We start from the raw sequence: 131440 nt of genomic DNA, 5'->3' as shown, positions 1-131440 counted from the left end.
ACTTTTCTGGGAAGAAGGCCTACTGAACAGCATGGGACTTACTTCGAAGTAAACATGCATAGGATTGTGCTGCTAGTCTATTTCGGCAGGCTGTGCTAGATGGTAGACAAGCAGACCAACCCAAGGAAATTAAAACTGCAAGGTTGAAAACCAAAAACAATGAATACTTCAGAATTGTGATGTCTCAAAAAAGAGAAAGAGCAATATTTTTCAAACCTCGATAAAACTGACACACAAATCCCTTCTAAACTTGAGCCTCAATAGCATAGCCACACAGAGTCTATGGCTCCTGCTCGACTTTTTCTGCCTGTGACCAAACCCCACACGCAAACATCATGGCCACTTTGCCTTCCTGACTTTTGCACATGCCCAGTTATACATATTTATATTGACTTCAATAAAGTCATGATCTTTGCTTTGTAACTGAACCTGCATTGGCTGTATATAGACCTAAAAAAGGTAAAGGTAAAGGACACCTGACAGTTAAGTCCAGTCGCAGATGACTTGGGTTGTGGCACTCATCTCGCTTTACTGGCCAAGGGAGCCGGTGTTTATCCAGAGTTTTTCTGGGTCATGTGGCCAGCATGACTAAGCCGCTTCTGGTGAAACCAGAGCAGTGCACGGTGATTCAGAACACAAGTGGGGCAAAAAAGAGGAGCAAGAAGTCAGCAGGCTGCTCTTCTTGCCCCTCATGGGTTTTAAGTAGCAAAATTCATGGGGGGAAAACAGCCAGTCTGGTCGTGTTCTAAGAGGGCCGTGTTCCACACTTCTTGGTGATACAGCACATGCCTTGCCTGCAGAGGGTTCCAGGTTCAGACTCTGGCACCTCCAGCTAAAAGGATCTCAGGTAGTAAGTGATGGGGAAGGCTTCCATCAGAGACCCTGGAGAGCTACTGCAAGCCAGCAGAGTCCGTGAGGAGCTAGATGGACCAAAAGGGATGGGGAGAACGTTGGTTCAGTTCACATTTTAATGCGAACCTGCCTAAATGGGCACTTTCTGAACCAACACACAAATCAAAACACAGCTATCCTTCAAAATGCACACTCCTCTGAATTGTGTGACACAGTCCTTCAAACAAAAAACTTATATTATGAGCCATTGGGAGAAATGTGCACTAAGACGCTTGTGAATTTTCATGAGGAGCATTTTTTAAAAATCACAAACTGGGAATGTGGTAAACTCAACTTAAGACTTGTAAAATGAGATAACTCCATATCAACAGATTAGTCTTTCCCTAGACTGGCCTGATAGAAGGCAATAAGAAAATAAGAGTTTAATGACTTTCCTAGAAAAGTAAAGTCTTGATCAGGGATATTATACTACCTAAGACTAGCTAGCCCTCCCATCCAAGCTGGAATGGCAACTTCTCTCAGTTCTCTAGAAAACAACTAATGCAGGCTTACCTGTTTCTCTTGTGTGCTAGTGGCCCCTTCATAATTCAATTACCAGTGATTTATCCTGTCTCTACAACTGTGAACGCATACTTTATTTCCCCTCTGGCTTTGCAGGAGAAGAGGACAGCATGCCAAAACCTCGTGCAGCAGATATACTCAATTCCAGCTTTGGGAAATGCTCGGGTTTTCATCCACCAGAGCTGCAGTTGTTGAAAAAGGAAAGCCGAGTGCATTTTTTCCATTTCACAAGAGTAACAAAGTATTAATCATAAACATTGGTCTAGGTTGCAGGCTATAAAACATGGAGTTCAGCTGACAGAATGCCTCATAAACTTCCCAATGCTGAGATCTAGAAGACTTTTGATTTACTCCGTGTATCTGAACTGAGGCAAGCTGCAGCACACGGCACATTTCGCCCTCTCTGCCTCTGGATTCTTTCAATGACACCGAGACAACCCTCTTCCCCACCCCCTTGGCAGAGCAATTTTTTAATTATTAATTCCTACGGTGGTGCTGAGCCATTTCCTTTGTCCACCAATAACCGTGCCCTGGTCTCAGATTCTCTCTGTGGTGAATGAATTTTGATGTGGAATGTGGCTTGCAGAGAAAGGTAAGTTTCCTACCATGTGACTCTCCATGTGGAAACTGACACGGAACAACTGGTTGGGAAGACTGCATCAATGCAGTGGTTGAGTATTCAAATGATTCCTCCTCTTGTCTACCTGACATTTGAGGCTGGGAAATGTGACCTGCCTTCCTGACTCTTTTCTGCCAGGTATACCTCTCAGTTATGGAAGACTCAATCCCACACCACTGTATTTCTAAGGCATTACATTGTTATCTCATCCTCCTTCCATGGAGTCCTAATTGGTGCTGTGGGTTAAACCACAGAGCCTAGGACTTGCCGATCAGAAGGTTGGCGGTTCGAATCCTCGTGACGGGGTGAGCTCCCATTGCTCGGTCCCTGCTCCTGCCAACCTAGCAGTTTGAAAGCACGTCAAAGTGCAAGTAGATAAATAGGTACTGCTGCAGTGGGAAGCTAAACGGTGTTTCCGTGCACTGCTCTGGTTCGCCAGAAGCGGCTTTGTCATGCTGGCCACATGACCCGGAAGCTGTACACTGGCTCCCTCAGCCAGTAAAGCGAGATGAGCACCGCAACCCCAGAGTCGGTCATGACTGAACCTAATGGTCGGGGTCCCTTTACCTTTAAGCACAAATTTCAAAAATGTTTGGCCTGCTCTCTATTGAGGCAGCATAAGTTCCATCCCTGCCTGGCATCTTCAACTGAAAAAGACATGATGGCATATGATAGGAAAACTGTCTCTTCCTGGGACACTGGAGAACTGCTGTCAGTCAGAGTAGAAAACGCCTGGTATAAGGCTGCCTCCTGTGTTACTATGAGGGAGCTGTTCTGTGTTCCATGATCTGCATTTATGCAATTGATACCAGGTTGCTGCAGACTTGCAATAGAAGGGAGCAACACTCTAGGAAGGAAAATGAGAAAAAAACACTAGGAACAACATTTTTTATAAAATCGGACCATTTGCATAAAACATTCAGGCTTATGAAAATGTTCCCTTTTGATTTAAATAATAATATCAATCCTCCCTTGCCACATGAACAAGCACTCTCAGTGCACAAGTAGCACAGCTAAATTCTGAGTTATACCTGCTGCTGTTTACCCAAATTGCCAGTCACGTGCATTTTGAGGCTGTACCAGCAACGGATAGTTTGAGATGAAGGGTTGGAGTAAGATAGCTCCATCCAAAACACCAACATGTTCAAGTGCAACTTGTGATCTGTTGCAGCTTGATGTGCTGTCATATTTCATCACCGGAGCAACGTTTCTAAAACTTTGTAATCTTGTTAGTGAGATGTTCAGTTTGTTTGTGATCTGTGCTGATTCATCTCCTGACCAGGCAGTCCTTCCTGCTATCTGGCACGCATCGTTCTCAGCCTGAGGAACCCATCTGCATGGCTCCTGAGAACCACTGGCAGGTCCCCTCTCACCACTAAGAAATGTGCCTCAATCCCCTTGCACTGAGCTATTGTGGTATGTATTGTTGTACTAATCCTCTCATTCTGACTTCTCAGCACATTAATCCAGTGTGGCATGTGTCCACAGACACCTTATGTAATGAGCCAAAAATAACTATCTTCTGTCAAGCTAAATTTCCCAGGCCTGGTGCATCCCACAAGCTAGGATCCTCATTCTAGGCTCTCCTCCTCCTAACCACTAGACCTCCAAACCGCATACAGTGTCATGTGCCGTATAAGGCTGCCTGTAGGCTTTTCTGTCTTGAGAGCCTTTGCAGAACTTAAAATGAAATCTCTCACGATGGTGAAGATGCATTAGAAAAAGAGAAAGTGGAACCGAGGTGCAAATAAAAAGAAGGCAAATGTGGTTTTTCAGATTTCATTATTTTTATGCCCATTATATTGTTTTGCATGAAGGCTAATTCCAGCATTGGAACGTGAACCTGTGCTCAGACCTAAAATAGGTGATGTAATGACAAAAATAAAAAGGCTATCTGAAATTGCAAATTGCCCAGCTCTGTGGGGCTTCAAGATCTTCATGAAATTTTTTAGCAGTTTTTGCATATAACATGACTGTTCAAACCAGCAATAAGCCACCTGGGAGGCAGGGGCAGCTTGCAAACCCTTGGGGTCATCTGAGTTTCAAAGGTGATTTCCAGACATGCTTGAATCCAGCCCCCTCCTTTTTTGGAACCTAAGAGCACAAGTGTGAGTAATAATTCCCAACTTCTTTCTATTTCACGCACGCCTCCATTCATCAGATTAGCACCAGACCCCAACCAGTCACCATCCTCATGTAAATTCTGTGGACTGCCTGCTTATAAACCATGTAAAGCCATGGAGCATTTCCAGTGTGTGAGGTCTGACTTCAAATTGCTTTCTCAACCCGACAGTCAATCCCAGTTTCCTCCCTGAGTCAGAAGCTGAAGAAACACTGTCTGGAGGTTCCTCGTTAGCCCATCTCTACTCACTCTGGTCCTGTTAGGCATGGTTTCAGTCTGCTCCTCCAGCCTTACTCATGAACCGAGTTCCTGGCTTGTGCGTTCAGGAAATGTACTAGGCAGGAAATAGACTGGGAGCCATTTCCTTTCCTGTGCGGGAGGGAGGTGATGATGAGCCTACAGAGAAGGTGGAGCCGCACATTAACACAGCTGGAATATAGAGAGCTGCATGGTGCAAGGATGTTATTCTTGGGTCGTGGGAGGAGAACGATTGCCAGCAAGGAGGCTCCAGTGCCTTGGGCAACAGCACAGCCAGCCACTCCCTTGGAAGAGAGTCATTGTTTCCTATTTCTGCATAGCAATGAAGCAGCCACTTTCAAAGATCAGCCCAACAAGCAGAGAGGATTTGATCTGAGAGCTCTCCAATCCAGAGACCTCAGTTTCTGAATAGCGATGAACATGAGTGGGTGGGAATGTAGCGGTGACCTTTCTAGGCCACTTGGTTATGAAGAGACACAGCGGGGAAAAGGATGGAGGTGATTTGTGTGCGTGCCTCTTTCCCTGGGCTCTCCTGGCTCTCCTTTGGCTGGCAATGACACGGGGCTCAAGCTCCTGGAATTTTATTGCAGATCTTATCAGTCTAACAACTTACTGATTGAAGGACAACAAGAGCATGCAGTACTTTCTTTAAAAAAAAACCAACAACCTCCGATTAAATTGTAAACATGTGATGGTTATTAACATCAAACCAGTTTAATTCCACTCACCAAATGACAGCCAAATCAAGAAAGCAGAGATGGCCGATGTTTTATGTCTCTTTTTTAAAAGAGCATTTTATTGATCTTTTAGTGAAATAGCATCGATCAAGTCCAACAAAACCTCTAGAGTGTTACGTGCTTATATCAGTCCAATATAAGAAGGAGAAAAATGAGCGAGGGCACTGTCAGATTACTGGCTCATTGAATATATTGCCAAGGCTTTAACTATCTGTGACACAGCCTCTCCATAAGTAGGCAAGAGTGGCTGGAGGTCTTACATCAACGTCACTTCTGCTTACATAATTGATACGTGGGGGATCAGGCCAATGGCCCATCTACTCCACAGTGGACAACTGGGTGCCTGTGGGAAACCCCCAAGCAGGATTTGAGCAGAAGAGCACACACCCACCCCTTTCCCCTGGTTGCCTGCCACTTCTATTCAAAAGCACTGCTGCCTCCGACTGTGGAGGCAGAACATAGCCATCATGGCTACTCGCCATTGATAGCCCTCCTGTCTAACCCCATTTTAAAGTATTTTGCATTCCTGCACTGCCCCATTGTGGACTTATAACATTTAAAAAATTAAAATTTTAATTGCCTCACTTGATCTGCAAGGGTTTTTGCACACTAAACAACAACCTGTCATTGCAATAATGGCTGCAATCTTAAGCACATTTACCCCAAAGCATACTGAATTCAATGCGGATTTCTTTAGAGTATATATGTTCTGTATTCTTCACTGTTGGATAGAAGAAGGTGCTCCTTGCCAAGCAGGGCTAAGAATCTTCTGAAATTTCCCCTGCTAATCTGTCCTTCCCCTTTGTTTTTGGCCTCTGGCTTCCCTAGAGGGCAAAGGTGGGAAACCTGTGGTCCTCTGGGAGTTGCATGACCTCCCACGAGGCATCCCCAACAAAGTCAGTGGTCAGAGATCATGAGAGTCGCAGTCACAAGTTCCCTTCCCTGCCTTAGTGATAGTGAGTTGCCCAAGGGTAGATTTCTGAATGCACATTTATTACCCTATGACTACAGTACGCAAGTGAGGACTTGCATGCATAGAAAAGATGTCACAGGTTTGACAGAGCTAGCATACCCTTAAATATAGGACTTCATTTTTTCTAATCATTTGCATGCTCACCTGGCAGTCCTCAAGTGATAACAAGAGGTATACCATCATGTATGGATCAGCCATAAGACCATGTAAAAAATATACATAGCTGAGATGAGCGTGCAAAAACCAGTTCTAACAACAACTACAACAAGGCGCATTTTGTTTCAGGACCTACTAGCATCAATGGCTGGGGCAACCCATTCAGATGGGCAAGGTACAAATAAAATTAACAACAATTAGACATGACATCATAGATCAGATCTCTCAGTGTCTTTTTCTTTAATTAAATTATTATTTTTCACCGCCCTTCATCATAAGATCTCAGGATGATTAACAGAATAAAATACAGGATAAACAAGTATATAATTTATTATTAAAAGCAAGTGGGGAAAATCTGATTTTGAACATGGCGCTTTTGCCCCTGTGCTAGGCACAGCAGAGGAGGGGGAGGAGGAAACTTGCACATGCTGGTGTATTTGTATAGATACAAATAACTACTATAATATAAATAGGAATACAATACATCTAACCACTGCAGGAAAGGCGGTGACCCAGGTGCATGCTTAGCCTGCTATTTAGGCGGCAAGTGTTGATGGGCACCTTCAGGGCCCCTGCTCTCCCCTCATATGATTATTTGCCTTTAAGTTAGACTTGGATCAGATGGGCCTTCCAGTAGAAGACCCCTTCTAACAGAACTTTTCCTCCAACATCCCTTCAAATATAAGACTAGCCTCTATAAAGTCAGACATATGGCCTCCCTACCCTGTACCTGTTTTCCAGCCCCAACCAATGGCAGGGCAATGATATTAGCCACCAAGGGGACAAAGGCAAGTACCCATATTTCAGCTGGGGATGGGAAAATCTGTCGATCTCAGTTTTTCTCGGTTTCTCATTGTTCCAATCTTAGTTCAGTTATTCATATTTATCCATCAGTTTGTGAATTTTTACAGAAAGTCCAAATGCAAATCAGCAAATTTCTCTCCATGTGGATATTTATACAAATACATATTGCCTACATATTACACATTTTTGCAAAGCCATTTGCCCTAATATAAAGCACCCTTGCATGTTATTTTCACTAAGATATACACTTCTATATTATCCCAGTGTATATGTGTATTCTTTTACACATTATCTAGCTGGAGAACTGCATTGCAAAATTCAGAGAAGTGTGAATTTTGAAGGATTGCTGTGTTTCAGTGTTACCTTGGGCTAAGTACTTAATTCATTCCGGAGGTCCGTACTTAAACTGAAACTGTTCTTAACCTGAAGCACCACTTTAGCTAATGGGGCCTCCTGCTGCTGCTGTGCCGCCGGAGCACGATTTCTGTTCTCATCCTGAAGCAATAGTTCTGGGTTAGCGGAGTCTGTAACTTGAAGCGTATGTAACCCGAGGTACCACTGTATTGTTTCAAAAAGTACAAATTAGGTAGGTTTGTCATTCAATTAGAACTGAATTGAATTGCCCCCTCCCTAACTGCAGCTTATTTTTGCCCCTTTGTAGCCAATACAGCATTGGGGGGGGGGGCAATTTTCCAAGGAAAAATGGGATGAGAAGAAAGAGTTAAACCTCCCTACCACCACCAGTGCTGTAGCCCCAATCCAAACTGCCTTATCAGCAAAACAAAGGACATTGGACCTCCCACATCACATTAACGTCAGCCCTGAAGATGTGTGCAACTTGTAAATTGCATGACCTGATTCATACAAACCCCCCGAACATGTTCAACACACCTTTGGGAGGATGATTGGCAAACGAGAGTATGTGGAGTTCAAAAGACACAGATCAAGTTTCTGTCAACTACCTTTTCTTTTCACCAACACTTTTCACCCACTTTATGATGTTCAGCTTAAGATACAGATCAGAAATACTGAAGTACAAGGTGCCCCCATCCAGTGTCTTAAGCAAATGCTCTTGGGAATTGTATTTTTGCAAGATACTGCGGAAAAATAGTTGTATAAAAAAGTTGTATAAGAACCACATTAGGAAACCACATTAGGAAACCATTAATCTTTTAATTTTGAAACTGGCACAACTTGTGATAAAATCCTGACTGTTTCTTGCTAAATAATAGCGGCTGTCACCATTTTTTTAAGAAATGCATTTTTCAAAGCACATTATCCCAAAAGCAGATATTACATGATTCACCACAACATATTTATTAGTGTTGGAAGGCAACTTTGCCTTCCAATAATTGATAAATTTCACAGGAATCTGCAATAACAATGAAAAAACGTTACGGCTTTGTTCAAGAAAACCACATCATTTATTCAAATCAGAGTACCACAGAAGTCTCTTTGGTACAGTGATTTAATAGACATTGTGCACATGAACAGCAATTCCTGTTCATATGTCAACCTATCATTTCCCTACAGTTACTAATGTATTCTAAACAGAGGTGGCTCCATGTCTTGGGGGCGCACTTGGAGAAGATTCCTGCAGGGAGCCACCCTCCTTGAATAGCCTAAACTTCTACTCCCCCTGTGGCTGCTGCCCATTTGCTTAATTTGTCCTTCTGAACCCAATCTGTTATGCTGACCAGAGGGGCCAAGACATGTAGAGGGAGCCAAGGCAGCTTCTCCTGTTGCTGCTCTGAAGTACCACTAGCAAGCAGGGTCACAGGACTCGGAGGGAGGGTGTGGCAGGAGGGATGTCAGAGAATTCCAACGAGAACAGAAATCACTGATGTTTGCTTATTTGTTCCATGTTCAGAATGAAAGTCAATCCAGTGAATATGATCTGTGTTCACTATTGTTGCTTTCAGTCTACAAAAATACATAATTATAATCAAAATCTTTCTTGGTCGTGCACATTGTGTTCTCTCTGCATTAAAATGAATGGGGTGGAATACTGTAATGACAACACAACTTAACACACAATTTACATATTTATGTACTTCGCACCTCAAAGTAAATTGTATAAATTCCGTAATTTATTCATCCTGCTGCCCACTGGGTCTAATGTATTATTTTTTGCAGAAGACAAACTGCAGCAGAAAAGAAGCAGTGCTGCATGTAATAAATATAGGGTGAAACAACAGCAACAACAAAAAGCCTTATTACAATCCCAGTGGGCAGTTCTTCTCTGTTGGTGCCCTGATTATATGCCCTACCTATACAAGGGCAGATAACTGATCAGTAGCAGCTAGGGTTTTCAAACTGGTTTTCAAACAGTGAAAATCCAGACAGAAAAGTTTTTGAGCCTTTTTAAAAGGAAAAACACCCAAAATGACACTGCCAGCATGGGTTGCTATACAGCTGGATTTTCCCAGATATTTTAGCGATTCCTGCCTCTGACTGCAATATTCCAGATATGTCTGGGATATATATATATATATATATATATATATATATATATATACACACACATACATATATATATATATATATATATATATATATATATATACACAAACACACACACATTTTACTACTGCAGGAGAGTAAGCTACTTTGGTTCAAAAAGGGAACATCCAATCCTATGCATGCTTGCTTAGGAGTATGTCATACCAAATTCAGTGTGACTTGCTCTCGCGTGTGTGAATAATATTGAAGCCTTTGTTGTTTTAAAATTATAGATAATTTACACTTTGCTCAACTATTAGGGCTTATCCACACTTACCTTTTCTCCATGCTTTCCAGGCACAGTCTGCACTTTAAAGCTCTTTGTCCAAGTGCTCTTTTCCCCCTCTAGACCTTTCCCTGCAAAACCCCACTTTTTAAATCCGTTAATAATCTGAATTGTCATTTGTTCAGCTTTAAAGAGTGAGATTTCACAGGGAAAGCTTGAGGACAAAAAAAGGGGGGGCAGTGCTTGGACATAGAGCTTTAAAGCATGGACCTGTGCCTGGAAAGAGAGGGGTGAAAAGGAGGTGTGGATAAGCCCTTAGATATTGTCTTGGGGGATTGGTTCACTTTAAGAATTTATATTTATTCCACTTGACAAATGTCTAACAGGAGACATTTTGCATTCAAGGCATGCTCATGGCCAGCTCTGCAAAACAAAGGGCTTAAGCGGTCCCTCTTGTGGTAATCTGTGGTTCATTTTCTCTTTGTAAAGCGTGTGAGCAGTAAATTAAACAGGGAATATCTGCCATCACAACAAAGAAAATAATTTACTATGGCTAAACAAATATTTGAAGAAAGGCAATGGAAAATTAAGCATAAGGACAAGATGATGGAGGACAATTCTGAAAGGTGAAAAGGGAGCCAAAAAGCCCACAGTCAGATTATAGGAGCAGAACATTTCCTCTAGGAATGGGATATGGTCCTCAACATTAAATTTCTTGTTTGCATTTCTTTCTGTTCTTAACAAGCCAACATAAGCACACAATTCCAGGAAAGAATGAAAAAACGCCACTTTTCTGCTGCTATATTAGACCCCTCTTCTTGGTTCCAAATGCTTATCACATCTTTTACATAAGAACATAGGAGTCTGGATCCGGCCAATGACCCATCTAGTCCAGTATCCTGTTCTCACAAAGGCCAGCCATATGCCTGTGGGAAACTCCCAAGAAGGACCCAAGCACAAGAGCATTCTCCCCTCCTGTGGTTTTCAGAACTGGTATTCAGCATCATTATTGCTTCCAACTATGGAGGGGGGCAGCGCCTTCGTGGGTAGTAGCCATTGATAGCCTTCATGAATTTGTCCAGCCCTCTTTTAAAGCCATCACTGCCTCCTGTGGGAACAAGTGTTGACATTATAGGGCTGGGCTTACCCTGGAGAAGGGAAAACTTGGTTTCCTTTCTCCACTCGAGGGTAATTAAAAAATGCAAATATTAAAAGTGTACAGAAAAAAGCAAACAAATTCATCTAATAGGTGCTTTTGCTTATCCAGCTCCCCCCCCCCCCAAAAAAAAATCTCTGTGCATTTATTTTATAGTGAGAAATAGCAAGGTATCGTGTTGCTTTGGGCTCCATTGAAATGAACAGGAGCTGTGCAAGAGCTTTGATGTGAGCTTGAGAGAGAGAATATCCTGGAGGGTTGTGCCTAAAATGGCTGCTTACAATTACCAGATGGTACTGTTGAAGACCAGTTTCCACTGCCTACAAATTACCCATTTGATATAGTGATGCTGCTATTCTCGGAGCCATTTAAAACAAAGTTTGCTTTAGGTCACCTAGAAACCTGAAGTGCTGGGAATTATTCCCTTACGGTGCTGCCTCTCATATCTAACTTGCTTCCGTAATGATTGCCATATATCGTATGTGGTCATCCTGATGCCAGTCTGGCAGAGGAACTGGATTTCCTCCATGAATTGGACTTCCACGAGATAAGAAAGCCAAATATTTGCCAGCGTTTAGCAAACAGCCGCAGAGAGAAAGGCACAGAGATGCATTGCAGCAAATGACATTTAAGACATTTTCTTCCACATAGGTTGCATTTTAAGCAGAGTACAAAACACAAAAATTACCAGGCCGGTAAGCTGCTACTCTGGAGTGAATGTGGCAATGTAACACAGAAAAGAACCATATTCACACGATCAGGCTGCATCAAAGATCCGTCTGATGTAAGAGATGGCCTACATTCAGTCTGTTTATCCTGCTTTCCCACTTTTCATTCATTCTGTTCTTTCTTTGCCCGAGTGGGCTGCAATGTTCTTGCATGAAACTTCTTGCTATGTTTGCTATTTTTTCTGAAGATCTCTCCCTGGGGGCCCCTCCAGATGTCCTTTTTATTGTGCTTTAATGATGATTTGTGCTCACGATGCCATTGCGGCAGTCACACGCAATTCTGCTTTCAATACTGTTTATACCTCCAAAAACTCCGGCTGTCACACTGCTTCCTTTCCAACCAGTTCATATCCTACAACTTCCTGCTGTAATCCCATAGGGTTTTCTAGATCACAAATGGTCTAGTTTATTTATCTTCCACTTTCAATGCACAATAGCCTCTCCAGGCAGCAGAAATGTGGTAGCACTGGTGAAGCATCACAAAACAAAGTGAAGCAAAATAACTCCACCAATAATACACCACTACAGTGTCCATAACATGTTTCAGAATGCATATGCAGTAAAACACCAGCTGGGAGATGGCCAACACCTTACAATCCAGCACTAAAATAATCTGAACTACAGCTGCACTTAAGTGACAGTTGAACTCTCTCTCTCTCTCTCTCTCTCTCTCTCACACACACACACACACACACACACACACTTATTTATAAGACTCAGATAAGTTAAGGGACCACCCAAACAAGGTTCTGCTTTATTGATACCTTTGAACGAACCATAGAATCATAATTGGAAGCATAGCTGTCAACTTTTCCCTTTTCTTGCGAGGAATCCTATTCGGAATAAGGGAAATTCCCTTAAAAAAGGGGAAACGTCGACAGCTATGGTTGGAAGAGATCCCAAGGGTCATCTAGGCTAACCCCCTAAAATGCAGGTATTCTGCCCACAGCTATCCCTGGGTGGGCTCAACCCACCAATCCCCTGGTTAACAGCCAGATGTATTAACCTATTGCATCTTCAGTTCCTCTGGTAAACACTCAAAGTTGTATTCCTACCCCCCCTCCATTTTTTCCTACCTAGGGTCTTTAAGAACCATCCTACAGACAAAAGTAAAGGAGTGGGTGCCTTGTCTTACTGTGCTCTGATCCCCATTCTCAATATTTCATCTTGAGCAAAATCTTCCCAGCCATTCCATCATCATCTCCTGCAAGATCTTCCATCATGATGCATTCTTTTCTTTTTTTTAACTAGCCTCCAAAGAGCCATCAGGCTGCATGAAATAGCCACTCAATGGTTTGCCTACATTACTCAAAATCATGACATTATAACTTGGCAAACAATAAACTCTATTAATTTCTCCCCTGCTTTAGAATGAATGTTCTGTCCGGAGCCAGCCTCTCACTGAGCAAAGCAGATTGCAACGAAGCTCAGAGCACTCACCCAGCTGGGGCTCAAAGAAACTCCTGTTGCAGACTCCCCTGATGTTTCTGAGATCACAGCAGCAACACAAAGAATGACAGCACATTCGTCTTGGAAACAGTGATGCTATAAATCTAGCTGTAAGCCAAATCACCAGGAAATGTTGGCAATCCCAGCGGGGGCAGCCAGGGCAAACTGGGCAGGCTTGGGGACTGGATAACTTTTTAAGACCAGGACTTACAAGAGATGGGAAAACTGAGATGAGGAAGGTGAAACAGCTTGATCTCGCTGGGATTACAGATCACACCCACACTCAGGCTTTCTGAGAAGCTATAAAACCGTATGCAATCACACTAAACACTTTGAGTAGGATGAGGCAGGTTTACTGTCCGCCACATGACTGTTCTATAGGATCTGCATAAGCACAGAACTAGAGCACACCATTCATCATCTTCAAGGTGTCCCCGTTCTTTTTTCCTTTTTATTAAAAAATAATAATTCTAGTCCTCAGGTCTGTGCAGATAGACTAGAAAGACATGGTCAATCCCTAGTGAATCCTTAGAACCTGGGATGGGAGAAGAGAAGCTGAGCATGATCCCAGTGGGCAATGGTAGGATTACAGTGTCCTGGCTCTTTTGTTCCTTGCCATGACTACCAAAAGAGGAATGAATTGTACACATATTTCCCGATGTGCCGTAATTCTTGCAGGTTGCAGAGTTTTTGTCATCTTGGTCCATTAGCTGAACTACCTAGGGGCAGAATCTTTGTTTCCCTGCTATAATAGCTTCCTAAGTTAACAAGTTCCTATTACACACCATCCTGAGAAGACTGAAGTGCCTATCCTAGCTCGGGCCCCTCCATTGCTGATTTTGAACCTGGGTGCTAATGGAGAAGTGTAGAAAACAAATCAATACCATGTTTTTGCAGGCCCACAACAGAACTCCTCTTGTGTGGATCAAGCAGTCCATGTCAGTCCCATTATAATTTGCACTTGCCTGTGAAATGGCTTAAAAGAGACTGATGGAGGAACCATCACTGGAACTGATCAAGTATAGCGTAGTGCCAAGAATATGCACTGAAAAATCCTTGGTTCAAACCTCACAGCAGCCAATTCCATACTTTGTAAACAGCTGTGTTCAGAAGAATTTTATTCCCAAGTAGGAATGGAAGCGAAATTTGCTTCACAATTTCATTTGATTCAGAATATCACATTCCCACTTTCCTACACAATACGCAGTCTGAAACACAGCTATCCTTCAAAATTTGCCTGAATCTTGTGACATAGTCCTCGAACGGTTTACAAAAATGGACGTGCGTGCATAAAAATGAAGATTTTTATGAAAATTGCATACAAAATGCATTGTATTAGGAAAAATGAATACATTAATCAAAGCTGCATATAAAAATGTGTTTATTAGGAGAAATTTGTCCTAACGTGCAAATTTCAGGAAGATTAACAAAAAAATCACAAATTGCTGCAAAATGTGGAAAACTGAATTCAAAACTGGAAAAAGGAGAACTTGAGAACTGAAATTGACTGATCCTTCCATCCATACTCTCAAGTAAGTGTGCATTGGATTAAGCCTATGTGGCCGAAAGCAAGCTGTTGTTCTTTCAGTCCCAGCCCCATATCTGCAAAATGGGGGTGATGATGACAATGCCAGGGCTATTTTAAGCATCAAAAAGTTAATGTCTGTGATGCCTATGAAAAATCTATGCCATTGGGGCCACTAGAAGGAAGAATTAGGTTCCAAAAAGGAGGAGGAAGCAAGCACCGCTGAACATGGTGGGACTTACTTTCAAGTAAACATGCATCGAATGTGCTTAGCTTTCATGTATTAAACAAGGTCAAAACAGTAACATTCTCCCATGGGTGTATGCTGTTGTTACACTTTTTTAAAAACAAGAAGGGGGGTTTGGCTATTTTGTATTTCTGATTATTCAGAAGAAAAACAGTTGCCACTGAACCATTTACAGATCAAAGGCACTCTCAAAACCTTGAACTTCTGTTGTGGAAAAAGATAGACTCCAAAACACACAAGTTTCATCTAAAATAAGATATGCTTCCTTTCCAAAGCTCTCTTCAAACTTATTATGCTGAAATATTCTAGTGCGAGAGGAACCATCATCCTGAAACCTTTCCTGAAAGGAAATGGACAGCTTGTCTCTGGGGATTCCTAAGGGCTGACCCCCACAATATTTTTCTCTTTTGTTGGGGAGCGAAGTCTCATCTAGAGACTTTGCAGATGCCTATGCTGCAAATGTAAGAGATGGATCATGTAAAGAAGGGCTGGTTAATCTTATTTTTGGCCCAAAGGCTCCATTCACCCTTGGCCAGCTTTCTGGGAGACTGCATTCCAGTGGTGGATGGCTGCACTCTGCACACACACCCCACATACCCACACAGATCCACTGAGGAGATCATTGTCCTCTTTTGGCTCATCAAATGATGCATCTCATGTCAGTGGTGGGGCCAACTGCAACCCCTGCTGGACACTGGACTCACCTACCAAAGTGTATTGTTGACTTAATTTCCCTTCCCTTTCACTGCCAAATAGAGGAGGTCTTGGGGGGCCAGTCTTGGGTCAGACCAGGTCAGGCCCTGGAACTGGAGATTGCTCCACAGGCAACTTTTATAGGTCTTGGGACAGACCAGGTCGGGCCCTGGAACTGGAGATTGCTCCACAGGCAACTTTTATAGGTGTAGCTAGACTACAACTGGAATGGAGCTCTAGGTTGGTTCTGGACATGGAGCTTCACCAGGAAGACCCAGTCCTATGAGGAAAAGTAGAAAGAACTGGAAGTGGCTAGCTTGGAGGAGGAAGACTGAGACGACATGATAAGCTTCTTCAAATAGCCAAAGGGCTGTCACCTGGAAGAGGGCAAAATTTTGTTCTCTGCTGCTGTACAGGACTTAATGGGCTTAAGTTTCGATTGAACATTAGGAAGAACATCTTAATGGTTGGCAATGGAAGCAGCTACCAGGTGGGAGGTGTCTCTTCCTCCCTGGAAGTTGTCAGGTAGGAGCTGAACAAATCCAGAGCATGTTGGAGATGCTCTAGCTCTGGATTGCCTGCATTAGGCCAGTTGGCCTGCAAGGGCCTCTCCACTCTATGCTTCTGTGATGCTCCAACTCTATGATTCTAGTGCCTGCCTATGCTGGTGGCAGCGGATCGATTCCCCATTACTGGTTAATCCACATATTTTTACACTGTTACACTCATTTAAAGCACATAGCTTCCTCCTGAAGAATCATGGGAACTATAGTTTACTCACCACAGAGCTAGAATTCCCAGCTCCCTTAAACAATTCCCAGCACCCTTTTCAAACCCTATTTATCATTAAAAGGCCCCTGAGTGATAATGTCTTGTTTTGCTCTACCATGTGTGGAGCAAACTGGCAGAATGTTGCAGGAAGGAGGCTATTTTCAAATCTTTCACCCTTGTCTGAACTTCCTATGCAGGAAAAGAAAATGGGGTGAGGGATTACTTTGGCTCCTATAGTACAGGAAGCGCATGATCACTTCATGATCATGGTGACTGGTTGTTTCCGCTGCTTCTTCCCACAGCATCCCGATTTGAATCAGCTACAATGCTGCAATTCACTACCCACAATCCTTCACTGCTACAGCTTTGACTCATGCTAAGAAAATCTTGGAAGCCCCACTATTGTCTCAGCACAGCAGAAGATGGTGTAACTCGGTATCTAATCATAGCACACTCCGGCCAGGACATAAAGCCTACACAGAGAGCTTAACTCAGATGACAAGGGTAGTGTAGCATAGGGTTTTATCTCTCTGGTCACATGATGTATGGGCTTAGAGCTCACAAGGGGGGGGCTGTGCCAAGGGAAGCAGTAGAGAAAGGAAGTTTAGAGAAGTTTTTGATGTTTGATGTTTTATCGTGTTTTTAATATTCTGTTGGGAGATGCCCAGATTGGCTGAGGCAACCCAATCAAATGGGTGGCATACAATTAATTATTAATTAATTATTATTATTATTATTATTTATTATTATTACACTTAGTTTGCCTGACTTCATGACACTCTTCGAAACTTGAGCACATTTCTAGGTTGAAAGACATCCCTTATAGTTGCATTCACAATTATTAGTGCTAAATACGGTATTCAGGTGGGGGTCAATATATGCTATTCTACTTTCAGTACTGCTTGTGCCTGCAAATATTTTGTTGCTGTCATACTTCTTCATTACCAAGCTGTGTGTCCTGCAGCTTCCCTGTATGTCCTGGACCTTTCCATACCACAAACGTCCCAGGGGTTTTGTCAGTTTTTGTCCTGCTTTTGTTGCATTCCAGTGCAAGAGTGCCCCTCCAGGCAGCAATAAAGCAGGGAGGGAAAAACATTGCAGAACAGGTAATAAAGCAGAATGGTGTGTGGATGGTGCAGTATGGATCAACCACTACTGCATTGTTATTGTGTCAGTACCATGTTGCAGAATACACTCACAAAAGACACCAGCCCGGAAGGGGCCCTTAACACATCCCTCAGGATTCAAACACCAAACTCTACTCTGAGAAACAGTGGTGCCAGGATAGAGCACCCCACAGAAGTAAAGAAGGGAAGTGGGCAAGCATGCTACAAAATGCAACCTCTGAAAAATAAATCTTCCCCTGCAAATACTGTGTTTTGTCTGAACTGTATTGCTCCAATACTCTTCCCAACTCCAGCAATGTTGCTCCCAGAGCCCACTGGTTTTTTTACCTTCCACCAGCAGTGAAGCTGAATCATGGAGCACCTATGGCACTCCTGGTCATCTTGCCCTGGAACCCTTTCCTCTCTCTGGAATTACCCATCACAGCCGATAGCTATGAACTAGGCCCCATAGCAGGTTATGGCTTCCTGCTCCTGTCATTTCCAGGCACATTCTGGGCTGCTTGGGACACTCGTTATCAGGAAGCACTCACGATGGAATGCTTGATCACATCTGTTCAGGCTGCCCTGGAAGGAGGGCATGGTTGTTCCCCAGGGGCCACTGGACCTTTGGCACTCTGGCACAACATCTGACCGCCGGGAGCCTCCTCCACCCCCTCAACATTGAGGGAGCCTAGCCCTTTGGCCAGAGATTTTGAGGGGGGCTCTTAAATGAGCTAATTCAAAACAGCAACACATCTTCAGCTTCCTAGACATTTTTCTCCTCCTCCTTCTTCATCTCTGGAGCAGTGTGCTTAATGAGTCTTCCCTTCTCATTGACACCTGTCAGGGCCCCCAAGGAGCATTTGTTTGCCGCCACCTGTCAGGTGCATAATAGCAGGTAAATGGAAAGAAATTGAGAAGTAATTTCCTGTAACATTATGTAGGAGACAAGCTCGCAGAGCGATTATCACACCGATGCGTTTCGTGGCTCTGTCTAAGGAGGAAGCAGGAGAATCAGCCCCCTGGAAGAAAGCGCTTTCTTAAAGGAGCTTGGGGAGAAAGTAAAACTATTTCTTAACTTCTGTTTGCTTCTTCAAAACAATGTTTATTTTATCATCAGGCCAGATGGATTTGGGTGGATATGCAATTCAGAGGGGGGAGCAAAGCTCATTGGATTTTATATACCAAAGTGAAAGCAGTAGGCAAAAGGCAAAAAAAGAACTGGACTCTCCTTCTGGGTCTCTTGATTGCTCTTGGAGAAGGAAACCTGTAGCTTCCACAGACATTGTTGGATTCCAGCTCCCATCAGCCCCAGCCAACACTGTCTGTCATCCCTGCAGCATAGCAGAATTTAGCTTTGAGACTTCAGAGTCCAAAAAGGAGGCTGAATGCAAGAAGAGCCCTACTGGATCAGACCCAAGGCCCATCTAGGTCAGCTCAATGTCATGCTTCAAGGGCTAAGGTCCACGGCACAGGAGATATAAGCCATCACCAAAGTACTCACCAGTGAAGACAAGGTTGCAGATACAGCACAGCATGGTACAAACAAACCAAAGTCAAGCATGGAGAATCAGTCTAGGTCCAAACATGACCCAGGGACAAAGCCAGGCAACAGACCATGGTCAACATTGCAAGAGGCACCACGTGGAAACCTGGAGCCAGATAACCTACACTGGAAGGGCTAAAGAAGGAGGGTTTATATGCTCTGGCCTCCTCACTTTCTTCCTAACCACAGCTGCTGGTGGTGAATGGGTATCAAGGATTGCTTACTCACAAGTATACCCCTCTACTCATGAGTAGATGCATGCTCAAGGATATGGGGGGGCAGCTCCTCCTCTGACAGTTCTAGGGGTATCAGTATTGGGTTCAGGAGGCCTTGCTTGTTCCTCTTCAACCTGTGGGATGTCGGGTTTGTACTTTGAGGACTTCTTGCCTGGTACCAGGTCAAGACTACAGGGTGACACTCACAGTGGCCAGTCAGATGGGAAGTTCACAAGCAGGACATGAGGACAATGTACCTCTCCCTCAGTTATTCCTTATCAGTTGGTATTCGGATGAAGGCAGCCTCTAATCCTGGAAGTAGCATGCAGGTGTCATGGCTACTCGGCTACTCGACATTGATAGCCTTCTCCTCCTTGAATTTGTCTAATCCCCTTTTAAAGCTGCTCAAGTTGGTGCCTATCACCGCATGCTGAGGTAGCAAATTCCATAGTTTAACTTAGGGGGACTTAGGGATCCAAAGCTCCAAGTCACTTGTGCTGCTCCCCACATCTCCTGCCTCTTCCTGCTCCTTGTCAAAAACATAAGGTGGTATCTAACAAATTCTTTACAGAGTAGACCTATTGAAATCAATGGACCTCAGTCATGCCTATTGAATTCAACAAGTCTACTCTCAATATGATGGACACTGAATACATCCCTGAATACATCCCAATATCTCAGAGAGAGATTGGTTTTACTTCTCTGTGGTAAAACGGCCATTACAAAACATTCTCTTCCTCGTTGTGTGATTTCAGGTGGGGAAAGTACTGGAAAATCTGGATAAAACAATGGCATCCATGTTATTGGATAATGGAGCTGCATGTTAATATTGTGTCAGCTAAGTTTTGGCGGTTCCCTCATTGTGAGAAGCAAAGCTACAGGGAACCAGGCAGAGGGCCTTCTCGGTAGTGGCGCCCGCCCTGTGGAACGCCCTCCCATCAGATGTCAAAGCGATAAACTACCTGACATTCAGAAGACATCTTAAGGCAGCCCTGTTCAGGGAAGTTTTTAATGTGTGATTTTACTGTATTTTTGGTTTCTGTGGAAGCCGCCCAGAGTGGCTGGGGAAGCCCAGCCAGATGGGCGGGGTACAAATAATAAATTATTATTATTATTATTATTATTATTATTATTATTATTATTAGTTGGCTTTTGGCAGCAAAAAGGGCCTCTGGGTCATATTTTTCAACAAATGACACAGCTAAAACACAGCTAAAATTCTGCGTTACTAAAACCCCAAGATTTTCATTTAAACAGCAAAATCAAACATTATTTGTTATGAGGAAAGATCATATTTAATATTTCCTTTAATTCCCTATTGTAGCACACAAGATAGCTTCGGAGGTGCAAAACAAGTGTGCCCTTAACTCCCAGCTCCGCTAACAAAAGCTTCAAATAATTAATCTATTGATTAAAGCTTGCAACCCTAGTTAAAACAGAATCACAGCTGATTAAAGATGACAGTCAAATGACAACATTCTCACTGTCTAGGTACAGTATCACATCCTCCAGATAACAGAATATAGCTCATTAGCGGCAGATAGTTCAGTTCACATATCTGCAAGAGAGAGAGAGAAATCTCTGACAAATGGAAGTGTGCTTTTCCTTTAGACAGGATGTCCCCAGCTTTCAAGCAGATTTGGCCTTTTGAACATCAGGTGTGTAGGACCCACTTTGACAAGCCCAATGTTCACATTAAAGGATAAATTCTGAAGGCTGAAAATACCACGAGCATCCAAACAACAAAGAAACAACAAATTAGAAGGATGGTTTTAGAAAGGCTGAAGCCATGGAAGGGTTGGAAATGGTCAGGGTTCCTACTCTGCAGACAACAGCTCACTCCACCGGTGGTCAGGAGGAGAACACTGAATGGATAATCCTGAGGAGTTGAGCCAGAATCAGCCGCATCACAGGGCTGCATTGGGAGCCTGCTGGCTTCTTGCGACATTCAGCCTCAGTTGTCCTGGAAGCTGTAGGCTTTTTAATGGGTTTTTGTAGATTCAATTCCTAGTATCTCCAGGGATGGCTGGAGGAGAAGTGCATCTGAAATCCTGGAGAGCTACAGGCATTACTGAGCTCAAGGAACTCATATGTTTCTAAACTGTTTGTAGCACATCTTAGCTTTTCACATTTTACCATATTTTTCACTCTATAGGACGCACTTTTTCCCCTCCAAAAATGAAGGGGAAATCTGTGTGCGACCTATGGGGCGAATACAGGCTTTCGCTGAAGCTTGGAGAGCGAGAGGGGTCGGTGCGCACCGACCACTCTCACTCTCCAGGCTTCAGGAAGCTATCAGCAAGCCTGGGGAGCCCGCGGGAGTTCCCGCAGGGATCCCTAGGCTGTGGATAGCAGCCTGCCGCCCGGCTCGCAAAACACCCTGAAGCAGAGCGCCGCTCATGCCGGGCAGACATCTGCAGCGTGGGGAGCTCTGCAGGAACTCTCGCAGAGCTCCCCACCCTGCGGATAGCAGCCTGCCGCCCCGTGTGCGGGGCACCCTGAAGCAGAGCGCACAGCGCACCGGGCAGACATCCGCAGCGTGGGGAGCCCTGCGGGAGTTCCCGCGGGGCTCCCCACGCTGCGGATAGCAGCCTGCTGCACGGAGCGCGGGGCGCCCTGAAGCAGAGTGCCCCACGCTTCGGGCAGACATCGGCCAGCCCCACAAGCTCGAGGGACAGCGGGGAGGCGCAGCGCCGCCATCCTGCTGTTCCCCGACCTGGTTTGGGGGGGGGGAAATAAAGGGGGAAAAAATTTCCCTTTATTTCCCCCCCAAAAAACTAGGTACGTCCTATGGGCATTTTAAATTGGGTCATGCTACAAAACATGATGGAAAGAAGCAGAAGTTCCAGCAAAGGAAAAATGGATACAAAAACTTACGGAATACTGTATGCAGAAATGGCGAAACTTACTGGAATAATAAGAAATCAAGATAACAAACTTTTTATAAAAGAATGGAAATGGTTTATTGAATATTTTCAGATAAATCGCAAACAGATAAAAACATGAGCAGGATTATTGTAATAACCTGCAGTTTCATAAGAGTATATATTTAAAGCAGATAATTAAATGAATGTGGATATGCAGAAGATATTAAAAAATAAATTTAAGGAACTGCAGAAAGAGGGGGAAGGAAGTCAAACTTTGAAATCTTAAACTGATTGTAAAACTAATGAAATGTATGAACTTGAAAAGTATAAATAAGATGAGATTAATGCAACAGAGGAAAGACCCTTTGGGGAGGGGGTGTAAGCATAAAACAACAGTACATTCTTCTAATAAGGATAGAAAGGTTATGTGTTTGTGTTTGCCTATATGTGTGTTTTTGCAATGGAATTTCAGTCATTCCAGGCGCCAGCGACACCTGCTCTCCATCTGGTACGGAGCAAAGGCATTCAAGAGAAACTTAAGGAAGCATTGTGCTTTCCACTTGATTTCGTTGGTGTGACCTAATGCAATGAGACAAGGGCCAATTCATCTTTGTGCGATGTGTCGCAATGCGAAACATCAGCCTGCACTAATGGAAAAGGAAAAAAATGTAGCCTGAGGAGTCAGAAAGGGTGTTAGCTACCTGCAGAGATGTAGGTCAATGGCATACAAAGCCATTTGGAAGTTCTTGGAAGCAAGTACAAGTGGCTGGGTGAGAAAACACGGCTTGGCATCACCTTTCCTTGTCTGGATGAGAGCCTTCCTAGTGCAGATGAAAGTGGACAAACAAGGAAGTGGGTAACTCAAGGAGTCGTAATGATTTCCAGGAATGGATAGGCTTTTCTCTGCCCTTGTCTCAAATTGGCTCAAAAATAAACTGAGGAATTCCCCTCCCCCCAATTATGGAAATAGCTTGTCATATTTCCAAGTTACTGTAAAGTGGATTCAGATTAAGGCTGAATACACACCGTACTTTTGAAGCTCATTTAAAGCACCTCCCGCAAATAATCTTGAGAACTGTAGTTTACCATCCAAGAGCTTAAACTGGAAAGAAGTCAAGCTATTTTGCAATGGGACAGAGGGAATAACCTGGCTTGCTTCCGAGTCAATCTGAGACCAGGGCAGAGTGCAGGGGAGAGATCACCCATCCCTAGAAATAATATTAATGATATAATAGAAGACTGTGGAATGTATATATGTCTTGCATGGAATGGAAGTTAAGACAAACACTTATAACCTGTGATTTCTATGTTGTTGTTTGCATACAAGTGACTTTGCAATCACCTTAACTCTTCCCGTAAAATGAAGGCTTTCTGACCCTAGAATGGTGTTTCGAATGCCTTCCTTCTTTTGCATCACTTTAGTTTATAGCACAACTAAATAGTACTGACTCCCAGCTGCCACTGACAGCGCACAAGGACTGAGTTTTTCATCTGTCTAAGAGAGAAGGAGGCTATCTGCACATAGCCTCTTTGAAAGAATTCTAACAGCCAGCCATTAGGAGTGTGATTGCTCTTCTCCCCTCGAAAGAATACCATCGCCCTACATGGAAGCAACAAATATCATGCAAGTCCTCTGTACTTACAAGGAGCTTAGCAAACTTTGCAGTGGAGACCTGGCAGCCCATCTCCCGGAGGCTCTCTGCCCAAAAGCACTTGTAAAACTTCTGCTCACCCCCATTCCCTTTCTGCCCACCCCACAGGCCTGCTGTACATCCACACGCAAGAGGTTGGATCTGTGTTTTTGAAACCTGTCAAGTTGCCGTGCTATTAATCTCTCTCCCAAGCCAGGCCGCCGGCAAAATCCCCTGAGAGAGAGCGATGTAGGAGGCTCTGCCATTGTTTACAATGTCAAATCTTTCCAGGGAGGGACAATATTTGCCAAGTCTGCAAACTCTTGTATTTGCTAAAAGGGGAAGGGTATGCTCTAAAGTTTCACAGTGTCAAAGAACCTTATCTTGACATGTGGCTCCAACTGGAGGCTTGCCAGGAAGAATCCTTTATTATACACACACACACACACACACACACAGCCCACACCAAAAGTTTTCTTGCAACTCTTTAACCCAGGAACTAGTTTTAACTCGGAGACGTGCCCTTTTCCTGATGCTCAGACTTTGGGGCCAGTTTATTGTCCAGTTTTTCAGGTATTATTCAGAATCAGATGAAGAATGATGCCAACATTTTGCATCATGATCAAACCAACTTTCATCATTGCTCACTAGAACTCATTCACAGAGCTGCCTGGGGTTGTGGGATGGACGGCTCAGGCCATTTTTGTTTTGCATGTGTTCATTCATATGTCTGTTCTGTGCCATTTCCACATTAATCTGTGGTTTGGTTTTTAAACACACACACACACACACACACGATATTTATTATACACGGGGTGGGATTTACCTAACAAATCCCATCAGAGGAAGCCCACCCAGGAATTTCCACTTGCACATTTGGGCTTTCCCCACTCTCATCCCTCTGTGTGCCCTTGCACTCCCTGAGAACCTCCAGAGGAGCGTGTGGGGTGAGGAGAGAAGGGATCATTCCACCTGACAAGCCAAAATGCTTGCGGTGATGGAGCACAATGTTGAATTCCCCCCACAGCGTTGCATCCAACTTAAGACTCATTGAAATTAACGACACTGAGGAGGTCATACGTGTTACTTTCAATGGGCCTCATCTGAATAGGACTAGCATTGGATATAACCCATACCTTAACACAAATTATGGTGTTTAAATCTATTTTCCCCCTTAATTTACACATTTCTAAGCATATTTTAACCTAAAATATTCCATTTTAAAATACATGATGGTACCTTTTCTCAGCCAGAAACTACACTGTAAGATCTGAAGAAATGTGAAATCAAAGAGATAACCACATTTCAATCTATTAGATCAGGAGGTGAGAATAGGGTCTGTTTACTCAAAAATGTGAGCTGAACGAAGGTCTCCTCCATCCCTACCATGTCAGCTGCATTGAGCCAATTTCACCATTTGACCAGTAACTGAATGAAAACTCTCCTATATCGTCAAAGGCACAGTGGGATATATTTTAAAAAGAAATACTGAAAGTGGTAACATAACAAGCATCCTTTGCAGAGACTGTAGCTGCCTAACAGATCCAATGCACCCTCATATCATAATGACAGCTTGAATTTTGAAAAATGGGTTTGTCTTTCATGCCCAATATTAGCACAGAACATGTCAAATGGCTCATGAATATAAATGTTGGGCTGCAGGAATCCAGTCATAGACCTGGCTGAAAACAGGCTCATTGAGATAAATGAGACAACTGAAGTCCTATTGATTTCACAGGGTGGGGGTCAACTCTAAGCAGGACTATATCTGGATGCAACCCACTGCTAGGCATATATGAAGATGCCTCAAACTGAATCAGACCCCTGATCCATCAAGCTCAATCTTGTCTACATTGATGGACTGTGGCTTTCCAGGATTTCAGAGACAGTTTTGCCCCAGCCCTGCCTAGAGATGAATCAAAGCTGGGGCATGCAGAACAGATGCTCTGAGGCTCTAAGCCAAGGGTAGGCAACCTAAGGCTCGTGGGCTGGATGCGGCCCAATCGCCTTCTCAATCTGGCCTGTGGACAGTCCGGGAATCAGTGTGTTTTTCCATGAGTAGAATGTGTCCTTTTATTTAAAACACATCTCTGGATTATTTATGGGGCCTGCCTGGTGTCTTTACATGAGTAGAATGTGTGCTTTTATTTAAAATGCATCTCTGGGTTATTTGTGGGGTATAGGAATTTGTTCGTATTTTTTTCCAAAATACCGTATTTTTCGCTCTATAAGACGCACCAGACCACAAGACACACCTAGTTTTTGGAGGAGGAAAACAAGAAAAAAAATATCCTGAATCTCAGAAGCCAGAACAGCAAGAGGGATCGCTGCGCAGTGAAAGCAGCAATCCCTCTTGCTGTTCTGGCTTCTGGGATAGCTGCGCAGCCTGCATTCGCTCCATAAGACGCACACACATTTCCCCTTACTTTTTAGGAGGGAAAAAGTGAGTATTATAGAGCAAAAAAAAGTCTGGCGGTCTGTGGACCAGCCCACGGCTGGAAAAGGTTGCTGACACCTGGTCTATGCTATGACCCTTTCATTCTTTCCAGTATTCCATATTCTTAGATCTGCCTTCATGTCATCTCATGCTCCATTCATATGCATTGTGTGCCTCTTTAAGACACCGTCACATGCCAAGCACTTTAGAGAAAAAGGGGGCAGATGCTTGGCTGGTGTAAATCTGCTGCCAGCCAGTGGAAGTCAAAAGAGAGCAGCTCAGTAATTGAAATCAATGAGGCTATGATCGCTCTGACACCAGCTGCAGCACTGGGTCTCTGCTAAAAACAAAGCTGTGTGTCGCTGAGCAGAGCTTTGGGTACAAATTGCATTCTCTCAGCCAGCACATCTTATCTCCTTTCCTGTAGGTGCCGACTGACACAGTAGTGGGAAAAGCAAAGAGTCTATCAAGTTTTCCTCTCTTATCCAGAGGCATCAGCAAAAATTTCCCAGCTTCTCTCATTACTGTGCTCTACAGAGATTACTGTTGGCTTAATTAATTTGCTGCTGTTACTGTTTCATTTATAGAAGGCAGAGCTAAATTACAAAGAATTACACATCAGTTTAGCTGCAGACCTCCAGCCGCACATGCCAACATTAAAGCCACTAATTTAATTCGGATGAATAAATGGCTGGCGGGTGACTTATGGTCTCTGTCTGATTCAGCTTTTCTTTTTTCTTTTCTCTTTTTTTCATTTGTCCGTTTATTAAAATATTTCTACCCTGCCCCATATTGGTTAATCTCAACAGTAAAACAGTTAAGTGCCACCTGAAACCTTCAAATAGATTGAGTGTTCACTCATTACATTCAGTGAGTGTGCAATCTGTCTCTACACAAACAGCTGATCTGCACACTCATTCAGCTATTCCTATGGAACGTTCAATAAGTGTACAGTCTGTGTACCTGTGCATACAATTGTTGAGCTGCACCAGTCAAGAAGTGTAAATTCTTTCACACAAACACTTCCCCATGTATACAGATAAGTTGTATCTGTGTTCAGTGTATTGTGTGAACAAGCCTATAATAATCCATAATAAAGTGGAACCTCGGCTGTCGAACGCTTCGGAAGTTGAATGTTTCGGCTTTCGAACGCCGACAACCCAGAAATGAATGCTTCTGTTTCTGAACGTGCCTCAGAGATCGAACAGCTTCCAAGAAACGTTTCTCCATTGCCGACCAACAATTGTGCCTTGGTTGTCGAACGTAATTACGGATTACCATATTTTCCTGTGTATAACACCCCCCCCCCCGTGTATAACCTGACCCCTAATTTTTGGAACTCCAAATTTAGGAAATGGGGGGAAATTGCCCAGAGTTGTTGAGCTTTTATGGGGGGGGGGTTGCCGACAGTTGCTCACCCGCCAGACCGCCGCTGCCAATCACATACCTCAACGAAGCCACCAATCGTCTGCCTACTCACTGCCAGCAGCCACCAATCGCCCACCCACTTGCTGCAGCAGCGGCCAATCGCCAGCAGGCTTTGCCGCAGCCACCAATCACCTGCCCAATCGCCGATTACAATCTCCTGCTCGCGGCTGCCACCAATCACACAACCACCCTCTGCACTATCCGTGTATAAGACGACCCCCAATTTTTAACAATGATATATAATTTAAAAACCTTGTCTTAGACATGAAAAAATACAGTACGTTTAACAACTGAGGTTCCACTGTAGTAATATTCAGCATAAGCAGTCAAATACTGAGCGTATACCCTCCACATGGCCCAAATGTCTGAGTAAAAAGCAAGGTTTTATCTAGGCTGAAGCATAACTGGAGCACCGTGGAGGAAAAGGCACTCTGCTGTGCTTCCACATAACGTATAGCTCTCAGAGGTGGAGCACAATCGACAGCGCCCCAGAAGATCTTAATTCTCAGGAATATATTTTAACTGTCTTAAAATGCCTGCTTAAACAGGAAAGCACTTGAAATTCATCAAGGAGGAGGCTTGTTTATTCTCGGTCAGGAGGGAGTTCCACAGGATTTGGCCCACAATACTGACTGTACGACTCCTGATAGGTACAAGCCGTTTGTTTCTGCAATAATTTAGGGATAGATGAACCTGGTCCATGTCACCTTTGCATGTTTTGCCAGTATTAATTAAGGATTTCAAAGGAAACAATCTCTAAGTATTATTTAAGTGGGTGCTTCCTTTCAAAATACTGTAGAAATGTATTATTTTTAATAAATTTAAAGTGAAGCACATCATAAATGGAGAAGAGTAAATCCACCAGGTAACTAAGTGTCTATCTGCATATTAGTCTGAGAAGTGTAGATCAGGCCATTTTGTAGATCAAAGACGGAATTCCTGAACCATCCCGGAAGTTATAGCTACAGAATTCCAGGGCTCCCCTGTACAGAGACCATGAAATTACTGCACATGTGTCCAACCAACTTTTGAAGCTTATAAATGCTTACAGTTTTCTCCTCCTAATTCTAAATGTGATGAGGAGACTCAACTTCTATAAGGATATTCCACTGAGAAGTAAACTAAGGCTTAGAAATCCCAGATTAGAGAGTAGGAAGAACTGGAAGATGGAGGCGTATACTAGGCATCCCCAGATGTCCAGGAGATAGATGGCTCCCTTCACCTTATCTTCTGGTACTTTGCATGATGTAGTTATGTAAAATGCTTCAGATCCTGCACTGGAGTTTGTATCACATTGATAAGCAAGAAGTAAGTTGCATTCTGTCAAAACAAGCCTACAGTGTACTTTGCATAAATCCAGCATGAACATGCATGATGTTGAGCAAGAGTGGAGAGGCAAAGGCCCGAGGGCCTAATTCAGCCCTCCAAGCCTCTCTGTCCGCCACCCCCCTGGAACTCTTCTCAGGTGACACAACCTTTTCAGCCACACCTCTTCTCTGCAGACCGCATCCTGCACAGGCCCAGCTCTTGCAACCTTCATTAGTACAGTTGTCTGGCTGGATTTGGTCCTTGAACGGTCATAAAGGCTCTTGCTTGCCTAGATGGGCAACAGAGAGGCGTGTGTGAAGAAACAAGCCTAAATTTTACATTCACTGTTGTGCCTATTTTTGCTCCTGGCCTAACAAGGCAATCTCAGAAACAAGCTTTAGATATATATTCAGAGCAAGAAACCCCGTGCTGACATAGTTTACAATGTTCTGGGTCCGTCATCTTGCAGAGAAATACCCAAATCAACACAGGGACCTCTGGATTGTTAGAAACTTAATCTGCAACATTTACAAAATTGTAAAGTGACAGTTGTTTTGATTTTGTCTTAAAATTTCTTTAAATTATTTAAGAACAAAGAACACACTGCTGGTGACCTTTTTTGTATTTTTGAAGTCACACAAACACCCTTCATTGTATGGGCTGTAATCTTTGTACCTGGAACTGGAGAGCCTTAGGGAGTTGATAAACATTAGCTGAACTAAGTAATCAGCCCAGAACTGATGGTGAGTTAAAGCCATTGGCTAGTTATCTCCCTGTGGTGATGTAAGCTCATCTAAGCTAAAAAAAAAAAGTCTCTGTTTTTTTCCCCATCCAGAGATGGAAAGAAGATAAAGTCCCTACCAGAGAAGAATGGCAGATCAAGTTGATGGACTATGCCAAAATGGCTAAAATGACCGGAAGAATCAGAAATCAGGAAGACCAAAATTTTAATAAGGAATTGGGAAAATTTATAATTTATCTTAAAAACCATTGTAAACAGTTAAAATCCTTAGTAGGATTGGAATAACACTTGTAGTTTAATGGTGAATTTTGGATACAATGGAGAGGTAAAAGATTGGATCATCATAAAAGATGCAGGTGGAAATGATTAACAATAGGACCCACAAAGGGGAGGAGGGAAGTCCAGGAGATTCTCTGGAATCTTATTTTTATGTTGTATGTTGGATATGTGACTGTAAAAAGTCTCTATTTATTTCTCCACTCCCATAGTCATGCATCGTGCCGCTTTGCACCAAATAATTTGAACAGCCTCTCCTTCTCCATCCAATTAGCTACCTCCCTTTCTTGCCTTAAGTACTTCCTTGAAACCTATTACTTTGGCAAAGCCGTTCCTGGACTACTGTTACTTCAGCTCTCATTAAGTTTGCTGTTACATATAGAACACATGGAGCTCCCTTCTACTCACTCAGACCTTTGTCCCATGTTGCTCAGTACTGTCTATGCTGAGTGGCCGCAGCTCAGTATGATTTCAGAAAGGGAGCCTCTCCTAGCCATACCTAGAGATGCATCGGTACTTAAAGGGTTGTTAACTGAAAGCTAGTAATGGAGACAGAGTCCATTCCTAGCTTGTCTGGCTGATTTTTAAGGGCTCAATTGATTAAATAAACAAGGAGAGAAAAGCTTATGATGCAGAAGGGAACCTGCAAAAGCAATTAAATCTGTGCTCGCTTCACCTCAAGGAGGGTTTTTAAAAATAAATAAATAAAAATCCCTTTTTGTGAAAAAAACATTTTTCTAAAAGCGGTTTAGAAACAGAAGGGATGGGTGCCAATTGAAATGGGAAGTGTGCAGCTTGCCGAACGGGAAGGTCTGCCTCAGCAGCCTTGGGTAGCGGGTTTGCTGTCAGTCTGGGGGAGTTCCCAGAAGCCAAAAAACAAAACAAAACAAAACCCCAAACCAGATGAAGAGTATGTCTGCAGGGGGTTTGGGGAAAAGATCATCTTTACTGCACCATTTTAGAATAACACAAACCTAATGTCTGGGTTGCTCGACTTCAGGCAGGAAACTTATGCTGGGAGACATCTGTACAAAAGACAGGCAGTTTGTGATGTGCTTGCCGGACAGTGGGCCTGTTTCACTTGGACTGAGATGCCTAACATGGCCTTGTCCTGGTCAGATGCTTTTGATACTAGCCGGAAGGTGTTGGACTTGTGAGCCCACTATCCAAATATACATTCCAAAATGAAGAAGTGGGCCCCCAAACTGATGTTTGGGTCTAAATAGGTTAACGACCTTTGGACTGGAGCACAGAAATGGGTCCTCTGAGCTTTGCTGTTGCACATGTATGCTTTGCAGAGTAGTGAAATCAGCTGTTAAGGCCATAAAATAGGTCTAGGTCTACTGAATTTATGTCTTGCTTCCCACAACCATAACCAGAATGCCCTTCAAAATCTAGGGCCATTAATTCAGTGGAATGGAGTGAGAAACCGCTATTGGTTGAGCTCTGGTATGGATTTGAAAACAACTCACTTGTGGATGGTACACTGTGTTGCAGTGGAACCTGACTAACCAGAACTTTGAATCCACTCCAAAGGACTTGCCAGGTTACGGTAATTTTATGGTGTCAAAGCAACACAAGAGATTTGTGGTACCTTCAATGTGAACACATTTATTGTGGCATAAGCTTTTTGAGGACTAGAGCTGACTTCAGCAGATGCTTAAAATGCTATTGTTGAGCAGTATGGCAAAGAAAGATGCTAGATTGGTGTGGTGTGTGTGTGTGTTCGTATGTACAAAGATTGGGGCCAAAACTCCATGAAATCCAAGGGGTAGCAGGGGTCTAAAAGACTTGTACACATAGGTCAAATGTACATAGAGGTAAGAACATCTGGGATCCACTATGGTACTTTTCCTGGTTCCATATATTGTGGGATGATGACCTATGGACTAATGACACGCAAGAAAGGAAGCAAGCCAATGTGTGCATTCCAGAATACAGTGGTACCTCGGGTTACAGATGCTTCAGATTACAGACGCTTCAGGTTACAGACTCCACTCACCCAGAAATAGTACCTTGGGTTAAGAACTTTGCTTCAGGATGAAAACAGAAATTGCACGGCGGTGGCACAGTGGCAGCGGGAGGCCCCATTAGCTAAAGTGGTACCTCAGGTTAAGAACAGTTTCAGGTTAAGAACGGACCTCCAGAACGAATTAAGTTCTTAACCCGAGGTACCACTGTATGCACAAACAGCAGATTAAATGAGGATGTGGGTTTTCTTACCACCAGGAAGTGGGTGTGGGAAGATGTTAGTCTGACAGCACACTCACCATTTCTCATCCAACAACCACCACTGGTGGAATTCAGCACAGACACTTTTAACAGAGGAGTCAGGTAGGATCAGGGTTTCTCACAGGAAACTGCTGCCATCTTGTGGTCATTTATTTCCAAGCACCTTTTGACTGTTGTTGGTATCCGGTTGTCTCTGGAGTTTGCCATCGGGGGTGAAGGCAAACTGTTGGAGAGTTACAACACCATCTGTGGCTGTACAGACCAATATAGGGGAGAGATGTTTGTTGCAGCCAGGGCAGATGAAGGCGTCCGCTTTCGCTGGTGCAGATGCACCAGGGAGGTTCTTCTGTGACCGTAATGTGCTGACATTTTCAGATGGATAACCGTCATGGAACGCCGTATACACACCATACCTTTGTAAAGCAAATTGCTTCCCCCAGAGAATCCTAGGAACTGTCATTTGTTAAGGGTGTTGGGGATTGTAGCTCTGTGAGAGGAATTTTATTCCATTGTTATTTTAAATGCCCCACGTGGCTTACAAAGAAGAAATGAAAGTGCAACAAAGCACTTGGAAACATAACAAAAAGAAGTGAAAAAACGAATCACGCTAGGTGCCATACAAGGAGACATGGAGAGAACACGTGCATTTGGAGACCATGTGTGGCCCTTATAAAGGTAAAGGACCCCTGACCATTATGTCCAGTCGTGACCGACTCTGGGGTTGCGGCGCTCATCTCGCTTTATTGGCCGAGGGAGCCAGCGTACAGCTTCCAGGTCATGTGGCCAGCATGACTAAGCCACTTCTGGCGAACCAGAGCAGTGCATGGAAATGCCGTTTACCTCCCCACCGGAGCGGTACCTATTTATCTACCTGCACTTTGACGTGCTTTCGAACTGCTAGGTTGGCAGGAGCAGGGACCGAGCAACGGGAGCTCACCCCGTCACGGGGATTCGAACCGCTGACCTTCTGATTGGCAAGTCCTAGGCTCTGTGGTTTAACCCACAGCGCCACCCAGGTTTCCCTGCCAAAAACATGCTCCCCCAAAGAAGATTCTTAGCTTGGGTCAAACTGAACACTGTCCTCTGTGTGCGCATACATGTGCATCTGAACCCTCCCAGCCTAGAAATGTGCACCCTCACAAAGAGTAGAGGAAAAGAGGATATGTATTATGAAGCTAGTTTTAACAATAGAATGCTATCTATCATCTATCTATCTATCATCTATCTATCAATCAAGAGAGCTGGGGAGGAGGGAGAGGAAAGTTAGAGAGCTAAACTTCAAAGGGAAAATGACATTGCTCTCTTAGCTGTGGTGAAAAGCCTAATGTTGATAGATATGCCCACTAAACTTCTTTGTACTTGACACCACCATCTTCAAGATCCCTGATGCAGATCTTAACATGTCAGCTGAGTCATGTGCAAAGGGGCAATTGCCTTTAGTTAAAATGTTGCAAATAGTCACTTTCGTTTTCCTTAGGAAAAGAATATAGAGTAGCCATGAACTCATGCAACCTCTGAGTATCTGTGGTCTTCACTTTTCCTTCCACTTCAGTCTGACCCTTTGTAAATGTTTTTGGTGTTCATCAGTCGATTTTCAGAGGTTGCAAAGTGACACTCTCACTTTCTGTTATTCCTCCCATCTGATGTCCTTTTATATAGATAAAAAAGCCACTTTTCTTGCAAGATTCAACATTTTCATATTATTGTTGTTGCACCTCATGAAAACTCCTTACAAAGTATATTCTTGTGGTTTGTGCCACTTAAGGCATCAAGCCTGATTTGGATCCAATGGCTATACCATCCTGATCAAGTCTGATCAGGCCTGACTGTCCTCCTCTCACCCCATCAACTGCTTTGATCACTGTGAGCAGCCAGGATGCAGATACATTGGTGGCTCTGAGGCTCTGCAAAGCTCCAGATTAGTACTGCAGCCTTAGTGAGTTAATTACACTGTCATCCTGTCTATGCACGGCAGCTCAGAAATAAGTCCCACTGAGGCCATTGAGGATTTCTCCAAGGTATTGTAGCCTTACAGGTGAATCCTGTAGAGTCATCATTCTGCACCTCATAAAACTGTACAATTGGCTTGGAGGAAGGTTTGCTGTAAATGCTTCTTTCTTTCCTATATTAACAGACCTTTGCTTTCAAATGAATCTGTAATTCCTGTTATTATCACTACTTTGCTATGGTCGGGAGTCAGGAATCTCAGGTCTGTCCATCTGGTCTTCAGCACTCACCCTGGGCTGTCTCTCTATCTGAGCCACACAGTCCTTCTCCCCAGGCCACCTCCCTCACTGACTGTGCTCCATAAACTCCTAGACTGCTTTTGCCTGGCTGGAATGAGTCCTTGAACTGTCATAAAGCAGGTGGGTGTGGGTGTGTAAAAACCCTCTAGGTTTTTGCATGACTGAAATGTAACCTACTGTATATAGGGAAGAGTTATATCCATTGCTCCGCCCACTTTTCCCTCTGGCCCCACCCACCACTAGAATGTGGACCCTGGAAACTTGTTCACAAGGGAATGAGGCCCCTGTCGTAAGTGAAGCTTTAGGGTTGTGGTGATCCCACAGGGTCCCTGGACGTTTGACGGTCTATTGATCCCTGTGCCACCACTGTGATTGCTTCCCCGCTGCCACCAACCCGTTTCACTCGGGTACACACGGAGTCCAGACAGTTGTTAACATTAAATCAAATAAGCAAGTTTATTTTATAAGCATTAACAAGGTTGTGGTTTCAGATAATTTTTCTTGTCAGTTTCTTAATCTTAGTTTCTTTACTGACCTATACCTTCCTAATAACTTCTAAATGATTATCCCAACTGTCTATCTGACTCCTCCTAACAGTTTCTCTCACTCTCTCACATCAAAACTAGACCAACCCACAAACTTATCCTCCCTCTTCCTTCTCCAACTCCCAACTGACTTCCCAACAACTCCAACTCTAACTCCTCCCCTTGGGTTCCCACTGGCCAATCACTTCACACTCATTTAACCCTTTCCTTATGACCCACCTAGGAGGGCAAACGCCACAAGGGTTATTAGGGTTATTAGAGATGCCTATTCTGATGAAGCAAATGAGTCACCACAGGGCAATGTGCACATCAGGAAGTGACATGCATTTGAAACTACGTCCCCAAAGAGACTAAACATCATCAGTACAAGCAAAATTCAACCAGTAATGAAAAGGATGGTGAATTAAGCCAGGGTCTGTTCTGGGAAACTGGCTAGTTCACGATAAGCTTTGTTACATGCCAATGGAACTGAAGGAGAACGGCAGAGCACGAGAGAAACTGAGAAGTCAGGTTCCTAAAATTGCTAACAGAGAACATGAAAGCCCATTTGGATAGACAACAAGATGTGGCTTCTCCTTGCCAATCTTTCTTTGCATTTCTAAACCACTTAATATTTTAAAGTATCTAAGTAGGATACAAAAATCCATTTAAAAAAAGGCATTGCTCCATCACAGTGGCATGAAGAACAGGGAAAAGCCACCAGTCAGCTTCTCAAAGCAGTCTGCTGGACCAGCAAATTAAGCAAAACAAAAACAAAGAAGCTTAATGATGAGAGCCCTGTGGGCTGCCCTGAGAAGGACATTCCATGAGGTTGGTGCCACAGCTGGAAAGGCTCTGCTGCTTCTGGTCACCTGTCATGCTTCAGTTGGAGAATGAGATGGAAAAGGACCTCAGATGTTGAATGGAGAACATAGGAAAGAGAATGCAGTCCCTATGACAACCAGGTCCCAACCTGTGTTGGTAATTTTCAATACCAACTTTGAAGTTAACGTTTCAAAAATTAATTAATAGACCACACTAGCCACCAGACCTATGAAAGTGGCCTGTTTTCATTGGTTTCTTTATTCTGCAACAAACAGACCTACATTTTTCATAGTATTAAAGTAATGAAATCAAATGTTATCTAACAAATGTGGGAGGGCATGGAATTTACAGTGTTCCAACAATCTTGGAGTCTCTCATTCAGTCATATTAAATACTCACACTGCGGAAGGAAGGAAACAAGGAATTTTGGTGAGGAAATACTCTTTCAGTGTTTTTCAGATACTTTCTTCTATCACCTGATCCGAGGACGTGTTCTCCATTTTAGATGTGTCTGGTTCTTGTTTCAGGCAGAAGACATGAGTTTTCAAAATCAGGATATACATTTTTCGGAACCTTTTGATCCTCAAGGCATACACAATGGGATTTAGGGAAGAATTGGCATGGGAGAGCAGGATGGCCACATCTAACACCGGCAGGGGGACACGACATGTTTGGCAGAAATGTGAGATGGAGTTGATAATGAGCAGAGGCAGCCAGCACACAATGAACAAGAAGAGGACCAGAGCCAAAGATTTGATCATCTTGAACTCCCTCCCATAAAGGATCCGTGTTCCTTTCATGCATGTTGCATTTTGTTTCAGCTTTGTTTGGAGGACGTTGAAGATCTCGGAGTAGAGAGCACACATGACCAGCAGTGGGACAAGGATCCAGGAGAAGAAGCTGAAGTACACCACGTAATCCATGCTCATCACCTTTGGGTAAGAACACTTCAAGTAGATGGGGTTTTCAGGCTTCCTTAGGTTCCATCCAAACATGGGCACAAGCCCCACCAACAGAGATGTGATCCAGCAGAAACTCAGAGCCGCCCAGATTCTTCTCCGTGTGACCATTGCTTTGTATCTATTTGAAAAAGCAGGTTAGTTTAAAATATTTTACAGATGGGATTGTGCTTGCAGCACCGCCCCTATACTATGATTTGTCACAGTCTTTTTCATTTTCTGCAGGCTGGGAGAAAGCACAAGGAGCATTACAGGTGCTACGACATTATTTTGGTGCATGGGATACATTGCAACTTTTCCAATGAAAATCCACAGCCATGACTTCGTGGTACTCACCGTATGGCCAGTTTCACTCTCAGATATCGGTCTGTTGCAATAGCCAGCAGGGACATGATGGAAGCGTGACAAAAGATCATCAAGATGCAGCAGATGAAAAGGCAAGCGTAGAAGTGGAGAACAACCTCCAGCCTCAGCACAACGGCCAGAGGGGCAACAAGGACCCCAACGGCAATATCAGCCAGTGCCAAGGACACAATGAAGTAAAAAGTGGTGTTCTGGTAGGCTGGGATCCGTCTCACCACACAGATCACTAGAGCATTTCCTAAGGTGGCAGTCACTGCTATCAGCACCTCAACGATGATGTAGACAATGTGCAAAGTATTCATGGACAAGCTTCTTTCGGTCCTCTTCAACTTTGAGTTATGGTGCCCTCACAGAGCAAGAGCCCAGTGTAGAAGAGCTGGAATCTAAGGCTTCACCTCATGTGCTAACCGGCCTTTAAAAAAAAAACTCTTCCCGATACCATGTAGAATTGCAGAAGTTAAGTAAGCTGTTCTCTTGTACTCTGTCTCTCAAAGAGTAGCTCTCATGCGGGAACCCACAGAGTAAAATAGTTCCTGTTAATGCTTCACACATTCCAACCTGCTTTGGCAAGTTGCTATGAAACAAACAAACAAAAAAAACCATATTTGAAGTATTGATAAGAAACTGAATACTGGCACAAGCCGTGTGTGTGTGTGTGTGTGTGTGTGTGTGTGTGTCTGAAGGTCTGTACTTTAAATAAAGATAATACAGGAAATGAAAATCTGTAAGATAAAGAAATCATTTAACTTTATCAATAGGTTTCCTGAAGCTTCTGATAGCATCTCATGCTTGATAAGGATGGCATTTTGATCGCTTTTCATGACAGGTTCCTAGGCACCCTCTGTTACGTTGGTTACTAAGAAGTTTTCAAAAACATCTTATTTTAACAACTTCCCTGAAATGTAGCAATAAAGGGGTGAGGTAACTTTAGGAAACAATATAGTAACATCCAACCTGACAGGAAGTTACAAACTTGGTTTTTATGTGAAAGAAATATTTAAGAGGAAGTTAAAACATTTAAGTGCCAGGACATAAATGTGCCCTTTACATTGACGCACCTGGTGAAAACATTCCTCTTCACCTGCCAATCAGTAGCCTTTTAAAGTGAGGAGGGATGGGTTATTGCCTTTTTATTATGTGTTCTATGTTATAAACTTTCTTGTGGTCTCTTGATGAAGGGTGGTATATAAATTTAACAAATGAAAATAAATAAAAGCGGCAACAACGGGCAGTAGATTCCAAAGAAGGCCCCATACTTCTGTCTCCAACTCGACATTCCTGCCACCCAGTTACAGTGGCACCTCTAGTTACAAACTTAATTCATTCTGGTGGTCCGTTCTTAACCTGAAACTGTTCTTAACTAGAGGCGTGCTTTCGCTAATGGGGCTTCTTGCTGCCGCTGCGCCGCTGGCGCACGATTTCTGTTCTCATCCTGGGGCAAAGTACTCAACTCGAGGTAACTCTTCCAGGTTAGCGGAGTTTGTAACCTGAAGCGTTTGTAACCTGAGGCAGTTGTAAGTAGAGGTTCTACTAGTGGTACCTTGGTTTACAAATTTAATCCATTCCGGAAGTCTGTTCTTAAACCAAAGCATTCTTAAACCAAGGCATGCTTTCCCATAGCAGCGGGGGACTCAATTTACAAATGGAACACACTCAACAGGAAGAGGAACACGTTCTGCTTCCAAGGCAAAGTTCACAAACCAAATCACCTACAGTGGTACCTCGGAGGTCCGTTCCGGAGGTCCGTTCTTAACCTGAAACTGTTCTTAACCTGAAGCACAACTTTAGCTAATGGGGCCTCCTGCTGCTGCTGCACCGCCGAACACCGATTTCTGTTCTTATCCTGAAGCAAAGTTCTTAACCTGAAGCACTATTCCTGGGTTTGCAGAGTGTGTAACCTGAAGCGTATGTAACCCGAGGTATCACTGTACTTCCGGGTTTGCAGCGTTCTTAATCCAGTTGTCCATAAACTAAGCTGTTCTTAAACCAAGGTACCAATGCACAAAGGCTGATACTGCTAGTCCCAATGCAACATCAGTATAGCAACAGGAAATGCTAAACCGTATCTCTGCCAGCAAGCACTAAACTTCTGCTATTCTGTTCTCCATTTCCACATGTGGAATCTAGGTCATATATGCACGGAGAGCTGGCTAGCAAGTAAGGTCCATATCTCCACTCAACCACATAGGCCAAGTTTGAACCACCTGTCAACCACCTGACATCATGATGGCACCAGTCGCCATTTTTGCAGTACTTCGCTAGTGTTGACTATCAGCTGATTGCTGGCATTAGGGAAGTCCTGTGTACATGCTTCTCAAACACCAGCTCTAAGCCAATAGGCAGCACTTGGGAAGCACTGGGTAAGGGGCTTTGCAGGCAGCGTCAATCAGCTGCTTAGTGGTGTTTGCACAACCCCTTTCATCCAAACCATGTCTTTACCTGCCCAACACCTGCTGGCATATATGAAGTCAAGTGCAGGGCAGGTGCTTGTGACTTGGCCAAAACAGCCTTGTGAGGCAAATAGGGAGCCCTAATGGCTGTAATTAGACTCACAGGCCAGAGATTCCCCTCACTTATATTCAAGATCAATAATAAAAATGGGTTTAAGTCTCCATCCTAGCAAGTGGGGGGTGGCTCACATCTCAGCTTGTCCAGTGTTTCCATTTAAAGAGGTCTGCAGCACTAACATATTCTCCTTTCTGAGAGAAAGGAGGACCTAACATATCAGGTGAGGGTCAACTAAGTTTTACTCAGAGGAGACCTTCTGAAATTAATCAACATGACTTAAATTAGAACCATTAATTTCAATTGGTCTTCCCTGAGTAAAATTTAATTGAATATTACCCATTGCTTTCACACATACTCCACAAGCCTCTAGTCACTCCAAATCCTTTTAGATACAAATCTGATGAATTTTTAATGTGATTAAAATGCTTCCCTAAAATGCAAATGCATGTTGATCGCAATAAGAATCCAAAGGAACTCATGACAAGTACAATTTTGATCAATGTACAGTGGTACCTCGGTTTTCAAGCATCTCGGAAGCTGAACAATTCGGAACCCGAACGCTGAAGACCCAGAAGTAATTGCTTCCATTTTCAAATGCACCTCAGAGGTTGAACGGCTTCTGCTGCATGTTGTTGTATTTTTTCCATTTACTTTGCCGACTGCCCTTTGTGCCTCGGTTGTCGAACGTTTTGGAAGTTGAACAGTCTTCCGGAAAGGATTGCGTTCGACAACCGAGGTACCACTGTACATGAATCCAGAGAAAATAAATGAACGCTTAGAAATGACCACTGTGATTATCTTCAGAGGCCCTTCCAGTTGTATCGCAACTTGCAGGTGTGCAACTGGCAACATCCAGGAAAAGAGCCTTTTCTGTGGTGGCTCCCATACTCTGGAATATCCCCCACCCAGAAAAAAAGGCATGTATCAACTACATTGTTAAGTTTAATGCATGCTAAAAACTTTTTTGTTTAACTTGGCTTTTGCTGATTCATGATGCCTGCTATGGTTTTAAGCCTGACTACTGGTAATTTTTTTGATTCCAATAATATTGGGCTGTATCCAACTAACTCGTTTCATCAGTGCAAGGATTTCTGCTTGCACACTTGAACTTCCCAACATTCTTTCCCCCTGTGAGCCCCTAAAATCTATTCTGGGTATTTCTCCAACTCTCTGGAGTGAATTTGGGGAGGGCACAGGATGCATGCTGGGATAGGAAGTGGGGAAGTTCTGTTGCACAAGCAGAAATCCTTGTGCTGATGAAATGAGTTGCATACAATCCCTTGTATTTTGTTTTATTATAAATATGCAGTGTCTGAAGATGATATATTAATATTTTAAACAATCACCTGCAATGCAAACAGCTAATTTGAACAAATAATATAGTCTGTCTCCCTCTCTTAGCATGGTAGCTATCAGCAAGGAATGCAATGGTTACAAATATTAGTGAACTAAATAAAAATTTAAGAAAAATAAAATAATACTATTAAAATTCAGGTTTTGCCAAGTTAACTGTACTTATTAATTTTAAGTTTTCCCAAGCACACACAATCCTGATTTTGTGCACAGCTATCATCTGCAAAGATCATTAGGTACTGGTTTCCCTATTCTTGTTGATGGGGGTTGCTAGTATTTATATTGTGTTTTCTAATCTTAAAATCATGTTTCCTTACATAGTGGTTAAAATACTTCTAGTAAATTGGTTGTATTTATAGAGGCTGAGGTTAGATGTTCTTTCAGTCTTCCTCTGTGTCTACAGTTGCTTGGTTATCTGCTTGCACTCGCTTGCAAGATCACAAAACGAATATTAGACAGCTCCGAGAAAACCTCCTCAAAGCTACCATGTCAAGGTTATAGGGCTTCAGTTTCCAACCAATACCCTGCATTACCCAAGGTAATGCTAAATGTCACTCCTGTTAACAGCCAAGGAGAAACCTGAGTGTATACAGGACACCATGATTCCAGGGAACAAGAACCAGAGTTCCCACTCTCCTCTTCCTGAAGCCTCAAACAAGATAAACAACTATGACCAAAGAGAATTGAGGCGTTCTTTAGACCAAGGCTTTGACCAAATAGCCACACAGAAGTAACAAATATATGTTTTATTAAGAATACTAAAAGAGCAGCATAGTAAGAATCCTGTTACCAAATAAAACAAAAAGGTCTAAGAAGACCAATTCAGAATTGATGAAGATTTAGGAAACTACATACACACAAAAATAACAAAGTCTAACTTAGCCTAAACTAGAATATATTATCAACACCATTTGACACCCTGAAGCAGAGGTTCCCAAACTTATTTGGCCTACTACCCCCTTTTCAGAAAATAATAATCAGCACCCTCCTGGAAATCTACCTTCTTTAAGCAAACAGAAAGATGCAGTGACAAATTTGTGTTCTTTGATGTATCTATATTTCCACCTACATTCCACAACATAGTAAAGAAATATGTTGTTGTAAATAAGACTATTTATTAAACTCAACCATAGTAACATTCGCATTACACACAGAAAATTGCAGAGAACTGATTGATCAAAAAGCAGAATATTGACCAAAATGTCTCCACAAGCCTCTGTAATTTATAGAAACAGAAAATGCAAGAGGAAAAAGAAAGTGTGTGGTTAGGACAGCTAGAAAATTGGGAAGAGGGTGTGTGTGTGAGAGAGAGACAGAGAGACAGAGAGAGAGAGAGAGAGAGAGAGAGAGAGAGAGAACACAGTGGTTCGCAGTTTGGACGATGCTGAGGCAGAGAGGGAGCTAACTGAAGGCACCTTGAGGGTGCAGGGTCTCTCTTTAAGGACCTGGTAGGGTAGTAAATTTGTGGCCTTGTAGGAATGCCCCTTTCCTGCAATTTATGATCCACTTCAGGGATAGGGAACCTTTTTTCAGTCCAAAAGCCATTCTTTTGGGCAACCTTCTGAGGTCAAGGCCAGATGCAAAAGTAGTCAGAAGCATGAATGGAATTTTATCTTTGTAAGAGTAGGCTAATTTCTGCACACACTGAAGCATCCCTCTCAGTCTCCCATCCAGACAAAGGCCTCATCCACACTTACTTTTGCTCCACACTTATTAGGCACTGGTCTTGGCTTTCCAGGCCTGTGTCCATGCAGGTTTTTTTGTTTTTGTCCTGGCACTTTCCCCAAGAAAACCCGTATTTTACTGCTGAATCGGAGAAAACAGCAGTCCTTGGAAAACCTCTGTCTGACGTCAGGAAGAGAAGCCTACAGGGCTGGATTAGGCCCCAAGACCTGAGGTTACCCACCACTGTCCACTCTACTTGTATACAGTCGTACCTTGGAAATGGAATGCCTTGCGACTCGAATGTTTTGGCTCCCAAACACCGCAAACCCGGAAGTGATTGTTCTAGTTTGCGAACGTGCTTTGGAACTTGAACATCCGATGCAGCTTCCACAGCTTCCGATTGACTGCAGGACCTTCCTGCAGCTAATTGGAAGCTGCGCCTTGGTTTCCGAACATTTTGAAAGTCAAACAGACTTCCTGAATGGATTCCATTCGACCTCTGAGATATGACTGTATTACAAAGTCACCATCCATCTGCAGTGGTCTCTCTCATTCATAAGTGACTAGAAGGGCTACCTTTGGAATGTCTCACCGCTCAAGGAAATTGTGAGTGTCCAATAATATTTTTAACAGAAGAAGAAGAAGAAGAAGAAGAAGAAGAAGAAGAAGAAGAAGAAGAGCAATATGTGAAGCCACAAAACACAAGAGGTACAGTCTGTAGTATTTCTATGCAAAGCTCAAATGCATATAAAATTAACATCTCTGGTGCCACCTAACTCTCATCAGACGTTATGGGGTGGAAGCTAAAACTACATCCAGGTGCGTCAAATTAGAGCTTAAGAGCATTTTTTCCCCTGGGAAAGGAGTGGAGCAAGGGAAACCTGCCTGGGCTGTGCTTTCTAGGCACAAGACAAGTGGAAGGGCAGACAGGCCTGTACTGACAACACAGCCTCAGGGATCAAATAACTGTCATTGATTTCACAGGGATGTGGGTAAATGATTGCAGCTAAATACATTAACCTAAACCAGTCGTGAGGAACCTCTGGCCCTCCAGATGTTGCTGAATTTCAAATCCCCTCAGCCTCGGCAAGCATAGCCAGTGGCCAGGAATAATAGGAGTTGTAGTTCAGCAACTTCTGGTAGACCAAAGATTCCCCACACCTGCACTACATTAAGCTATCTAGTTAGTGTCAGGTGTATCTGCCCCAACAGGTAATGAAGGAAACGCAGTAGGAAACAGACATTGCATCCTCCATAGCTATCATAGGCAAGCCAGGGCGGAAATGAGATTGGCAAGTTTGACTAGAGCTTCAGCGGAGTCCTTTGCTATGCAGTGTGCTTGAAAGTTTCTATATGTTGATATCTAATATTTGTATCTATATATTATTATTATTATTTTAAAAATGAGGAAACCAGAATACAATAAGGCCATCCCTGCCATCCTTTAGCCATGCCAAGCCTTCAAGACCACAGAGGAGATCAGAGTCCGAAAGCAAAGTGTAACTTCCTTTTCAAAGATTCAGTTCCTAAGAATTAGAAAGTGCTTATCTGCGGACAAATGTGGCAAGTGGTTCTGAGTCATTTCTGACAGTAAACAATGCTATGGGGTGCTCTGCTGCTGCTCCCTCATGAAACTGCAACTGCAGCCAGCTGTCAGAATTATTTTGGCTGTGCTTCAGAAGAAGGCTCCCACCTATTCATCCTGGACTCTCTTCACCTCGAGGGGAAAGCGTCTTGATTCCCGAGATGCTTGAGCCTGTGCAAGGAGTTTACATTGCCTTCGAGGCTGTGATTGCAGTGCTGGCTATCCTGGGCAATGTTCTGGTCATTTGGGTCGTGAAGCTAAACCCAGCCTTTCAGAAGACTACCTTCTACTTTGTTATCTCGCTGGCCCTGGCTGATATTGGTGTTGGCCTCGTCATGCCACTGGCTATCGTAGTCAGCTTAGAAATCCAGATCCACTATTACGCCTGTCTTTTCATGTGTTGTCAACTCATGATTTTTACTCAGGCCTCCATCCTGTCCTTGCTTGCCATAGCGATCGACAGATATCTGAGATTACGGCTGCTTACTCGGTGAGTTCTACTTCGTCAGTGACATATTTCTCGGGGGTGGTTTGCACATTACTGTTTAAATGTTTGGGTGATATAGAAGCAAGAGATTTTAAGGACTAATGGAAGTTGCCTTACACTGAATCAGATTGTTGATCTCAGTATTGCTTGCACTGACTGGCTGTGGCTCACCAGAGTTTCAGACTTGGGTTCTCTGCCAGCCCAACTTGAAGAAGAAGAGGAGTTTGGATTTGGTATCCCGCTTATCACTACCCGAAGGAGTCTCAAAGCGGCTAACATTCTCCTTTCCCTTCCTCCCCCACAACAAACACTCTGTGAGGTGAGTGGGGCTGAGAGACTCCAGAGAAGTGTGACGAGCCCAAGGTCACCCAGCAGCTGCATGTGGAGGAGCGGAGACGCGAACCCGGTTCCCCAGATTACGAGACTACTGCTCTTAACCACTACACCACACTGGCATTCTTGAAGATGCTGCGTATTGAATCTGGCACCTGGCGTGTGGAAAGCAGACGCTCTTCCACTGAGCTGCTGGCCTTCCCCCTTGTTTGCCTTTTCTGTTCCACCTGCTTTTTGCGGATGACCGCTGATTTTTCAGCTGGGTTAAATATATCTACAGTGGTACCTAGGGTTACATATGCTTCAGGTTACAGATGCTTCAGTATACAGACTCCGCTAACCCAGAAATAGTACCTCGGGTTAAGAACTTTACTTCAGGATGAGAACAGAAATCGCATGACGGTGGCACGGAGGCAGCGGGAGGCCCCATTAGCTAAAGTGGTGCTTCAGGTTAAGAACAGTTTCAGGTTAAGAACGGACCTCCAGAACGAATTAAGTTCTTAACCCTATGCTCCTTCAAAACAGTTCCAAAATCAACATACAGAGGTGATTTTAGAACTCTTTTGAAGGAGCATAGTTTTTAACTCTTCAGCTTGGCTTTAAATTAAATAATATGAATACTGTTGCCAATATAAGAATCTTGTTCAAAAGGGCGCCATAACTTTCATTTCTGTTTTGCTATTCCCCATATGATAAAAAGCTTAAGCATTTTATTTAATTTGCCATGCAAAGCATAGAGTAGCCTGAGGTTTTAAGCAAACAGTGATGCAAATTTAGCAAAAAGCAAACATTTGCAATTGTACCATTCAGAAAATTTCTAAAAATAAAAAAGGCATGAGAAATATGATGTATAGCATGCATGGCTGCATTGGAATAACCCAGCCATGCTCAGAAAGAATATGCAATTCCTTTGGGTTGTTTTAAAATATATATATATATAATCCATCACTTCCAATAGAGATTAATGGTTACATTCAGATATACAGCCCTCCACAATTATTTATATGAAGACAAATATATCTAGCATTCCAATAGTTCTATAAAGGATAGGGTTCCAGTTAGTTTCCAGTTTAAGTAATAATTCCAAAGAATCTTTATCCAATTCCCTGGTAAAGCATTTGAAACAGAGGAAGTTGCTTTATACTGAGTCAGACCATAGGTTATCTAGTTCAGCACTGTCTTCACTGACCGGCAGCAGCTGTCCAGGTTTTCAGGTGGGCGTCTTTCTCTCTGGAGATGCCAGAGATTGAACCTGAGACCCCCTGCATGCAGATTCCTGCCACTGAGCTACAACCCTTTGGTCCAGAACTTCTCTGTGTCAGCTTTTCCATTAGTGCCAATATTTTTCAGTCCTCTTCAAGCCAGTCAGTTGTTTTAAGCTGTCTATTCGCTCTTAGTTCCTTTCAATAATTTCTGAAACCAAAAGTAAGATTCTCTGATCAGCTCCCCCTGGCTCTTTAATAATAATAATAATAATAATAATAATAATAATAATAATAATAATAATAATAATAATATATTTATACCCCACCCATCTGGCCAGAAAAATATTCAGATGCCTTCAGATGTCTTCTAAAAGTCAGAGAGTTGTTTATTTCTTTGACATCTGATGGGAGGGCATTCCACAGGGCGGGTGCCACTACCGAGAAGGCCCTCTCTTACAGTTCTCAAAAATATTCAGAAAAAAATAAATCAGCAGTTGACTTGACTATTGACATGTTACCACTATGGTTTTGATGCCCTATGCCTAGAAATGTATTCAATGTTTAGTCTGCTTCGACCCCTAAGATATCCAGGAGCAGGAAGGAAGCAAGCTGCTTTCTTTATCACAAGGCTGGAAGGAATCCTGGTAGATTCCTATACAGTGGTACCTCTGGTTGCGAACACCTCTGGTTGAGCACGCCGTGGGTTATGACCTCCAGTAACCTGGAAGTAGCTGCTCCCGGTTGCAAACTTTGCCCTGGGATGCAAGTGGAAATTGCACGCCGGAGGCACACCTCATGTTATGAGCGGTTTCTGGTTATGTATGGACCTCCCGAACGGATTCCATTTGTAACCAAAGGTACCACTGTAATGGAATTGGGAATGCTACTTCAACCATCAGTGACTTTACACATCTTGTAAATACTGAGCTAGATGGACCAATGGTCTAACTTGAGGTAGGGCAGCTTGCTACCTGTGCCTAGGTTTTATCACACAGCTACCTATTTGCCTCTTCCTCCTCATCCACTTTTTGCCACCCCTGAAGTAGACCACTTCATTGTTTATAATGAGGCATTGTCATTGTGTAAAAGCAGTGAGTGAGCCAGAATAGAAAGGGCACTCCTGAGTAATAGGAGGCTCCTTGGCAGAAGGGCAGGATATAAATTTAATAAACAAGTAAAATATAATAATAATAAAGTGGTCTGAAATCTTCCTGTGTGGAAGGAATCTTTCCATGGCTAAGATCTTCTCTCAATACAGTGGTACCTTGGTTCTCAAACACCTTAGTACTCAAACAACTTGGAACCCAAACATTGCAAACCCAGAGGTAAGTGTTCTGGTTTGTGGACTTTTTTCAGAAGCCGAACATGCTCCGTTTTGAGTTACGCTTCTGATTTGAGTGCCACACCTCCATTTTGAGTGTTACGCTGAGGTCTGTTTTTGCTATTTATTTTTGCAGCTTTGCGTGTGTGTGTGTGACTATGTGGAACCCAGTTCAGCTACTGATTGTGTGACTGCAGTACATTGTTTATTGCTTTCATTTTATAGATCAATGGTCTTGTTAGACAGTAAAATTCATGTTAAATTTCTGTTTTAGGGGTTGTTTTTAAAAGTCTGGAATGGATTAATCCATTTTGCATTACTTTCTATGGGAAAGTGAGCCTTGGTTTTGGAACGGACTTCCGGAACAGACTAATTTTGAGAACCAAGGTACCACTGTAGTCCTGCTTTGGGAGGCCACAATGCAAGATCATTATCCTCCTCTTCACTAAAACGGCTTTCTGTTGGTCTCTCTGAGAAAGCCACAGTCTGTATCACAGTTTAAACATAGCCACTTTAAAGTATCTGTTGCATTTTTGTTGTTGTTGTTAGTACAGTGGAACCTGGTGTTATGTACCGTCCTCCTTATGAATGCTTTGGGTAATGAGCTCCTCTAACTTGGAAGTAGATGCCCCTTGTTGCGAACTTTGCCCTGGGATGCGAGTGAAAGTCACGTGCTGGCGGCATGGCAGCAGCGGGAGGCCCCATTAGCGAAAGCGCGCCTCATGTTAAGAACCATTTCAGCTTAAGGACGGACCTAGGGAAAGAATTAAGTTCATAACCGGAGGTACCACTGTATTGGTATTTATTGAAAACCAAGTTAGTATATGCAAAATGCTCCAGACCAGCAAAATGCTGTCAATAAATTCAGCCGGATAGTCTCACATTTTATACAGCTTGCCCTTAAAAAACCCCAGTAACAATAAAAAGGAAACAAAAGAAAAACGGCACAGCAAAAAAGGAGGCGCTATCAGGAAATAAGACTACCAACATTAGAATCTCTTGCACATTTGATGCGAGTTTGTTTTTCTCTCCTCAAAACAGGTATAGGATGCAAAGCAGTCGGAAAAAAATCTGTGGGGCTCTGGCAGCAATCTGGCTCTTGTCGCTGCTGGTGGGATTTGTTCCGTTTGGATGGGCAGAACCAAAACCAGAAAACTCTGTCATTAACTGTACCTTCACAAATGTGATAAAAATGGAATACATGGTATACTTGAGCTTCTTTGCCGGAACCCTCATTCCACTGATTGTCATGTGCATCCTTTATGCAAAGATCTTCTGCCTCATCCGCACAAAGCTGCAGCCCTGTTCAATGAATGTCAACGGGCAAAGGTCATTTTATAGGCAGGAGTTCAGAACAGCCAAGTCATTGGCCCTGGTCCTCTTCTTATTTGCTGTTTGTTGGCTGCCACTGTGCATTCTGAACTGCATTGAGCATTTGGGCCAAAGATCGATCCCACAGCATGTCACATACATGGGCATCCTTCTCACGCATTCCAACTCGGTCATGAATCCCATCGTCTACACTTTCAGGATAAAGAAGTTCCGGGAAACTTGCATCCAGATTTTAAGAACCTATATCGTGCACAAGGATCCAGAAGATGCTACATCGCCCAGTGCAACTACATCTGAACACTCATAGCTGCCTCATACAGATGAAGACCATTGGCCTTGTCTAGCTTTATGTCTTCTGCCCTAAGATACAATAAAGTTACTGACAGGAGAGCTATTGCTTCCCAAGACTTTATGTAACAGTTGTTTTGGTCTGCAGCAGTCAAGAGAACTTTTCAGAAACAAACTCTACCCCTTGTTAATGCCTGCTGTTCAATGCTGTAGCATCCAGTAAAACAGCTGGCAGTCTGAGGTTGTCAACCCACATCTGCTGTGTTCTGGTTCTAAATATACATTTTGGCCGAACAAGAAGCCATCAAAGATGTGCCAGTATTGGCACAGTGTGTCAAATGTACATATTCAATAAACCATTTCCAATCTTTTATAAAGTTTGTCTTAATTTCTTATTCCAGTAGGTTTCACCATCTCTGCATAGTCCATGAGTTTTTGTATCTAATCTTCTTTCGTCGGGACTTCTTATTTTGGGCAAATAACATTCTTGCCACTGTAGTCGCATACATGAATAAATTCCTATACTCTTTAGGTAGTTCTACCCCTAGAATTCCCAGGAGGAAAGCTTTTGGGTTTTTTTACACAAATGTTATTTTAAACTTATTTTTCAATTCATTACATATCATTTCCCAGTAAACTTTAACCTTACTGCAAAGACCACCACATATGCTAGAAAGTACCTTCTTTCTCTTTACATTTTCAACACTTACTTGATTTTGATTTATACATTTTTGCCAGTTTACTCGGTATTGAGCGCCACAGCCCCAGAGTCGGCCTTGACTGGACCTAATGGTCAGGGGTCCCTTTACCTTTTTTATATAACATTTTCATAGTTTTCTCTTAAACCATAGCATGCTGTAAATTTTATATCCGTATTCCACAATCATTCCCATGTTTCCATATCTATATTGTATCCATTATCTATTGCCCAATGTATCATTGAAGATTTTACTTGCTCATCCTGTTGTCCAATCCAATAGTATCTTATACATTTTGGACAGCACTTTAATATTACATTCCAACAGATCTGTTTGTGTTATTTGTTCCCCAAACCCTCATTTCTTATGTCTTAAATACTTTATTCAAATAATATTGTATCCATGTGAACTTTCCTGATTAAATCCTTAAATTCTTTTATTAAAATGATACCATCACTGCTAAAACTCTTGTTTTGAAAGATGTACTCTGCTGCTTTGATCTCTATTGACAGGCGTCATGGCCAATGCTATGATGAAGCATCAAATGTTGCTGAATGTCTCAGTGAAAAGCAGGCTCTTGTAAAGGTAGGCACAGCCATGAGTACTGTATGTTGGCTGTCTAAAACGTGCTGTGAACTTAGTGGTATGGGATGTGTCAGAAGATGTTGCTATGTGCAGAAATTTTCTGAGTGAAATACCTGACACGATCACTTTTCTGAGTGAAATACCTGACACGATCACTACCAGGACAGACTTTGCCCTTGTGCTCAAGACATTGATTCCATAAAACATATTTTGTTGCATTGTGCAAAATATGAGCTAGCCAGGGCTGAACTGATACTACACTTGCTGGTACCTTTCCCGGGAAAATCAGAGGCTCACTATGGCAGGTTCCTATTGGAAGACCGGAAAAATGCTATAACATTAGCAGTGGCAAAATTTTTATGTTGTTAGCCGCCCTGAGCCCGGCTTCGGCTGGGGAGGGCGGGATATAAATAAAATTTATTATTATATTATTATTATTATTGGTGTTTGCAAGAACCAATGATCCCTATATTCTGAACAAAATGCTTGTTTAACCTGGAGGTAGGCTGTATGAATTGTGTATTGCTTTGTAACGATTTGTTGGGTCTCTGGACCCTAATAAAGATTGATGATTTGTATAAACTTCACCCAAATGCGTATAAACTTCACCCAAACACTTTCAACAGGGAGAACATAAATCTGAGACAATTCCACCCCACAAAGAAGACCGTCCAAGCAGATTTCTCATAGCCAGTGGCTTTAATTATAGGTAACTGAGTTGATTGAGAATGTACTGAGACCCTGGGGCAAAAGTAGTTCTGATCACAGACCACCAAGATAGCAGAACTGAGAGGGGCCTACTCTTCCTAGATGCAGAATGTGTGCACATGTTGATGTTGGGTGTGATCCTCACCAATCTGAACCTTCTAAGGATTTCTACAGGAAAATATTTTATGCAATCATGAAGAATACCAACAGCAGTTTACATAATCACTTTCCTTCATATGTGTACTAACATACGAGCAAAAGTTTGTCATAGGCGATGATGACAGCATACATGTTCTAAGCTTATAGAAAACTGATTTGGATGCTATCAGATTACAGCTTCATGATAATATGCTGATGGGTTTCACAAGAGAGCAGATCAGAATGTGGTTAATCTTCAGAATGTGGTTGATCTTCTCAGTGGGGTAACAAGGAAACATCTGCATGAGCTACTGTAAGCTACAGAAGATTATCGGAGTAAGCCTTACCCCACAGGTGTCCTCCTGTACATAAGAAAGGCCATTGTTGTGCCTTCATAGAATAAAGACCTCTTTACCAATAATCACATGGCACTTCTTCGTGGACATAAAGAGATCTTTAGGAAATTAATGTTAAAACTAGCAAGTTCATTCAAAGAGCACAAATCAGAAGAACTACATTCAGCGTGGAATAAGTCTACAACAATGTTTAAGTGCAAGATTGTTTGCATTGCTCCATCATAACCAGAGGGTTGTGCATAGATGAGATGCGTTTAAGGCAATAGGTAGTGAAAATACAGGTTTTTCACTAATCATAGAAATGAATGCTGCACTAAGGGAAGGGAAATTGGGTATAGGTTAGGGTTGCCATATGTCCAGGAAAGCCCAGACATGTCCTCTTTTGGGGGGCCAACATACCCGTCTGGGTGGATTTTTACATTTTAAAGGAGATGTGTGGGTATGGAGTTTTTTTTCGGGGGAGGGGGGCAGCTTGGGCAGCTCTGCACACCACAGCTGCTGCCAGCCCAAGCTGCGGAAAGAGGCATGCGCGAGTGGGGGCAGCCCCACATGCCTGTTTCCCTGGCTCGGGCTGGCAGCAGCTCAGGCTGTCCTCTTTTTTTGCTCTTCAAGATATGAAACCCTAGTATAGGTGGAATATAGGGAGGGATACAGAAGTTGGGAAGATATGAGGGATGGAGAAGATGCTTGTAAGAGCAAGGGAGGAGGAAATAGAGGATTGTTTTTTAAAAAATCAAAAAGTGTTTGCATTGTTAATTCAAAATGAAAAGTTCAGCTTGTCTTTTTCTACCTGCTACTTAAACCAAGTTGTACAGGGTTGCAGAGTGACACGAGGCAAAACATAGTTTCATTCATTCTACCTCTTGCCATTAGTTGCTCAAATTATATACACTTTCCTGATTATTTCTATGTGAGAGTAAACTGGAATTAATGGAATACCCTAAATAAATTTAACTCCGAAGCTATCAGAGAGAAAGCCCAACAAAAAGGTATATATGCTTTAATTAAGATTTGCCATTGTATGGTTTAAGAGGTCATAATTGTGTTTAAACAGTTGCCTGTGCAGACTTTGACAATGCCTTCAGGTCCAAGATGCACTTAGCAATGCTCTCCTTCTCCTGCAATACAGAAACAAATGAATGCTTTAAGAAACTTGGAAGGGAAAAAGCATCATGGAGAATGACATGAGCAATTTTATTTGAAATCATACCACACTGAAACGATATGCTATGCCTAACTGATTATTTCATAACTCAGTATTTAGTCCATCGTTAGAATCAAGATTAAAATTGTGCAGGAATAAAAAGCTTGAGAACCAGGCACCTACTTAGGCTAGAAATAATATCACACAAAAAAGGGTGAGAGCACAGCTACATGTTTTTAAAATAATGCTTTAGGGCCCATAAAGGCAAAAAATAAATTAAGGACCAACCCCGATGTTTGACAAGATCTGAATGCACACCCAATCCTCCCTAGTCCAAAAAAGCTACCAGTCCTATGATTGGTACAAGTCTCACATAGACTGTTATCGAGGAACAAGATTCGCCTCTGTCCCTTTCCTTTAGGGAACAGGCAGACACTGAGATTAGTCTTTACATCTCCCATTCAAGTGCTTGGCTATTATTTGGCTAAGTTCCAACAAATTCCCGGCTCCTCCACACCAGTGCCCCAAGACACTGCTCTTGCAATCTCTTCCAATGGAAACCTTGAAAAAACTGATGTGCAGCATCTTAAACATTAATCATATCATAGGGACACACAAACCCTCCAGTAGGTTAGGCACAAACTTATTTTGTACTGTGGAGGTAACTGCAAGGGGAAACCTATAGAGAAGCCTGCTCCAAGTACCTGTTGAGCTGTAATACTCTGCCTAACGTTTTGCTCAACCCAGTTGATCATGTGATTTTGTTCCATATTCCGCTTGAGATGCTGTATTGCCACATGATAATCCAGCCGCTTCTTCACTTCTGTGTATACAGTAAACAGCCTCTCTCTGTAGTTTGTCTCAAGCATTATAGCAACATTGTTCTAGAAAAGGAAGAAATGAAATCACTTTCCCATTGTGGGCACACTACAGTATTTCTGCAAAATGAACATGCGGTATGTGCACAAAATCTTGTATTTCTTCCGTTTAAATAATTTAGAGATATAAATCAACAAAAAACATACGTGAAGAACGGTTTAGAAAATACCTCTTATCTGCATCCTACAAATACACATATAGTTAGTAAATTTAGACCTTAACCACTAGCTTTTTCCATCTTGTTTATAACATGCAATACTTATTTTTTTAACACTTAACACAAGGAAAGTTCCACAGAAAGTTTTTCCCACAACACCATATAGCCAGCCTGTTACTATAATAGGACCAAGTGGAATATACTATACCAGCATGCCTTTAACTCTATGTGATATATTTTCCCCAATAGCCTCTAGTTATATATAGAGTCTGGTACCACTTATATTTGAATTTTTGTATGATTCTTCAGTTTAGAGCACAACTGTCTGACATTATTTAAGATCCAGTTCCGCAAACAGCAAGGAAATACATGTCTTAAATGTTTTCCAGCTTTTTTGTACTAATAATGTTTCTTATCAACGAATCCCCAAATAGATATTTTTGAATTATTCCTTAACCACAGTACATGGACAATACTTCATCTTCGAAACCCTAAGCTACCTAAAAATGCAAAATAAAAAGCATGTTGTATCTGGAAATACTGATTTAGGGTAGGGGATTAAAAGGTGCATCACCATCTATTTTCTCTAATACATTTTCAAACAATAATTTAATTCTGACTGGAGTGTTATCCTATAAACATGAATGTGTAATTTACATTTGATTTCATACATTCCTTTTTGTTTGAAGATTTAAGTCACTTAGTTTTCTACTGAAATATGTAGTGTTTAACTAACTAAATGAGACAGGTTTCTCTACACAGAAGTAAGTCCCATTAAATTCAATGGAACTTGCTCCCTTATGATTGTGCATATGATTGCCAGCACAAGTCACTGATCCTGATTCACAAAGGTTGAAATTCCATTTTTGTGTTGACAGCACTAAATGTTTTAATCATAAATCTCATCATCATGATATCCTGATGTTAATAGCGTATGTTATAGCTAATTTAGTCGAACAAATTATTACAAATTTCTAGTGATATCGCAATTGCCATCTCTTTTTCATATTAGGCAGAGATATATTTTAAAGGCACTTAGAATATTTCTGTTCAAAACTCCAGAACTGCTATCATAGGATGGAGCAAGCTAGTTTTCTCCTCCTGCAGAGAGTAGGACCCAAACCAACGGCTTCAAGAAAGGAGATTCCAACTAAACATCAGGAAGAACTTGATGACAGCAACAGCTGTTTGACAGTGGAACAGACTCCCACAAAATGTGGTGGACTCCCCTTCCTTGGGGGCTTTTAAGGTTGGGTGGCGACCTGTCATGGATGCTTTAGCTGAGATTCCTGCATTGCAGGGGGTTGGACTTGATGACCTTTGGGTCCCCCTGCAACTCTACAATTCTATGACTGACAGTAGTGAAGCAAAGCAAAGCATCAGAGGCATGTTAAAGCTACTATTACATTTTTAAAAGTTTGCCATTTAAACATTGTACAGGAACTACTTCAATAACAATGGGTGACAACCAACACACAACACCCATGCCACTAGTAGGAGCCTAATTATTGCTATACTGCAGCAGCCATATTCAAAGAATGGCTTGCATTAGTGACTGATGTAATCCATGACACATTTTCTATTATTATTATTATTATTATTATTATTATTACTACTACTACTACTACTACTATTCTCCTCCTCACAGACAACTAAACTTGTGCAACAATGTCAACTCTCAGACTTGTGCCAATGGTGCCCTGGATCTCGCACACTGTATATTTATTTTAATACTGTACCCGCTTGGTATCAAAGAGATAGTGACGACCCTCCACCCTCCACTGCTCTTTCTTCTCCTCTTCAATAGCCGTAGTGTGTTCAGCTATCATGTCATTTTTCACGGCTGTTGCTTGTGCTATAGCATCCTGAAATAAAAAACAAGCTAGTTTGACCTTCAGAGAAATCCAGTTTTGCACTCACATCATGCACTTTTCCCTTGATACGATGTTGAAAAAAATCCATTGTGTAATTGTTATGACGGTAACAATTATACTGAATATTAGCAGGATACAAGACGGGGTGTAGTGGTTAGAGTGCTGGACTATGTGACCTGTGAGACCAGGGTTCAAATCCCCACTTGGCCTTGAAGCTCACTTTGGGCCAATCATTCACTGCCTCTCAGCCTAACATGCCTTACAGGATTGTTGTGGGCATGAAATGAGGATGAAATGTATCCCACCTTGAGCTCTTTGGAGAAAAAGGTGTGGCATAAATGAAATAAATAAATAAATAAATAAATAAATAAATAAATAAGCAAGCACATGCAATTCTACTCCAGAGAGGTATTTTTAAGTGTAGTATACCCTCTTCTCCATTTGCATAGAAAAAAAAAACAATACATTGAGACCTGCCCAATCTCTTCTAAAATGACCTTATTCTAATTCAGTTAATTTGTAATCACAGAATGCTAAGTTTGGACAGCATGCCTAGTAACAGCATGAAAACCGACTATCTAACTCATTTTGGAGGTACTTATACAGTGTTACCTTGGTTCTTAAACAGCTTAGTTGTTGAACAAATCAGCTCCCGAATGCTGCAAACCCAGGGGTGTTCCAGTTTGCGAACGTTTTTTGGAAGCTGAACGTCCGATGTGGCTTCCACTTAAATGCAGGAAGCTTGGTTTTCAAATAGTTTCGGGAGTTGAACGGACTCCCAGAACGGATTAATTTCGAGAACCAAGTTATCATTGTACTGAACGTTAGAAAACCCAATCTCTCTGGATGTCTTGAGACTGCATATGATTATTATTGTGGTTATTACCATAGCACATCAGGGGTGAGGCTACAAAATAATGAAGGAGTGTTGAACTGCACTAAAAACTGCAATTATATTACAATAAAACTGCACTCCTATGCATAGTGAGAGCAAGCCACATGGAAATCAGTGGGGCTTACCTTTCAGTAAAGAGGCATAGGACTGCATGGAGGGATGGTATGGTGCTGAACTGGGAGCTACTCCTTAGTTGAACACATTATTTACAAGGAAAAGACATGACTCACATTTTGACTGACAGCATCCTATATATAGTACGCTGAGCTGTATCCTTTTTTAAAAATTAATTTTAACATGTGAACTCTTTTACTGAGTAGCAATAAACTTGCTGTCTTACCTCATTGAGTTTGTCAGCAATAGCTGCTACATCTGGACCGTACTTCTTAATTATGTAGATGAGAATTCCCACCATAACACCTCCAGCTATTGTTTCATGGTTAACTACGTAAAGTTCCTTAGAGAGCATATAGAGCAGAAGCCCAGTCCCAAGCATATAGGGGCCTAAAAGCAAGCAAATCAATACCATTACACAAGACGATAGAGACATTCAGTATAAAGGAAATTTGCCTTAATATTGAATATGCTACCCTCCCTGAACATGAGATCTGTCAGGGGAAATAACTCAGTTGCCCTTGAACTGTGACACACAAACAAGAAAACAAAAGCCCTAAGTTATCAGAGGTGCTACTTCTTTCAAAATCACATTACAATCTAATAACTAATTTAAATTTATGATACTTGCATTATCACCTTTTAACACACTCTCTTCTTTTTTAGAGAAAGATAAGGGAAGGAAGGAGAGATAAACTTGTACGTATGTACTACAGCTCCCTTTTGGAATGTCAGCCATATCTGTGACAGCCACTGTTCTAAATAGAGATTACATTTATTGCTCAAAATAAAGACAAAATGAGTGATAAACACAATTTTAGTTGAAATAGGAAATGCAACGCAAATTTCTAAAGGCACACATCTATTCTGAGGTACTTTTCCTTATGCTGGCTGTAAGTTGTTATCAACACAACATACTTCAGAAGATAATGTGTAACCTCATCATTAGCAGAGGCACCTTCTCTGTTAAGTGATTTGTGGACTTCAGTTCAAAAATTGGATATAAAAATATTAAATAATACTTTTTAAATATGAGTTTCTTACTAAGAGCTGGCTTTCACAAAGAGTTTACTCATGCAGGCATGCTAACCTGTGACTCCTGTTTTAGGGTACAAGAATTGGAAAATTTCTTCGGGGAATATTCCATGGCGGACTTTTCCTCCTGTCTCTGGAAGAGGTGGCACAGGAGCCAAGTGTTGCTGACTTGTGTGAAGTGGTCTGAATATTTGCACTGCCCTGCAATGAAGAAAATGATTCCATATTTCCAAATCCTTCCCCAAAAAAGGTTATACTTGTGGCTAAATAGAAAACAATAGCTTCAGGATATTCAGTAATCATTTGTTTTATTTTTTTAAAAAAACTCTATCCTATCTTACCTTCATTAAGGAGCTCTAAGCTGTTAGCAGCTTTGAGTTACAAATCAATCCAATGTGAAAGAACATTATCAAATATTATAATAATAGAATCAGTAAACAAAACAGATTTCTCAACTGAGCTTTCTCCAAAGGCATATTTAAGGATTCAGGTCTTCACCGGGCATTATAAGGTATATACAGTAGTGACAATGTATGTCTCCCTAGGAATTCCAAAGCATCACTGTCACATCCATAAACCGTGCAAGCTGTAGCACTTGGAAAAGGCTCCAAATTCTCCAAAATCATGCATAAAATTAATCTCCCTATTATATTTATGCTTTCATCTTATGCAAGCATAACTTAATAGCAGACTAAAAATTGTGCGGGAGAAAAAGCAATCACAGAGAGACAGGAAGGGCTAAACTTCAAGTACAAAGATAGCAACACCAAACCAAACCACTTTTAACACAGAAAAGCATGTTTCCAATGTGCCTAAACAAGACAGTCCCTTGAAGTTTGGTATCCCAGTGAACGGAGAGCACTATGTGTGCCTCACACTGAATCATAACATGTTGTAAAAATTCTCCTCATTTTAGAATTTGCTTGCTACACAGTAGAAGCAAGCTGCAACTTGGTGATAAAAAAATTAAAGGGCCCTTTAGCACCTTAAAGCACAGCTTACAGTCCATTTTAACTGTATTCTCAGTTGCGCGCGCACACACACACACAAATTTATTTGGGGGTGGGGGGAATGTAAAAAGTGAGATCAGAGGGAAATGAAATGCAGAAAAATACAGTCAATGAGAATTGCATGTATAAATTCATAGTAGTCTTGTAACTGAAATTATAGAAATCAAATTAAAAGTTGAAATGTGTGTGAGCAAGTGAAGGCTGGAATGTGAAGGCTTATTTGCAAAAGAACCATGAGAACACAACAGAACGACATATAAACTATTGCTATAATCATTAAGGACAATGAAAGGATGTACAGAGCTGCTTTCAGATGTCTTCAGATAGATGTCAGAAAGTCAGATAGATGTTTATTCCTTGACATCTGATGGGAGGGCACTCCATAGGGCGGGCGCCACTACCAAGAAGACCCACTGCTTGGTTCCCTGTAGCTTCACTTCTCAAAATGAGGGAACCGCCATAAGCCCCTCAGAGCTGGATCTCAAGTCTCTGGGCTGAACGCTGAGGGTGGGGACGCTCCTTCAGCTATAGAGGCAACGTAACCCAATTACTTTCCATTTTAATTAGTCAAGGCTTTTAGAAGAACTGAACAGACTTCAGGATGATCTACCAGTTCAGGAGATGGAGGCTTCCCCTAAACTGACCAAAAGAAATCAGATCTTACTTCTATCTTGGCACTGGAGAACCGACAAGCCCCCTCTACAGAAGGTTATCAGTTTTGTCAGATGGCAACCCGGTTGTGCTCAGGACCTTGCAGACCTTGAAGGTACTGTGCTGTATGACAGCCTTCTGAGTCAATACAGTCATACCTTGGGTTACAGACGCTTCAGGTTGTGCATTTTCGGGTTGTGCACCGCGCCGAACCCAGAAGTACTGGAACGGATTACTTCCGGGTTTCGGCGCTAGTGCAAAAGTGCTAAATTGTGCTTTGTGCATGTGCAGAAGCACCAAATCACGACCTGTGAGTTCGCAGACGCGGCGCTGCGGGTTGCGAACACGCCTCCCGCAGGGATCACATTCGCAACCCGAGCATCCATTGTACATTATACCAGTGCTAGCGAACCTTTGGCACACGTGCAAAAGGCGGCACTCAGCACCAAAGTAGGGCTGTTGCTGGGGGTTGGTGAAGTGGGTGGCCATTCCCCCCTCCCATGCCACTGCAGACGCCAATCAGGTGGCATGGAAGGTGTGGAGGGGAGCAGGGAAGCGACAGGTGTCTGGGCAAGAGCGCGCACACACTAAGGGACATGCCCACGACTTGCCTGCCACACCTCCTGCTCCAGGCTGGGAGGGAGAAGCACCACTCTTTGGGGCTCCTGAAAGACCCGAGCAGGAGATTCTCTGCAGCGATGGTGCAGATGATTGGCTGCTGTGTCAAGGGCTGTTTTCTATTGGCTGCTGTTGTGGCAATTTGGCGGTGGATTTGTGGCTGCCAGCAGTGAGCGTGGAAACGATGTGTGTGTTCGGCGACTTGTGCGATTGTAAGCAATCCCCCCCCCCCAAGCTCAAAAACTCTTGGCAATCTCCGCCCATTTTCTTAATATGGAATCCCCCAATATGGTAATATATTATTTATACCCCACCCATCTGGCTGGGTTTATTTATCTGTTTATATTTATTTGTATGTGCGCACACAAACAATCAATATTATCCCATATTAAAAATTGGGAGAGGGTGGCTCTTAGTACAGCCTTCCAGTGTACGCCAATGGCTGGATGGCTCATAACACTACTTTTTTTTGGAGTAATACTAGTGCTTTTTTTCTGTGGGGACGCATACCCCTAAACATTTTGTAAATTTAACAGAAGAAGAAATTCACTGTATTTATTTTCCCCAATTAGAACTGTATTTATTTTTCCTGATGGTGATTTTCTTGAGTCAAAATGAGAGTATTCCTAAACATTTTTTTTGGGGGGGGGAGCACTGAGTTATACCATAAAATTATATATCAGTGGAAAAGGTTACATTAACCCTAATGTATGAGTTGTGGTTTTTTTTTTCTAAACTAAAATCTCAGTATCCAGGTCAAATTGCCGAGTTGGCATTTTGCGATAAATAAGTAGGTTTTGGGTTGCAGTATGGGCACTCGCCACCACTGCGTTATACCAGTATCATTGAATTGCACCTTTCCGCTTCTTGTGGCCTGGATTCCCGTTCCCACCCTGCATAATCCCTGCGAGTTTTTACGACGACATGCGTCGCTGCGGCCTCCTGTAGAAGCCTAACCTCCTCTTTATTCCCTGTGCTTTTCCCGGAGAAAAGCAGCGGCTTCCTCCCCCTCTTCTTCCTAGTCCAAGGCCACCCTCCTCACCATCTGCATGAACTCACCCCACGGGCAGAGCGGGCGCCAAGCTCTTCAGGCCACCAGCCGGGGCTGCGGGAGGCAAGAACAAGAGAGTCAAAGCACAGCCCCCCGAAACCCAACAGCCCGCCCGCCCGCCCGCCCTGCAGCCCCGCTTTACCCAGGGCGCGCACGGCCAAACGAGACAACATCGCGGCTGCCGCTGTTGCCGCCGCCCTCTCCGTCCCTGTGACCCTCCCGGCGAAGAGAACTCAAGATGGCAGCCTCCGTGGAGGAGGTCTCGCGAGAGGTCTCGCCTTTTTCGCCGTGGTTTTCTGGACCTATCGAAACAGCTGGGCCGAGAGGAAAAATGCGGCGAACGTCACCGCGGAGACGGGGCGGAGAATCGCGCGAGAACAAAAGGGAGGAGAGAGAGAGAGAGAGAGAGAGAGAGAGAGCGCTAGAGCTAAGACGTATAGAGTTGCCGCAGGGGCTGAACTTCCGGGTATTTCCTCCCACGGGCAACGATAGGAAGCGGTAGACAATCCGCATTTGCAGCATTACCTGTGGCGGGGCTAATGCAGCAGCTCATCTTACGAATGCAAAGCTTGTTTTTGTTTTTCTGAAAGGTATATATTTTAAATATAAATATTATACACACACACAAACTTCTGCTCAGTTGTGGCGTGTGGTCAGTGTCGGATTCGAGACCCCGCTCAGCCAGGAAGCTCACTGGGTTGACCTTGAGGCAGCCTCGCTGGGTCGCTGTGAGGATAACCAGGAAAAAAGGGGACGGCCATGTGCGCCACCTTTATCTCCTCACAGGATAAGTGGGGTAGCCATGCAATAAATCAATAAATGCCACCCAAGTTGGCACTGTGCAGCAGATGAAGGTGGGGAGGCGCTGGCTGAGCGTCGGCTATTGCCACCCCGACACCCACCCACACCCACCGCCTACATTTCAGGATTGCAGTTGAGAGCGTGGCCGAAGACGGCTCTTCCCTGTTGCTATCCCGACATTGCAGAAAGCGAGAAGGGCTTGGTGCGGCGCCGTGCTAGTGCAGCTACCGTTAACAGCGCAAAATGGAAAGCGGCCAGGTGTTGAAGCAGAGTAGTTTACGTCAACCCTGCAGTGTGGCCCCCTTTAAATGTAGAAATAGAGATCCAACGTTCTTAGGAACATGTGGCGCTCCCTTTGGTACCGCGGAGTTGCTGAAGGTGAATTAAAGGTCAATTCTGGGGTGTAAACTCTTCCCTTTCTATCTCTGCGGGTTTCACTGGGCGAACCGCTTAGAAAATATCGCGAGAGAATGTCCGAGTCCCATTCATAACCCGGAACTTGGGGAGGAGGAGAAGAAACTGAGAGAGCGGGCGTTCTCGCGAGAGCAGCATCGCCGAGAGCTGTCGGGGCGGGGGGCGGAACGGGGTGTCCTGAGAGCACGTGGGTTGCGCTCCAAGTTTGTCCGCGCGCGTCTCTGCGGCCATGGAGGGAGCGAAGGCGGCTCCGGCTAAGGCGGCTCCGGCTCAGCCGGCTGACGGAGAAGCCGGGTCCGAGTGGAGCATCCCGCCCAACGCGCCCGCCTGCATGGAGCGGCACCTCGACGGGGCCCACTACCGGGCAGGTAGGCGCCGGTCGCGAGCTGCCTCCGCCGCGCGGGGAACCCGCGCCCTCCAGGCATCCTGAGCTTGGCGCCCGCCCCGTTGCTGCCGCGTCAGCCGGGGCCCCCACCGGGCGGGAACCGGGCATCCCTTGTGGGCTCCTTTCCCCGTTCGTGGCCCCGCGTGGAGTTCGGGACGCCTCCCCGGTTAAAGCATTTTTGTGCCTAGTCTGCAGTCGATTTTAATACGCGCGACCCAGGGTGGAAAGTGATGCGACTTTGTAAGGCTGCAACCTCAAATTTATTTTATTGCAAAGTCTTCCTGCAACTGTGTCCCAAAAAGCTCACCTACAGTGGGTCGCTTCGAAAGTGGAACATTGCTTATGCTCGAGTTGTGAAGCATGGCTCTTCCCTTTATATGTTGATGTCAGTGTTAGCAGTAACTACACTTTCTAGGTTGAGAGGAGCATTTCTTTAAAGGGATTGAGCTCTGTTATTGTAAAATCAGGTTCAGGAGCTTAGTACAATGAGCTTTACCTGGATTTCTATCTGTTGCTTTCCCTGTTTACTGATGTTCAATGACTATTCAGTGCACTCTAGACAAAACTTCACACTACTCCACCATGCCAGATTTGTTCCAGCTGCTGTCCTCAAAAACCCTAGTAGATTCAGTTACAGGTTTTTTAAAAAAGAAATGGGACTTCATAATTTGCCTTCATGTAAGGCTTTGTTTCAGCTGTTTATTAAGTGACATTTTTGGATGTTGTCAATAGGATTTTTTTTTGTCAAGATGTTTTTCCATAACAGTCTGGATTCTAGGATGGGCTCCGAGCAGAGCTTGACCTTCGGTTGTGTTAGGCCTTGCCTGTTTTTCTGGTGAATTGTGATTCCTTTGCAAAGGGATTGTGTTATGTAGGAGTTTTGAATAGCAACAAGATCAACTTTGGCATTCAATAATTAATCAGTGGTAGCATTTCTCTTTATGCTAAATTTAGGTGATCCACATACTGCAAATATATAATTGTAGCTTAACTCTGTTTATTTTCCAGATGGTTCTTTGCTCCTGGGAGCTTCCAGTTTGAGTGGACGTTGCTGGGTGGGTTCTATTTGGGTGTTCAAGGACCCATCGAAAGCTCCTAATGAAGGCTTTTGCTCTGCGGGAGTTCAGACTGAAGCAGGAATAGCAGATCTGAAATGGGTTGCTGATAAAGGCATCTTGGTAGCTTCGGATTCAGGTGAGCATCAGGGAAGTGTGTCTCCTGGAACCTCTTAGTGCCTTATAAATTACGGCCAAGATTGCATAAGGATGAAGCTATGCTTCCTTTCTGAAGTGGTTCTCAATGCTAAAGAGAATTTTTAAACCAAAAAGTGACATGTCTCTTTATGACTGCCTTCTAGTTCTTTTGGACTGTAATTCTTATCATTGGTAACTTGGTTGGCTGCTTCCAAGAACATTCATCTGGAAATCCAGGATTTTCTACAATCACTCTTTTGTAGCAATCAAATAATTTGACACGAGATCTTTGAAGAGATTGAGGCCTGGAACAAGCACTGTCATTGCAGGATAAAAAGTGCATTGCAAATTGCTATAAGATATGTGGGTTGGATCCTAAGGTCTTGTGAGTAGCATTAACTCATGGAACAGCCATTCCTGATGCCCGGTAGTGGAAGAAGAAGAGTCTTTTTTGCTGATTTCCCCCCTGCAAATCATCTACTAATGGAATAGCATGGGAGGAGCTGGTGGGGGGAAATGGAAAGCAGTCAATTTTGCTTCTCTTTCATGAATGGAAGTTTCTGCTTCTTGTGCCTGAAAGGACACTCCTGGATCCAAACCTGTCATTTTAGCTTTACTTTAACTAGGTGTGACATTTTAAAGCAGAGTTCCCTGCTTTGGGGCTACTGAAGTACTTGGGTGGTGGGTGTGATTTTGTTTCTGGTGTAGAAAAAGTCGACTTTGGTTTACCAATAACGTTAGTAATGGAGCCCACCACTTACCTACTAAGTATGTAGGGCTTTCATTAGGTATTCTGCTGCTGACTTTGATTCCCATTTTGTTTAGGTGCCGTGGAACTTTGGGAACTAGATGAGAATGAAACTCTGATTGTGAACAAATTCTGTAAGTACGAGCACGATGACATTGTGACAACAGTGAGTGTCCTTGCCAACAACACACAGGCCGTCAGTGGCAGCAAAGACTTCAGGTGATCCCTTTGTGGTGCTGCTTTTCTGCTTTACTGTAAAAGTATCCATTCTAGTTTTTAACCTGCTCTGGATTTTATGTCTAGTGTGAAGATCTGGGACATCCCTCAACAAACAGTACTCAACACCTACAGAGGTGAGTGCTAAGCTTGATTTATTTCTTTATTTTTATTACTTTATCCTGCCCTTCCTCCCGAGCAGATCTTGTATGTGAGCCAACCATTCCCCCAGTTTTATAGCCATGAGGTGTCAGGCTGTATGAGAACGTGGGTAGCGCTGTGGCTGACATAATGAGCTTTATGACTGAGCAGCAGAGAACAATCTGAATCTCTTCAACACCCCCGCAACGGTCTTCCACAGTGTTGAAGGAAACACTGTGGCTTCTGAGTGTCTTATCCATGTTGCACGTTCTCTCCAACATGCTTGAAGAGACCAAATGCCGTGTAGAGCTTCCATGGGTATGTTTTCAAGCTGTTAGTGTCCCAAATTATCATAATACTGCTGAATGCTAGATGAAAGTAAAACAGCTGGAGGGGGGAGGATGTAAGAGACAGACTTATAATCTTATCTGATTAACAACACAGTCATTGCAAACAATTTCTCAGCAGGTAGTATTTGATAAAATAAAATGGCACGCCTTTGCTCCCTCTTGTGTGGGATGATTTGATGCTGTTTAGTCATTGATCTTTGCGGGATCACTTTCCATTCTACAGATAACCGAAGAAGAGTCATTTAATACTACGTAGTTTCTTTGGGTTTTTAGGGTGCATCAAATTGGCTAAAGAAGTTCATATTCCCAGAGCTTAATTCTTGGGCAGTGTAATTTGGGGAGAAGCAGCAAGGTGATCTCTCTAGAGATTTGTATTATATAGTTATTGCTTTTGCAGGAACACAAACCCACACCTAAATTAACCCAGTGATTCCAGCAGAATATATCTGATCTAAGAGTTTCACAGTAAAATTTGCAACAGCAACTAAGCAACCAGAACCCCATTTTTTGAAACTAGCTTTGCACTTGAGTGCTACACAGCAGCACTTTGCATGCGGTCTCTTATTCCAAGATAGCCTTCTGACCTCCTGAAGGCCTCTTGAGATGTTACTTTGGGAGCCATGTGATGCTAATTGTGACTCTTTGATTCACAACTAGCCATTAGTTCTGTATTATTTCTGCCCCCCCTTCAAGCAAAGTTGTCAGTTTTAACATGCTGCCTGTGGGTGAATGGCTCCTTTTCTTCCATTCATGTGCAGTAATGCTTTCTTCTACCCACAATGCATCCAGCCTTGAATCACCACCTAGACAATCCCATATTAATGTAGTATATTGTGTGCTTTTTGTTTAATTTTGGCCAGCTCATTCCAGTCCAGTGACATGTGTGGCCTCCTGCCCTGGGAAAGACACCGTGTTCCTGTCCTGTGCAGAGGTAAAACCAACTTTTGTTTCTAGAACTTTGTAGATTCAAATTTAGCCTATAGGTGAAATGATTTGGATATCTTTGATATTGTCAATATGAGCACAAAGCTAATAGAATTACACAGTATTGAGAGAGAGAGATAGGCCTGACAAAACTGAGAAAGTTCCTATTTAGGTTGGAAACGGTGGTCCATACTTTCCCGCTACAATGATAATTCTGCTTTTAAGGCTTATTTTATCTCATTATTTTTTAGGATGGCAGGATTTTACTCTGGGATACCAGATCACCAAAACCAGCAACTCGGATTGGTATGTTTTTGGGCGTTAGATTATGTCTGCATTTCCTGTGGTTTAAGAATAATATTTTATTCAGAGTCTTGTTGCCCAGAAGAAAGTTAAGTGTGAATTAAGGAATATTCTAATAATAATAATTTTATTGAGTGGCATTCAACTAAGCTTTCCTCAGAATAGACCTACTTAAATTTTTTAAAAACCATTAATTTCTGAGGTATGTTCTGAGAGTTTGCACACTCCTTTCACAGTTCCCTTTATCCCCAGTTTACACTAACTATAGTTAGGACTAAGAGTTCTATTCGGTGAAGCACTAAGCAAATGGTTTAGTCACTGCAAAGATTTCTTCCAATTCTTTGGAATGGTCCCCCTCTCCCTTTGCATGCCCCCTAAGTCTGTTCTGGGATTTCCCCCCAACTCTCTGAGTAGATTTGGGGATGATGCAGTTGTGGAAGTCTCATTGTGCTTGTGGTACTTTTTATGCAAGCAGAATTATATGGTTGAATACTGCCGGAGCTCAAAATCATGCTTTGCAGACATACTTCTATTACAGAATTCCATAAATATTGAGCTGTCTGGAATTGGTAGGAAGAACAGTTTCTGTTTTTCCTTTCTATCCCCACCCTTTTAAGTCCAACCCTTACAGTCTGTCAGCTATTTTAGAGAACTTTGAGACTGACCAGAATTTTCCTTTTTTCCCTCTTCCCCATGTAGCCTGCAGTGCCTTTAGTAACCTCCCTACCTCCCTGGTGTGGCATCCACACCGAACGGACACTTTTGTATTGGGTAAGGAGTATTTATAGATGCTTGTTTTACAGATGGGGCAAGAAAATGCTTGTATCTCTAATAATGTTGCTCTCCGTTACTGTTTTGAAGGTGACGAAAGTGGGACTGTTGTCCTTGTGGACACAAAGAACACAGACTCTGCCCTAAGCTCACCTGTGCACTCCCGAAGCATCACCGGATTTGCTTTTTCTGCACATAGGTATGATCTGCAATACCAGTTTCTAGATACATGCATTGGTTTCCTGGCTAGAGGCAGGGAACTGAATAGACATCATTGTTTCCTGATTGGCAGCTCTGTAAATTCTTGAAATACTTGTTCACATCTACAGGACCTAGGGCAAGGTCAAATTTTCCTAGTGAATGCATTTTTATTTTGCTTGGCAAATTGGAGCTAAAAAAAATAAATGTGTAAACATAAACTTTTCATTTTTCCTTTAGCTCACCCCTGTTGGCTTCCATCAGTGAAGACTGCTCAGTAGTTGTTCTTGACTCGAGCTTCTCAGAAGTGTGAGTACAAGACCGTTGCATCGATCCCTGCCCTGCTCTCCTCTCAGTATCCCCCTCCTGGGCTCAGTTACATTTTCCACAAACTGGCCACAATCCTGCGAAATACCTGGTGTGGCAGCTGCGTGCACTTGGACAAATCCAAAACGGCACCATAATTGAATTCCTGCATCCGTTTGGTCCATTACAAATGTATAGCTAGCAATATGTCATTGGTCAGTGCCAAAGGCCACCAAAGCTATCAAGGAGGAGGGATGGTATGGGCATGGTAAACCAGGCCCACCCCCATCCCTACTTACCCTGTGGAGGTAGGTGCTTGGAAGGTGGATGAGGAGTTGGAAGTGAAATGAGGGCTTCCTCACCCTTTTGGTCTTGTCCCCCAGTTCAGCAGTGTCAGGCAAAGAAGGGGAGTAGGGACTGGGTTTACTGAGCTTGGTACATCTTTGTTTAGCAGAGACAGACTAAATTGAGGCAAAAGGGTGAGGCAGTAACACTGCCCATCTTGCTACCTTGCAAATTATCTTCCACCATGGGTGTTGGGGACTCTGCTGTCCGTGTACATTGGCTTTCCTCTCTTATCAGCCACACTGTAGCCAGGAAGAGATGGAAACCAGGAATTGGCACTTGGAGATAATGATGTTCCAGCTTGACTAGGGAACTACTAGATGATGCTGGACTCCAACTCCCATCATTCCTGATCGTGGGCTGTGCTAGCTTGGGACTGATAGAAGGTGAAGTCCAACAACATCTGGAGGGGCACAGATTCTTCACCCCAATCCTGCTGCTAAAGCAGTCATTTTGTTTATTATTTTTTTAAAAAAAGCCATTAGAATCTGCAATCTCATTTTGCATTAGCATTTGAGTCCAATTATTTTCTATTTCTAATAAATTGCAAGAAACAATGCCAGCTCGGGGAGGTTTGTTCAATATTTGGAGCTGTAGTGATATGTGTCTGGGGTAGCACCACTAATGTTTTATACCTTTCCCAGTTTTAGAAACCGGTCCCATCGAGACTTTGTGAAAGGCTTATCGTGGTCACCATTAAACAAAGTCTCACTGACAACGGTTGGATGGGACCATCAGGTTCTACATCATACAGTCCCGACGCAGAATAACCATCCTTCTGGAAAAAACAACATAACTTCATAGATCTGTGTGTTCCATTTGGGGTCATTCTCCCTGGAATAGCATCTTTTTTGCTTTCGGTTTTTTGTTTTTGTTTTGGTCAAGTCCTGGGGATGAATATGGCCTTTGCAGCGATGAAGAAAAGTCCTGTAGCAATTTCATGTTAGGTGAGCACTAGCTCATTTCAACCACTGTTGCAGCCAATGAGATTCTTTGAGCATCAGAAGCCTGATTGATGGTGACAGCACAGTACAAAATCATAAAGAATTGGGTTCATTTTGTTTTAGTTCTATTTTTTTAGAACCTCCAAAGTTGTAGAGAAGTGTGTGTGTAGCCCTTTTTTGAATGGGGAATTAATACAACCTTGCAGGAATTTCTAGGCTTTTGGGGGAAGCAGCCTTGCATTGGGGTTTTAATTATGACTTTGAGAGACTGTGAGGTAATCCTGCCAAAAGTGGTCTAAATTGTCCCATCTTGAGGATGCAGTGTATTGTGATACGGAATCTCATCTGGGATAAAGTTATGTAGATATAGACATGAAAGCATGCTATATGTGTAGCCAGGCAGTGGGTGAGATTGAACTCATGAGCCCCATCAGCGGAGAGTTTGAACTAAGGCTTAGTTTTTAGGTTGTGTCCTTGGAAGCGGGGACAACAAAGCATTCTTGTAGAACATTGGTTTTGAACTGAGCTGCAGAGAATTGTGTGCAAGATTGGGATGGGGTGGGTATCACACCGCTCTTCAGCTCATGAAGCCTGTGGAACTACTTGCTCCCAGCTCTCAGGTTACATTATGTAGAGCAAAGCAGATAAGCTGATAGGAAGCCATCCCCCCCTTCAGAATTAGAAACTGACAACGTTGGTGTTTGCAAATCTATGTAGTTGTTATGTGAAATCCCAACTGTTGTTCTGCGTCTACAGCCAGTTTCCAAGCAGGAAGGCTCATCTGTTGTACATTTTGTTTTGTTTAATGTATTCACACCCATGTCCCATTGTGGAGTAGAAGATGTAAGGTGCGCATGCTGATGTGACACATCATGGTTTTGTGATGGGAGAACTGCTGGGAGGCATCCCCTTGCCTTCCGTGATTTTCTGGAGCAAAGGAAGACAAACTGCTTATTTGATGTCGGCAGCAAGCACTACTCCAGGACGATTGTGACATGAAATGGATAGAGATGATCGCACGCAAAAGGGAAGGCAGTTTTTGAAATAAATCCCTTTTCATTTTTAAATGAGCCAGTTTTCTGTTTTATTTGGCAGTGTCCTCATTATGCCTCTTATTTTGAATCCTCTTCTAAATGGAACTTTGCACTCTTTGCAGTGATATTTCTAGATGTCAGGTACTCACTTACGTGGCCATAAAACTTCAGATCCTGTTTTTGCTCAGTTGTAAAGCTTTCCTCCCTAAAAACATCACTGAACTCAAATAATTAAATATTAAGTGGCTTCAGATGCACACATAATTGCAATTCATCCAGAGTGACTTGGAAGGGAAATGATTCCTGTTCATTTCAGTGGCCTCTTGACCTGGACCATTGCTCAGCCATTGCTTTCTTAGGTAACCCTGAAGTTGCCTGTTGGCTAGAAGGCATGCATAGTACTCTTGTGTCCTGTTCCTCAGCTCCCCATAACCCTACAGTAGCACCTTGTCACTCAGGATGACTGGACCTGAGTCTCAAAGCACAGCTTTAAAAACCCCACCCACAAGGTCAAGCAAGTATATCCTTAAGCTGTTGTATGCATTCACAAGATGTACTGTTTCCTGTGGATTATGAACAACATAAAGGCCACATGTCAACATAAAGACCATGAATTACCCCACAGTGTCTTCAATTACAAACCTTATTAAGTCTGAGAGGAGCACTAAACCAAACATTTTGTAATTTCAGGTTAACACTTGTCCTAAATTTCTCTCCCCACGCTCTTTCCATTTTAATTCTGGGGCAGTTTCAGACATTCACTGGCCATGCCTGCAGTCTGTTGAGCTGTGTTTCTCCTATGTATCTAAGGACTAAACTACATGTTTCACTAGTCACCATTTTGAGAGGAGCATAAATTAGCCACTTTTAAAGGAAATAAACAGCAGGTCCTCAAGCCATATTGTCCTCTCACCAGGGCCAATTCGGGGGGTGGGGCAGGATACCCACTCGGTCCAGGGGCTCAATCTCAAAGGGGGTCTCAAATTTAGACACTTGTTAATTTGGGGGACACGATTCGCAACCTTTTTTTATGCCCATCAGGCCAAAATGTGACGCACCTCGGCTAGAAAAGCATTAGCTGAATGTACCCTGCTCTGCTTTTGGTGCCTTATGTTGTGTTCAGGTGTTGTAATGTTTTATTCTTATTATGGTTAGAGGCTTCAAAAGCTGGAAGTGGCCTGGGCTTCTATCAACCTCAGGGCCTATGTCCATGTGGAGTGGGTAGTTTTCAGCAAGAAATTAGGGCAGGCCTCCAATGTACACAAACTGCAGTGTGAGTAACGAGTCACTGGTAGGTGGTGCACATGTTCCACTTGTGTTTCATCACAATTTTCCCTTTTAAAAAAATGGACGGAAAAAAGGTCTTGCAAATGTGAGCCCCCACATATATCACCAATGTCACTTCAGTGTGGCGGAGGGGTTGTATGGAATCCTGCACCTCAAAACAGCACCGCCACACCCTGCTGTGTCTGCCTAGTATCTGAACTCTGCCTTAATAGCTTTGTACATTTTTCTATACTGGGTTTTCCCTCTGTACCACAAGGTGGCAGCTGTTGCTTATTTCTTAGTCTAAAATGGTCCAAGGTTTCCCTTGCTGAATGTGAGATTCCCATGCAAGTATAACCTGAAAAGTTTGGTGAGGAAACTTATATTGATGTGTGACTTTATCTCACAGTGTCTCTTCCATTCTGATGAATCCTGCTAAAGAAACTGCAACAGGTGCCTGAAAGACTGCTAGATCTGAGGAAGTCGACTCATCTACAAACACTTAGACCACAATAAACCTGTTAGTCTTTAGGGCAGGGGATGCCAACCTAATGCCTTCCAGAAATTGTTGGACTACAACTCCCATTCGTCTCAGCCAGCTTGACCCCCTGGTCAGGGATGGTGAGAGCTGTAGCCCCAAATACCTGGAGGGTACCAGGTGGGCTGCCCATCCCTTATAGTGTCACAAAAAATTTTGTTGGGTTTGCTGTATGAGCTAGTTGATAGAATTAGCTTGAACGGTAACGTTGCAGCTTTCTGAAAGTGTGGAAAATTACACAGCCCTTTGTAGAAAAGGCTTAACCTTTCAGCTGCATCCTTATCTTTTGAATTGCAGGTAAGTAGCCTAACTGGGTAGTTTATGACCGGCCCAGCTGCTCATTTGTGAGTAGAAACCCTTTTGGCAAGATTGTCAGATGGACCTGCAATGTGTGGGGCTTCCCTTAAGTTTGATCTGGAAGCTGCGCTTAGTGCAGAATGGACTGAGACCTTGTCACCATATAACATCTGCGAGCAGAGAACTGCTCTGATTTGCTACCAGGCCAAGCTCAAAAGGTGTTACTATTAATATATATAGCCTTTAACAGCTTGGGACCAGTCTGCCTGCAATATAACTTTGCCCCATATTTGCCCAGTCAGTCACTTCAGTCTGTGAAACTTGCACCCCATAATATTCATTCTGCACTTGTAAGTAATCAGTATTTTAGTGTGGCAGTGCCTACACGTTGAATCTCCCTGCCTATTGATTCTGGGCAGGGGCTTTTTGTGCTTTTCGGCACCTGCTAAGCACGTTCTTGTTTAGACAAGCTTACCTACATATGCAAAATGCTGTCATGTGTTTTAATTTATTTTTAGTCTATAGCTGATTTTTTTTATTTAAAAAAACCTTTTAAATAGTTGCTTTTAATTGTTTTTACTAATAATTTTTTCAGTAATTCTTTCAGCAGTTAGGAATACGCTCCTTGGCTGTGCGCAGAAGAGGGGAAATATTGATTCCAAATATTTTTAAATAGACAGTTTTCAGCAGAGCGTGGAATCCAGTAGTGTTCTGGGCACAAGGCTTCAGATGAGAGTCAGGTTTGGGTCTCGGCTTAGTATCCCAAAAGTTGATTCCCAAACATGTTTGGTCAAATTCTGCCTCTTTTCTTTGCTAACTTCCTGGGATCTTACAGTGCCTTTGCCGCCATTTTAAAATGACATGAACACACTTGTACACTTAAGATGCCCATTATACAAAATCAAGGATGGTTGTGTTTTTTAAGTTTCAGAGAGTTTTGCTTTGTGCCTCTGAGAGGATTAGTGCAAGTATTCGCCATTTCAAAAGACTCTCCTGTTAGGGCTTGCTGAAAGTAGTTGTATGGACAGCTTTGAAGACATGTGTTTTCTATTTATAGCTTGAGTCTTTGTAAGCAGCAGAACAAGCTTTTCTGCTCATGTTGCCCCATCAGATGTGCATCTCTACTTAAGATGACTCATCTGGTCTTGATATTAAAGACAACAGCAAGGGAGGTGGAGGCTGGATTAATATGGATCATCTACCTGGAAGCCAAAAACCTATCCCCAGTTGCCTACAAAAGCAGATTTTGTGTACACTACCAGAATGAGATGGTATCTAAAGCAGTGGTAGGAAGCATTAATTTGTGGGCCCAATTAGGCCTGTTCAGGGTAAAGTGCACACCCCTTTCCCATGTCTGGCTTCATAGGATGTTTGGGGCAGGAAAGTTTTGAGTCGTTTGAAAAGGAAGGCAGCTGAAATTCAGCATCTTTTAAACCTGATGTTTTTTTGTGTCAACCTGCATGGCAACAAACTTGGCATGGCAGTGGTATGCCTCTGAACACCAGCTGCTGGGGAGCACTAGTAGGGAGAGTGTTGTGCTCATCTGTTCACAAGGTTCCCACAGGCATCTTGTTGGCCAGTGTGAGAACAGGATGCTGGGCTAGACTGGACTGATCCAGCCCAGCTCGTAGACCAGGCTGCTTAAAATATGAGAGAGTTTTATGTGCCCCTCCCCTTCCCAGTTTATGATACATCTTCCACAAGCATGTCTGCACAGCTGCTTTACTTTTTTAAAAACTGAAAGCAATACTTCAAGGCTATACGTACATTTCATGTACTATACTTGCACTGCATGATGTGGAGATTTTTGTCTGCTCTCTGGAATGAAAACGAGGAGGGCTGCAGGCTAGAGCTGTAAGCCAAATTCTTTGAAGCAAAGCTTATGCACACAAAGTCTGAGTCCAATAAGCTCTGGCAAAAAAACCATTGTCACTCCAAGACCAGATGTGCCAGCTTGCGAGGGTGATTGGGGGAGCTGAAGTCGTACGCGCAATACCAGGACATCAAGAAGAGCCGGGGGTGGAGCTGAATGCAGCGGCAAACCATCCCCAGTGCATCTTTTTTTGGGCTGTACCGAAAAGGGCCATGACCACAAAAAATTCCACAGCAATGGAGCCAGGGGCATCTGACATCAGATTCTGGAAGAAATCCAATTTCTCCTTTGGCTCCAGGGATGTTCTCCCCAGAGCTTGACTTTTAAAATTAAGCTTTGGAGTTCAACTTTTTATTTCAATTTGTTGCCTCACAGGATGAAAGAAAACCAATAATTTCAAAATCACCTCTTGTCAATAGGACTTTTGTCAGAGCAGACATTTTACACAATTGCAGTCAAAATTACATTTGTTCTTCCACAAATGAAGCTTCCAATATTTCTCATATGCCAGGTACTGCAAACCAGAAGCCCTTCTCAGGCTTTGTCAATAATTTACCAGTGGTAAGTTACTGATTCCTTTGGTGTTCATTAATGTTTAAAAATATTATATATTCTTTGCTACAGCAGTTACATTGGGTACCAATCTTTGGCAGTACCACTTAAATGTTTAATATATGGATATGTGGATTAGAATCCTATGCTGTCTTATCTAAGAGGAAGACCTTCTGAAAACGGGGTTTACTGATGATATGTGCTGTTAACAATAGGATGCCATGGAACGGTCAGGCTTTGATCCTGAGTTCTGTGGTTCATAGAACACCGACACAATTTGAAGGAGGGGAGGCAAAATATTCAGTGTTGGGAGTATTAATTTTGCATTGGTATTGCTCACCATTTCTGTGCAAAGCTCTTCAATGAACTATATGTATCATGCTGTGCTCTTTTCACACTATCACACAAGAAGCATGCATAATGATGCGCAGAATCATGCACCTTCATGGATTAATGCATCCAACATAGAAGTGACAGCTGCCAGTATTACAGCTTGTTTAGTACTCTGCGTAGTTGTTTCTATGAACTTTGTTCATGCACTACACACTGTGGATTATAGCCACTAACAGTAATATTTGCATTCTCATTTTACTCAGAGCAGAAAAGTAGTTTGGAATTTATTGTATTTTTTTCGAATATTATCACTATCGAAAAAAGAAAGCCAGTTATTTTTGATTGTTCATAGAATATATGGCAAATAAACACACCATGTCTTTTACAAGTACACACACTTATTGTAAAATTGTTTTTTAAGTGACTATAGTCGAGAATCATTCTTAATTTTAAGGCACTAGAATATTGGGTGAAATTTACATATAGATATTTCCACACATGTACACACATTATCTGGAAAAGTGTATGGATGCAATTCCATACACATTTCCCTGGGAAGAAGCCCCACTGAACTTGCACAAGACTTACTTCTGAATAAACATGTATAGGATTGCACTGTTAGTGAACTAAAGAGGAGATCCTGCATATGGAGAAAAATTAAAAAGTGCATTCAATACGCTTGTCTAGGGTTGCCATATTCCAAACAGTGAAATTCTGGAAAGAAAAGTTGTTGAGATCTTTTTGGCAAAGTTGTTGAGTTTGGTTATTTTTGAGGGGGGGGGATTTCCCGGACATTTAGCTGATTTCTGCCTGGACTGCTGCCAACTGCAGTATTCCGGATATGTCTGGGAAATTCCAGAGATATGGCAACCCTATGCTTGTCTCAAAGTGCTTTATTTTTCCATAATACAATTTATTCTCTACATGTTTTACATCTATTTTACAGTTCTTTACATTGCCTTATGATGGCAAACTACTACACAAGCTTGTTTCAGCTTTATAACTTTTAAAAATATGGTGATCTTTTACAAGTATTGGCAATCTGAAATGAATTGAAAAATCCTCGATAAGGGCTGAGAATACAAGTCGCTTGTTCCCCTATCTCATATGGATATTCCCTTAGCAGCAACTAATTTAGAACATTGCATGTCTGAAAAAGGCAGTCTCCAAATCAATAATACAGGCAAACCATGCATGCAAGTATAAGGCACTGAGACTGTTTCATGTTACATTTCCCCAACACTGCTGTACATTGTGCGGGGGCGGGGGGGCTATAATGTTTGGAAGACACTCGAGGGACTTGTGTGTATAATGGAGAGAGCTTTGCAGCTTCTAAATATAATGGTTCAGGTCTTGATATAAGTTAAGCTCATGGAAATAAAGTTTCCCATCCCCTCCTTCCCACCCACAACTCATCCCACATTGTTCAGGAGCGCCCCAACAACCCTCCAGAGAGAATTTGGGTATGTGTGAGTGCATAGGACACCATGCAGAAGGACAGGATGGGAAACTTTCCTTTTATTAACATATTTTAAGAAAACTTAGGTTTGGATCCAAGCCTATGGGTTCATGTGCAGAGAACAAGGGCCAGAGGTGGGGCAGGGCAGGGCAGTAAGGCATGAATAAGGCAGCTGTAGCACCATGACACCATGTCTTGCTAAAGTCCCTTAAAATACAAGACTAAAAGGTACAGGAACCTTTTCCTGTGTGGTATTTGGCCACTGTATGCATGAAGCAGTCCTAGGGAACAGAGTAATACCAGCAACCTAAATAAATTGAAGTGACCAGAGGAGGAATGGCCGCTAGGAGGAGCACAGAGAGAAGAAATACCATGGTGCATCTGCAGCAGCACAACTGGATGTCTTCATCTGCCCCAGCTGCAACAAAACATGTCTCTCCTGCATTGGTTTCTACAGCTACAGCGGGTGCTGTAACTCTCTGAGAGTTTGTCCCCAAAGGAGCACTCTTCTATTGTCTCCTGAGACAGACGGATGTCATCAACAACAACAAAATAAATGGACCAGAGCCGAGACTAAATGAGACAGGAAAGAGTATTTGTTTTCAGGCCAAATCAGCAAGATTTATATGAGTGGTATCCAGCTAAGTCAGACTTTGAATAGAGCCACAGAATTCAATAGTCTTAAGTTAGCCATCCTGCACATTTTATTGTTTACAGTATTATCTACAAGTGTGAAAAGCTATTCAAGAGGAAGGGTGAGATGTAACTTCAATAAATAATAATATTTGGGTATGTAATAGTTTTCTTGCAAAATCCACAGAAATTTTTTTGCGAGGTGGGGTGTTTTTGGTTTTTTGCAGTCTTGAAAATCGCTGCTGCTGCATGTGTCAACATGGGACTAATTTAGGAATAAGCTATCCAGGTTTATCATGTAATCACTGACAAAAACATGACACTTGTCAGCCATTAAACAGAGACCAGACCAACAAATTCAACACATAGAATGAACAGCTCTCATAAATGGGCAAACAAGCCAAGGTTGATTAATACAATCCCATACTTAGCTTTTTGGAAGTAAATCTCATTGACTCAATAAAACTTACTCAAAGGATCAGGCTGCAAGGCTCACATTTACAGAGCCGAACTTTAAACCTGCATTGCTTCTTTGATATGCATCAATATATAACTTGGCTTTAATTTTTATAGGTGCCAGCACCTAAAGTTTTTAATGCCCCATAATGTTAAAACACACACACCTTAAAACCAAATTGTTTGGTGCCCACTTTGACATCTTTTGTCACTTTGTATGCAAGATGTTCAGACTGCAAAGGAGATGGGTCCAATCTCCTTTAAAAATTTCCAGGACAGCAGAAGAAAGATACAGCCTTTTACGCCTCCCATTCTGTTCTTCTGCCCATATCCTGTTGCTTGCTGTGATTAGTTTTCCACCACAGTAGGCAAGGCAAAGGTGAAAGGACCAATGGAGGCACAGGTCAGGGGTCACAGTGACTGTGTTCTTTTAAGGAGACAAACAGGATCTCCAGACTGCATCCTGGCAAATATGGCATTTCAACTCATTTTATCCTGGTGCAATTTCTTAATTAAAGCCTCTCCCCAAAAATTCAATTAACAAGCTGGATTTTAAAGTGACAGTAATACTCTTAATATTCTGTATTTGTATTGTATGGGTATTAGTGAATGCTGTGAAGTCTCATTCTTGTCTCTAGAGGTGAGTCATACAAAACGCTAAACTTCCTAGTCTAAAAATTGACCTGTAGAATTGTCTGAAGAAGGTGCAATCTCAGTTATTTCCAATGGATTCAATAACACCTGGGCCTGACAACGCCTCCTAGGCTAGCACACTTCTCTCAAGGTTCCTGTGTCTTTTGTACTTGCATGACAAATGGAAATCCAGTAAGTTTGGCTTTTCCTGACATGGAGATTCAGTGATGAAAAATAAATAAATCCTAGCAGCTTAGTTTTCTCTTTTTGTGGAGTTATTAAAGCAGGGACCAAGAACTAATGGCCTTCCAGAGGTTGTTGACTTCCAACTCCCATCAGCTTCAGCCACAATGGTAAGAGATGATGAAAACTGAAGTCCAACATGACCAGGAGGACCACAGGTTCTCCATCCCTGTGTTAAAGCCACAGCTACCAGAAAAAGTAAGTAATCCTAGTCCCTCTCATCTACTTCCTTTCTTCTGCTTTATCCCTCTAAACCTTCTTCCCCTTCCCTACTACTATACCATCTTCTTCCAACCACTAGGCTCTTCAAATTTCAATTCTTGGCCCCACATAGCTATTGGGGCCACTGCCATTCAACTCCCCCTCTTAACCTCTCCTCCTGCTCTCCTTTTCTGCAGCTAGATTCCTCTTCTGTTCCTTGCCTTTCTTTGCTGCTTCGAAGTGTCAGATGCACTTCAAGAAGGAAGATGGTGCTGAAAATTTATTCCATAAACTGCTAGTCTAGATATAACCTTCTACAGGCCAAGCTGGCACTAGTCACTAGGAAGTCTATGTAATTACTTAAATGCTTTGCCCCCTTATCCATTTTGCACAGAAGCCCTTAGAACTCATTCTTACCTTGTCCCTAATAACTTACAGTCTATTTACAAGTGGACGCTTGGACTACTTTCAGTCTAGGACAGGCTCTTGTGCCTCATTTTACAGCTATCAAAGGAAGAGCCAGAACAAAGCAGAGAGGACGAGGCCTATAACTTGGCCAAAGCTGGTGCAAGGCGATACAGCTTCCTCGTACATGCCTTATCGAAGACCTCCTTGGTATGAATAAGAAATGGGTTGTCGTGCTCCAGGCCTGACGGTAAATGTATTTGCAGTTCCACTATATTGTTGATTTCCATGAGAGGCTCTGAAGAGGGAATGGAGAAAAACAAAAATGTCACCACATGAATAGAAATAATTAATCATACAATATAATGCAAAGTCCAGAGAAGCAATATGGGGTGGGAAAGTAAGAAAATGATTTTTGCTCAGCCCCAGCTCAATGCATTTTGAATGTTTTCTATGCAATCAATAACCTTGCCAAACAGACATGCTGATTTTAAGAGGAAAAGTGCTTCACATGTGCAGTTTTCCTTGCTCTTCACCTAAATCTGGTATTGTGATTACATACCCTTCAAGAGTTCTGATTTTCCTGGGACATCCCAGAATTACTTTGATCCCAGAATGTCCCGTTTCCCCCCTCCAGTGCTGCCACCACCAAGCTCAGAAAAGAGGTTGAGCTGGCGCTTGCAGTGGTACTGCACTTCTGCATGAGTCAGCTGGCGAAAGGCTAATATTCCAGAAGTCCTTGTCTTAGACTCTGTGAAAGAATTCTGTGGAACTGTAACAACCCTTCATGTGGATTATTGGACTCTAGGAACTGACAGGTGGAATAGACACTTATACATGTATGGACCTGATGCATGAACGGAATATAGAATGAACTGATCCACTGGGTCCTGCTTTTTTCATTGAACTTTATGAGACTTCTGTTGAAATCTACAATTTGAAACAATGGATAGTATACCTTATTTATTCAAAAGTACAGTCAGTTACGTCTTGTGTGGGGTACTGAGAAGAATGTGATAAAAAATGGCCCGTCAGGGATTTTCTACTCTTCTCTAGAGAGGGGGAAAGGACTGGATCTACTAGGTTGGGGGTGGAGAGCCTTGGGTCCAGAGAGCCATACATAAGCACTTCTAAGTTTTGCATGGCTGGAGTGGAGCCAACTGTACAAACATAGGAGTCATATCCCTTGCCCCCACCCACTACTGGCAGGCGGTCCCTGGAAGGTTGCCCACCCACCGCAAGTGAATGAAGCCCCTGGCTTGAAAAAGGTTTCCCCACCCCCACACTAGACAGTGCATACTGCAGGATTTTATAGTTGTCGCCTGCATGCCTACACCTTGCCATCAACACTTTCCTTGAAGCTCCCAGATCACATCACAATTCCTGCATTTATGGCAAGTGGAACATACCTGCCAGCGGCTGCTGTGTTGCTAGTGTACTCTCCGTTCTGGCCTTTATACATGGCTTCACTGACAGCATTACTGTAAGTCACCATCTTCCCAGGTAATTCCAGGGACACCCTTCGCCCTTGTGCACTGTTTGGACCATTCCTGTGAGTGGAGTTGGCCCGGCGCATCCCTTCCGCAGCCTGAGAGTTGTATGACATTGTACTGTGGCCGTAGGAGGAGGTGGGTGTGCTCATGCTGCGAGAAGACATGGTGGGCCGGCTATACGACCTATCTGTCTCTGTCACATAAAGGCGCTTCTTGATCAGAGGACGGCTGTTGTCATAGGAACTGAGGTAGCTAGAGGAGTAGCTCCCACCTGGGTAATGGTGACTGTATCCACTGGGCCTCATGGTGTTTTCCAGAATTGATTTGGATGTCAGGGAATAACTGTTACTGTAGTTATAGCTTGAAGGGTTGGAATTAAGTTGCTTATTTGAGGCCTGGTTGCCACCTGGGATATTAAGGGCTTTGTGGTTCTCCTCCCCTTTTGAAGAATCGTATGGGACCACTTGGGCATCGTTGCTGAACTCGGGTGGAGGGGGAATGATCTCATAATCAAAACCCTCTTCCACCTCATCGTTGTTGTCTTTGGCATGGTTTTGGGGTGCTGTGAGAGAGTGCAAGGGAGCTTCCTGCCTGCTGTGACTTAGGAGGCCTTGAACTAACATGGAAGTCCCATGCCTGTTTGATGAGGGAAGATTGTGGGAGACATTCATCTCCTTGACCTTCTGCGCATTCCCACATTGTTCTGAGGCACTGGAAAATGTCTGAGGCTTCTGATCCCTTTGCCCCTCTGACAAGCCCAAGGTGCTGCTGTCAGGTATACCTGCTCCATTACGCTGCTTGTTTTCGGAGGCTGCAAGTGATTCCTTTTGAGGAGACTTTGGTACAATCGTGACAGAGTTGGGCTTGGAGTCACTGTAGTAAATAGTGGGTGACCCAGTCTCTGACTGGCTGTTGCTGTGCAACTTCTCTGATAACTTGAACTGGGGCCTCTCTGACAAATAGCTGTTCTGTCGGGAGGCAGAGGCAGAAGATCTACCTCTTTGGGCCCTCTGCTGTGCAGCTAAGAGGAGAGCCATTGGGGATCCCCTCTCTACTTTTTCTCCTGTAACAGGGTGAACCAACACTTCACTATTCATTTTCTCTGTCTTCCAAGAGGATGTGGATGTCTCTGAGGGCCTGCGCTCAGCTGAGTCTCTTTGGTTTTCATTATTATTTGTGCTGGTGGTTCCGTCTTCTGTCGTTTGGGAAGAACTCGCAGAAGCCAGGCTGTCAATGGAACCAAACCTCGTCCTATGCATCTTATATTGGAAAAGAGAGAAATCCGTGTTAGGAGATGCATTTAGTAGAGGTGAGGCCGTGCCAGAAGAGGCTGGTGAAGGTGCAGATGGAACCAAGAGTTCATTCTTTGGTTTCAGAGGAGAGGCTGGGGGTTTACAAGTGTTGTCAGGTGCCGAGTGGCCAGCAGAGGTGCTAGGAATCTTAGGCTCTTTCTCTGTCACTTCCGTCTTTGGTGTATTCTGACTTGCTGTGGGTTTTGGAAGCCCAGGCTCGCCACTATTGGTCTGGCTGCCACCAAACTGAAGAGTAACTTGCTTCTTTGGTTCTGGAGTATGTCTTAGGTTTGCAAAAGCCAAAGGTGGCCCCCCGTCCTTGGTTGGTGACAACAAGGCTTCCAGTTCATCTTTGAATTTCAAAACACTGTTTGCTTGCACAGAGGTGGATTTGTTGTCTAGGGTTGAGGAAGCATCACTGGGGGATGCTTTGCCCATGGAAGGTGTATTAGCAGGCCTGATTCCTTTCCTTTCGCTTTCTGTAACCGCTGGTGATTTGGGGCTTGTCACGGCAGGCCTAGCTTGTTTTGGTTCATCTGGAATAACTTGGTTGCTGTTGGTAACGTCGGCTTTAGTCTTGGGAGATACAGTTCTGTCTAGTGGCCTGTCTTCCTTTCTGCACGAAGAGGACAGCAGGGCAGACAATTCATGCTTTAGCTTGTCCAGGTTGCTGCGTTCCTTCCAGTCTTCATCATCAGAGGACGCCCAGTCCGAAGAATCTGTTTCTTTGCCTGGTGGTGCCTCTTGCTTCAGCAGGGAGGCAGAGGAGCCATTAGAATCTGATGTCCGTTTTGAACTTCCAGCCTCTGTGGTTAACATGGAAGGCTTTTCCACTGTGGCTTTCCCTGCGACTTCTCCCTCTGGGTGAACCGTGGCTGCACTTCGTACAGTAAAGTTAGATGGCAGGGCAGGTCGGCTATGAGGAGTCAACTTGGGGAGCTGCTCATCTCTTGGACTGGATTCTTTTTCTGCTGAGGATATAGAGGACGTTCTCACGGGAGTCGGGGGAGGTACTTTTAACGACCTCGGAAAGGTAAGGTGAGGCTCTGGGCTGGATTGTGGCAACAGTGACACCTTATGGGTGGGAGTGCTTGGAGAAGCAAGGTTCGGATTGGGGGAAATGGTTTCGGGCTGCCTCAGGTTCAGAACAGTCTCAGATTTCCATTTGGACACACCATTGGAGAATGGTGGGGTGTGAAGTGCTGGTGAAATGGGAGGCATACGAGGGGCTTTGCCATCCCTAAAAGCCAGAGGCGGAGGAGTAGGAGGAATGAAGTCTGGTGGGGATGGAGTACTGGGGGAAGACAAATTGGAATATGAGAATGAAGGTGGAGCCAGGGATGAAGGAGATGGCGATGGCATTCCTGGAAGAGGTGGCGGGGGTGGAGGCACCATTGGTGGAGGTGGGGGTGGGGGTTCCACAGAAGGTGGAGGTGGAGCTTCCATGGGAGGAGGAGGGGGAGCTTCCATCGGAGGTGGTGGTATGTCAACCGCTGGTGGTGGTGGTGGAGGAGGGGGAACAGGTGGTGGTGGTGGAATGTATTCATCATCCAAGTAGTTCTCTTCAAATGCCTTGGGCCTCAGATCAAGAACCGAATTGTACTTTCTGTAATTGCCATTGATCTGAGAAGCTAGTCCTGGGGAGACAACAACACATACAGTGGTGTTAAGGTGGCCTCTCATTTTAGTCAACATTAAGGCATTTTTTTCTGTTAGGCAATGCTGAGAAACTCTTTAATAAGATGGGTAGGCGGGGATAATAATAAATAATAATAATCAAATAATCAAATAATAATAATAATACCCTGCCCATCTGGCTGGGTTTCCCCAGGCACTCTGGGCAGCTTCCAATAAAACACTAAAATACAATAACCTATTAAACATTAAAAGCTTCCCTAAACATGGCCCCCTTTCCCTGAAAAGTGAAGAAACAGACATAAAATCATATTAAGTCCATTCACAATAGTTTCTACTTTTGGTTTCCTTCCATCCTTCCATTCTAAGTAACACATTCTGTCCGCCCCCCTTTTATTCACCTTGAGCAGACCAGAGTGAAGCCTGCTCACTCGCGGTCCGCTTGGCTGGCCCCGCCTCCACCAAAGCCGCTGATTGGGTTATTTGAACCAGAGTTTGGTGGGAACCCCCAACAACTGCAACATCAGGGGGGAGGGCCAGCACAACCAGCTGGCAAGTCTCACGTGGCTTGGGGGTGCTGCGCACGGTCCTGCAAAGGGCACTCACAATCGGAGGAGTGAGCGTTCATTCTGTCAGCACAAGGATTGGCAATTGCGTACTGGATCTCCCTTCCCCCACCCCTGGGGGGCGGGGTTCCTCCCAACCCTTCAGAGCAAATTTGGGGAAGGTGCAGGGTATAGGAGTCAACTCCTAGGGGCCCTGGAGGCTTTGGCCTCCACAATAAAATATTTGAGGGGGCCAAGCACCCACAAAATTGATGGGCATTCCCATTCAAATGGTGTGTGTACACTGTGTTATGTGGGGTGGGGTTTACCTGGGTCCCCACAATATTTTATTCAAGTTGGCACCCCTGGTGCAGTGTGTGGGCAGGGAGAGGAGAGGGGGCTGGGTTCTGTTACATAAGTGGAAATTCTTGTGCTGATGGAGGGCATTGGATAAGTTTTAGAATTCCATGAAACTGAGAAGACTGCTTTGGTCCCTGACAGATTTTTCTAACTAAATAGCTTTTATCAGTTTTCAGAAACTCTTTCAGATTCGGAAACTGATACAAACTGGAGATGCAAAAGGGAAACTTTATCAGTAACATGGCAACCACACAGCAGTTCTTGTCTCATTCCAGAGAATCATGTGTGCTCACATGTGGTTCAGAATCTCCTGTGCATGCGAAGGAGGTCTATGCAGGTAATTGGAGGGAGCTCAATCATCTGGATCAAAAAATCATAGAATCATAGAGTTGGAAGGGACCCTGAGGATCATTCTAGTCCAACCCCTTGCAATGCAGAAATATGCAGCTGCCCCATATGAGGATTAAACCTGCAGCCATGGTGTTATCAGCACCGCACTGTAACCAACTGAGCTATGCAACCTCTCAGATGATTAGATAACTGCCTTGTTTCTTTTGCTGAGGCAGAGTAAGGGCCAAACAAGATGTAGTTCATTAAATGGACATTTACATCTAATTGAGCAGGTTTTTACAAATGAAAACAAGATCAGCTGTAGGAGGCGGGAGCTGATAATTATTGGGACAGCAAAAGGTGAGGAGAGGGAGTTGAAGTCTGTCGTCCCCTGCTGCAGTTTTGGGGAAGATCCTTCCACTTGAATATGCTGTTTGCTTTGGAGTATCCTTCCCCAGCTAGTGCTATCTGCAGTTTTAAAAAACCTGCACAGTAAATGCAAATATGCACTGAGCAAGTCACATCTAGTTTAGAGCTACAGAGCAAAACCACACATTATGGAAACACAGGAGTCATTTGAATGGCCAGTTTTCTCCTGAAACTGCTTCTTCCCAGCTCTTTTGCTGCCGGTGCTGGATCACCTTCCGATTTGAAACATCGCTGCTTTAATTTTAGGGTGACTGGCACAGGTGAGGGGTTAGCTGCTTTTCTGGCACCTATCTGTCAATGCTCTAGTTTAAACAGCCCCCAACATACCACTCGTGTAAACTGGGCGGTGACCCAACAGAAACATTTATCTACCACTGTAACACCTACATTGGATTTTCTAGAACAACCAGCAAAGCAATCTTGATGGGAATCTAATGGTTTTTTTCTAATAGCTGCTCTGTGAAACTACATTCAGCACTCCACACAGCTGGTGTCCAGGAAATGTTCCTCCCAATGCAGGAACAGATACTGGAGTCTGCAAGACTGGCAGCCTTTTCCTGGGCTGATATCAAAACAAGCAGGACGAATACTTTCCTGTTTCCTAGTGAATATGAGACTGTAGCAAACAAGACTGACTTATTAACAGGGAAGTAACTTTATATTTTTAAATATGTCTGATAATTGCCATGGCTGCCTGACTGCAGAAACTAGCTGAACGTGCTCTTGAAGAGGTTGATTCAGCTTTATGATAGCTGCCCTTAACTCAGTGCCAAGCTGTCTTCCTGTTAGCAACACTAAATATTTTGGGTGATAGCTAACCAAGTGATACTCCAGGTAGGCCTATGGAAACAAATGGACGAAAGTTAGTCATCATGAGTAACTTAAGTCCATTGCTTTCAGCGAGTCTACTCTGAGTCGGACTTAGGTTCAGCATAGATTTCTAGAAGTTCTCAAGCTGGAACGTGTTCTAACAGAAACTACTGAACTAATGGTGAATATTTTAAAATAAATGTAAAGTGCTTTCTGGTTTGTTTTTAATTGATCATTAAAAATGTCCTGCTATAAAAAAATAACAGGATGCCACATTAAAATGCTCATTATTGCTTTGGTATCTCATTTGCTTTGCAGGTTCAATCCCCAGCATCTCCAGGTAGGGCTGAGAGAGAACCCTGCTTGAAATCCTACAAAGTCGCTGCAAGTCTTTGTTGACAATAACACTGAGGTTGTTTGTTGTTTAGTCATTTAGTCGTGTCCGACTCTTCGTAACCCCATGGACCAGAGCACGCCAGGCACTCCTGTCTTCCACTGCCTCCCGCAGCTTGGTCAAGCTCATGTTTGTAGCTTCGAGAACACTGTCCAACCATCTCGTCCTCTGTCGTCCCCTTCTCCTTGTGCCCTCAATCTTTCCCAACATCAGGGTCTTTTCCAGGGAGTCTTCTCTTCTCATGAGGTGGCCAAAGTACTGGAGCCTCAGCTTCGGGATCTGTCCTTCCAGTGAGCACTCAGGGCTGATTTCCTTCAGAATGGATAGGTTTGTTCTTCTTGCAGTCCATGGGACTCTCAAGAGCCTCCTCCAGCACCATAATTCAAAAGCATCAGTTCTTTGGCGATCAGCCTTCTTTATGGTCCAGCTCTCACTTCCATACTTCACTACTGAGAAAACTGAGGTAGGTGGACCAATCACCTGACTCCAGCTTCTGTGTCCCTATGACTGTGCGGTACCACAGTGTGTGTCATTGTGCTGCCGTTGCAAGGAAGTCAATAGTGATGTCAAAAGATCATCAGTACAAAGGTCTGGGACAAGCTGAATTGAATGGTGTACATGTGCAAAGCAGGAGTTGTTGATTTAACAACTGTCATCTTAACAACTGTCATCTTACCTAGAGCTGGTTTTTCCTCAAAGCCTTCTGGTACTGATGGCGTTGGCACAGCCACTCCATGAGGCTCTTGAGCATTCTGAAAAATGTTGGGAAAACAGACTTCAAAGATTATAAACAACAAGTGGTGGAAGGCAGAAACATTCAGAGATTTAAGCACATGGCAAACAACAGGCTTCAGTTTCAAAGCAAACCAGAATCTATCTATCTATATCTATCATCTCCTGGCATTACAAGAGTCAATTCCATTGATGTATGGTTCTCTGGCTTTTGGCAATTCATTATTTATTTGGCATTTGTTATTTATTGATTTTGCACTGCAAATATTTGTAAATTGCTTAATGGTGTATTGCTAAGCATTAAGCAACATGGCAAAATTCTGAATAATAGGACCTGAAGGAGGAGTAGCTAAAGTTTCTCAGCTCAAGGACCACATTGTAGGATAGACATCCCTCAGAGGGCCGAATCCCTCTCAAGGAACACAGTACATATATGCTCATGCAGACATACATATGGCTCACATGCTCAGCCCAGCTACATACATACAGCACCTGGGTACAGGAAGCAATCTGTCTCCCAATTTCCCAGCTGGGAGCAAAGCCTTTTGAATTCCCCTGCTCTAATCTCAGGCAGTCTTTTCAAGTTTCCCGTCAGAGAAAAAAGAAATTCAGGTCTGGGCCTGGTGTGCTACAAGGCATGGCTAGGCAAACTAAGGCCTGGGGGCCGGATCCGGCCCAAACGCCTTCTAAATCTGGCCCGTGGATGGTCCAGGAATCAGCGTGTTTTTACATGAGTAGAATGTGTGCTTTTATTTAAAATGCATCTCTGGGTTATTTGTGGGGCATAGGAATTTGTTCATTCCCCCCCCCAAATATAGTCCAGCCCCCCACAAGGTCTGAGGGACAGTGGACCAGCCCCCTGATGGAAAAGTTTGCTGACCCCTGGTTGGCAGCCTGATCTGGCCCACAGGTTCTCCAGCACTGGTCCAAAATGAACAGATTCATATACTGATCTGAAATATGCTAAGTTGGTTCCCAGATGTGCTCTGTTCACAAGTCAAAAGGGGACCTTTTACAAAATGGTTTTCATGATAATGCAAACCCCCCTGGCCATGTTCCCTCTTTGCAGGCTGCTCCCTTGCAAAGCTCAAAGCAGAGTTCACAGTTGGCCTGGGCTTTCCCCTCTGCTCTTTATGACTATGAATAATAATAATAAATTTACTGCCCTATATCCGCAGGTCTCAGGGCAGTTCACAGGTTAAAAACACAAAATATATAATTAAAATAAAAACAAAAACAACCCAATAACCCCTATCCCAACACATTTTAAAAGGGCATGGAATGTCAACCAGCCAAAGTGGAACATTATTGCCTGGTGCCTAAAGGCATATAATAAAGATGTCAGGCGAACCTTCCTGCACAGCAGATGTGGCTTGGCTTGGGATGCTAAGCCTGATCACCTAGACTGTCTGCAATGCTTGTGAAAATGTCAAGATAATATTGGGCTATACTGGACACCCACCTTCCTCTGCTCTTTCCCTGAAAGCCGTCTTAGCAGCCCAGAATACTGAACAAGGGATTCTGCTGGAATCCAGCCCTATGGAATTAGACTCAACTTGCCTCTTCACTGGTGATTCACTATTGCCATCATTCCACAAAAAAAGGCATTTAATGCTTTTGCTACTCTCTGAGCCTACACTAATGCATCTAAATTACAGGGAGGTCAGTGTTGGCAGTTGAAGTCATGCTTCCTTCTTTTGGGGACAGTGACTTATTTAGTAGCACTGAGTTTCTGCCCCACCCAAGTACAATGAACCTGCATCAACACCATTCCTTCAGTGGTTTAATTCACATATGGAATTGGGAACCTGCAGATGTTGTTGGATTCCCAATCCCATCACCCACAGCCAGAATGGCCAACAATCACTGATGATGGGGGCTGCAGTATGACAACATCTTGATGGGGGCTGCAGTATGACAACATCTAGAGGACCATGGGTTCCCTAAAGGTAAAGGTAAAGGTAAAGGACCCCTGACAGTTAAGTCCAGTCGCAGACGACTCTGGGGTTGTGGCGCTCATCTCGCTTTATTGGCCAAGGGAGCTGGCCTTTGTCCGCAAACAGTTTTTCCGGGTCATGTGGCCAGCATGACTAAGCTGCTTCTGGCGCAACGGAACACTGAAACCAGAGCAGTGCACAGAAACGCCGTTTACCTTCCCGCCGGACTGGTACCTATTTATCTGCTTGCAATTTTTGACGTGCTTTTGAACTGCTTGGTTGGCAGGAGCTGGGACCAAGCAATGCGAGTTCACCCCGTCGCGGGGATTCGAACCACCAACCTTCTGACTGGCAAGCCCAAGAGGCTCTGTGGTTTAAATGACAGTGCCACCCACTTCCCTGACATGGGTTCCCTACCCCTGTATTATAGTTGCCCCACTACTAGTCATGGGGCAACATACTCCACAGTGTTTGCAAACAGGAGTTGATCAAGGCAAGAGTCTTCATTTTACTACATAGGCACAGCTAAGAACATCATATCAGAAATGAAGCAGTTCCAGGTGCAAACATAATTTGGAAAATCTTTAAGCACCCACACTATTTTTAAGACACATACGTAATGTAGCTTCCAGTGCACCAAGTTCAGCACAGTTACACTGCTGAAAATGCTGGAAGTGTGCCTGGAGAATGCAAGCGCCTTTCCCTCTTAGAGACACTTGTGCCCATCATAGAAAATCCACCTTTGCATGTTGCACAAGCTGCCGCTTCATCCTACCATGTTCCCTGGTCATTTGTGTGAACCAGAGAGGGACCAGTACAGAGAAGCATTATATGGGGTGGCCACGTGTCCTTCTAGAAAAAGAGGTGCTGGAATGTACCATGAACACCTTCCTTGTTCTCTTATAATGGCAATGGCGCCCACCTGAGAGGTGCTGGAACTGAGTCCTGGTAAGTTCCAGCTGAAAAAAAGCCGTGTCCTTCATTACAGAAGATTAATCTCTATGTGAAAGGCTAGCAGAAGGCCTCTATTTGAGGGTGTTCTCTATTTGAGGGACTGTCTGATCAAAGTCCTGTTGAAAGACAGAGAACTCTAAGAAGAGAGAGCAGCAGAGGTCTTGATGATGACATTTAGCACCCAGACAGAAGCCCCAGCAAGAACATGGGTCACCATGTCTCTATGATGAGATGTATTTTATTTGAATTTAAATTATAGTAATTATTTCTAAATGTGCACCTATGAATTAACATGTAAACACTATGCAAATCTTTGTACTGTTCTGTCCTGTCCTCTTTTTTGGCCATCTTAAGTGCAATGCACCTGTTTCAAGGAAAACAAAAAGTTCTCTTATGATGCTTTTCACTAAAATGCTTGTACTCTACATCATCTCATGCATTCTTTTAACACTGGATGTTCTTACAAATAATGAGGAAATGGGAATTCTTACTGGCGGCATTAAAATGCTCTGCTTCATTTCAAGGGTTTTTAACTGCTCTGCTATGCATACACCCTTTGATAATTATTAAGCCAAAAATCTGTGCTTTTCACTGAGCAGTTTTCATCATTCAAGGAGACTGCAACCAAAGACACACCACCCTATACAACTCAAACCAGAATGTCAAAGAGCAGATAAATTGTTACAACCTCCCTTCTCTCTCTTTCTTTTTTGGTAAAGCAATGAGCTATGCAATTGATGAAGACCAGAACAAACATCATAGTATCCTGCCTTGCAGTTGCCACAACTGTTAAGTTGTGGGTGAACATATCAGACGACACAGCGGCTCTTCAAACAGCTCTTGTTTATTCACAGGCCAGAACAGAACTGAACTGAAGGGTTCAGCCAGCCTGCTTATATAGAGCTCCAGTACAATGTAACTGTAACAACTTTCCGTAACTATCCAATCACTGAATGCCACTTTCGATCCCTTATTTGCATATGTGGACCTGAACTATCTACAGTATCCCCCTGCTGGCCCAGGGTGAGAACTTCCGTACATAACAACAACCTACTAACCAATGAAATAGCTGTGGGGCCAAAGACCTTGAACTGAGGAAAGCTTTCCTTCTAACCTATGCAGGCCTGCAAATAACGTGGAAGCAGAATGAAAACATTTACCAGTAATAAATTGTTGCAAGTTTTGTTTTTAAATCTAATCTGGTAGTCTCAATTTCACAGTGTTAATTGCATGCTATGAAAATGTGCATATTTTTAAACTTTACTAGTTTTGTAAATAAAACTCGAAAATGTTTGTTTGTTTTATCATTTTGAAAAGTTAGTAATTTCAATGTCTTAGGTGTTACGAAAATGTGCACATAATTCCTCATTCTCATTGCCCTGCTCTCCGCTGTGGAACCACCCTATCCTGAAATCATCTCTTCTTACAAATCTTTCAAACCAATTTCAGCTTTTGCCCTCATTCCCCATATGTCTGTCACAGACCAAAGCCAACCCTCTGTGTTTCATTATATTTTAAGGTTACCTACCATTTCTGTATTCATGTACCTGAAACTATTATTAAGCCTAAAGTTGATTCACTTGGCACACATCTCCAAACCTGTCTCACCCGCATGTCTAACCTGCTTAGGCCCATGCTATACATTTTTTAGGGACAGAGGAACATGAATAGCAGGATTGGGTTCAGCTTGCAGTGACTAGTGGGCTTGAGAAGCATTACTTCCCTACTTTAAGGAAATTCTGCAGCTCTGAAATGCCTCTGGCTTCAAAGTTGGGAAGAGTCTGGAGCTGTTAGCAGAGTCGATTGTATAAGGTGCGCCTCTCAAGCAAGTGCCCAATGATGCTTTGATCCTCTTCCATTCTTGCCCCCAAACCAATACCACACTTCCTGCTTCTGGTTTCAATTGCCTTTTCCTTTCCAGTGGTCTCAGTCAGTCAATTCTCATGCAAAGTTGTTGCAAGTGTCAGACACACCAAATCGGAACATCTCACACCGACATGGGGATGCTAGTTACAGGTAGGTAGCCGTATTGGTCTGCCATAGTCGAAACAAAATAAAAAAAATCCTTCCAGTAGCACCTTAGAGGCCAACTAAGTTTGTTATTGGTATGAGCTTTCGTGTGCATGCATACTTCTTCAGATATGTGGATGCTAATGATCTCTATTATGCTGGCTGCTGCAGTGCTAATACACAAACACACACACACACACGATCAGTGTGGTGAGTGTGGCACCACTGAAATTAAGAAGTAAAGCATCAGCCAGCCCTTTGCTCTAGCTGGCACCTTATGGGTTGAAGTGCTTCCTCATTGAAGAGAATCAATGTGGTGTAGTGGTTAGCATAAGCCACTTGGAACTGGGCGACCAGGATTCAAGTCCTACCTTACAGGGCTATTGTGAGGATAAAATGGGGAGAAGGAGAACCATGTTGCCACCTTGAGCTCCTTAGAGGAAAAGGGTGAGGTATAGATTTTAATAATAATAATGCACTGAAAATGATAAAAGAAGCTGTGACTGGAAGGTTGTGGTTCCGTTCCAAAGCAGAAGGTAGCAGGAAAGGCACAATATTTCTAATCTAAGTCTTATTTCATGCCAAATGAAATGTAAAAAAGAGAGAGAGGTTTCCCATCAGTGAGTTTGTAAACATTTTTTTAAAAAACTATTTTACTAATACAGATACATACAATGCTTAGCCAAACCATGACCAAGCACAAACACACGAATCTATCTTATGGTTGCAGATTGCTGTTGTTAAAGAACAGAGACCTTGATGATGATCCTGGGTTCAGATGGCCCACTAAGCCAGTTCTTGACATAGCTGCTGCTTTCCTGTGCTTTTTAGCCTGGTGAGGAGCTAGGTGAGTGTGAGCTCCTTTGCAGGAGCCAGCATAACATGCCAGCATAACTGTGGCTTACAACGATGGGCAAACCATCTCAAAATCCATGATTATTTTACCCATATTACAGAAGGTGGAGCTGTGTCAGAGAGAATGTGGATTATTGTACCAGCCTTGGAAAGTAACCCAGTGTTGTTATACTCATTCTGCTCAAAGAAAAGAGACGTGCAGTGTGTAAAAGCCCTGAAGTGTAATTCAGTATTATTATTTTAAATTCTGGTGTGCTTTTTTTTTTTAAGGGTAATGCAGTGCAGTTGATTGTATTAACTGGACAATTAATTAAGGGCTGGAAGGGCTGAAGGGGAGGAGGAAAAGAACTGAGAGTTTCAGCTGTGAATGGAAAGGCATCATCTGGATGTCAGATAGACAGCATGTCTAACTGTTGAGAAACAAGAAAGATGATAGACCTGAAATACATGTTTCTCAGAGGCCAGGTCTACCCAGGTCTCAACGCTGTTCAGTCACCAGATCTACCAGAAATAGTAGACATGCTGTGGTGCTAGTTATGATTGATTGTTTATAGTGTTGAACTGAAAAAAATTATGCTGACATCCATGCTTTAGTCTCTTCTCCTTTGTTATCTACTATTACACTAGGACCTTCTATCTGGATTCCTTTTTATGCTGTAAAATTATGCCTGAATTTTAGAATTGTTGCTTTGCACGTGTATAATTCTACCACATTTCTAATTTCAGCAACCATGAGGACTATAAACATGACAAAGCTGTTTGGATTAAGCACAGATGTCGCATGTGCATTATTTCAAAGGGATAACTTTTATTCTAGAACATCACATTGTCTCTATCCAACATTATAGAGACCAACATGCACCTGACGAAGTAGCCTCCGGCCCATGAATGTTTATGCTTCAATATATTTGTTAGTCTTTAAGATGCTGCAAGAACTAATACTGTTATTGTAAACCATGCGTGTCACTTTAATCCAAACCACCATAGCTCTGAAAAATTCCTTGGATTTCTCTTTAAAAAGAAAGAAACTCTGGCTACTCAGGAATTAAGCTTCTTTTCACTCCAAAGTACAGGAAAGTTATGATACAAACCACATGTCTGCAACAGTACAATAAATAAAAGTTTGCTGAAAAATAACCTGCAGTCCCATACAAAAGGTTATTGATTGTACAGTGAAATATGACCCTTGATTTCACAATTCCAAGTGTTGCACACGCACACACATTTGAACACACAAATACTTTGAATTCTCAAGCTAACCTTAAGAGATTCTGCTAATATTTAACAAGCATTATTCCAGGCCAAGGTTGAGATTTGTTTGATTCCCCCCCCCCCCGCAATGGGAACAGTTAAACTTGGCTCCATTAAAACATTGCGGGCTGTGCCAAGGAAGGCTGTTCACTGCATATAGAGTGCTTTTTTATTTGTTTTATTAATTTAGTCCACCTTTCTTCCATGATGAAACTCAATCCCAACAGTCTGGAAGTGCCAAAGAAAGAAAGAAAGAAAGAAAGAAAGAAAGAAAGAAAGACCCAGCAACAGCAGAGCAAGTGATCACCACCAAATGCTTAAAAAATAATAATTAGGTTTTAGGTAATTCAACTGAAAAGTATGATCCCTGGCACTGAGTTGCTCTCTAGGGACCACTGAGAAATACACCTCCTTCATCATTTGGTCATTTCCTCATGGATATGTCTTGTAAGCCCTTTGTCACCTTCATATTTTAGAGAGTGCTGTGGAATAAAAGTCAGCAGTAGTAGCAGGAGCAGCCTTACCCTTACATTTATCTGACTCATCAAGGGTCACTTTCACAACACAGGGCGACTTAAAACCAGCTTTTCAAGCTTGGAGAATGTAAATCATGAGCAATTCAATGCAACAACCATCCGCTGTGGGACAAGTCTAATAGCAATACTGAAAAGCTACGTGATGGATGTTTGGGAGTAGAATACACCTTGGACCGGGATAAGACAAGACCCTCATTGTCACATATGAACCATCAGAGGCATTCTCTGCATCCCCTCTTTCTGTGGAAGTATGGTGGCTGTGTAAAAGAGGCAGGGCCCGTTCTGTCATAGTACCAAGACAGCAGAATCTTCCCCTTGTCCAAATGTTGCCTGCCTGGCTCCATCTCCACCTGCCATTTTGGTGGGCAGTGATACATATTTATTCCACTGTGTCTTTGGGATGTCTTTTGAACTGAATGTCTTGTTTTACTATTATTGAGAGAGTGTAACTTTCACTGCTGAATGAAGTTTCAGAGGCAATATTCACAGCTGCTTTGGGCCATTTTGTAAAGGAAAATGAGACAGAAATCAGCATGTGGTCCACAAACGTAAGTGTCAAGATGGGCCTAAAGACATCTTGCTGTTCCATGTGACTGTGGCATACAACCCAAGGCATGCACTCAATGATGCTAGGCCACAATTCTTGGATCACACATAGTTTCACTGGTGCCATTGAAACCCATCTTTTTGGCTGGTTCTACTGTTTGGCCATCACTACCCTAAAGGGGAAGAGCCAAATTATCAGGGGTAGTAGAACACATGCCCTGCGTGCAGAAAACCTCACTCAGCTGGAGCTGGGAATGTCCCCTCCCTGAAACACAGAAGAACTGTTGCTAGTCATGGAAGGCAATACTGAACTAGGCAGACCCATGAGGTCCCCTGTTTCCAGATTCTTAATGCAAGTAACTGGGAGGAGAAACAAGATGGCAGCATTAATCAAACCCTCCAGCTTTTAGTTAAGTTTGTATGGTTTTAGCTCCATTGTTTTTAATGTTTTTAAACATTTTACGGCTTAGGCTTATTGCTGCATCATTCTTCCCATCTTATTTTACTTAATTGTAATGCAAGTAACTACCTTCTCTTATTTCTTTTTGGAAAAAGAATCTGGCAAGTTCCAATTTAGTTTTTATATCATTGCTTCCTCCTACATATACTCTTCCTCCTTCAACTAGAGCAAAGTGGTGGAAGGAGAAACTCTGGATATGCAGAAAGTGGGGCAAGGGGTTGTTCTTAATTTTGTTACTTATTTATACCTAGGGTACTCTTTAACAGAAAGGCTCAAAGGCAAATAAGTTTAAAATGAAATTATAAAAACAGTCCCATTTTCAAGCTTTATTAAAAACAATATTAAAAGGGCACAAAAGGGACAGTGAAAAGCCCCAAGTAAATTTTCAAACGACTAGCAGGATGTTGCTGTTGCTTCTAAAGAGAGAGAGAGAGAGAGAGAGAGAGAGAGAGAGAGCAGATTTAAATAATAATAATCAATGTGTCAGCAGGTTTCACCTCATCTGATTTACAGAGCAGAGGTTGGCGCTGTGGGGGATGGGACAGGCATAAGAGATGGCAGAGCACAGAGGAGTCAAACTGATATGCACAAGGGGACCCAAGAGAAGCAGACTGGCCCTGTGCAAATCTGCAGCTACGGATGCTGGCTAAGACATGCTCCGGCAAACATTGCTTAGAACACAATTCATTTCTCACAAAAAATATGAAAAAAAAGCTTCCTGGATGCTTCACTCTGCATGTGTGAGACAGGTGAGAGACTTGGCATGCGCGAGACACATGCCAAGTTCAATACAGGGCGTGGCAAGGAAGTTTTAGTTTTACAGGGGGTTATTTTCAAAGCAAAGGAATATGGATGGGCTTCCATCCAATGCTGGGTGTACACAGTTCTTAAGCCAGTTCAAATATTGACTCATACCTACATCCATGGCAGCTGGACAAACCCTCATTCCTTTCTGAGACAGAATTGCACAGCTCTCAATGTCTGTCTAAAGGAAGGGCTTGAGGTTTTGAAAGTTTCAGATTTATACATGGCTGAAGACATGGGCTCGGGCTCACGTACTTCATTTTTTAGGCTCATTTATCCCTTTAACCCAATGCTGAAGAGCCTAACTGCACATTACATAAAAATGCATGAAATGAAGCTACGTGGCCATTCTTTGTAAAGAAAAGCATCTTCTGGAAGGGTGAGTCTGAGGAGAGATGCATCAAATATGTCTCTGTGGATTTTCCCTTCCTTTCGCCACTATTTTAATCTTTGTGGTGTTCCAGATACATGCTCACAAGAACAGCATCTGCCTGAAACCAGTGCGTACATTAGAGTGAATGGGGCACTGCTCCACCAACCTCAGTTTGCCCTCAGCCAGTGTTCACTTGCTGGCCTTCTTACTTACAGCCAATCCAGGTGGTGGCACTGCCTGACAGCACCATCTGCTTATAGCTTATCCATTCTTCCATTGTCACTTTCCCTCACGGAAACCTGCTCTTTAGCACCAAATTGGAACAAATGGCAATCATGTTTTCCATTGATTTGGCCCGATTTATTGCTAAAGAGCGGGTTTTCCAAGGGAAAGCAGTGGGGCACAGGGCTTATTTATTTGTGTAGCTTATTTACTACAGCTGCAATCCTAAACACACTTACCAGTGACTGAACACAGTGACTTTTGAGTAAACATGCATAGAATTACACTACAGCTCCCCTAGGACATTCACCCTCTTTCACCCTAACCTATCCCACAGGATTGTTGCGATGATAAAATGCAGGGTTTGGCATATGGAGAAAGGGAGGGATTGTCATTTTCCCTGAGCAAAGCTAGTCTTAGTCTTTTCTGCTGCCCAGGATGAATAGCCTCATGCCCGCCACACTTGCCCTCCTCACCGAAACACTTGGTTGGCCACCTTGTCTTCTGGCAACGGTGGTGGAAAAGTGTTTTCAAATTATGCTGGGCGTGCACATTACAAATAAGCTTCCTAGTTAATTGAGGATGATGTCCTCTTTGCCTTCAAGCAACCACACTAGGATAATTTTATGTTACCTCAGCAGCACGGGAGCTGCTGGAGTGTTTCTCATCACTCCCATATCTCTGGGCCCAATGGGAGGAGGCTGCTATTTTGTTCCACACCAGGGTGAATAGGTCAGAAACATTTGCAGCTCACATCTTTCCCAGAGTGAGATAAATTGAGCTTCAAGGGCAAACAACAACACTATATTAAAATATACATAATGAAGCCCCAGCATTTTTATTTTGAAAGTGGAAAGTAGCCTGGGGAAACCATTTGAGTAAAGTAACAGCAAGCTTAGCTGCTTCTTACCACTCATCTTCCTGTTCAAAATCCCCCATTTGCTTTCCTACCTTTATCATAACAGATTTAGATCCCTCCCAGCTAGTGGGGAGCAGTATAGTTGGGCAGGGAAGCTTTTGGGTAGAAAAATGGACAGCATGGTAGGAGCTAAGCACTCCTTCCCTCTGCCACTCCTGTAGGCAAAACTGGATCATCCTCAGGCTGTTTTTATTTGCTTTTTTAAAATGAAGATTTGTTATATGCACTTGCCTGCAGATTTCACCGTTGGGGGAAAATGCATACCACCTTTTCAGGGTTCCACAGGAAGCCCAGAAAGAACAAATGGTTCATGTCGTCCTCCCATTTGCATTGATGTGTGACTCTGAAGCTTCTCACCCAACTAGCTAAAGACTGCAGGAAGCGGGAAAGGAATTGTGTTGATGCAGTTTAGAGCTCAGGGACTGCCCCCCAAAATCAAAACAATTAGTCAAATCTATGTGATTCAAAATCCAGTGGTCTTCTACCAAAAAAATAAGTCTCGTAGTTTCTTTATCACTTTAGTCTCATGTGTCTGTAGTCAAAGTGGAAGTTCTAATGTAGCAAACATGGAGCTATTTCATGACAATGCTTGTAAGGGAAACAGTTGTAGTTTCTCTCCACAACAGTGTAAACAAGTGGGCAGTCTCCAACTGAAATGCATGCATGAATTCACCCCAAAATGTATGCTGAAATATTTCCATTTCATTCAGCAGCATTATGTGAGGCATCCTCAGAGTTCATTCATTTATTTCCTAAATGACACCTGAGCCATGATATTCCCTCCCACTTAATGATGCCTTTGGAGCCATCTGTTCAACGTCACTGACTTCTAATAATTCCTCCCCATGCCCTTTCTCTACTCAGCACCACTTCTTGGTATTGCAGTTATTCAAAGGACAATTCAGTTAAAGAAACACATGAAGGAACAGACGCCAGCTAAACACATGTCTGTCAGGTAGGCATTAGGAACTGGAAGTGAACATTCAAGGCATCCAGTCTTCATATCACGAAACGCACCACTTGTTGACTTGCAGCTGGATGTGCAAACTGACTCCATGGAAAAGCATTATGGAGGTCTAATTGGAGGCATTTGACCTTTCACACATGCTGCAGTCATCAAGTGATGGACATGCATTTGGGATCCACCAGCCCTTAGTAGAGATTGCCTTTGCACTGGATTAAGAGCAATTCTGGATAACAGTTCCAGAGAAATGCTGCTCCCACTACTTCAAGAGGCCCATATGTGATGCAGGATATCAGGTTTGTTTTTAGCAAGGCACAGCTGAAGATGACACTGGCAAATCACATGATGAAAAACCGGTGTGGAATTCTGCTTAGTATGTGTGCCTCTCTGCATGGAGACAAGCACTGCAAATAGCAGAAGAAAGTCAAAACTGCATGTGAAGCCACCCCAGTTTAGCTTAGGATACATTTTCCCCCAGACATGAACTTTTCCAAAATCACGGGAATCTCCTCTATAAGAAATTATACAGGCAGCTAGCATCTTGGTGTTTCGCTAAGGAGTTTATGCTGGTTTTCCTTTACCTAGTCATTTATGGAATATTAATTGAGCAAATCTTAGAAATAGTTCTAAAACAAAACTATTTCCAAGATTTGCTCAATCTTGGAGCCTGTATTTTTGTGTTTAATCTTGTTTTTCGAGTCTGAATCATTGGTACTTTATCCCATTTTATTTCATCGACAGCTTCTGGCTGGCAAACAGTTGATAAAACTGATACACACACGTACACGCAAAATTATCTGATCAATTTTTGCCTTCTGTCTATTACTGCAAAGCCACACAGGCACAGACTTTCTTATCATGAACATGCTATTTGCCTACCAGGTTTAAAACCTGGTGTTATCAGGATAATATGCAGAAGTGGTGCTTTCCCAGCCTCTTCTCTTGTATTTGCTGTAGTCAGCAGAACTGAAGAGAAGGGTGGGAGAAGAGACTGCTTGAGCAAAAGGGCAGGAGGCTTTGCAGCAGCTGGAAACTCTCTTGCTGTCTCTGAGCTTTTAGAATGTCAACAGTTAACGGGTCTCATCTTAGAGGGGCAAGGGGAATTAATGGGTCTCATCTTAGGCCACATTCTCACCATGCATTTAAAGCACTATGATACCACATTAATTAGTCAGGGTTTCCCCCGAAGAATTCTGGAAGCTGTGGTTTCTTAAGGGTGCCGAGAGTTGTTAGACCCTACACCTCTCACAGAGCTACAGTTCACAGAGTAGGGAACTCTGGGAATTGTAGCTCTGGGAGGAGAATAGGGGCCTCCTAACAACTCCCAGCACCCTTAAACTACAGCTCCTATAATTCTTTGGGTGAAGCCATGAATGTTTAAAACAGTATCATAGTACTTTAAAGTGTGGTATTAATGTGGTCTTTGAAGACAAGTGGAATTAATGGGTCTCAGAGGGATAAGTCACTCAACAATTAAATGGTCTCCAGCACTAACTAACCCTATCTGATACCCACGTCTGTCTGGTTGGTTAGCTAAAGAGGGAAATGAGACTAAAATTTCACTAGGAAAATGCATTTGTTGGTCTGCTCCCTCCAACAGCCAACTTAACTATAGCAAACTTAGTACCACACAGCATTTCTGCTTGATTTATCTTAAATATTTGTCTCTTATTTCAAAGATACTGTATGCTATTTCCAGCTGCTTCTTGTTGTCATGGTTCCAGAAGCAGCAAATCTAATGCTGGTGCCCAACACAAATTAAATGAGTACAATACAAACCAAGGAACCCCTGGGATTGTGTTCCCAAAAGTATTGTTAAAAAGAGCAAATGAAGTGGAACAGCCAATTAATCACATAGGCTGTGCAGTTTGCATGTTAAAAAAATATAGAATTCAGCATAAAGGAACTATAATGTCAAAACATGTATAAATTATGAAAATTAAGAAAAAATGGGGGGGGGGGTTCAAAAGGGAAAGCACACCAAATTCTGCACCCAGTGCCAAGTTCTGAATTTACTTTTTGCACTGGAGAAGAATCATAGAATCCATATAGTCCATAAAGTTTCTCCATTCCACACTTGGATAAAAGTAAACTTCAGAGAGTAGCACTCTTACTCCTTAGGAAACATCCAGCATATGCACTGCATGATCATTACTCAAATTGAGGGATGACTACAGTTCTTAAATTGTATTCATGGAGTCGTGGAGGATTGTAATGGTGTTCAGCAGAGCATACATATAATCCTTCTTCAGACCTTCCCACTCAATGCAGGAAGGTCAAAGTTGAAGGAGGTGGTGGGACTGTCTCCACAAGTCCAGCTTAAGAAAACCTGAACAGGGCTACAGTTTTCATGTTCATTTTGCCATTTCAGCTACAAAATTAGTATCCCTGCTCACACTTCCTCCTTCTTCTATGCTTTTTCCTTCTCCCCCCACCCCACGTCTATTAGTCATTCATTTGATTAATTTGAGGCGTCACTGAAGTCAAGATTACCAGGCTGTGACACAACCAACAGGGAAAACTTCAACATGCATACAAAGCACAAGGCCCAAAATGATTTCCATTGCATTTGCATGAAAGGTGCAGATCCAGTCAACCAAGTTGAGAACCAGTTGAATGTATGCTGAGAATGTTCCTTGTACCTCATCTAAGCCTTTTCTGCCTTGGGCACCATCACCAGGAAGTTCTCCATCAGTTCTACTTTTCATTTGTGTTTTTTCTCTCTCTCTCTTTTGCGAGATAAGTTGGGAAAGTATGGATACTACGTCGTTTGCAGTGGCTTAAATTTCTCCACTCATGATAGCCTTTTAAGCCCATGTCCTACCATCTGAAGAAGAACATTAAGTAACAGCTTTTACTGGATCAGTGTGCTGGTGAGCATAAGTAGACACAGCAATCATTTAATAAGTGGTAACTTTTCCACAGTGTACATGTAAGCACCTAGTAAGCTGGCTGACTGCATCCTACTCAAAAATGTTTACCACACAGCCAAGGAGCTCAAGGTGTTGTACATGGCTGTCCCCTCTCCATTTTAGTGTGGGCCTGCTGACCAAACCTCAGGGGCACAGGGCACCACTCAAAGTGCCCCATCAGAAGATCTACTGAAAGTGACCCACAAACTAGCAATGGACCCCAAACTGCCTTCTGCCCGCCTCTGTCTTACATTGCGTCTCATTTTATAGAAGCAAAATGGCATCTGCGTTCCATATATACCATACAAACTAAAGCCAAACCAACCAGCTACACATAGCAAATACTCACAAGAGGTAAGAAAGTCAACAAAGGACGGACTCTTGGACGTGGCTTAAGTGTTGCTGTTCCAGAATCTGTCACTGAAGCAAAGCGATTATCCCCATAATAGATGCCATCCACTTCACCTGAAACAAGAAAGAGAAGCAAGTTAGCAACAAAAGGCAAACAAACCACACATTGTTTTGAAGGCGTGGCCGCGAACCCCATCACCTTGAGGGTAATAGGCAGAACTCCATGAGTTTATGTAAAAATCCATGAGTCACTGCTTAAATGGGTATCTTGGATCAGATAGCTATCAAGACGACAATTTAAGTTGGTCAAGTCTGTAATTTCTTCTGTATTGCTCCATATTGGAGCCACTTTTGTTTGTCCCCTGCAAACGGATCTTGCTTGTTAGGTTTGTCAAAGTGCCCAAGGATGTTCAGGGTTTGCTTGCATGGAAAGCAAGTATCTCAGATGAACTGACTGTTAGAATAACAGGCACATCAGGGCACCAACAATTCAGAAGCACCTGAGATTTACAGAATCCCTTGGAGCCGAGGGTCTCTTCACAGGTTTTTGTAGAAGACCTAAGGGCCATTTGACACACTATACAGAAGCAAATAGGAGTTTGCTACTAAATGTAAACCTAGAGCTGCCATCAACTGAGCTCTCCATAGAATAGATAGATAGATTACATGTGCTTGCAAATGTGTTGCTGGCATATCCATGCCAGCAAGAATACATACAGTAAGATAATAAAAGTGCTATGCAAATAAAAAATGACATCTTAAAAATGTCATCTTTTAAAAAAACACTTTAAAAAGCATATTCTCAGCTACATTCCTAAAATATATAATGGTTCAAATTCAACAGTCACCTATGAATGGCTTGCACTGGTATAAATTGTGACTAATGGTTGCATGCTATTGGCAGTCAACCCATGTATATTACTGAAGGTAGCCACAATCTCTAAATATGCATGTATGACTTCTATCATTCATAAATGGCGCTGTTTTCATATGTTGTTGCTGTTCTCAGGTATCCTGTTAGCATTTAGCTTTTCCTTCAAGCAGCTTAAGTTAACTCATTGAGCAACTCTTGTGAGGGAGGTTAGGATGAGAGGTAGTGGCTTCCTCAAGGTCACTTAGTGCAGGGACCTGTGGACCTCTGGATGTTGTAGGACTGCAACTCCCATCAGCCTCAGCCAGCATGGGGAATAGTCATGGATGATGGGAGTTGCAGTCCAACAATATTTAGAGTCACAGGTTCATTCACATTCATACACACACAACTTTGTGACTAAGGATTCTCACCAAGGTACCTTCTGTTGAAATAAAATACTCTTTATTTTACTATATTCTGTGCTGGGTCTCATGTATGCACAAAAAGCAACAGAAAAGGAGTCCTGAGAGCCAAGCTCCAGAACACCCCACTTTTTCTTCTTCTTTTTTTAAGTATGAGAACAAGGAATCTACTGAAAATCTGGTAAAAAATACTTTCTCATTGATTTCCCCCATTCAAGTTCTAGCATATAAAGCAGAGGGCTGATTTAGCGGATGGGCCAGGTTCTGCTCTCAGTGGCCCTCAAATGGTGGCCTTTGGCTGACAGGCTTTGGCAGGAGAAGGGATGGGACTGTGGTCCCAGAGCTCAAGCAATGTGTCGCTAACCACACCACCTCCGCTGCTGCACACCCCCGTGGGCAGGGAGTCTGTTTTCAATACACAAGCGCCTTGGGTTACTTTATCATTCAGGCATAGGCCACAGAGGGACAATAAGTCCCCAGTGTTGCTTGAGAATATCACTGCTTTCAGCTTTGCAGCCAGCACCCGCAGTGCCTTTTGTCTGGTGCCTTTGCAACAAACACCAAACACAGCAAGTGAATTCTTCTCAGACAAGTGAATTCTCCATTCAGTGAATTTAATAGAGTACACAGTAGGAGGTACAGGGTGAGGCTTTGCATGAAACTGCCGGGTTTTTCTTTGCCTGGCTGCTTCATTCTTTCCTAAGAACGGCAATGAGGAATGGAAAGAATTAGGAAACTATGCACGTGGTGACATCTGCGCCCTTCATAATTACCAGTAGAAATGTTCCTGCACAGCCCACTAGTTGGGCAAACAGAGTATCATCCACTGCGCACCAGCCCCAGGTTAGACAAGACAAATAGCTGCAGTGGCTCTTCCTCATGCCACTGCTGCAGCAGGCAAGGTAAGAGAGGGATACAGAGGAGGTACACATAAAGCCAGGAACAGCAAACAATTCAGAGGGTGCAGAATGCAGATGGTTGACACGTTTTGGTGCCTGGGGCAGAAAACTGAGAGGGTGGCAAGAAGATAATAAACAAGGTAGCAATCATTGACAAATGGCTGTCTTTTAATGTTACCCCAAATCTGGTCCTCAAGGCAGGTCACCCTTCTGTGCCTAATTGTAGGGACAGCCCTAGGGCACAACTTGGCTCCTCCATTCAGGTGCATCAAACTATCACATTATCGCTCTGTTGGTGCTAGAAAGGTGTTTGCTTTTGCATTTTATTATCTGACTTATGGGTCCCAGCTGGGACATCGGCTAATATCACAAGAGATATGGAAACAGATAAAAGAGCTGTGAGATTTTAACCAATTGGATTGGTATGAGTTTTAGCCACTTAGTTGATTAAATCAGTTGATTTCCCTCCAAATATTTGTATGTAAGAAAACTTCTAAAACAAGAAGCATACTTTATGTTTGTGGACGATTGCCACATATGAGCAGAATGGGTCCCCTCATCTGTGAAAGTGAACACAAAATTCCACTTTCAATATTAAGTTTTCTCAATAATATTTACTAAGAATACTCCTTTTTTAAAAATGCTGCCAGATTAATTGGAGTATAGTTTTAATCCATTATAATTTTTTAAGGCTATGCACACATATTCAGGAATAAATCCCATCAAAACCTGCAGAACTTCCAAATAAACATGTTGATAGATTAACTCATTCAAAATTGCACTTCTATTAAAAGACATTGGCACAATACACTTTAAAGCCAGCAACATCAAATTCCTTGATAACAGTGGTGGCGGCAGGCTAAAGTCAAGTCAAACTTCAAGTAAACTCAGTCAATGCACCGCACAGCCTCCAAATAGCCTGCACCCCCTTTAAAAAAGGCTTGTAAGATTGGCCTCTTAAGAAACAGCATTCCAAAGACAGGGAACCACCACAAAATATAGTTGCAACTGGAAGCTCCCAGTTGCCATTCCCAACCCAAAATAGTGCTGAAGGGACAGCAAATTACCACTGGGATGTGGAGGAGCCTTTACTTGGTTATCTAATATATTAAATTCTTATATAATATATCCTCCCAACACACTGCTAGCAGTGTAGTTCAGTGGTTGAATACACTGAGGAGTGCCTCAATCATTACACATTAATTTCACGGAAGCACTTTCACATAGGAAAAGGCATGAAAATCATGTGTAGATGGGTGCTGAGGGCAATACAGGTCTCTGTCAGTGTATGGGACCATGTTACTGCATAGCCACAACTTTTGAGACCTTCCAAGTACACCTGTGTATTATGTACAGTGCAGCAGATGTTCATGTAGCCATCACTGATTGACATAGGATGAAACCAAAATTTTTTTTCCTTCCAGTAGCATCTTAAAGACCAACTAAGTTAGTTCTTGGTATGAGCTTTCGTGTGCATGCACACTTCTTCAGATACTTCAGTGTGTATCTGAAGAAGTGTGCATGCACACGAAAGCTCATACCAAGAACTAACTTAGTTGGTCTTTAAGGTGCTACTGGAAGGAAAAAAAAATTTTGTTTTGACATAGGATGGTATGCTTTCTATTTCCTAAATCCATGTCCTTTCCACATGAGACACATATATCATTTTAAATAGCTCATGAATCAGAGTTCAGGTCAACTACATTCTCCCCCTCAGTTTCCATTTTCCAGCTATAGTAATAGTGACTAACCATCCAGGGTAGGTGTGAAGGCAAACTTAATAAAATCTGTATAACATATCAAGAGCACAGTCCTATACATGTCTACTCAAAAATAAGCAAAGTTGCAATTCTGTATACACTTCACTGAGCTTAACAGGACTTAATTCTGAATAGAGATGTATAGAGTTGCACTGCAAGTCCTATTTTAAGTCAATGGGGCTCTGGATTATATTTCAGTTAGAACTACCTTCTCTGTTCCCCAGTTTTACATTTTTAGTTTGCCTTTATTTTCTTTTTGGAAATTGTATTCACCTGTTGCATGTGTGCGTTGCTCTAGAAGACCAGTTAAGAAATACAATCTGAACGCAAAACACTTCCTTTTATTCCTTTGTAGGAATGCCCTTTGCTACCTCTAGTCTGCCCTCCGTCTAGCTTCCTGATCTGATGTTTACTCAATTTTGTGCATGCAGCTGTATTATGGGAACTGCAGTCCACCAAAACACCACTTCCTAACAGAGATAAACAATTTATAGTCTGCCCTTCACCAAAGGAGCCCAAGGTGGGTTACAAAAACACCACATGAACAAATGATCACTAAATAGAAAAGAAATAAAACCACAGAATTAACAAATAATGAAGTCAACAAAACAAAAAATGTGCAGGGTTGATACTGTCAACGCTATTGCTGCTGTCATATTGCATTTACAAAATCACTGAAATATCCAGCCTTTAAAAAAAGAGAGGAAATAATAAAGAATCATGTTTCATTAAAAGGTTTTTGTGATCCTTTGGGATGAAAGGCAGGATACATACTGAAAAAAATAACAATTATAATAATTATAATTTTCTCCTTAATATTTTGTAAACTGAGGCTTCTGACAATTAAGTGGTTATGAATTTTATGATGATGATTTGAATGCCCATGACTCCAAGGTTTTGGTATACCCCCAATCTGGAGGAAACAGAGTATATATGCAATGTTTATTGTGAGGTCCCTGTCATGTTTAAACAAAAGCATTTCTGGAGTCCTTAAGTCTCAGCAAATACCTGATGGTAATAGCCGCTGGAGCCAGCCCTGTTGGAAAGAGAAACTATTTGAAGTATCTGATCTCTTCTGTGGGCACAGACATCCTTCCTAAACATTATGTTAATTGTAACTATTCCCCTTGTAAAGCTGACAGGGGAGGAAACCTGATGATGGAATTGGTGTCAGAGCTGAGAATAGAACTTGGGGACTTCCTAGCTTCCATCCTTAAGCACTTGCCTTGGGACCACACCTCTCTGAGCTGTTCTTTCTAGTAATGAGCACCACAACCTGTAATTTACTTTAATAAGGTTCTCAGCTGAACATTATGAATTAACAGGTATGATCAGCAGCGACACTCCGCTTCTATAAACCCCACCTCTGCTTAAAGGGCTGCTCTGCAGCACTTTGCTACCGAGAAAGTGAATGTGTTAAAGTCAAGCAGAGAGGAAGGTGCAACGTGCAGAATATGCACCATCAGCCACAAAGCAGGATGGATTGCCACATGGAGAGAAAGGCCCACACCCAACCCTATCAATTACATTTCATTGCTGATTCAGCCTTAGAAAGACAGAGAGGGAGAGTGGAAAGATAATTTCATTATCAGCCAGAGTGCCACATTCCCTGGGGCCACATGGCAGCGGTAGACAGGGTGAGAGCAAGAAGCAGGGCCGGATTTAGGCTTGATGAGGCCCTAAGCTACTGAAGGTAATGGGACCATTTATATGTCCAGTTGTCCTTTGTCAACAACAAATTGTCGCTGTTTTTTGTGTTGAATATATGGTAATTTATGGACCTAATAGGTATCTAAAGCCATTTGCACATGCAGAATGTAGGCACTCTACATACAGAAGTGAGGAAACCAGTGATATTTTAGGGAGCAGGCTAGCAAGCGGGGCCCATTACTTACATCTTAGGAGCCTACAGAACACAAAATACTGTTGCTGTGTAGGTTTTATTTTATTTGTTTTTTATCTTATATTTTGGAAATGTACATCCAGGTTTTTTTCTCTTTAAATTTTTTTGGGGCCCCCAAGAGAGTGGGGCCCTAAGCTATAGCTTGTTTAGCTTATATGTAAATTTGGCACTGGGTGAGAGGCAAAGTGGACAGAACAATAGATGTGATTATACAACAAGAAACATTTCAACCATGCAGAAGTCAGAGCTTTCCACACACACACACACACAGACACACACACACACTTCTCCAGGCAGACAAACAAGAGGCCTTATCACTGTTCAAGGACAGCCAGGCAAAAGCACTCAGGAAGAGCGGGGATAACATAAGTGTGGATGAATACAATAGTTCCCTACCCCTGCATGAAAGGATTAAGTCAGCAAAGGTATACATACACACAGTGTCGAACCATAGGCTGAGACAGCTTCTAGCCACTTTTCCTAGCAATGGACATTTGTGTAGAAATTGCAGCACACATTTCTCGCTATTGCAAGAAGAAAAACTGGGCATATGCTTCTCAAGGTGATACCTGTTTCTATTTATTTTTGCCTTACTCATTTGCTTGAAGCTGAAATTCTTCAGATACTTGGTTGTCTGGGCTGTCATGATATTAGAGGTTACTGACACCCAAAGTCTATGACTCTTTTGCCTGGCTTCCTTTCTAGATGGCCAAATTAAGCTTTAAAAAGGGAGCAGATAATCAGGTTAACCTTGAAGTTAACAGTCTGGGTGAGGTTCCTACCTGCTACAAATAACCTCCTCATAACATTGATTCAACACATCTTCATAAGGAAGGTTTCCTCTAAATCGACTGCATGAGAGAAGGAAGTCAACCCAAGCTGACGGCAATAAACCAGTTGGCATGATGTTTTCAACGCATCTCCAAACTGCAGCTCATCACTTCTTCCATCCATTTTTAGAACCTTTTCTGAGAAGGTGGCAAATTATAATTTGGATGTCTGTTTGTCGCAGTTGGATCACATCCAAGGTACACCAAATGGTACATATGAGGTAATATTGTACCAGTCACATGACTAGTTTAATTCCTGTTGTGTTGGTCATGCCAAAAATGACGGTTTAAATGGGAATAATAATAATAAAAATAATAAAAATAAATTATATGACACCCATCTGACTGGGTTACCCCAGCTACTCTGGGCAGTTTCCAACAAATCAAAACACAGTAAGACATCAAACATTAAAAACTTCCTTAAAGATTACCTAGTTAGTAAAAGGGAGGGGAACTACAATTTGAGAGCAAACATTTCTTGGAGAGCAGACCACACTACATGGAAACCTGTCCCATATATTCCCCAAGTGTTATGTTCATGTTATTAATCAAATTCTTAAAATGCTTATTAGGGAGTAAGGACCATTGAATGGAATGGCATTTATGACTGAGCAACCATGAATAGGATTGTGCCACATGGTTAGAATCCTGTGCACACTTACCTAGGAATAGTCCGCTGTACAGTCTACATATTCTAAATCAGTTTCATTCTTTGCTTACTAAATTGCACTGGCCTTGTATCATAATGCATGAGAATTATATGTACCATGTACAGCCCGTATTTCTTATCTCATGCCTGTGCAATCTAGAGGCTCCAAGGTTTTCACAAACTCACAAAAAGGTTCTCTGTGAGCTGCTCTCTTTACCTATACAGCAGTGTAGTCTCTGCCCACACAGACTCTATTCAGGTGGCTCGTCTGCCTTTCCTATGTTGCAACAGCTTGCCAAAGGCAGGTTTAGGGTGCCGTGGGAAAACCAGGCAGCTGCAGTATCCACCAACCTGTCCCCGTCTTTCATTCAATGCCCTCACCTGGAGACCAGGTGCCTTAAGAAACATTGATGCAGCATTGTATCCAGTTTTTAAGGATGTGTGAGATGAATTGCATCTATATCCTTCTAGTGGGAAGTTGTTTGCTGAAAAACTGCATCTATACAAACCTTGGAAAAACAAAAAAACAAAGGTGCCAAGAAATGATCTGATGCAGAAATGTCCCCGTGCAGAAAATGTCCCTATGCAAACAGCAAGGGTGCTTCCAGACTGCCACTATTCAATCACATACAGGCAAATTCAAGTTGTGCATTAATAGTGGATTGGGAGGTCTTGCACAACAAACTCACTTCCCCAGAAGATTGGACTTTTTGTAATAAGGAAAGCAATGGGAAAATGCACTCAAAGGTGTGGGATACCACTTGCTTTGATGCAATATCATGCAACCTCCCTGCAATCAAGGAAAGGAATGTTCATTAAATAGCCAAAATCATTTAATCTCTCTGCAAACAAATGGGGTTGAATGCTCAGCAAACATGTCATCTGCTTCAGCTCATCTGGTACTTAAGGAATGGCAAGTAAAATAACAACAAAGAAATAAGTACAGAATTAAGGTGGTTTTAAGGACTAAATATATGCAACTCACTTTGTGAAACAGTTAGTATAGGGTTGCCATTCGTCTTGAATTTCCCAGACATAGCCAGAATAACTTTGGCCAAAAAAGGCTCAACAACTTTTGTGCTCAGATCTTCACTTTTTGAAATATGGCAGCCCTAAGCTGGTAGTGAATGCTTAACTAGGCTTGCCATACGTCCGGATTTGCAGGTGTCAGGAATTCTACTTTGTGAAATATGGCAACCCTATGATTAACCCTTTCACCTCCCATCATTTTTTGACTCGAAATCCCCTCCAGCGTCTTCCACCAAGGGGTTAAAAAGGAGACAAAAATGCATTTGAAACTGGAGGTGGGGAGGAAAATAGGTGGAAGAAAATGACTCCCATATTGGAGAGGAACTGAACTCCAAAGAAGTCTTTGGGAGTCTGTCTACCCCTATTCCCTTTGCTAGGCTAAATGCACCCTTTCCTTTAAATCATTTACAGCGTTAAGCTCTCTGGACAAATCCTCATGAGCAAGACTTGTGCCAAGCAGCTGGCCTGGAATGAGAAGGAGGCTGAACATTGGAGAGACAGAGCACTCCTGTGAACCAAAAGCTATGATACCCGTACTGACACCCGTATGGGCATGTCTGTTCAGCATGTGAGTCAGCTGCAAAAAGCAACTTGAATAACATGACAGAACTCAGCTGGCTTTCTCCAGGTTTTGGTATATTTGGCCAAGGTCTACACCTCCAAGATCGTTGACAGTCCACAGATCCTCACGCCATCCCTGCCCAAGGCAGTAAGAACTGCCAAAGTCCTGCAGGGACTGAAAAGAAGCAAGAGTCCCTGTCAATCTTTGCTCTGCTAGTGCAACCTTAAATTTCAGATTCCAACAGGTTTGTCCACTTGATATGAGGGCACCGCAGAACTGGCTTCAGTCTTATACAGGAAGCTGGGGTCCTGGCTGACTCCAGCTACAAAGACCATCTCCCTAGAAGTCCTGAAAGAACTGATCCCTGCTCTTAAGCTGGACCTTTTCCATCTGATCCAGGAAGGGAGAGCCCTGACCAAGTTCAGCGCTGAAGGCTGCCTCTGTTGCTCCTGGTGCTTAGAGATTTGGGTTCCATACACACCATAAATTTAAAGCAGCCCTTACAAAAAAGAATCCTGGGAACTGTAGTTTGTTAAGGATGCTGGGAATTGTTAGGAGTTACCTGGGAGGAGTGAACTAGTTTCCAGGGTTCTTGGGGTGAGGAATGTGCTCCAAATGTATGGCGTGTGCAGACCCCGACAGGGGTATTATTTAGGGGTTATTGTTGGGGTCAAGATTTAGCTTCAGAGATGTATTATTTTTGCTGTTATCTGCATTACGCTCTTGTATTTTTATTGGTAGACCTTATGATGAATGGTCAGTGGATTGTTTAATTTTATTGTAGATCGATTGGAGAAGTTTTCCTTAGTCTGTTGTTCATATAACTGTACTTGTTAGTGCATTCTCTTATTATAATGTTGTTGGTGTTATTAGCTGCTTTGAGCACGATTTATCATGGAAAAGTGGCATACAAATAAACTATGATGATGACAATTTCTTTAGAAATAAAAAGGCCCAAACTCTACTGAAAGCAGAATCAACAAGGAGCTGCAACTGCCAAAATGGGCTGTTAGTCTTTAAAAGATACCACAAGAATCTTTTGCTGGTTTTTAAAGTAAAAAGTCTCTTGTGCAGGATGCAGAGAAGTAAAAATAAGCTGTGCAAGAGACAGTATAGAAGAACATCACTGTGGCTTGCATTTGTCCAGTTCCACTTAATGCAGAGCCATACAACCTCGGGGCACTTCCACATTGTCCCTATTTTCAGGTGGGATTCAATCAAATACTGGCAAATTCTGGTTGTGTGGTTAAAATTGATTTGGAACTCTTGCACAAAAAACTTGCCTCGGAAACCTGCCTTTTTGCAGTAAGAGAAAGGATGGGAAAATAAATGCTCTGGAAAGTGTGTGATAACATTTCCTTGATGCAATGTTGTCTAGTCTCCCTGTAAACAAATCATAATTAATGCTCAATAAACGACCAATATTGTCTAATCTCCCCGTAAGCAGATCAGAATGAGCACTAAGTAAACAGGTTGTCTGGAAACAACCTCAGTTAACATGCGGCTTTGCAAACTAAGCCACCTTGAGTCAGGAAAACACAACAGAGCCTTCCGGAGACTGACAAAGAAAACTGTCAGGCACAATGGGCAACTGCTGTCACTTTAGTTTCATATCTCATCATGGGAGAAGTCAAACAAAGAGGGGGTTCGGGGCATGAGATCAGTGAATGCTCTCAGAGAAGAGTGTAAACAGCCCCCAAAAAGGAAAAATGGTCTTCAGTTGAATCAATCCACATACTGGTAAATACATACAGTACAGCCTACATGTCTACTATTTCCTGGTTCAATAAAATAAATCGAAAATAGAGTCTGTTGAAGGGTCAGGGAGGACCTGCACCTTTGCTAGCTGTTTGAGTATCCTTAGCCCCACCCCCTGCCACAATGACTTTGATAGTTTCACTAGGAATGGTGATTGTCATTAAAAGTGTGGGCATATCTCTTTCAGATATGAATAAGTGAATGTGCATTGTGCTCTCGGTTCATTAGTATGACCATTCGGTAGGACCCTATTTCACTTACTATTCCTCACATTCCAGTTTTATGCATAAACCCTGAACACAGAGGACAGGACACATTTATTTAGAATCATGGAATTATTTTTTTTAGAGTAGGGACCTTGGAAGTCATCCTGCCCAACCGCTTGCCTGTGTAGGAATCTTGCCACGATAGCATCCCTGACTGATAGCCAATCAGCCTCTGCTTAAATATGTGCAACAAAGGACAGTCCAACATCAGATATTTAAACATCCCCAGAAATTATAGACATTGCGGATGTTCTTTGAATGCGCCGGCCACAGTAGAAGATATTCTTTTCTATGTTCCATTGTACAACCAGCTACGCAAACATGTGCTAGCCCCTTTTTTGGGTAGTCTAACATCACGGCACAAAGAAAATATCACATTCTATCTGTCTGACATTAACCTGGAAGTAACTGCAAGGGTGGCTGAGTTTTTATCAATAGTATCTATAGGAGTGGTAAATGGCACTATTTAGCGGGAAGAAACTCCAATGAAAATACTGGTTATTACATATTTTTACATGGCTGTTTCTTTGTGTGTGTGTGTGTGTGTGTGTGTGTGTGCTGTTTCTTCTGAAGTGCACCCAAAATCTAGTCCCTTTTCTTTTCCAGTCCACTCATTTTAGTCCTACCCTCTGAAGCAAGCAAAAGCAAGTTATTTTTACCACACACTGTCATTGCCAAAATTATTTCAAAATTATTGAAACTAAGAAGGTAGGGCTGTGCATGGCCCTCTGTTCCCATTTGGGACCTGATCTGTTACTGATCTGATTTGGCCCAACCCAGATCTGGGTCCTGAGCTAGATAGGGGGCCTGGCACAGTTTTCAACTGATTAAGCATGCAGTTGAGTGGGGGAGAAAGAAGTGGCTCAAGCTCAGATGCATCAGTCCCTTCTTTTCACAGCTGCAAAAGCTGATACAATGCTTTAGCTTTTTCATGACAGACAGGATCCAACCCGGAGCTTCTTCAATCCACTCTGGCCAAATCTTGGGTCAATCCAAATCAGCCCGAATTGGTTTGTGATCCAGCCAGAGAAGTTGCACAGCACCAGTAGAAAATGCTAATCGACCTTGTTAGGAAAGTGGGATTCACATTTACTCTTCCTATTTCCTAGTTAGTTTGCAGACAGCTGTTTATTGTGTATTGGGTTCTCCTCAATCCTGCATTCCCCACCCCCCACCCAGGGTCCACACAAAGCCATTGAACTGTCACTATTACCTAATGCCTGATTTTTTTCCAAGTGTGCTTCTAGTCATTCTGAAAACTCTAAAATTGCCCTTCCCCATACAGTCCTGGTTAAAAATGAAAGAGTAAATGTTTTTGGCCCTAAAAGGAACATTTGAGCAGCATCCTCAGCAATAAACATCCACAATGTCCAATTTGTTACTTGGAGAGAAGAGGTAACAAACAGTTATACTTGTTGAGGATATAAAGAAAAAATGGTGAAATAATGGGTAAATTTCTAGTTTTCTGGTTACATTTGCCCAAGGGGCATAATCCAGTTCAATAGAATCCTCTGCCTGAACTTGACCCTCTCAGATAATTATATATATATATATATATATATATATAGTTGTTTGGAACTATTTCTAAGACACATCTATGTTGTGTCAGTACAGCTTAGTTGGTAGAACATGACACTCTTAATCTCAGGGTTGTGGAGTTGAGCCCCATGTTGGGCAAAAGATTCCTGTGTTGCAGAACACTGGACTACATGACCCTTCCAACTCTATGATTTGCTGCATTGCTCATGCGAGGTGTAGCTTTCTCTTTATGCCAATTGCATCCATAGCTTTAAGGGAGGTGTAGCAGAGAGGGCGGGGCCAGGGACTAGATTCAGGAATCTCTGAGTCAGTGACACACACAAGCCCACACCCATCTCCGGTTGGGTAACCTGTGTTTACTTTGCAACTCATCAGACACAAACTAAGGTGGGGATTAAAGCATTCAATCTCTTTTAGCCCATGCAGCATGAAAAGCATGCAGCAAACATTTAAGGTGGTTGTATAACACAGGCCTAGGGTAACCTCAGTGCTATCTTGTTTCACTGGTGCTCCTCAAATTGGGAGCTTCTTCAAGGTATCTCAGTAGAAGTCAGTACAGACTTGGGACAGTTCTGCATAACTTTCCCACAGTGGTCCACAGCAAATCACAGGTGGCCGCTGGCCAGAGCCATCCTCACTGACACCCCCTCCCTTCCTTTTATGTGCATGTTTTGCTCTGTTTTGACTGGATAAGGGGTGGGGGTTTCTTGCTCTGGGTAGGTGTTGGCAACCATTCAAACCACTTGGAGTGAGAGCACAGATTTGTTTGAGAATGGGGACGAAAGGTGTTAAGTTACTCAAAAGCCACAGAGTGAGTCTGTTGGCACAGAGTAGGACCATTTGTTAATATCCCAGCAGGTGACTGTTTGGCTTTGAATATGTTGGTGATTGGATTTGGGGATGTACCTGTAGGCTGGTTGATACAAACGGGTTCTGACAGTTTATTCCCCCTACTCAATCTTGCATATCAAACTGCATTGATACAGTCAATTGTGACTAGCAGCTATTTCCATAATGGCAGGGTGGTAGAAACTTTTGGCCACTGCAGAATGTGTCCACGCACAGTCCATCTGGAACAAAGATTTTTTGTACAATGTTCTTCATGAGAAGGACTCCAGGGAAGGTGGGATAAAGCCACATTTCTTATTTGAACTGACCATATGGCAAGCTTACCAGCATGTTCTCCAAGGGCATGGAGGACAACACAAAGATATCGCTCAGGGCAGACTCCCCTCACCTGGTGGCCTTCAGAAGATTTTTGACTACATTTCCCATTATCCCACATCCTTGGCCATGCTGCTTTGCACTGCCTGGAGTCCAAAACACGTGAATGGCAGCAAGCTGAGGAAGGTGAACTCAGACCATCCAAAATCAAGTGAGCTAAAATAATGCCTTCTAAGCCATTTACTAAGGGGGCCCAGTGTTTTGTTTGTTTGTTTGTTTCCTGCCCTTCACTTTAAGGTCCCAGAGCAGGTTACAACTTTAAAACACAATATTAAAAACAATTTAAAACAACTGTCATAGGAGCATAGGAAAGTGTCGTGTCTTCTCCTGAGTGAGATTCATCTGGCTCAATATTGTCTACACAGACTCAATATTGTCTACACAGCTCTCCAGGATTTAAGAGAGGGGACATTCCCAGCCCTGTCTGGAGATTGAACTTTGGGTCTTCTCCTTACAAAGCCAATGTTCTATCGCTGAACTGCAGCCCTTCCCAAAATTGCTCCTACTTCATTGCTTTTGCTATTAAACTAATGCTGAATGTACACAGTTTTTAACCTACTCACATGGTTTCATTTCTTTCAGGATTGACATTGCATACTCTAACTGAGGCTTCTTGATTCAATATAGACAGAATCACCCCACACTTCTTGTTTTTGCAGTTATTGTTGGGCCAATTGGTCCATCCCCCTCTCTATCCTCAAACTTATTTTAGAATGACATTTGTCACAGAGATGGAACTCGGGAAAATGCTGTACCCCGCTGGAATCTGCTGTCTGAAATGACAGCTTCTCATTGCCTTGTGTAAGACGGCCTATCTTGATTAAACAATATTTAGGTTTCTGCATGTTTATTACATAACCCAAAGGACACCTACAGCCCAGAAAAAGGAAGCGTGCATGGACGGGAAACAAGAACAGCAGTAGAACAGGAAGAAGAGCAACAGATAAATCCTGAGGGTGCAATATTATCATTATCGTTCAATCTTTGCCCACCACATGGGAATTCCTGAACACAGAGCTCTGCGATTCTGCAAAGCATCCTATAAGACCAGAAGCTTATTCCTAACTTTAGCACCTATAAGCAGTGGCGTAGCGTGGGGGGTGCAGGGGGGGCCGGCCGCACCGGCCACAACATCTGGGGTTAGGGCAAATCCACGGGTTAGGGGGCGCAAATTACTTGCCTTGCCCCGGGTGCTGACAACCCACGCTACGCCACTGCCTATAAGAGCTCCAGTGTTGGCAGATACTGCCTCAGACTTGGAGCACAACTTGTTAATTAAACACTGTGTAACTTTTCCCCCCCACAGCAAATAAATGACTCATTCTTTGAACTAGAAGCAAGCCAAAGGGCAATGCTTCACATTTCATTTCATCCCAGAGAATTTGATTCTCCCTTATTATTACTTAGGTCTCCCTTTCATCTGAAATGTCACAGTCCCGGACACTGCGACAAAGTCAGTGCCACTGCCTAGCGTGAACCACACACAGCTACAAGTTTCGCAACACTGGTGGCCTCCAAAGGCGCCATCTATGAAGAACTCGGCTGCACACCCTCCATTTGTTCCAACAGCTCTTGTGTGGGATTTCTGACACTCAGCCTGTTCAGACACTATTCAGAGTTGGCACCCACCCATCTGAGACTCCAGTTTGCTGTTCCACAATTACAAACTTCAAGAGAATAAATACAATATGCACAATAAACACATCTGCTGCTGTCAACACCAGAGAGACCTACCAGACATCCCTGTAAAAGCTCCCTTTGGGTTTCAGTCAGTGCTAACTCTAATCTCCCGCATAAAAATATGTCAGAGATTTATTTACAACTGCCTGGTGGATCTGCTACTTGTCTTACGCTCCATTACACCCATATTCCTGCTCTACAGGAGACTTGCTGAAATCTGCACATTCTTCTTGGTTTTTTTGTTTTTTTTTTAAAGAGAGTGGATCACAGGCTGCTAATTTAGTTTTGCAGGTTCCAACAAGTTTCTCCTTAATCCAGTCATTCCTACCAAAGGCTGTTGTTTTCCGACAGCACGGTTTATTAATAAAGCTTTCTCAAGGCCCCGATGGAAGTATCCAGAGCAACATCAAAACTGCGCACCCCACCTCTGAGTGTGCCGGTAGCCCCCCACAGTTGAACATCCTACAAGCTGAAGCCTGATTGGGGGGGGGTGGATAGTGGAAGGGCAAACAGGCTCCTCCGAGTCCTCTCCCTGAAAGCTCAAAACAAAAGAGAAGCCATACTGACCAGTTCTCGCCAGGTTGTCAGTGGTGACCTCCTGAGTGAAGATCCAGGGGGGGTTGGTGGCATAGAGGGAAGTGGTGGAATTGTTGCTGGCATGTTTTTTCCCGAAGAGCCTGCTAATAGTCCCCTGCACAGAGTGATTCTTCTTCATCCTGACTGCTGCCTTCTCCGGCGTGTCTACAAACGCTCCCTCTAGCAAAACATATTTCCACTTTGCTCAGCTACCACCCAGCACACACAGCTCCAGCAGGTGCTCGTCTGCTGAGCTAACTTTTCAGCTTCTTTAAAAGCTAAGCCACCTGAGCAGGTAGAGAGGGCTGGCTGCTCTCACCTGGCCACACCCCGTAGCAGCTCCTTTGCTCACATTCTTTCCGTGCTGCTACAATAAGCCATTGTTACACCCAAGGCAGCTCTTAAGCCTGGGAGCTCGTAGAGGTCTTCCCTAAGGCATTGCCATGTCCAACGGGGACTGAAAGGTTTACGATGTTTCCTGGTTTAAAAAACAAAATGCCTCCCAGGTTTTTAGAAACAAAGCCAAATAAATAAAAAGCATTGGTCTCAAACACATGAATTCTCTGACTGACCACACCAATATTGATTTAGGATTATCACTTTTCCTGTTTGGTAAGTCTCAGAAAAAGTTACGTTTCTAAAGCTCTGTGTGTGTGTGTGTGTGTGTGTGTGTGTGTGTGTGTCATCTACAGCTACAGTCAGATGAATATTATTTTTAAACAAAGATATAAAATATACAACTGTAAGAACTTCCTACTTATCCACAGTCACTGCATTTCTCCTTTTGTAAACTCTATAGAAGCTTGAGCTAAGGCTTTGGTCAACCTCCCCAAGGCTAGGAAACAACTTCTGGAAAATTCTCTCCTTGCAAAATATCTTTTTCTTTTTTTAAATTGACTTTCAGAGGGAACAATGAAAAGGTTGCTTTCACAATGAGAGAGGTGAAAGAGGTCTACGGAAATGCTCTTTTCACAAAGACTCATCTCCATCCCCTCCATCATGTTTAACACATGTCAACACCTGCTATTTCCTCATCACATGGCCATTTCCCTGTCTACATGAGCCTCCCCCAGGAAGTGTGCTGTGATGTGCCCCCATGAAATTATGAAGGGCATGTTTACTGTACATTAAATTATGGCATCAGAGACAAGTAACCAACAGGAGGTGTTTGGGGGAAGTAAATCAGAAGATCTCCTGTGGCTTCTGAAATGTGTATTAGTGTGGTCACTCCATTTAGGAGCTTCTGTGTCTCTACAAAGCATGGTGGGTGGCGCTGTGGTCTAAACCACTGAGTCTAGGGCTTGCGGATCGTAAGGTCAGCAGTTCGAATCCCTGTGATGGGATGAGCTCCCATTGCTCAGTCCCAGCTCCTGCCAACCTAGCAGTTCAAAAGCATGTCACAGTGCAAGTAGATAAATAGGTACCAATCCGGTGGGAAGGTAAACAGCATTTCTGTGCACTGCTCTGGTTTTGCCAGAAGCGGTTTTGTCATGCTGGCCACATGACCCGGAAAAACTGTCTGCAGACAAACGTTGGCTCCCTTGGCCAGTAAAGCGAGATGAGCGCCACAACCCCAGAGTTGTTCGTGACTGGGCTTAACTGTCAGGGGTCCTTTACCTTTACCTTTTTATGTCTCTACAAAGTCTCCAGATTGTTAGTACTGAGCACTGTGAATCTGCAAATTCATATTTAAAAAGCAGAAGTAGAGCACAATCTGCATTGCAATGTTTGGAATCCAGTTTCTTCATTTGAATTTCAAACTCAAATTTTTAATCCTGAAACTCACATTTTGGTGCATTTTCACTTACTTCAGCAGAAAAATTATAAAGTAGAGTGGGAAGACTGTCCTGAAATTCTCCACCTTATTTGCCAGTGTCAAAATTGTGTGCGATGGCGGGAATCACTTCACCAAATATTCTGTCAGAGGAGGAGGAATTTTCCACTTTCTTTGTGGGTGAAGTTTGATCTTTGTGGTAGCAGTAGCACAGTTTCTTTCCTTCTTTTTTCTAAGGTTTGTTTTGCTGCTGTGGTAACTGCACTGGCAGCCTGGCCACCGTTATGTTCTCTTCACAGTGAGCTGGACCTGGGATCATTCCAGGACATTGTGATGGTGGTGAGGAATTGTGACCACCACAAAAAAATGGTAATGAATATTCAGAAAATGTTTGGCAAAACAACCTTTTTTTTCTAAGAGTTGAGAGTGAGAAAAATAAAGTTTTCCTCAGAAAAATATATTTGGATAAATTTTGGTCATGTTCTAAAAAATTCTACTGACGAGTTCAGTTAAACATGTTAACATCTTTTCCACAGTTCCACCTCAGGTACCAGCTGTTATGGTTGCTTCATTGTGTCAATTGGGCCAAATTAAAAAGATGAGAATACATGTGGGAATCTTTCCACATTTGAACTCATCACACTTAGAACAAGCAAAAGGCTTTTTCTTCTTTATTATTTCAAAATTCCGATTCACTTTTTGTAAATTTGAGAAACCCAACAATCCACAAGCTCGTGAAGGAATACAGACTGAAGAAAATATTGTGGCAATGAGGCAGCTTTTACCGTAAGAATCCCCCCCTAACTTTAACACTATATTTCGGTCTCTTAATCCAGGGGTGGACAGATAGCGCTCCATTGGTAGGCTATTGGCCAGCAAGTGCAATTTCAGCAAGGTACATAAAGGATTCCACAATCACATAATATGAAGGTCCCTATTAAAGGTCTGGGAAAAATATAAAGAGTTACTGGAACCTAAAACTCCATGGTGGATATCACCTGTTGCAGCATTGTCACTCAAAATGTCCTCAAAGAAAGGAATATGGCCAACATATACAGAACTATTAATTGAACAGGAAGGAAAATTAAAATTGAAAGAGCATGACAAAATAAAGGAATATCTACAGAGTTGGTTGCACCATAGACAACTGAATGAAATTTTTAAAGAGGATAATAAAAAAGGATTTGCCTATTCAGTTTCCAAATTCCAAAGGGATGTTATAGATGATAACTCTAAACTGTTAAAAAAGGCATATGGCATACTTCTGGAATGAGAAACTAAAAATAAGGAAGTTAAATCAGTAATGATTAAATGGGCACAGGATATTGGGCATAATATACAATTTGATGACTGGACAAAACTTTGGAAAGTGGGCTTGACGTTTATGGATTGTATATTGTTACAAGAGAATTATATGAAGATGATGTACAGGTGGTATGTTACACCAACAAAATTGGCAAGAATGTATAAAACAGAACAAATAATTGTTGGAGATGTAAAGAAGGGGAAGGTACCTTTTACCATATGTGGTGGGAGTGTAAGAATATTCAAATCTTTTGGGAAATGATATATAATGAATTGAAAAAAATATTTAAAATGACATTTATTAAAAAACCAGAAGCTTTTTTGATAGGAATTTTAGGTCAACTGCCAAAAGAAAAACAGACATTATTTATGTATGCGATGACAGCGGCAAGAATTCTGATAGCACAGAACTGGAAGACTGGAGATATACCATCAAAGGAACAATGGCAAGAGAAGTTGATGAACTATGCAGAGTTGGCAAAGTTAACAGATAAACTGTGTGAAAAAGACAATAGTGATTTTGAAAAAGAATGGGAACCTTTTACATCAAATTTGCAGAAATAACAAAAAAAATAGTCATTGGTAGGACTTAAATAAACATTTACAATTTTACTTATAAAAAATAAGAAAGCTAATAGTAGGACAAGATAGAAGTATATATAAACAACAGAATGTAATATGAGATGTAATAAACCAGGGATGGAAGTTGAGGGAAGTCAGTGGGGAAGGGGGAAATTGAAATTTGAATGTAATGTAATGATTACAGATATTTTTTAAAAACAACAACAATAAAAATGATTTTAAAAAACCAACCTCAATGCAACACTAATACCATTAACATTTATACTGCATGCTTCAGGCTTTCCCATGCATTATCACAGTAATCCTTACAACAGCCCTGTAAGGTAGTCTAGAATCATTATCCCCAAGTTACAGATGAGTGTCGGTGACAGGGAGAATGGTGTCTTATCCAGAGCTGGATTTAGGTTTGATGAGGCCCTAAGCTCCTGAAGGTAATGGGGCCCTTTATGTGTCCAGTTGTCCTTTGTCAACAACAAGTTGTCACTGTTTTTTGTGTTGAATATATGCTATATGGTAATTTATGGACCTAATAGGTATCTAAAGCCATTTGCACATAACAGAATATGTATTTTATCAAAGTAATTGTTGAACTGAAATACAATTAAGAAGTAGTATATGAATAGTGAAATACAATTAAGAAGAAGTATATTTTTGGGGGGTCCTCAAGGGAGTGGGGCCCTAAGCTATAGCTTGTTTAGCTTATACATAAATCAGGCACTGGTCTTATCTAATGCTTCTTAAATGTGTTTGTGGCTGTGTCAAAAATAAATTTGAACTCAGGACTTCCTGGGAATCAGAAACTCCTGGAGGTCCAACATCAGACCTCAATCCACCTTCTCCCCACCCATTGTTTTACAGCACATTCACACTATCTCAAATCAGTCCTGGTCTGATCCAACACAGAAAGTTCATGACACATTTTATCACCTGCTACAAGCTGATCACAACCTTCCAGCAAGACTGAGGAAGTAACAAGAGGGCACCACAGGGTACATCTGGGTACCTCAGGCAGTGATCCGTATCAGTTATTTGGAAGCAAATTCCACTGATATTTATGAGAGTTCTAAGCAAATATTTGCACATTTGAGCAAATAAGACAAAGATGAAAGAGAGAGAGAGGCCTGGTTCACATGACATACTAAGCCATACTATGTCTTACTGGAAGCAAGTGGACAGTGTCAGCAACCACTGTTGCTGCTTTCCTTCTCCTTGGTTATTTTTACTCCATGCTGAGCTAAACCAAGTTTTGGCTTAGTGTGACATCTGGACCTGGGCTTGTGGTTAAGCTCTCTCCATCATTTCAGAAATTCAGTTCAGTTCAGCTGATCAGAATCTGCAAGGCTTTCATCAGGAAGGTTTCGGGGAGAGTCGGTTGTGGGCCTTTTGCAAGCACCCACACTGTCCCTGGTTGATCCTCCCGCATGCCAAGGAAAACTGATAAGCAAATCAGGGTGCTTTCAGATGGCAGCTTCCACTGTAGCTATGCTACCAAAACAGGAAAGTAAAGGGGGAAAGGTGAAAATTAACCTTATGGGGGTGGCACTGTTTTGGTTGACAGTTCACCATAGCTGCTGTGTCAGCCATGCTGATCCTGCCTACCTATTTGGATTAACAGTGATCAGCTCACAGAATCTCGATGCACTTGCAAACCCTTCCATCTGAAAGAGTATTTAAAATGAGAATTGTTACAGAGTAGCTCAGTTCATCTGGAATTCTGTACATGCCCAGAGACAGTGTGCGTGTTTTGGTTTCACTGAGCAATGAGTGTGTCATTATAGAAAGCCCCTGGGTTACAGCCAGCCCAAACTAGCAATAAACATAAAGTTGTAATTTTCCAATTGATCCCCTGAACCAATTTTCATATCAAATACAAGTGAATATCATTTGCTCATTAATCATCCAAAGAATGGATGCCAGCCCAGCCAGTCTTAGCTCTGTTTGCATTTTCCAAAACATCTAACTATGGTTCCTTTCAGTTATGATAAGATTATCCCATTAAAAATAAGATGTGGCTGGCGGAGGTGCCTTTGTGACTTTTATTTGACTTTTGGGCCACTTTTTAGGCAAAAATGTCTCTCAACTCATCTATAATACAGATCCGTAAAACCCAGCAATAAAATAACTAAACATTTTCAACTATCCACTTCCATCCAAAGTGTAGATCAATACATCATACAATAAAGTGGGGAGGGAAAAGATACTGAAAGTAATATGCAACCATCATACTTAATGGCCACCAATGGGCTTTCCTATATACTGTAGGCTGCACTTCCAAAGCAAGATTCTGTCATTCCAACATGCACAGAATCCAAACGTTTGGTGTGTGCTTTCTACGACTTGCCTGTCTTGGGTGCACCAAATAAGAACCCCCAAGTTTGGAGGGGGACTGTTCTGCATGCAAGCACCCAAACAAACAAAAAGGCATTTCTCTTTCCATCCCATTTTTGGCTGTGCTAGGAACTTGTAGAATATGAATGTCTTTTATCTTTGTTTTCCTTGGAAAACCCTTTATAGGTATACTGGTTTTCTAAACTTCTTAGTACACTGTTTATGTACAATATCATCTTGGTACTCCTCAGCATGTGATTTGTGGCCATTTTTCTCTGCAGTCAACCATGCATGAATATTGTGACGACATTCAAATCAATAGAAGTTAATTTTTACCACTTCCACATTAATGACTTATACTTCCAGGTGAGCATAATTGTGGGCCCTTTCTTGTTAATCTAAATCAGGTGATACAATGAACTATAGTTATATATTTACACACAATCACATAGGGCCCAGCAGTCCATTTACATGACACATTTTGACCATTGTTCAAAAGTCACAATGGGGAAATTATTGTACAAATGTGTTGTGGGAATAGTGGAGGAACACATCTGCAGTCGAAGAGTCTGAAATACTGGTGTTTGGACCCAGGATAATTAGTCTTTGCTAACACGAAACCTACAAACATCCTTAAATAGGACATACCTTAAGTGGGTATCTTTGCAAGTGCTTTCAGAAACTGGAGGTTTCTGAATATTTGCACTTAAATTAGCCAGTGTGCTGACATTGTATTTGTGGCTTGATTTCCTCTCTTTCTGGGTGGGGGTGCTCTGCTAATGGGTCTTCTATTCACTTATTGTGGGAATGTCAGGCTGTAAGCAAGCTTGGGGGATGTTTTGTTCCACATGATTTCTACAATTCTGAAGAGTACAGTGGTTAAAGACCCAGGTCTGGCCTTGCTATTGTTATTTTGAGGAGCAAATGGATATATTTTGTTTAAGGCATTAATAAACTATTTGCGTGTTCAGACCCAGAAACCTCCCCCCTAAATAAATTCACACTTGACTCAAATTTTGGTTTTGGTTTGTGGCAGAATTTAGGCCACAACTTTATTGATTACAGAGGCTCTGGTTCGACTAACTCCCTGAACCGTTGCAGGTAGTGCTGACCCAGGGTTCCAGCATAGGTCAGCCAAGGGTGAGCACCTGGATAAGCGGAAAGCCAGGAACAGGCTATCTCTGCCACCCAAATGTCTCCCTGGACTCAGGCACGGGCACAACCCCCTCGCAGGGGTTGACCAAACCATCGAGTCCCTGGATTCCTTTAATGAAATAGCCTTCGCATAGGGATGGCGAGAGCATTCTCCCACCCCATCACCTGAACCAGAGCCTATCCGCAACCTTACAAGTTGTGACAATTTAATATGTGGCAGGTGACTTGGCGTCAAAGAACTTCTATGCTGGAAGAGGTTCAAGAAATGCCCACTGACGGATTCTGCTAGCGACTGAAACAGCCACGAAGTGAAGGGCTGTCCAGACAGAAAAGGTTTAACCAGGCAACCTAGCCAGGAGTAGCGGCAACTTACGCATGAGCAACCCCTATAACCATTACAAAATGCTATTGTTGTTTTATATTTGTTTGTTTTAATGTATTGCCTGCAACTAAAAAAGAAAGTAAAAAAGTTAAACAAAGAAAAAGAAACGGAACTGGTAAGAATCACTTTTATTATTTTATTTCCATGTGTCTGTGCACGTGCTTTGCATACTGTAGCTATGTTATGTGATTATGCTATCTATCTGAAATGACGAAACATAGTTAATAAGTAACATCACTATTTATTTAAAGAGAGCTATATAAAGAGAACTGCACTATTTTCAGCTCTCAAATCATATTGGCTAACTGCATGGGAATCACAGTAGTAGTACTATACTACCATCTCCGCCAGCTAGATCTCTCAGTAGGGGATGTGTTCATGCCTGGCACTTATGAAAAGGACTTAAGCACTCATAAATTGCTTCCAAATCCCACCAGTGCTCAGAGCCCAGATCCAGTAGAAGCTTTCACCTAAAATGGTCCCCCACCAATTTTCCACCATGGCATACACTATGCAGTCAACACTTCTTGCTTCCAACTCTTGGAATGGGCATATGGTGAGTGACACAACTTGCATGTTCAAGTGATATTTTGCCACATTCCAGCTGGGCAAACCCAGCCAGGTACATGAAATCTGCTTTGTAACATGCCCTTAAAAGCACATTGCAAATTTCAGCATGCTTGATTATGTTAAGACTGGGGCACCCCCAAAGATAAATGAACTCAATTTAGCTTCTATTGTTTTTTTAGGTCTTCTCGCTCCCTCTGTATTTAAATATCTGGTGAACATTCCAGAAGTGTGCAGACAAATATATCAAATGTGATGCTTTGTGGTTATTTGCATCTCATCCATGGAGGCCAGCTTGGTACATGTATATATTTGTGCAACCAGGCTCCACCCTGCCCTGTAGTGTTGAACCTTTGAACCAAGGCAACTTACAAATAAGAAGCAAGATACATATAACAATATCTGACCATGGTCAGCAGCTTCCAACAAGATTTAATAATATTAGCCAGGACTTGCCAGTGCTTAGATCCTGTTGTTTGGTTTTGTTTTTAAGCTAAGGCTCAGCCCCTAAACTCATGAAGAGGTGATTTTGATAACTGTTCATCTGAGCACACACAGAAGGTATTTTTATATCCCTTTCCACACATGGGTTTAGAAACAGAGCTTCCATATCAGATGGTGCAGTTTCCAAACATGCTGGAATGCCAGTGTACTTTTCCTTTTAGACATTAACAATGGGACATAACGCTTCACCAAACTGCATGAGCCTGTAGGGCCATGGGAAGCGTGGGTACTCACTGGGTGAAATTCACAGGGGGACCTGGGGCAAGTAACACTTTTTGAACCTAACCTACTTCATAGGGTTGGTGTGAGGATAAAGCTGGGTGTTTAACTCTGAGATCCTTGGATGAAGGGTGGGATATAAATCTAAGGGATAAATAAAACCACTCAAGTTTGAACTAAGGTAAATTGAAGTAGGTAATTTGGCTCATTTTAAAACATACCATTCTCATACAGATCTCCAAAGGTCTCCAACACAGATTGCACAGGCCCAATACATATTACCTGGTTTCAAATTGACATTAACCCCTGATGGAAACTTTGTTCATGTCAAATCTAACCAACTCTTTGGTTGTGCCTGACACAACCCAAAAGTCAGCCAAATTTGGGTTAACGAAAAACGGTATTGCACACCAAGCAGTGTGAGATTGCAGGAGTTCCAGCTGCTTGCCCAGAGTTCGTGTTTCCTTTTGAATTGAGGCACAGCGGAGACTGTGGTGTCTTTAGGAAATATGGTTTATTTACATATATATACAACCTGAGCCTACGATGGGGGATTCAGAGCATCAGGGCCGTCTTAAGCCTATCCGGCACCGTGGTGCAAAGATCCCTCTGCCGCCCCCACCCCACCCCCATTTCCCAGAGTTGTCAATCTTTTCCCAAGCCCCTGCAGGGATCACTCTCCTCCCGCGGAGGCTTGGGAGGCAAGCTGCACACCTGCCAGCCATATGGTTGACGGGGCGCAGGTGGCGGGCGTGCAGGGAAAGGGGAGGCCGCCAGCAAAGCAGCGCAGCTCCCCCACTCACTGGGCCGCCCCTGAGAGGCTGGCATCCTGGCGCAACGCGCCACTAAGCCCAATGGGAAAGATGGCTCTGCACAGCATCAACACCCCAAAAAGGTTTTGTTTCTTCCATAGCCACAGGCTTAAATTCAAAGAGACATCAAAGATTGCTCTGTCTCCCAGCTTGCTACTTGCCATCTGGCTCACATCACTGCAACTCAACTCTAAATTCTGCTTCATCCTTCTAACTAACTGTGAGATGGGGAGGAGTCCTACCCATCTGCCATCTCCCACAGAGCCCCTTTCCTTTGTATCCCTTAATGACCTATCACCCAAGCTATCACCTCAACACAGGAAGCTAGTCTGGCTTATATTTTAATGTTTGCTGGCTCCAGGAGTCAGAAGGATCTCACATACAGCCTGCTTCCTCCCCTCCCCAACTTATAACCAGCGGCTGAGCAAGCCGATCGGGTGCCTGGGGTGGTGCGTGCGCCCTGTGCCCAGGGGTGGGGCCAGTCACCTGCAGGGTGGGGCAGGGCACTCCGAAGGGCCTCCAAGAAATCTGCCTGCCTCCTCCCACTCAGCCGCCCTACAGTTTAAGGGGAGGTGGCAGGCAGACTGTTTGGGCCAGTGCAGAACCTGTGGGCGCCCAAGCCACTACGTCACACCCAGGAGAGATGCGTGGCTCGGACGCGCTGCAGGCCCCGCGGTGAGTGCCACCCGGCATTTTGTCACCCCCCTCAGTGGTGACAACTGGGAAAGACCGCCCCCACTGCAACCCTGTTTCTCTGCCCCTGCTCATAACACCAGCAATTTGTATATTTAGTTGTATGTGCACAGCTCTATCTATTCTCACTTCTACAGAAGCCATTGTGCTCTCTTTAAGGGATAACATTGTTCAGACCTTGTATTTTTCTACCCCTGCTTGTTGAAAATGCAAACATATCATCAAATCTTGATAAGAATAATAATAAAAAAAAACCAGCAGTGGGAATATTAGTTTAACCAAACACAAACACAAGGTGTGAGAGAGCTTTGCTCCTTGCCCATATTATGGTGTGGAAATAAACACCTTTGTTTTATACAACAACAGTCAAAACACAGTTGGTACCAGCACCACGGCGCCGAATTGGAACACGCTGAACAATGAGAGTCATGAGCTAGAAAATCTAAGCAGAATATAGCCAACAGTAATAATGAGTAAACACATTTAAGAAGTTTTCACGAATCAGTGCAAAAGAAAAATATGTATCTGATCTTCACAGTTCACAGCTTGGCATTTAAGTTTCTTGTCAGTTACTCAAATGGGAGGGAATGATGTTACCTTGCCATTCTTTGAGATGTTGCCTGTTGATATTCTACTGATTGACATTTCCCCTTGTTGAACAGCTAGAGTTTGTCATGAGGTGCTTCTCTGACAGCACCTGCCACAGGCTGGGTCTCTTAGGCACTGTGCAATTAATATTGCATTTAATATTGCACTGACAGAAAGGGAACATTATAATTTGGTACTAATCATACAAGGGTTGCTCCAATTTGCACCAGCTGTTTATTGCTATGGATGTCAGTGTTTTTTGGACAATGTTTTTTTCTAGCGGAGTAGTGGTTTGGGAAATTTAAGTATCATTGATTGTATCATCTGCTTTTAAGTGGAGAAGAGATAAGTTTCATTATTGTTCCCCAAATCTGTCTTTTGTAGTAAATCAGTACTTTCATTTCCAGGATAAAAAATATTTCAGCAATTTGTTCATTTTGCTATATGTATTGAAAGAACACAGTGGGCTAGAATTAATTCCAACCCACTAAGCAATACTTCAGCAATGGTGGGGTCTGGCAGGGTTTTGACCACGGCTGGATTTAGGTTTGATGAGACGCTAAGCCCCTGAAGGTAATGGGGCCTTTTATATGTCCAGCTGTCTTTTGTCAACAACAAATTGTAGCTGTTTTTTGTGTTGAATATATGCTATATGGTAATTTATAGACCTAATAGGTATCTAAAGCCATTTGCACATAACAGAATATGTATTTTATCAAAGTAATTGTTGAACTGAAATACAATTCAGAAGAAATATATTAATAGTGAAATACAATTAAGAAGAAGTATATTTTTGGGTTGTCCCCAAGAGAGTGGGGCCCTAAGCTATAGCTTGTTTAGCTTATATGTAAATCCGGCACTGGTTTTGACTAATAGAAATGATTAGGGTGTTTCATGTAAATCAGTTTGCAATGGGCTAGCAATGAGAAGCACTAATGTGACTTATTCCCCCCCTCCCCCCCCCACAGGAGGGTCCTAATAACTCAGCTTTCTTCCTTTGGCACAACAGCCTTATATATAACAGGCTTATATGCTAGGTAGGAAACAGTGTGATTACCTAAACTCAGATACTTCTACACTAATCAAAAACCCATTTCACCTCCAGAAATAAATTTTATAGTGGGAGATATTCCATGCGGCTGGCTAGAGATATAGCAGATCATACATTTTCCAAATCAGGCAGATATAATGATTCAAGCATCATGCAGCTTAAATCGTTTTGAGCAACTACTCAACTCACAACTACTATTTGGATCATTCTCAATTAGAGCGTGAGAAAATGCTTTAAAGACACCACATTGCTGGTATATGTGCCCAGGCAGATTATGTAGAATGAACTGTAACACATCCAACATTTGCTAAGGGCAATGCAATTTACCTGGCTCTCTAGAACACATGTGGTAGCTTTGCACCCAAATTATTCCATTTTTTGAACAGTTACTCAAATGATCCTCCTTAGCTGCAGTTAAATTTTTGATTGCAAAACACTGGAAAACTTTAATTGCAAATCTTTTTGTAGCCTGGATTTTGCAAGTATGGGACATTGTACTTACTATCACAAATTAACCATTTGACAAAAAGAATATTGATTGGAGTTGGGGGGGGGAGAGACTCACACCTTCTAAATGACATGGTATCCTTTAAATGACCTTGTTAAGCCAATTAAACATTTTTTAACCCTTTATCAACTCATGGAAACTGATGGAGACACTTTCATTTGACATCCTTTCTTGGCACATCTAAAACTACAACCATCAGCCACTAATTTTCTTTCTTTTCTGCACAACTACTAAGCTCTGTATTCTTTGCATGTGAAATATACTCAGAGTCGAGAGTGGATTTCATGCTCTTTATTCAGCTCATAGTGGTGAGGAGAGAATGAAAGTCCCCTCAAAGTATCTGCTTTATATACATTATTTACACAATGGGCTGCACGTGATTGGCTAATTCCGGAATTCTCCTGTAGGCCAATTAGGTTGTAGATTCACTTCTATCTGCAGCTGGATTGGGTGGCTCCTGCCGACCAATCATACTGCTGCATTGTTCTAGGACCAATCAGACTGCTGCATTCTGAATCCTATTGTTCTAGGACCAATCAGACTGCTGCAGTTTGGATCCTATTCAACTCAGTACATAATAGTATGGGTATGTTTTGTTACTTGGAATTAAAACTCAATTTTTAAAAATGGATCTTTAAAATTAGATCTGTCTGATTTCTCCATGTTTCGTGCACACTCAGTATCCCCTAGGAGCAGCCGTGCAACAGAATTCTCCTGCATGCGTCTGGTGACAGGACTGTGACTTCCAGAACTTTTCTGTAGTTTGCTGTGGAAAACAATGAGATATATACATTTGGATCCAGAACAACACAGTGCAACCCTACCCTGTTTGAGGATCATCCTATTTTAGTCTTCAATCCTTCATCCAGTTA

General features: G+C 42.8%; 4 protein-coding genes and 1 pseudogene across 5 annotated transcripts; 2 read left to right on the top strand and 3 right to left on the bottom strand.

Annotated features, from left to right (window-relative positions):
- Positions 1-35986: 35986 nt before the first annotated feature.
- LOC128416170 (adenosine receptor A3-like) lies at positions 35987-37475 on the bottom strand. The gene is made up of 2 exons (XM_053393481.1): positions 37058-37475; positions 35987-36842 (listed from the first exon to the last, which is right to left on the bottom strand). Exons 1-2 carry the CDS (start codon positions 37384-37386, stop codon positions 36218-36220), a joined length of 954 nt encoding a protein of 317 aa, XP_053249456.1. The 5' UTR covers positions 37387-37475; the 3' UTR covers positions 35987-36217.
- Positions 37476-44120: 6645 nt separating this feature from the next.
- LOC128416169 (adenosine receptor A3-like) lies at positions 44121-49538 on the top strand (annotated as a pseudogene).
- Positions 49539-52632: 3094 nt separating this feature from the next.
- Positions 52633-61345, bottom strand: ATP5PB (ATP synthase peripheral stalk-membrane subunit b). Its single transcript, XM_053393480.1, has 7 exons — positions 61217-61345; positions 61083-61128; positions 57800-57945; positions 56936-57099; positions 55566-55691; positions 53495-53674; positions 52633-52764 (listed from the first exon to the last, which is right to left on the bottom strand). The coding sequence occupies exons 1-7, from the start codon at positions 61245-61247 to the stop codon at positions 52693-52695; spliced, it is 765 nt and encodes a 254-aa protein (XP_053249455.1). The 5' UTR covers positions 61248-61345; the 3' UTR covers positions 52633-52692.
- A 1088-nt stretch (positions 61346-62433) lies between these two features.
- WDR77 (WD repeat domain 77) lies at positions 62434-70180 on the top strand. Of its 2 annotated transcripts, XM_053393478.1 has the most exons (10): positions 62435-62657; positions 63683-63868; positions 64693-64834; positions 64919-64968; positions 66183-66253; positions 66498-66552; positions 67249-67320; positions 67411-67519; positions 67759-67827; positions 68814-70180. In XM_053393478.1, the coding sequence occupies exons 1-10, from the start codon at positions 62519-62521 to the stop codon at positions 68971-68973; spliced, it is 1053 nt and encodes a 350-aa protein (XP_053249453.1). In that variant the 5' UTR covers positions 62435-62518; the 3' UTR covers positions 68974-70180. The 2 variants fall into 2 exon arrangements, with proteins under 2 accessions (XP_053249454.1, XP_053249453.1); XM_053393479.1 differs by lacking the exon at positions 67249-67320 and having other exon boundaries at positions 62434-62657.
- An 8825-nt stretch (positions 70181-79005) lies between these two features.
- On the bottom strand, positions 79006-118584 carry C6H6orf132 (chromosome 6 C6orf132 homolog). Its single transcript, XM_053393476.1, has 5 exons — positions 118092-118584; positions 102149-102264; positions 87001-87076; positions 80446-83458; positions 79006-79334 (listed from the first exon to the last, which is right to left on the bottom strand). The coding sequence occupies exons 1-5, from the start codon at positions 118237-118239 to the stop codon at positions 79229-79231; spliced, it is 3459 nt and encodes a 1152-aa protein (XP_053249451.1). The 5' UTR covers positions 118240-118584; the 3' UTR covers positions 79006-79228.
- Positions 118585-131440: the final 12856 nt, after the last annotated feature.

Source organism: Podarcis raffonei, chromosome 6, assembly GCF_027172205.1.
Source record: "Podarcis raffonei isolate rPodRaf1 chromosome 6, rPodRaf1.pri, whole genome shotgun sequence".
NCBI classification, from domain to species: domain Eukaryota; kingdom Metazoa; phylum Chordata; class Lepidosauria; order Squamata; family Lacertidae; genus Podarcis; species Podarcis raffonei.
This window is presented reverse-complemented; position numbering and strand designations above follow the sequence as displayed.

Coding starts and splice junctions, on each gene's coding strand:
- LOC128416170 (XM_053393481.1), bottom strand. CDS start 37,386: ATGAATACTTTGCACATTGTCTACATCATCGTTGAGGTGCTGATAGCA. Junction 36,843..37,057: donor AGAGTGAAACTGGCCATACG/GTGAGTACCACG, acceptor TTTTTCAAATAG/ATACAAAGCAATGGTCACAC.
- ATP5PB (XM_053393480.1), bottom strand. CDS start 61,247: ATGTTGTCTCGTTTGGCCGTGCGCGCCCTGG. Junction 57,946..61,082: donor GCGCCCGCTCTGCCCGTGGG/GTGAGTTCATGC, acceptor TCTTCATTGCAG/GGCAGTGCAAATATTCAGAC. Junction 52,765..53,494: donor AGAGTATTACAGCTCAACAG/GTACTTGGAGCA, acceptor TCTGTATTGCAG/GAGAAGGAGAGCATTGCTAA.
- WDR77 (XM_053393478.1), top strand. CDS start 62,519: ATGGAGGGAGCGAAGGCGGCTCCGGCTAAGGCGGCTCCGGCTCAGCCG. Junction 62,658..63,682: donor CGGGGCCCACTACCGGGCAG/GTAGGCGCCGGT, acceptor TTTATTTTCCAG/ATGGTTCTTTGCTCCTGGGA. Junction 64,969..66,182: donor AGTACTCAACACCTACAGAG/GTGAGTGCTAAG, acceptor AATTTTGGCCAG/CTCATTCCAGTCCAGTGACA.
- C6H6orf132 (XM_053393476.1), bottom strand. CDS start 118,239: ATGAAGAAGAATCACTCTGTGCAGGGGACTATTAGCAGGCTCTTCGGG. Junction 87,077..102,148: donor TGTTGACTTTCTTACCTCTT/GTGAGTATTTGC, acceptor AACATTTTTCAG/AATGCTCAAGAGCCTCATGG. Junction 79,335..80,445: donor AACACAGCAGCCGCTGGCAG/GTATGTTCCACT, acceptor TTCCCTCTTCAG/AGCCTCTCATGGAAATCAAC.